Genomic DNA, 144,179 nt, shown 5'->3' with positions numbered 1-144,179 from the left:
AAACTGTTCATTCCCAGCACCAGCTGGTTCTGACACCTCCTGGTCAAATCAGAACAAGCCATCCAAGGCTCAGATGATGTCTTGTGGTGTCTAATGCTTACCCAAGTCCTTCATAGGCCATTTCTGCTTTGTACTTTTCATCTCAGAGAAAACAAAATCAATTAAAGAAGTATTTGTAAAGCAAAAATAATTTATTTAAAAGAAGAGTGGCAAGGGTATGTAAATATTAAATTAGGAGAAGAACTCCCCTCTTTTGCACACTTGTTGTGATAAGCACTGGGTGTTGTATGTAAGTGATGAATTACTGAATTCTACTCCAGAAACCAATAATGCACTGCATGTTAACTAAGTAAAATTTAAATTAAAAAAAAAAGAACTCTTTCTTTTGGATATTTCTGTTTTCTGTGCAAGTTTTCAAAGGCCAAATGCCATAATCAACAGAGAACAGAGCTCACAGGATGAGGTGTCCCTTGGAGAAAAATGTTTAGACATGAATTTCTACTATTGTTAGAACATGCTCACTGGCGGTTCCAGCATCAACATGATTTTAAAAGGAACTTCTTCCTGGGAATTGCCATCCATTACTATTCTCATGTCCAGAGTCCATGACATCTCTTCTGGGTTTGATTTTTGGCTAGCGGGCATCTGAAATTTATCCCACATCAATGATTTTCAGTATCCCCATCACTACCCCAAGAATAAATTTGGCCAATATTTGAGATGTCCTTATTGTTTACTTCTGATTTTTGCCTCTTTCAACTTCTTTTCAATTCTCTTGCACATGAGGGGCCTAAGCTTCAAATATGCTTTTGAATGACCAGCTCTGGTGCAGCTTTCTTGACAGCAGGAGCAAAACACTAACGACAAGTCAAGTCTTTGACTACAGCAGTCAGGCCCCTTGTTTGCTGGGGCTGTAGAGACACAACTATGACATTCATATTAATTGCTGGTAGTCACTTTGAACCCGAAAAGGGATATTTTTCTTCCAACCAGTTTCAAAAAGGAATTTTAATTCTCCCTTGGCCACATCACAGAGAAAGAACAGAAGCAATTGTCCAGAAAACATCACACCAGAGGAAAGAAAACCCCTTGACTACAGTAACAACAAATCAAATAAAGCCATTCCTGAGATACACAATTTGTGTCAAATGCTTTCCAAATGCACTGGTTGGTGTAAAACTTTTCCTTAAAAAGGAACGTCAATTATGAAAGAACATTGAGCAATTGTAGAAGAGTCTGAGAAAATTTGCCAAAGGTTATATACCATGCAGACAGACAAGGAAACAGAGCAGGATAGGACAACCAGGCAAAGACTCCAGAATAGAGTGTGGGCTTTCAACTTGGAAAGACTAGAATTCAATTCTCAATTTCCGGACTACCCAATTATTGCAGTAAAGATTCCAGCATCTGGAATGGGTCGCTGTGAGATGTATTTCTTCCTACCAAGTTTCTATGTTTTAGCAGTACTTGTTGAGTGTTCATAACCCAAGATGCTCTGTTAATGGTCCTGGCTTCAGATGCAAGATATTCATTTTCATCACAAATGATACATCGTTCCCTTCCACTAGCTCCTGACAGGTGTCAGAAGTTCACACTCGCAGCTTGGGACACAAAAGAATGACTTCCTACCATTTGCTTCTTGGAACTCTGAGACTAAAAGCTTCTCTGAGCTTTGTTTTCTTACTTTCTATAGACAGTACTGGTGTGGCAAGGGTGTGAAAAGAGACAGTTGTGGTCCAGGTGGAGTTTTGCTTCCTTACCGCTTTCCATTTCTGCTATGTAATCAGCACTGCCTACAAAGAGACCACAGAACATTTGACTTTAGGGAGTTACCCCTCAGACATGCATCCTGGGTGTCTTTGTTTTAATTTTAATTTTCCTTCTCCTGAATGAGAATGTAGAGAGGAATGCAGCATGATCTAACCTCAAAGCATCCTCTAACTACAGCAACGGGTGGCTCATTGGCCATCAGATCCTCTTATATATGTTCAAGGTCACTGAGGACTTGGTGTCACTATCACTAGCTCATTCTATTGCCCTCTAAGCAAGTTAACACCCTTATATGAGCTATTGAAAGGCTTTTTCATTAGTGTTTTTTCCTCTAGTCTTGCCCTTTCCATCCAGCCTCCATTCAGCAGCCAGAGTGATCATCAGAAAATTTGGAAATGCCTCATTGATTACCTGGGTAAAACCTTTCAAAATTGGAACAAAACAAGGATGACCACTTTTGCCAGTATTATTCAGAATAATACCAAAAATTCTAGACAGAGAAAATAAGCAGAAAAAAAGGAACAAAAGTCATCCAAATTGGAAAAGAAAGAATAAAACTGTCACTTCTCACACTCCACAGAATCTTAGATGTAGAAAGCCCTACAGATTACACACATACACAAAACCTGTTAGAATTGATTCAAAAAAAATCAGCAAAGTTGCAGGCTAAAAAATGAACACAAAAAAATTCCTGGACTATCAATAAACAATCCACAAAGGAAATTAAGAAAATAAATTCCATTTTCAAAAAGTATCAAAAAGAATAAAATACGTACCAACAAGCTTAACCAAGGAGGAAAGAGATTTGTACAGTGAAACTACAAAACATTGGTGAAAGAAATTAAATAATGCACTAAAAAATGGAAAGGTTCCTATGTTCATGGATTATATGACTAATATTGTTAAGATGTCAATACTACCCAAAACTATCTACAGATTCAATGCAATCCCTCAAAATCTGAATTAAAGTTTTGCTGAAATAGAAAAATCCATCTTAAAATTCATATAGAAACTCAAGGGACCTGGAATTGCCTAGACAATCTTGAAAAAGAAGAATAAGTTTGGAGGACTCAGATTTCCTGATTTCAGAACTTAGTATAAAGCTACAGAAATCAAAATCATGTGGAACCAGCCCAAAGAAAGGTATATAACCAATGAAATAGAATAGAGAGCCTAGAATTAAGGCCTCTCATATATGGTCAAATGACTTTTGACAAGGGTTTCAAGACCATTCACTGGGTAAAGGACAGCCTTTTCAACCATTGGTGGGAAAACATGATAACCACATGAAAAAGAATGATATTAAATCCTTATCTTGTATCATATACAAAAATTAACTCAAATGGATCAAAGACCTAAATGTAACACCTAAAACTATAAAACTCTTACCACAAAACATACGAGAAAAGACTCATGACATCACATTTGACAATGATTTCTTGGATATGACCCTAAAAACACAAGAAACAAAACAAAAAATAATAATCATATAAAAATTAAAAACTATTGAACATCAGTGGACACTAATAACAGAGCAAAAAAGCAATACATATAATTGGAGGAAATATTTGCAAATATTTGATAAGACATTAATATCCAGATTATCTAAAGAACTCCTACAATTTAAAACCAACAACTAAAACAACCTGATTTAAAAATGATCAAAAGAATTGAATAGATATTTCTGGAAAGAAGATATACAGTAGTCAATAAGCAACTGAAAAGATGTTCAACTTCACTAATGCTTAGGGAAGTGCAAATCGAAACTACAGTGAGATACCACTTTACACATATTAAGATGGGTATTATATTTTTAAAAATAAATTAAAATAAAATTTTAAAAATGCAAAATAAGTTTTGGTAAGGATGTGAACAACTCAAAACCCCCTTTGAGTTGCTGGTGGAGAGTTAAAATGATGCAGTCACTGTAGAAAGTGGTATGGCACTTCCTCAAAAAAATTAAGCGTAAAATTACCCCATGATCCAGAAATTCCACTTCTGGGTATGTATCCAAAAGAACTGAAAGCAGGGACTCAAGAACATCATTTGCACACCCATGTTCATAACATTATTCAAAATTAACCAAAAGGTGAAAGCAACCCAATGTCCATCAACCCATGAATGGATAAACAACATATGATATACATACAATGGAATATTATTCAAAGTTAAAAATGAGGGAAATTATGACCAATTCTACAGTGATGAATCATGAAGACATTACATTTAAGTGAAATAAATAAATTACAGAAAGGCAAATAGTGTATGAATCCACTTATATGAGATACCTGGAGTAGTCAAATTCTTAGAGACAGAAATAGTGTTTTCCAGTGGCTGAGGGGAGGGAAGAATGTGTTAGTATTTAATGGGTACAGAGTTTCTGTTCGAAAATATGAAAAAAATTCTGAAATTGGATGGCAGCGATGGTTGCACAACAATGTAAAGGTACTTAACTCCTCTGAACTATACACATAAAAACAGTTATGGTGATAATTTTTATGTTATTTATATTTTACCCCAATTTTAAAAACCTTCCAAAATCTTACCATTCTAATAAATTTTACGTTATTCAGCCAAGTTCAGGTACCATCACAAGCTGTTCCTGTGTACTAGTCTCCTGTTATCTCTCTCCACTCCCTGACCATAACTCAGCCATAGGGAGACCCCCGATATTCCTTTAATGTATTCATCTCTTATTCATGCGCCTTTGCATATATGCTTTGTCCACTGGGAATTTCATTTTCCTCTATTTTCTCCCTTTGCCAATACTTATTTTTAGTTGGTAAATAAGTTCAAGTGTTATTCTACTCTGTGACGTCTTTCTTGATCTTTACTGTGGATCATCTTCATTTCCCTTCCACTCCCACTGCTCTCTGAGAGCACTGATAACACTACAATCTAATCTCTCTGTAATAGGGTAGAAACGCCTGTTGGGGGAAAAAAAATAAGCTATCTCATGTGTGTATGCTATTGGGACGTGAAAATTCAATTAGTAGAAATAGACCCAGAAGTGTCACAGATAACATAATTAGAAAACAAGGATATTAAAAAATTTATTATAACTGTATTTCATATGATTAAGAAAAAAGGAAGAAGGTAAGCATATTTTTAATAATATTTTTTATTATAATGTTAGTCACCATATAGTACATCCCTAGTTTTTGACGTAAAGTTCCATGATTCATTACTTGCATATAACACCCAGTGCACCATGCAATACGTGCCCTCCTTAATACCCATCACCAGCCTATCCCATTCCCCCAAACCCCTCCCCTCTGAAGCCCTCAGTTTGTTTCCCAGAGTCCATAGTCTCTCATGGTTCATTCCCCCTTCTGTTTACCCCCCCCCCTTTCTTCTTCCCTTTCTTCTCCTACCGATCTTCCTACTTCTTCTGTTCCATAAATGAGGGAAACCATATGATAATTGTCTTTCTCTGCTTGACTTATTTTGCATAGCATTATCTCCTCTAGTCCTGTCCATGTTGCAGCAAATGTTGAGAAATTGTTCTTTTTGATGGCTGAGTAATATTCCATTGTATGTATGGACCATATACTGGGTCACAAAAAGGTCTCAACTGATACCAAAAGACTGAAATTATTCCCTGTATATTCTCAGACCACAATGCTTTGAAATTGGAACTCAATCACAAGGAAAAATTTGGAAGAAACTCAAACACTTGGAAACTAAGAACAATCCTGCTCAAGAATGATTGGATAAACCAGGAGATTAAAAATCAATTTAAACAATTTATGGAGACCAATGAGAATGAAAACACAACAGTCCAAAACCTATGGGACATTGCAAAGGCAGTCCTAAGGGGAAAATACATTGCCATCCAAGCCTCACTCAAAAGAATAGAAAAATCTAAAATGCAGTTTTTACATTCTCACCTCAAGAAGCTGGAGGTGGAACAGAAGAACAGCCCTAACCCATGCACAAGAAAGCAGTTGATCAAGATTAGAGCAGAGATCAATGAATTAGAAACCAGGAGCACAGTAGAGCAGATCAACAGATCTAGAAGCTGGTTCTTTGAAAGAATGAATAGAATAGATAAGCCACTGGCAAGACTTATCCAAAAGAATAGAGAAATGACCCAAATTAATAAAATTATGAATGAAAGGGAGAGGTCACAACCAACAACAATGAAATAGGAAGGATCATTAGAAACTTTTATCAACAGCTTTATGCCAATAAATTAAACAACCTGGAAGAAATGGATGCCTTCCTGGAAACCTATAAACTACCAAGACTGAAACAGGAAGAAACTGATGATTTAAACAGATTGATTAATTATGAAGAGATTGAAGCAGTGATCAAAAACCTCCCCAAAAACAAGAGTCCAGGGCCTGATGGATTCCCCGGGAAATTCTACCAAACATTCAAGAAGAAATAATACCTATTCTTCTGAAGCTGTTTCCAAAAATAGAAACAGAAGGAAAACTACCAATCTCATTCTATGAAGCCAGTATTACTTTGATCCCCAAACCAGGCAAAGACCCCACCCAAAGGAGAATTACAGACCAATATCCCTGATGAATATGGACACCAAAATTCTCAAAAAGTTCCTAGCTAATCGTATCTATCAGTACATTAAGAGGATTATCCATCACGACCAAGTGGGATTCATCCCTGGGATGCAAGGTTGGTTCAACATTCACAAATCGATCAGTTTGATAGATCATATCAATAAGAAAAGAGTCAAGAACCATATGATCTTCTCAATTGATGCAGAAAAAGCATTTGACAAAATACAGCATCCTTTCCTGATTAAAACACTTCAGAGTGTAGGGATAGAGGGTACATTCCTCAATTTCATAAAAACCATCTATGAAAAGCCTACATCAAATATCATTCTCGATGGGGAAAAGCTGGAAGCCTTTCTCTTAAGATCAGGAACACTATAAGGATGCCCATTCTCGCCATTATTATTCAACATAGTACTAGAAGTCCTTGCAACAGCAATCAGACAACAAAAAGGGATAAAAGGTATCCAAATCGGCAAAGAAGAAGTCAAACTGTCTCTCTTCGCAGATTACATGATACTCTATATGGAAAACCCAAAAGAATCCACCCCCAAACTCCTAGAAGTTATAGAGCAATTCAGTAATGTGGGAGGATACAAAATCAATGCTCAGAAATTAGTTGCATTTCTATACAAGAACAATGAGACTGAAGGAAGAGAAATTAGGGATTCCATTTACAATATCACTAAAAATAATATATTATCTCGGAATTAACTTAACCAGAGATGTAAAGGATCTATATTCTAGAAACTACAAATCACTCTTGAAAGACATTGAAGAAGCCACAAAAAGATGGAAAAATATTCCATGCTCATGGATCAGAAGGTGAGCATATTAAGCAGAGATATGAAACATGTATAAAAGATCCAAATCAAACTTCAAGATGTGAAAAATATAATGTTGGTAATGAAAAATATCATGGATGGGATTAAAAACAGATCATACATTATAGAAGAAAAGATTAATGAGATCAAAAACAGAAAAAATAAAAACTATACAAAATGAAAAACAGAACGAATCCTAAAAAAATTGAAAAGTGCATCAGTGAGCTGTAGGACAACTTCAAGTAGCCTAATATATGTGTAATTTAAATTCCTAATGAAAAGTAGAGAGGAGGACTGAAATAGAAAAAGATATATTTGAAGAATTAATTGCCCCGAAAATCTTAAAAACACCCAGGGAAAAATGTTTCCTTAAATACAGAAGAATAAAGATAAAAATGACAGAAGTCTACTTGTTGATAATAATGAACACTAGAAGATAGTAGAGCAACATATTAAAGTACAGAAAAAAAAAACAATATACTGTACTAAACTCAGAAAAAATATCTTTTGAAAACAAAAGTGAAATGAAGACTTTCAAAGACATGCAAAAATGTCTTTTTTTGAGAATTCATCATTATGGCAGTGCTCTAAATGACATTAAATTCTCTATTTCTAGTTTTTCATTGCTAGGACATAGGAATGCAATCGATTTTTGTATATTGATGCTGTATCCAGCAACTAATCTGAATTCACTTATTACTTACGGTAGTATTTTGGTAAATTCTTTGCCATTTCAAAAGGCAATAAGCCATATGATTCCATTTCTATGATTTTCTGGTAAAGGCAAACTATAGAAAAGAAAAATAAATCAATGGCTGCCAGAGGCTGATGGTGAGGTTAAAAAGTCATTTTACAAAAAGGAACAGGAAATTTTAGGGGTACTGGAAATTATGTTCTATATTATGATTGCCATAGTGTTTACATAGCTGCATGCTTTTGTCAAACTTCACCGAATTTCATTTTTAAAAAGGTTAATTTTAATTGTGTAAAATATATATTAGAGAAAACCACTGGGAGCAAAGCAATATAATCTAAACTCCATAAAATGCACAATTTGCAATTTCCATCAAACAATAAATTCCTACATATATAAATAATAGGAAAATATGAGGCAGGTTCAAAGAAAAAAGTTTAGGCAATAAACACAGGGATGATAAAGATGTTGAAATTAGTAGAAAAGGACTTTAAGTCAGCTAATATAAATTTGTTCAGATTTAAGGAAAAGAATGAGACACAATGAGTAAACAGATGTGGAATGTCAGCAGAGAAATGAAAATTAAACACAACCAAAATAGAAATCCGAGAACTAACATGAATGATATGTAAAGGTAAAAACTCATTGGTTGAACTTGACAACATATTGGAAGTAAAATTACCTTGATCCCCAAACCAGGCAAAGACCCAATCCAAAAGGAGAGTTACAGACTCATTTCCCTGATGAATATGGATGCCGAAATTGTCAACAAGATCCTAGCTAATAGGATCCAACAGTACATTAAAAGGATTATCCATCAAGACCAAGCGGAATTCATTCCTGGGATGCTCAATATCAATAATCATCAGGGAGATGCAAATCAAAACCACAAATGAGATATCACCTCCTACCTGTTAGGATGACTACTATCCAAAAGGCAAAAACTAAGTGTTTGTGAGGATTTGGAGTAAAGGGAACCCTTTTACACAGTTGATGGGAATGTAAATTTCTATAGCCACTAGGAAAGAGTATGGAAGTTCCTCAAAAAAATAAAAATAGAACCACCATATTAGCAGCAATCCCACTTCTGGGTATACATTCAAAGAAAATAAAATCATTATTTCGAAGAGTTATATGCACTCCCATGTTCATTGCAACATTACTTACAATAGCCAAGATATGGAAACAACCTAAGTGCTATCAAGAAATGAGTGGATAAAGAAAAATGTGATATATAAGTATACAATGGAATATTATTCAACCTTAAAAAAGAAAAAAAATTGTGTCATTTGTAACAACATGGAGGATACTCCATACTCCAACAACCTGGACGATACTATAGCAAGAAAAATAAGCCAGACACAGAAAGACAGATATAACATATAACATATGATATAGATATAACATATCTATTTATATGTTGAATCTAATATATATATATATATATATATATTAAGATTTTTATTTATTATTTGACAGAGAGAGAGAGTGCAAGCAGGGGGAGTGGGAGGAGAGGGAGAAGCAGGCTCCCATTGAGCAGAGAGGACCCTGGGATCATGACCTGAGCCTAAGGCAGATGCTTAACTGACTGAGGCACCCAGGCATCCCCCCCGCCACCAAAAAAAAAAATAATATATATAATAGTATATATATATATATATATATATATATATATATATATATATATATATATATATATAATATGTGATTTTTTTAAAGCCACATTCAGTGTCCATTACATCAAGTGCCCACCTTAGTGAGCACTGGGTGTTATATGCAACTGATGAATCACTAAACTCTACTACCTCTGAAACAAAACTAAACAAACAAAAACAGAAAGAAGAAAGAAAGAAAGAAAGAAAGAAAGAAAGAAAGAAAGAAAGAAAGAAAGAAAGAAGAAAGAAAGTCACACACATAGTAACAGAGTACTAGTAGAGTAGTGGATATCAGAGGCTCGGGTGGTAGGAGGAGGAGAGATATTGATCAAAGGGTATAAACTTTCTGTTATTACAATGAATAAGTCTGGTAAACTAATGTACACTATGATGACTATAGTTAGCAGTAGCATTTTATACACTTGAAATTTTCTAAGATAGTAAATCTCAATTGTTCTCATCACACCCACAAAAAAAGGTAGCTATGTGAGATGATGGATATATTAGTTTGACCGTGGTGATCATTTCACAATGTATACATATATCGAAACACCATGTTGTATACCTTAAATATATACAATTTTTGTAAAAAATAAATAAATATTGAAAAAGGGACAAAAATCAAATAGAGACCAAAATAGAAAACTAATGTAACTTTTAAAGAAGTTTTTTTTAAATAATCAATAAAATTGATAAAACCCTTAAAGAATTATCCAGAAAAAAATGAGAGAAAGCACAAATTATAAATTTGGGAACTAAAAGAAGGGATATCACTACTTATTGCAAATAGACTTAAAACATAATAAAGGAATATTATGGTTAACACTATTCCAAAAAACTTGGCATTTTTTAAAAAACACAATTTACCTGACTAAAGAAGGAATAACATATTTAAGTAGACATATTTATTAAGACCTTTATAACATATATGCAGACAAATACATATATAGAGATATATGTGACATATATTAAAAATATAAGTAAACATAAACAGACATTAGGAAATTAAATTCATAGTCAAAATGTTCAGGCCTCAATGAGTTCATTAGTGAATTAGATCAAACATTTAAGGAAGAAATGGCAACTTTACATAGACATTTTCAGAAAACAAAGGAGGAAGGGACACTTTCCAAATGTATTAGGGCAGCATAAACCCAGGACATCTGACACTGTTATTACACCACCAAAAACAGCAATAAAAAAATGATGACCAATTACATTCACATACATGAATACAAAAATCTTTAATAAAATAATAGCAAATAAAATCTTTCAATCTTTAAGAAACACAACACAATATGATTGATGGGGTTATCCCAGGAATGTAAGGTGATTCAATATTCTAAAATTAATTGATGTTATTCTTTATATTAACAAATGAGAATAAAATATAATAAATAATGAGAAAACATATAATTATTTTAATACATGGAAAAAATTGATAAAATTCAATAATTTCCCATGATAAAAACTATCAGCAATGTAGCAATGGAAGGGAACTTTCTTATTCTGATAAAGGACATCATATGAAACCTGCAGTCAGCTTTATACCTGATGGTAAAGGACCAAATAATATCCCCGTATGTTCAAGAACAAATAAGGACATCTGTTCTCACCACTTCCATTAAATATTGAATTGGGGGGGTTCTACCTAGTGCAATATGGCAAGAAAAATAAATGAAGGTCATACTTACTAAAAAGAAGTGATATTTTCTTTATTAACAGAAGAGATGATGGTACATGTAAAGTCCAAAGGAATCAACAAAAACTAAATATTTTAAAAAGTCAATTTCAAAAGTGTCAATATAAAACCCTAAATTGTACTTCTGCCTGCTAGCAGCAAACGATGTGTTAGCTTTGTACTATGTCAAAGTAGCTAAACTGATGAGAGGACTACAAGATAATTTTATATGCTATTTTGAAGATGGAAGTGAAAGAATACCACTTTTATACCCAGAAATATGACAGAGGGAAGGCTCTGTTAAAGCTCACACATGTTGTTATTTATCTGCTGGCCTACTTTGTTGGAGGAAGCAACAGCTGGACCTACAACTTCTGCAGCTTGCTCCATATCTTTATCAAGCTTCTACAAATCCTGGGCCCATTGTGTGAGCAGCTGCATAGTGAAGGACATAAGCTTATTCTGCAAGTCATTTGAATCATAAAGATGGGAGGTTGTTTTAGTCTGCTCAGGATGCCATAACAAAATACCATAGACTGAGTGGCTTAATCAACAGAAATGTCTTTCTCACAGTTATGGAAGCAGGGAAGTCCAAGTTCAGGGCGCCAGTGTGGTCCGTTCCTGATGAGAGCTCTCCTGGTTTGTAGATGGCTGCCTTCCATTGTGTCCTCACATAGCAGAGGGAAAGAAACATCTCTCTCTTTCCCTTTTTTTACAAGGCCACCAAACCAATTAAATTAGGACCCCACACTTATGACCTCATTTAACCTTAATTATCTTGTAAAAGACCTATCTCCAAATTTGGTCACATTAGTGGTTAAGATTTCAACATACGAAATTTGAGGTGACACAATTCAGTCCAAGGAGTGAGAGACAGACAGTCTCATTTTGTTATGACAGGTTCTAGATCATCCCCAGTTTCTCCTATTCCATGTCTATCTTCCTTGTTCAACCACCAGCCCTGCATACCTGAAGCCCTGTACCAGACACAGAGGTAACAGCTGTACACACTGCTTAACAGCCTCCTATAACTGCATAAAGTCCAATAACCACAATTAATTCTCATTCTACATTACTTTCAATTATGCTCCTCTGATTGAACCCTGGCTGTTACATACCATTACGTGATGAAAAATGAAATTTTAAAATATGTCATTTACATTTGCATCAAAACCACAACATACTTAAGAATAAACTTAGTAAAAGTACAGCAGCCATTCACGGCAAAACACCAACCATTGCTAAAGCATATTAAGGATGACCTAAATGAAGAGGCATGACATGGCCATGGATTACAAGATTGAATATTGTTAATATGTCAATTCTCCACAGCTTGATACAGATTCAATGCAATCCCAATTTAAATCCTCATAGGCTATTCCATAGAAATTGAAAAGCTGACTATAGAATTTATATGGAAAGCTAAAAGATTTACAAGAGACAAACAATCTTAAAAAAAGGACGAAGTAGGGGAACACACACTTCTTGAATTCAAAACTTCTTTTAAATATACAATAATATGACAGTGTGCTATTGATACAAGAATAGCCAATATTAAAAATAGAATAGAGTCCAGAGTTCCAATAGAAGAGAGTCCAGGAATAAAACCATACATTTATGATTAATCAATTTTCAACAAAGGTGCCAACACACTGGAACAACTATATATCCATAAAAAGAAAATTAATCTTGACCCTTACATTCCGCTATACACAAAGTTTATTCAATAAGGATCATTGCCTTAAGTGCAAATATTAAAAGACTGAACTTTCTGGGGTTTCTGGCTGGCTCAATCAGCTCAGGTCATGATCCCAGGGCCCTGGGATTGAGCCCCACATCAGGCTCCCTGCTCAGTGGGGAGTCTGCTTCTCCCTCTCCCTCTGCCTGCTGCTCCCCCTGCTGTGTGCACTCTCTCTCTCTCTCTCTGTCAAATAAATAAATAAAATCTTAAAAAAAAAAAAGACTGAAGCTTCTGAAAAAAATATATAGAAGAATATCTTCATGACCTCAGAATAAAGATGGAATTTTTAGAAAGAACACAAAAATGAAAACCATAAAAGAAAAAAAAGATATATTAAACCCCATCAAAACTGAAAATTTTGTTATTCCAAAGACATAGTTAAGAAAATGAAAAGACAAATCACAGAATGGGAAGTGTTCACAAAACACATAATTGACAAATATGTAAATTTTTACATATATATATAAAGACTCAACACTCAGTAATAGGAATAGAAACAACCCTATAAAAATGAGGAAAAGATTTGAACAGATGCTTAAGGAAATAAGATATATTAATATCCAATTAGCACATGTCATTATTCATCACAGAAATGCACATTAAAACCACAGGGAGATATCAAGCAAAACTGCAAAAATTAAAGTTTGGAAACACCAAATCCTTGTAAATACTTTTAGAAGTTTCAGACTTCTAACAAAATTGTTGTAAAAATGAAAAGAGATTATCTTTGTGCTGAACTCTGGGCAGTGACTTGCAATCAGCAAGTATTCAATAGACACACACTCCCTTCCTCCTGCTAGCCCTTATCAGCTAAGAGTGACCAGTCCCAGTGACCAGATGGAAAGTTTTCCATGAACATATGAAATAGAGAAAGAATGAAACATTCGACACTAGGAAAGAACAAACAAATGAGTTCACTAGTTTGCTGAGCCTCTGGAAGAAGGAATCTTCCTCCAGGATTCATAGCTCATTCCACAAAATAAATACACACGCAAACAGAAGGTGGCAATGTCGCTTCCTTGGATTTCCTGAGACTGTCACTAACAGAGCATGTTTATTGCAAACAGCTAATTATGGACTCTGTTAACATTCACACTCCTAATTAAAGACATTTGTTCTTTGTGAAATGTGTCCTGTAAGCTTGCAGGAGCCCAGTCATGAGGCTTTCCCTGGGCTCCTGAATAACATATTCATAAATCAGAGGAGTCTCCAAGTAAAAAACACCAGTTAAATTATTAGTTTCCTATTATATATAGTTCATTTTCAGTTATGTCTTTCACTCTCTCTCTCCCTCCTCTAGTCTCCTCCAAGGACAATCTTCTAAAAAGCCAATATCCATGTTCAATGTGTGCCACATGGCTTTAAGAAAAACTGCATTAAAAAATGAGAGGAAAGGGCAATTTTTTTAAAGCAGTTTGGGGCAGTGTTCCCATAGTAAAACAATTGACTCAATCAGTCTTCACAAGCAAGTCAAAGTGTCTAACAACTTTTCAAACCTGAGTTTGGTCTGCAGATCCCCTGGTAGGCAGAGTATGGAAGGGGAAAGTGGATGATTTGGGGTCGGAGAGGTCCCATTTAGGTGTGCAGAGTCCTGACCGGCCTGCCTTGTCTATCCAATGGGATGACAGCTGTAGCCACTGCCAAGGCTGTGACACAGACTAAATGGAGCATGTGGCACTCAATGAATGCACTTTCCCTTCTTGTCCTTTCCCATAGAAAAACTGTGTCTTGCACACAGCAATCACTTCTGTCATTCCTGTTAGAATTGAGTAGAAGAAAGACCTTGCTCTAACTCCACTTTTCTAATTGAGTCCCATATCTAACCTTGTGACACCTTCCAGAGACAAGCCACTTGCAAGTATGTACTTTTGCGTTTTAGGGGAATCATCCACAGAGGAGTGCCCAGCATCCCCTTCTTCCCAGGTTTCCCCCTTTCTCCAAGTGTGGATGGCCCTTTTTCCTAATCAGTTGTCTTAAGAAGTCATGGATGTGAAGCAGAGGGAGGCTCTGGAGTAGAGGTCTGGCTCTGGGTAGGCCCTCACCATCTCTGGACTGCATATCTGGAGTGAGCACTCACGACTGATGGGCCCTGTGAGGTAGAAATCCCCACAGGGACAATTTCACTCCATCTGCTGGGGAATCGTCATTGGTATGCATCTGCCACTATTCTTCTGTCTTATCTTCAAGGGTAGACACCGCTCTTCCATGGATTTGACAGGCCACACCTGAGTGACTGACTCAACCTCCTTTTTGCCCCACTGTTTCCAGTTCCTCACTGTCTCATTCATGAGGAGAAAAGGAGTGTATGTAAAACAAATTATGCAGACTGTTCCCTACAACTGTATTTTAAGATGTAATTTTTAGATCTAGATACTTTCTCGTGTGTAAGAATAGTCTTCACTTGGGTAACAGAATATGTTCTCTTCTACTTTTCTGGAAACACTTGGGTCTCTGTCTGCCTCTCATCTTCACATTTTTAATAGAGACATACAAATAAGGAGTATCTTACAATTCCAGATTTATTAGAAAAACAAGAGACATGGAAATGCCTGGAAGTTAACACATGCTGGATAATGAAGAAAGTAGGAACTAGAGAGCCAGGAACACCTGCCATAATCCAAGGGCCAGTGCTGCTCTTCAGAGCAGGCACTGCCCACAGAGCTGCAAGCCATGGGTCCAACTATTCAAGAAAAGATGTATCTGGATTTCTTATGTAGAACCTGATGAGTGTTAAATGGAAAAGTAACCAAATGTTCTCAGCAGACGAGGTTTGCAGGACCCTGCTGGCTGGATTTGACTCACGGGCCACCAGAGTGTGCCCTAAGCTCTGGTCCATCCTTCCTGTGGCTTCCCCACTCAGAACTCCTCCGAACAGCCTGTGAGAGAGACCAGGACTCTCCACCCTGGGCATCAGCTCTACTCACAATTACACTTTGGCCTTATGCCAGGCCTATGCCCATGAGCAACTACATTCAGCATCTACCATTCAAGACCCCACTACCAAAGCCAGGCTGTCATATAAATTCTGCCTTCCTAATGCCTTCCACATTGTCTTTGCTCAAACAAGGAATATTTTCTCTTCTTGCCATTCTGCCTATAGAGATACTCCCCATGCTTCAAACCCATTTTCTCCAGCTTAGTCTCTAAAGGAGACTTCTGCCTCTCTTCTGAACCCTGCTAGTGCTCACATTCACTTATGCAGACCTCAGAAATTAATTTCAGCCTGCCTTATGCTGTTCTTTAACTACTTCCTTCAGGTATTTTTCCTATTGCTGACAGCTAGACTATAAGCTCTCTGAGGTCAGTATCAGATTTACTCATGATTTTCAGTGTCTTGCACATAGTAAGTGCTCAATTCAGACCTACTTCAAGACTTGTAAGTAAGATACAGTGAGAGGATAAAGCACTTACTAACCCACTAAATGAGGAGGGAAAAGAAAAGAGTAAAAATGCTGAACAAAATATTGAGATTTTATTCTTTAATACATTGACTCTGTGGCAGAAAAGTAAAAATAATTAAAATGCCAAAAGTCAAATGAAATCCAGAACCGAGAGAGTTAAGTCAAACACAGAAGCAATCTTTCCCCTTGAGGACGTTAAGTGTCCATTAATGACACTGCAGGATTCAGGGATCAAGATACAAAGCCTAGAGTCTACCAAGGTGAGAAGCCTAATTCTATCAGGCTGGAACCTGAAGCACTACACCTTCACTGTTAGTGTGAACAAGAAATAAACATATATTCCACACTCATTGCCACTTACTCAGGCCCACATCTACTGGAAGGAAAAAAATGAAACACACCTATCTGAGTCACGGCACTGAGTGAAGGAAAAAAATCTATCCTGAGAACTGTTAACAAAATCTTGTTCTTACTCAAATTGCAGCATAAATCAACACTGCCTGAGAGGTCTGAAAAAGCTCAAGCTGAAAGCTCAGTTTAAAATATCAATTCCAGATAACCAGTAAAAGCAAATATTCAACACAAGCTTGGTAGAGTCCTCCCAGATGAACTGCCAAGGATTCTGATTTCACAGTCTAATTAATTAATTAATTAATTAATTATATATGGAAAACAGTCACCCTGAGTGAGAATGGCAGTAATAACTGGAGTTAACACATTTACACCAACTTCAGATTCAGAATTAACATCAAGAACATAAAATATGTATATTTAATGAGTTAAAGAAAAAATAGTGTTTGAGAAGATGAACAAATAATGAGAGACTATTAAAATGTCCAAACTATTTAATAAAAAAATAGAGTTCCAAAGAATGTATAACAATTAAATAGCCTAACGGGTGGTGTTTTTTTTTTTTAATTTTTTTTATTATATTATGTTAGTCACCGTACAGTACATCCCTGGTTTCTGATGCAAAGTTCGATGATTCATTAGTTGCGTATAACACCCAGGGCACCATGCAATACGTGCCCTCCTTACTAATGGGTGGTTTTAACAGAAAAATTTTTGAAGTTGAAGAGATATTTAATAAAACAAAAGCTAGATCTAAAGGTATTTTCTATAATGCAGTATAGAATCACAGAGTCAGGAAATAACAAAGGAGGATGAGAAGACACGGAGAATAGAGTAAAGAAGTCTAATATTTGGGGACGCCTGGGTAGCACAGTTGTTAAGCGTCTGCCTTTGGCTCAGGGCGTGATCCTGGCGTTCCGGGATTGAGTCCCACGTCGGGCTCCTCTGCTGGGAGCCTGCTTCTTCCTCTCCACTCCCCTGCCGTGTTCCCTCTCTCGCTGGCTGTCTCTCTGTCACACAAATAAATAAAATCTTAAAAAAAAAAGAAGTCTAATATTTGTCTGATTGGAGACCCAGAAAGGTGTTGTGAGAGATGGGGAGTGATATTTGAAAAAACTGTGAGTGAAATAATTCAGAAATGATAAAAGACATTACTACTTATATTATAAAAGCAAGTATCTCAAGCAGAATAAAAATTTAAAAATAAAATAAAATCTGCACTTAGAAATGTAACTGTGAAACTGCACAAAACTAAAGGGAGAAAGAGACTATCTTAAAAATCTTCAGAGAAAAGACAGATTATCAATAAAGGAATAGGAAAAAGCAAATGGAAGTCAGAAGACAGTGGAATAATATTTTGAATGTGCCACAAGAAAATAACCACCCAGTGAAAATCTTTTTCTGAAAGGAGGTGAAGTTAAGAAAAAAAAAAGAAATAAAGAAAGAAAAAGAAAGAAACATTCAGACAAAAACCAAGCACTGTACTTAAAGAGACCTTCACTTATGATATTGCAAAGTTTGTTCAATTGACAAAATTAAAGCAATCAGATAGAAGATATGAGATGTAAGAATAAATGAAGAATAAAGAAAGTGGTAAATATGAAAGTAAATCTATTCAGATATTGACTAAATAAGACAAAAATAATATTGTCTATCAAGAGTAAGAGGGATAATAAAACACTTGCCCAAAGTATTATAAGTAAAGAGTTATATTATTATATATTATATTACCCAAAGTAATATAAGAGTAAGATTACAGTTATTTTATTATTCAGTTCTTGTATCATAATATCCAGTAGAAAAGTAAAGATAGTAAGCATCTTCAATTTTCTAAGGTAACTATTAACAGAACAAGAAATGAATAGAGTTAATCAAAATAGTAGAGAGGTAACAGTGCAATAAGAAAATATACTTAAAAAATCAAAAAAAGGGGGAAAAGGAAAGAAAAAAGCATAGGAAATGTATAATACACAAAACCATAATTGATATACATGTAATGACAATAATAATTAGAACAAATGCAACAAAATTTAAAGAATTAAAAAAGATTCCAAACTAGACAAATAGAAGGTAATGTTATGGTATTCATAAGAAACATTTCTAAGTCATAAGTATTAGAAAGAATAATAGTAAAAGAATGCAGAAAATTATACCAGGCAAGTACTAACCAATACAAATACATGGCTACAATAATAGTACAAAAGTCAGACTTCAAGGCATAAAGCACTAACAGAGAATCACTACTAAACCATTAAAGGCTTAATTCTCAAGGAAGATATAATTGTAAAATTATACACACACAACAATGTAGCCTGAAACATAATAAGCAGAAATTAAAAGGACTATACAGAAAAAAATCACCATCATCATCATCAACAAAATCATAGTGATTGATTTTAACACAATTTTCACAGTTAATGAAAGATATATCAGGAAAAATAATCAGTATTCATAAACAGAATTTGAATAGTGCAACTAGTAAATTTAAACACACTTAGCTAGCATATTAACACAACCAGTAGAGAATATAAATCTTTATTAGGCAACTTTGGAACACATAAAAATTGATCAACAGGACCTTAATTCAAACATCAAAAAATTAATACAATTAGATATCAATAACAAAAAACTTAAAAATTCTTCATATCCTTAGAAATTAGAATTTCTCATATATCTTTATACTCTTACAAATTAGAAAGCAATAAGAAAAGATAAGCAAAAATTATTTTTAAAATACAGTTTAAATAATTTGTGGATCAAATAAGTCATAGTTATGTTAAAAATACATCCAGTTGATCAATAATGAAACTACTGCTTAACAAAATTGTGGAATTCAGCTAGAACAGTATTTAGAGGGAAATATATAACCTAATAGTTTATATAAGAAAACTAAAAAAAATAAATAAAAAGAAATTTAATGAGCTCTCAATACAGATTGAGAGCTTACAACATAAATGGAAAGAAGGAAATATAGACCAGAGAGTAATCCAATTAAAAACAGACAGATACTCCGTAACATTAATGGGAAGAAATAGCATTAGAAATAGCAAATGCATATAAATGTAGATTTACACAAAGTAAAAATAGTTCATGACTAACTTTATACTGATAAATTTGAAGACCTATCAAATGGACAAATTACTTAAAAATATAGCACAAAAATCAACACCAGAAGAAATAGAAAATGTAAATAATCCTATAAATATTTGATAAATTAAGCCAGCAGTTAGATATCTTTCTACAAAGAAAATGTAGGTTTCCAATAGTTTGTCCCTATTAGTTCTAACTGTCAAGGGACAAATAATCTTAAACCATTATGGAAGATATTTACAACAGTGGAAATTTACTAACTCATTTTATGAGAAAACAAAATTATAGGCTCAATTCATGAATTTATGCAAAAAAGTCAAATAAACGTTAACAAATTGAGTCCAAAATGTATGGAAAAACTAATACACTATGCCAATAGGGATACAGGGTAATTTAACATAGAAATCAGTTTAGGTAAGTTCTATGTTAATAGTTTAAAAGATAACAAAGAATTTTTATTTGGTGAAAAAATTCCATTTATGTTTTAAAAACTAATACTTAGCAAATTGAAAGTAGAGGTGAATTTTCTGAAGCTGGCAAAATACATCCACAAACACCTTCAAACAAGCATCATACTAAACAAAACAAAACAAAATGCTGTAATCATTTCCTTTATGAACAGGAAAAGGAAAGGTGCCTGTTATTACCATTTCTACTCTAAACATATGCTGGTGATTTACCATACAATACGATAAAGAAGTACAAAGAATAGGAAAAGAGAGAGAGAGAAGGAAGGAAGGAAAAAAGGAACGGAAGGAAAGGAAGAGGGGAAGAAGGGAAGGAAGAAGGGAGAAAGGGAAGGAGTAAAGAAGGGAGGGAGGGAGGGAGAAAAGAGACAGGTGGGAGGGAGAGAGGAAATTGTAGATAATGCAATTGTTAAAGTAAACAGATAAATTATTAGAATTAAAAAATACATTTAACATAAACATATAGACAACAGCATACATTTTAAAACTATAATTAAATAAAATACTATTTAAATACCTTGAAATTATAAAGTTCCTATGAATAAATTTAGCACAAGATCTTAATTTTTTGCAAACTAAACTATAAAATTATACTAAAATATACAAAGGAAGATCCAAATAAATGAAGGAATAGACGATTTTCATGGCTCAGAAAACTGCACTGCTTAAAGATACCAATTATTTCCAAAATGATATACAGTTCAGAGCAAATCCAATTCAGATCTTCTGTTATTTTGTGGTACTTGACAAGCAGTTTCTAAAATGTATATAAAAGACCTAAGGAGGAAGAATCAGCAACATACCCCTAAATAAGAATCCAGATAGGGAGTACTACCTCACCTGATATATTAAAAAGTCATGATGGCTAAAAACGAGTGGCACTGGTGCAGGGATGCCTTAGTAAGCAGACTAAACAGGAGAGACAGACCACACACAGATCTTTGCATATGAAAAATGTGATGCATAACACAAGGGGAAAGCATGAGCTTTTCTACAATCTGTCCTAAGACAATCAGTTATCCACATAAGGAGGAAAGGAAAGGAAAGGAAAGGAAAGGAAAGGAAAGGAAAGGAAAGGAAAGGAAAGGAAAGGAAAGGAAGAGAGAAAGAAGGAAAGGAAGGAAGGAAGGAAGGAAGGAAGGAAGGAAGGAAGGAAGGGAGGGAGGGAGGGAGGGAGAGAGGGAGGGAGAAAGAAAGAAATAGAAAGAAAGAAAGAAAGAAAGAAAGAAAGAAAGAAAGAAAGAAAGAAAGAAAGAAAGAAAGAAATTGGAGTATTACCTCATACTAGACATAAAAATTAATTCCAGATGCTTTAAAGATGTAAATGTATAGCATAAGGCTATAAACATCTTAGAATACGATATGGAAGACTATCTTTGACTGCAGGATAGGAATGGATTTCTTAAGATTCCAAAAAGGCAAATCATAAAGAGAAAAATAAATGTAAACATTAAAAATAAGAACTTCTCTTCATCATAAGAAACCATTGTGAAAATGTACACAAGCCACAAACTAGGAATACATATCTACAACGTATATAACTGACAAAGAATAGAATACAAATTACTTAAAGAACTGCTATAAATCAACAGGAAAAAGATAATCCAAAAGAGAAATGTGCAAAAGACTTGAAAGAATACTTTGCAAAAAACAAATAAACAAACTCCGGTGGCTAATGAAAATATGAAAAAATGCTCAACTCATGATTAATCAGGAAAATTCAAATAAAAACCACAATCAGATGCCATTTTACACCCATTGGATTGGCAGAATTTCCCAAGTCTGACAAAATCAAGTTTTGGCAGGGATGTTCAGAAAAAAATCATCTACTGCTGTGGGCTAACAATCTGGCATTATCTAATAAAATTGAAGTTATATACTCTCAAGATACAGGCATTCCTTTCCTAGGGTTGAATGGAAGCACTTGAGTACATATGCTCTGGGAAATATCCACAAAATGTTTATAGCAGTGCTGTATAATAGCAAAACCTCAGAATCAAGCCAAATGCCCAAAGATAAGAGAATGCATAGAAACTGGTACATTGGTACCACACGGTACTGTACAGAGTGAAAATAAATGAACTACAGCCATGAGCATCTGGTGACTCACTCTCAGAAGAGTACACTGAGCAGTATAAAGCAAGCTGCAGATGAGTACATATGGTACAATTCCATCTAAATAAAGTTTAAAATTCACAGCACTAAGCACTATTTTATTTGGGGGCTGCAGGTCAGAGCTGAGCCAGCCCTGTGCTGCACCACTTCGGCAAAAAAGCCCTAGAAACTTACGGTGCATACGCTCTAGAGCATTATGTGGTGGCCCTGCTACAGACACAGCTATAGTTGTTAAAGCTGAAGAAATGCAAGAAAAAGACACACATTCTGTAGAGTGGCTACCTCTAGGGAAAGAGAAGATGGGGTTAGAAAGAAATACTCACTGGGCTTCAAAGATCATGGTAATGTTGTTTCTTAAACTATGTGAGGGATATGTTCTCATTCGTTGTATTATTATTTTATATTTATTACACATATTCCATAAATATTATTTTGTATCTAATATTTAATAAAAGAAAAAAGACTTGGAGCGTTGGAGAATTTAATGCCTTGGGAACCTTACTTAACCTCTCTGACTCCAGTTCCCCTCATCTTTAAAATGGACATAATAATGTAGAGCTTGCTATGCTGTGGGAAATTGAGCTATATAGGCAGATAAAGTATAAGTTAGATACAGCACCACCAGGGGACAATTTGTAGAAACGATTAAAATATTAAATGTTCCTGTCACTTAACCAGCAAATCAATTACTTTGACTCTATTCTAGAAAAATGCTCTCCAAACTTTCCACAGATTTATAGATAAGCTAGATCATTGGAGCATTGTTTTGGATAGAAAATGAAAGACAGCTATCAATAAGAGAATTGTTGAATAAATTATGGTACATGCACTCTTAAAATATATTAATAGTCACTAAAGTGAATAAGGTATGTCAAGACCATGACTTGACACAGGAAAATCTCTATGACATATGGCTAGGTGAAAAATACCCTCATTCATATATGAAGAGTGTGAAGCCCAGAAAAGTTGAAAGATGTCCAGTTTACCCAGCCAGTAAGGAGGCAGGACAGGGAATGCCATCCATATAACATAATTTCCAAATAAGCAATGAAAACCTGATAATTTTAAGGACTTTCTGAAATAAAAAAAAAGAACACTTGTGAAAGACAAGTTCTGCGAGGCGAGGGTACCTGTGTTAGGAGAAAAATTGGGAAGGAGTTTCTACATTTGGGCATACAGTTCGTTCTCATTCACATGTTCACCACCTGTCCGTGGGACTATTTTTTCCTGAAAAACTGGGTCAAAATGTCACATAAGGCATCTCCAAGGTGGTCAAATAAATATATGTGTAATTCTCTGGTTGTTTCAGCAGTGCTGAGTCTTTCTCTAAAGTCTATCATAGAAGAGAACTAGGAGGTTACCTTGACCCAGTGCCTTCCTCTGTCGTAGCTCAATCACACCTGCTTGTCTCTCTCTTGACACCATAAAACCCTCAAAGGCAGGTTCAGGGGGGGAAAAAATAGATGTACACTGAAGGAGTTCCTTGAGCTCTGAGGAGAGGTGGCCAAGGGCAAGAGAACTATCCATCTTCGGTCCCAAAGGCAAAGGTACCCTCAAAATTAGGAGGGCGATTAAGTTTTTGTGTTTTGGTTTTTAGCTTTTTAAAAATTTCTTGCAATGGAATGGCCTAACCATTTTCAAAGCTAATTGTGATATTGTCTGAAAATTCCCTTTTAACCAGTGCTTTTCCACTGCAAGAGACTAGAAAAGCCTAGCAGTGTTGGTATGTGTTAGTATATGTCTGGGCGGCCAGGAGCACATGCTGAGTCCAGGTCCTCCAGGCAACATGGAGGAGGCACACAGGGACTACAAAGCCAGGGTGGTGGACTCCTAAGCTCATCCAGAGCTTAGGATCAGAGCACATCTGAGACATGTGAGAGAAGGCCTCGTACAAGACTGGGCTCAGGGACGATAATCTGCTAGCCAACCTGTGGAAGGACTGATTGTTAGTGGTGTAAGAAAATGACAAGCCTTGTGAGTGAGGACACAGGAAGTGGGGCCATTGGTATTGTGAGCCAAGTACACATGCAATCTCATACAATCCGCTCAATGATTACACAGTCGGTATTTATATCCTGATTTTGTAGATGAGTCTGAGACTCAAAGCTCAAGGAACTGACAAGATCTGTGTGTGTGTGTGTGTGTGTGTGTGTGTGTGTGTGTGTGTGTGGTTAGGTTAGAATTTGAATCCACCCAGTGCAATTCTAAAATCCATGCTTTTCCCACAAGTTCTCCTTCCGTAGACATTGATGTGGTCAGAACTGTCCCGGGACATTATGAATTAAATCTCATGCACAGTATTTTCTAAAAATTCCAGCTAAGTTTGAAAGCTCATTGGCTGAAGTCTCACCATAGACCCCCCCCAAAAAAAAACCAGAAAGCTTGGTGGAGATTAACTGCACCTGATCCCACAGGAAGATTTCATTGCCTGGAGGAGGACAGAGACTGATCTTCCACCTCCTCTGCAATGAGTGCCACTGGGGACACACCGTGCAGACAGCTCCTCCCCCACTGTTCCCATTAATCCAGAACAGCTTTGTGAAAGGGGTCCAGACTTGCTATTTCTTAAAAGAAAAATAAAAACTTTGCAACCCTGAAAACATGGGGTTAGGCACTGCAACTAACAGCTCGCCTGTTGCTGTGAAGTGAAGTTACGTTTACAACAGTGCCTGAAAACTAAAACAGTCAGCTTCTCTATGCCAAGAACTATTCCAGGAGCTTCATAGTATTTAAAGTCCCATGACTCTTCAGGGTAAGCATGGTCATCTCCATTTGACATACAGTGAGCCCAAGACCATGTTCAACATGGTGATGCACCATTGATCCATCCATTTTGTGCACCTAAAGGTATATGAACCTGAGCTGTGAGCTGATGAAGACCCAAAAATGTACCAGGAGGCCTTGTCCTACTCCTCAAGATGCTGGCCATCACACCAAGGAAAGAAGCAATACACTATGCAGGAAAAGCCACAGTTCAAGGTAATGAGCTGTCCATGTCACACTAGGCTAGAACGCTTTCCTGGTCAGGAAACACCTCTTCCAGGAAGGTTTCCCAGACAACCACAGATAACTACTCTTGTGAGCATTTATGTCCCCTCAGTTCTCTGCACATTTCTCTCTTTTCACATGGCATCCATTTAGGAGATAATTTGCTTACTTTCCTGTTTCCCCCAGTGGACTCAGAACTCACTGAGGACAGGCACTATGCCTTATGCTTTCTGTTCTCCTAAGATCCAGCAAAAAATTGGCACCAGAAGAAAAATGCTTATTGGTGCAAGATTTGGGTAGCAAGGGCAGGTTTTTGAGGTCTGGCTCAGGCTGGGAGTTCCTTGCAGAAGGAGAGAATGTGACACAGTGAACATGGTTGAAACCTCATGTCACTGATCTCATTGCAGCCCTGTACTCCTTAGTGTCTCACTCTTGTTCCCTAGCTCTGTGTTTAAATACGAATTCACAGTAGTGTGTGGATATATTTTTTTTTATATTACAAAATGCTCCAAAATGACAAGAGAGGGGCCACTAGACTATGAGCCAAGGGATCTGAGCTTGACTATTACTTCAGTCACTCACATATTCTGGAACAGTGAGGTGAACTCGAAACCTCTCTGAGCCTCAGCTTCTCCATCCATATAATGAGAGGGTTGAGCTAGTTGAAACAGAGACCCTTCCAATGTTCAAATTCTATTCACCTGAGAAGAACATTATGCAGAGGCCAGTTAGCCCCCCTGTAGCTGGCAAAGGATGATATTAAGCCTGGACATTAGGGAAAACAGGAGCCTTTTGAATAATGACTTTGCAGATAGGCATTGGGGCATCATAAACCTCCTTTGCCATTCTTCAAGTTATAATTCACCTCATTGTCACTAACACTCTAGTTTCTGCAGTAATTTCATTTAATTTTATGACCTGGCTCCTCCAGCCTTCCTAGTCAGATAAGCAGGTTTGACAGCGCTGAGGACAACCCTGTGCAATGATTTGCAAGGTTGGGAACACTGAACAAACCAACCAGATCAACAGCATAAGTGGGTGGAGGGAAGTGGTTTAACTCTGGAGGCAAGGGCCAGACTGCCTTCCAGGCAAAATGACCAAGCCAGTGTGGTCGAGGCTGGCTGGGGTGGGGCAGATGGTGTGTTCCTTTAGACGGACATATCCACGGGCTCATGGGTGACCACAAGGCACAGAGAAGGATGGTCCCTGGAAGGGCCCAAGCACAAGAGCAGGAAGAGTTAGGCAGTGAAGTGGGGGTTATTTATTACTGTCATGTGTGGAAAGAAAGGCACTCCTGTGTCCCTCTCCCTTGACCAACTTACTTAACCTCTCTGATGCTAAGTTTCTCAGTGGTGAAGGGGAGACAATAACAACTGTCCCCAGAGCTGTTGTGAGTGTGATATTTATGAAGAAGTTCAATGGTATACCCAACACAGTAGCAGTGCATATGAGCTGGCATCCTCTTGTCCAGCCAGACTTTCAGCTCCAGAATTTCAGACCCAGATTCTAGAAGTTTGATGACTGAGGAGGCATCTTGTTGTGAGCACTAACACCTATTCAAAGTGTGTTCAGTTTGTCTGCAACTTTCCTATGGGCAAACATGGGGTATGTCTTATTTTGCTTTGTATCTCCAGGATATAACAAATGGCCTGACAAGGAAGGCCTCAGGGCACATTTGAAGGGGTCTGGAGGCACCCATGGCACACGGGGGAGGGTCACAGAACATCTGCCTCCGAACGGGCCTGAAGTGGAAAGGAGGAGCCTACATAGCCTAAATAAATGCACCCATGGAGGCTCTGAAGTGATGAAGTGTCTATCTGCCTTGCTTTCTAGAGGGGAGTTAATAGTAGTTCATGTTAAACCCACAGAGGGCCAACTCCCAACTGGCCAGGTGAGTTTGAAATGTAATGTGGGACAGAGAAAAGGGATCCTCATAGGCTGGGGGAAATCCAGCAGAGTGGATGTTTCATGGAGTGTGGTCCACAGGGCTGTGACTCCCCAAAGGCCCTAAACTCCACTGGGAATAGTCTGTGTGTCCAGCGAACAGTCACTGACCTGCTGCCTGCCAGGCATTGTTACAAGCACTTTGCTTGTACTAACTCATTTCATCCTTCTATAGCTGTGAGGCAGGTGCTCTCAGCGAACCCATGTTACAGATGGAGGTGCCAGCCACGGAGAAGGTGAGAAACCTGCTTGAGGTACATAGCCAGTAAACAGAGGGAAGGGGTTTGATGTTAAAGCTTTTCCACTGCAGCACTACTGACATTCAGGAATGGATCATTCTTTGTTGCAGGGCTCTACACGATGTTTAGCAGTATCCCTGGCTTCTACCAACTGGATGCCAGTAGCACCCCTTTCTGACTTGTAACAATCAAAAATGTACCGTGAGAGGCAGAATCACCCCCAGTGGAGAAAGACTCTCTTCGAAAGTAGCAGAGCTCAACAAAGAGACATCCAGTTTACTACGTGCTGAGATGGAAACTAGAATTTGATGTGGGCGCCCCTGAGAGCCCAAGGAGGGGCTCTAAGCTCAATCTGTTGAGTCAGCTGGAGGGTGAGCTGAACTGAGGATGAGGAGGACTCAGCTGGGGTGAGGGGTGGTGAGAGGTGTCCCACACAGAGCGAAAAGGACGTGAATGGGAACTGGTGGCGTATCCAATCTGTCCGGGAAGTTTTCATAGATGTGGTTGTCCAGAGGTGTCTTGTCCCCATGCTCACTGGGTTGGAAGCTCCAGCGTAGGGTCCTGGGATCTCTGTTTGAACAGACACTCTAGGTAATTTTTATGTATCCAGCCAGCCCTGGGGTTTGGGAATCACAGGAACTTTTTATGGCTGATGCTTGAAGTGTGAGCAGAGGTTTGAGGAGCACAGAGGCCCTGTAAGCAGGCTCTCAGTGGCTCAGGATGGAGAGGCACTGGGATATAGACATGGCTCTATTATCCCATGGAACAAGCTTCTCCTTACCTGAAATCTAGTTGTAACTGGGCTTTCTCACCCAACCAGATAGCCTTAGCATAGCCTTTGTTTGGTGGAGAGAAAACAACTAAGTTTGAATCTACTGTTTGTAGCTTATCACCATTGGCTTTTTTGAGACTCAGTTTTCTTATCTGTGATATAAGTATAAAAATATATACCTCCTAGGCATTTTAACACTGGAATTACATATTTGAAGCATGATAATGTAGTTGTCATCAAGGCCTTCTGCTGGCTGAATCCAGCACCAAGTAGCTATTCAATACACAGCCCTCCAGTATTAATGATGCTTCTGAGATTTATACAAAGCACATCCATCAGAGACTCTGGGAAGATGTATTAAAAACAGAGATGTCCAGATTAGGACCAAGTCCCCACTGTCTGAGGCTTTTCCTCTAAACTTGTTTCTAGTTTTATTGTCACAACAGTGATTTCTAAATCACACCCCAGATCTGCTGCTGCCTGGGTAGAATGCGATTGATGATCCCAGACCTGTACTCCTGTTTTGATGACAAAACCAGATGCCCACCCAGGCCCCAAACCCATTTTCCAGGCAAGCTGACCCTCAGAGCCTCCCTGTGAACCTTGAGAGCCCTGACTGTCACGCCATTCACTTAAGGGTACCCTTCATTCAATTACTCCTGAGTGTGGGTCTTTCTTCCACCACCATTGAAAATCAAAACCAGTACCTGTATGTGGACATTTATCTTCACTGTCCCCATTTCATGGGGACTACATTTTTATCAGGAGCTTTGAAATCCTCCCACAGTGGGCCTTTTGTTCTCCACTCAGCAATCAGTGGCCCTCTACTGGCTCAGTTTTCTCTGCAGTATATCCCAAATCTGCTGGTTGCACCCAAAATCCACATTTTAACCATGCATTTGTTTCTGGGCTTAAAAAAAAAAAATCACTGCCTTACCCCACAAATAAAATCACAGCTATCAAGCATAATACATGTTATTTTTTAGCTGTACCTGCAATTTGTGAATGAGTCCATTAAATTGTGAAGGGAAATGCAGTATTTGAGGCAGCTTTGAAAATGATACCATCAGGTGTGCTTTCAATTTTTATCCATTTTGGTGACTAAGAAGCAGAATCAAAGAGCTGATCCATTGTCTCTTCCAAACCCAGTAAATCTTTCCTCTCACAGACATGACTACAGGGTCTCAAAATAGAGGGATGATGGTAGATGGAATTGACCAAGGGTGAAGGGTGTGGGGATCAGGGAAGAAGTAGTAACACTAACACCTGTGAATAATTGTGCTGAGCCAGGCACTGTGTGAAGACTTTGAGTTAGTTAATACTTGCTGTGGTGTTCTCAGGGGACATTAGGCAACATCCGGAGCTATTTGGGGTTGTCATAATTTGTGGGTTTTGGGGTGTGCTACTGGCACTTATGGATAGAAACCAGGGATGCTACTAAACGTCTACACAAGATGTTTAGTACAGCACAGCCTGCCCCACAGCAAAACATTATCCAGCCCAAATGTCAATGATGTCAAGATTGAGAATACCTAGCGTATGAAATATTCTGTTGTCCGGATGGAGAAACTGAGGCTCGGAGATACTAAATCACTTCCCAAAGATCAGTAAGTGAAGAAAATAGGATTAAACGTAAGGTCTGTCTGACCTCACAGCTCCATAGTAACATTGAGGAGGTCGCTGTTTTAGTCACGGGGAATTCCCTGCATCCAGCAAGGAGATGTTTGCATGGACTGTTCTTAGCACTTTCTCAAGCTATGCCATTAACCACACACCTAAAGGAAAGCACAAATGAGTAAATGTGCACATATAAGTCCAGTATTTAAAGTTAAGGAGCACAGATTGCACAGCTCTGTTATCAAATTGTTGAGAGGCATTAGTCAAATCTTGTAACGTCTCTAAGCCTCATTTTTTAAAGAAAAAGAATCACACTAAGGTTATAATTGCTGAGAATTACCTAATATGGCCATGCTTGTCTGCAATTCCTCCAGCTAATTAATCAATGTGAACATTTATTAGTCTTATCTAAATCTTGCTTTGCACATTGGAAAGAGCCACACCTTAACCCAGAGAAATGAAAGGTAAATGGTGGCAATTCAGGAAACATAACAAAATGGCAAAAGCGATACTGTTGAGTGGAGGGTATCTTATCTGTTTTTCCTGGAACCACTGCATCTATCTTAGGATCAAGTGAAAATCAGCTTGAAGATAAAGCTGATGTACTTGAAGAAGGTAGAAACTGCCAAGACAGATGCAGACCTTGGGACCTCGGTCTATAGCCAACTACACTGCTGCCTTCTGAGGTCTCTGTGCCTGCTCTTGGGATACATGACGCCCCAGGGTGCCTGGCTCTCTGCATTCCTCTCCCTCTGATACAGAGACCACTGCTACCAGGCCAAAGGGTTTGGGCTAATTTAGATAGGGAACAGAAGGCTCTCGAGGTCTTGAAAGTGGTGGACTAACATCTCTTGTTTTAGAATGAACTGATTTAGAACTTAGTTGATGTAAATGACATAAACTCTCCTGGTATAAAACTCAAAAGAATTGAGGAAAGCTATAAGCAGACAGACTTGGGCCTACTCAAAGGGTAAACTTCATTTCAGAGTTTTGTAAGGAGGAAGTTGGCTGCTATAGTTATTAATGAGTTTCCCATCACTGGAGAATTCAAATTAAAAGCTGGATGGTTTCTTTCCTCTTATCCATCAGCTTCTGCTCTCCTCTCTTGTGTGCTACTTGAGTTACAGATGGGGATATGGTACCACTTTTCCCACGCTTCCTAGTAGTAGCTGGGTGTGGGCATCTGATAAGGGGTCACCAATAGAAAGTAGACCTTTGCACTCCATTGCAAGTGCCCTCCCCTGTGTTTGTTTCCCTTCTTGTGAGCAGGAACCTGGAGACTCCTGACCCGGGTAACCATGAGGATGAGAATGGTGGAATAACAGAGGAAAATCTGTATGATTTTTTCAATAGGTACAGGAAAAAAAGAAATTGACCAAACTCAAGTTCCATTGCTGAGAAAACCTAGAAAACTGTGAATAGAAGAAAACTTCTAAACCTAATTAAAAGCCTCTAAAACCTGGGCGCCTGGGTGGCACAGCAGTTAAGCATCTGCCTTCGGCTCAGGGTGTGATCCCGGGGTTCTGGGATCGAGCCCCACATCAGGCTCTTCCACTATAAGCCTGCTTCTTCCTCTCCCACTCCCCCTGCTTGTGTTCTCTCTCTCGCCTGCTGCCTCTAGCTCTGTCAAATAAATAAATAAATAAAATCTTAAAAAAAAAAAAAAGCCTCTAAAACCCTACAGCTAACACCAAACCCAATTGCGAAAGGTTCAATGTTTTCTATGTAACATCAGGAGCAAAGCACAGATGCTAGCTCTCATCACATCATTTAACATTTTACTGGAGATCCTAGACAGTGCAATAAGGCAATAAAAAGAAATAAAATCCACATAATTAGAAGGAAAAAGTAAAACTGCTCTTATTTACAGACAACATGATTGTTTATATAAAAAGCCCCAGCAAACCCACAAAAAAAAACTATAAAAAACTAACACACCTGGTAAATTAATTTAGCAATGCTATAGGATAAAAGATCATACACAAAAATAATCTGGTTCCTGTAATTAGCAGTAAACAATCAAAGGGTATTTTTTAAGCTCCATTTACAATAGCATTAAAATTAATCAAATACTTAAAAATAAAGTTAATGAAAGATGTTTAATGCCTCCACACTGGAAACTGCAAAGAGGACCTGAAAGATATTAAAGATTAATTAAATAAATGGAAAGATGTACTATGTTAATGGATTAAAAAGCCTTTTTTTTAAAGATTTGATGTTTTTAATTTATTTCCTCTCAAACTGATCTATAGTTTTGAAGCAATCCAAATGAAAATCTTAACAGGCTTTTTGGAGACATTGATAAGCTAATTCTAAAATATATATTAACATGCAAAGAACATAGATACCCAAAGCATATTAAAAAAGAAGAAATTCAGAAGATTAATACTCTCTGATGTCAAGATTTTCCATTAAAAAGCATTATTCAAGAAAGTGTGCTATCTGCACAAGGAATGACAGATCAATGGAACAGAATAGAGAACCAGAAATAAACCCACATTTCCAAGGCTATATGATTTCTACAACAGTGCCAAAAAGGTAACACTGTAATACATTATTAGTGGAATTATAAAATACACAACCAATTTAGGAAAAAAATTCCAACCATTTCTTACAAAATTAAACATTTTCCTACCTCATGAACCACCAAATTCTGATTCTAGCTTTACCAATTCCAATGAATTAGATAAGAATCTTCAGACTAACTTTATTCATAACTTTCAAACACTAGAAATACTCCACATATCCATTGATAGAATAGTAGAAACATAAAATGTGGTATATTCCTACAATGTATTATCATTCATGAGTAACAATGAATGAGCTACTACTACACAAAAATGACAGATAAATCTCAAAAGCATTATACTGCTTGAAAGAAGCCTTACATAAAAGAGAAAATATTCTATTATTTTAGTCATATGAAGTTATGGAATAAAAAGTTCTAATCTATGTGGGAAAAAATCAGAACAGCAGTTATCTCTGAAAGCCTAGATGTGGGGATGGACTTGACAGGATCACAAGGGACGTTCATGTAATGTTAATGGTCTATATTTCAATAGCTGTTTGGGTTACACAGGTTATATGTGTATGCACTTACCAAAACTCAGTGAATGTACACTGAAAATATGTGCATTCACTGTATATAAATTGCATTCCAAAAGAAAAATAACACAGACAAAAGACTGAATTCTAATGATATGAAGTGTATTACTGTCTTCAGTTTACTTTGAAATGTACCAAAAACTAAAATGAAATGATGGATGGATAAAGGAACAGATACATGATTAGATTGTGATAAAACAGATAGTAAAATGGTAAAGTTAGACTCTACATGATGGATATACAGGTGTTTGCTGTAAGGTATTTGCAATGTTTTGGTATTTTCATTTAAAAAAAAAACTTTAAAAAAATCAGGACTGTACAGCTTCAATGCCCCTCTTTGTTCAATATCTAGGATAAGGGAAGTTTTCTATGACAATTTTTTTTTTTTTGCCTATTTCTCTCCTTATTCCTTTTACTAACAGATGGCCACATTCTTCAGGGAAGGGAAGGTCCCTTTCTACCTACAGGGAGTGATATTTTAGTCTTTCAATCCAATGCTTATAATTCTATTCCTCTTATTAGTGATTAAGAACATCCAGCCAACAATATATAAAGAAAAGCCTTGTGTAGGGCTTCTAGGGAAGTGTTCCATATTCTGAAAGGGGAATTAGGGAAAGAACATTCTTTTTTCTGGCCTCTCACCATTGATGCTTGACCTGAGAATCTTGGAGCAGCTGAAGCCATCTTTCAACCATGAAGGGACAATCTCAAGGTCAAAGGCAACATGCTGCAAAGACAGAGCAGAGAAAGCATAATATGGATTCATGATGGCATCAAATAAACCAGAACCCTTCTTTTGAATGTCTTATGAGAGAAATATGGAGGTTGACTAGAGCTGCAGTTGTCCTCTTGTCATGAGGCAATAAGCATAAAAACAAAAAGGAAATGTGCAAAGGATGTTAGAACAAAAAGAAAACAAGAAGAGCTTGGCTTTTTAATATCATTATTGAGATGCTTACACTATCAACTGAAGTTCTCTAGACTTCTTGTTAAACAAACAATAAACTTCTGTGGGAGTCAGTTATGTATTTTGTTATTTGCAGCTGAGAGCATTTTGACTGTACGCAGCCTTGAAAACAGAAAATATATGCATATAACCATGAGAAAATAATATCTAAGTTTATTAACTGAGGACATTTTATTGACTGCAATTCTGCCAGTGACTTTATTAAATAGTTTGTGGTCACTTGGAGTCATAAGGAAAAACTTCACAAGGAGGAGGAAGCTGACTGAGGCTCTGAGGGAGGAGTAAAATTTCACATGATGGAGAAGTCAGAAGTGAGGAAGTTTCAAATGGGGACTTACAGCTCCGGTGACCAGCTGAAGTCCCCTGCCTTACCATTACTTCAGAGACAACCCAAACTGGTTTTTCAGGATAGAAGAAATCTCCCCAACAAGTATCTAATGGAGAAAATGCTTTCACTCAATAAAATGGTCACATAGAATGAAAATCACTCTCTTCGAATAGTATCAGTTGTAATGCTATAGTCTCTAAGTAATGGAAAAACCCAACTAAATAAAATAGCTTATTGAATAAAGAAATTTATTAGCTTATAAAACAGGAAGTCTGTTGATAGAATAAGCTTCAGGATTAATTGACCAATTCAAAAATGTCTACAGGGAGCCATTTTTTTCTACCTTTCTGTTTTCTATTTTTGGTGCATTAATTTTGCCATCAGGCTGGATCCCCCTCATGATTGCAAGATGGCTTCATTGATCCTGCTGTTTCATAACTTCTCTTCTTTCTCTTCCTCTTGAGTCTTCATAACTGCTTCAGTCTTCCTTTCTGCATACAAGTTCCTTCTGTGGCCAGTTTGCACAGTCAAATGTGGTAGTATGACATTTCTAGTCTTCATATTATCAGTTCAGCTTTGCCCATTCTCTCATGGTCCCAACGTGGCATTTCCTGAAAAGGAACTCAATTTGGACAGATTGAATCCTGTGAGCAGTAGACTGCACAGGGCTGAGGAAAGAACCAGTGAGATTGAAAATGTGTCAGAGGAACTTCTCAAGCTGATATGCAAAGAGAAATAAAGAGTGGGGAGAAAAAAAGGATCAAAATATCCACGAACTGTGAGACAAAAGGTGTGACATTTGTATATTAGGGATACCAGAAGCAGAAGAAAGAAAGGAGCGAAATAAATGTTTTTAGTAATACGGACAGGAAATTCTCCAAAATAAATGACAAGCAGCAAACCACAAATCCAGGAAGCTAAGAGAACACCAAGCAGGAAAAAATCCAGAAATAAGTCAATAATATACCCAGGCCATCATATTCCAACTGAAAAGCAAAAACAAAACAAAACAAAAAAAAAACACAAAAGAGATCTTGAAAGAAGCCAGGAGCAGAGGAATTGGGGTGAAACACATTACTTTCAGAGGACCAACAATAAGAATTACATCAGACCTCTCTTCAAAACCCATGGAAGCAAGAAAAGAATAGAGTGAAATATTTAAAGTTATTGAAAGAAAAAATTCACCAACCTAAAACTCAAAACCCAGTGAAATTATCCAGTGAAATAAATATACCTTCAGAAAAACAAAAGCTAGACAATATGTCACCAGTAGTCCTGCCTTGTAAGAAATGTTAAAAGAAGTTCTTCAAGAGAAGGAAAATTATATCGGTCAGAAATACGGACTTATATATAGAATTAAAGAATTTTAGTGAAGGAATGAAAGAAGGTAGATAAAAATAAAATGCATTATTTTTCTTCTTCTTAATTCATCTAACAGATAACTATTTGTTACAAGTAACAATAGCAATAATGTATTGGACAATTATAGCTTATGGGTAAGTGAAATGAATGACAGCAGTGTCATAGGAGAAGGAAGAGAGGCATTGGGGATACTAAGTTACCTGTACTGTCCAGGAAGCAGTTTGGTGTTATTTGAAAGTCAATTTGGATTAGTTTTAAATCTAAAAACAAAACAAAAACTTAAGGAAACCACTGAAACAAAATTTAAGAAGTATAATCGATATGGCAAGAGAAGAAATAAATGGAACAATAAAGATGCTCAATTAAAACTGAAAAGGCAAAAGAAGAATGGACACAAAAATAGAACATACAACAAGGGCAACAAATCGAAACCGTTACAAATATGGTAGCTATTAACCAAACTATTTCAATAATTGCTTTAAACATGAAATTCTTAGTATACAAATTAAAAGACTTCCAAAGAGAATTCTTTTTGAGAACTCCGCAATATGTTGTCTTTAAGAAACATACTTTAAATCTGAAGACAGAAATAGATTAAAAGTAAAGGGGTGGAAGTAGATATACCAAGCTAACAGTAATCGAAAGAATGCTTGAGTAGCTATATTAATTTCACCAAATCAGATTTCAGGACAGAAAATTATCATGAAGAAGGAGAAGCATCACCTAATGATAAAAAGATTAATTCTCCAAGAATACATAGAAATTCTTAACAGGTATATACTTGACAATAGAGCATCAAAATTTCTGCGTCAAAAGCCAATAGAACTGCAAAAAGAAACAGAAAATCCGCTGTTGTAGTTCAAGACCCCAACATCCCTCCATCATTAATTGACAGATCCAGCAGACAGAAAATCAGAAGGACATAATTGAACTGAACAGCACTATTGATCTACTGGATCTAATTGACATTTCATTCAGCAGCAGGATATACATTCTTCTACAACTCAAGTGGAACATTGATCAAGATACATCACATTTTGAGACATAAAACACACACCTTAACAAATTCAAAAGAATTAGAATCATACAATATCTGCTCTCAGACCATAATGGAATTAAACTAGAAATCAATAATGGCATAGATAGCTAGAAAATCTCAAAATACTTGGAGATTAAACAACACATTTCCAAACACTTGAGTTAAAGATGTCTCAAGAGAAGCTTTAAAATATTTTTAACTAAATGAAAATGAAAATACAGCTTATCGAAATTTGTTGAAAGCAATTCTTAAAAAGAAATTTATAGCATCAAATGCATATATTAGAAAAGGAAAAAATACCTGAAATCCATAATCTAATTTTCCACATTAGGAAACTAGAGAAAAAAAACAGCAATATAAACCTAAAGCAAGTAGAAGAAAATAAATATTAAAATCAGGGCAGAAATCAAGGAATTGAGAACAGGAAATAATAGAGAAAAATCAATAAAATCAAAATCTGTTTTGTTTTGTTTTTTCAAAAAATAATTGACAAGCCTCTAACTAGGCTACCTAAGGGGGTAGTGGAAAGAGAACACATAAATTAGTAATATGAGAAATGAAAGAGAAACTATTACTACTGAGTCCATGGATATTAAAAGGATAATAAAACAATATTATGAACAACTCTACACCCACAAATTTGAATGAAATGAGCCAATTCCTTGAAAGGTACAACTTACCATATTCAATAAAGAAAAAATATATATACATATATAATGTGAATAAGCCTATATATATTAAAGAAATTGAATCAATAATTACTAAACTTCCAAAAAAGAAAGTGCGAAGCCCAGATGGTTTCACTTATGAATTCTACCAAACACTAAAGGAAGAAATAATACAAATTCTCTATAATATCTTCCAAAAAAATATTCGTTATGAGGTCATCATTATGCTAATACTGAAACCAGATAGAGATCTTACAAGAAAGCTCACATAAACATAAATTCAATAAAACTCTCAACAAAATGCTAACAAATCAAATTTAACAACATATAAACAAAATTATACACCTCAACCAAGTAGGATTTACTCTATGTATGGGAGGATAGTTCAACATTCAAAAACTTCAATTAATGCAATTCATCATGTCAATAGGCTAAAGAAAATCATATGATCATATCCAAGAAAAGCTTTTTTGAAAATATTACACCTTTTTGTAATAAAAAACAAACAAGCAGCAAAAAAAAAAAAAAAACCCAACCTCTTACTTAGAGGGAACTCTTCCAATCTGATAAAGAAAATCTATAAAATAAACCCTACTCATAACATCATACTTAATTTTGAGAAACTATAAGATTTCCACCTAAGACTGAGTACAAGACAAGTATGTCCCCTCTCACCACTCCTATTAAATATTATACTGGTAGCTAATGCAAAAAGATAAGAAAAAGGAAAGAAAAAGATATACAGATTGAGAAGAAAGAAATAACTGTCTTTGTTGGCCGATGACATGATTGTCAATACAGAAAATTCCCAAAATTCAACCAAAAGTTCCTGAAACTAAGTGAATATAGAAAGTTTGTAGGATGGGGGTGCCTGGGTGGCACAGCGGTTAAGCGCCTGCCTTCAGCTCAGGGCATGATCCCCGCGTCATGGGATCGAGCCCCACATCAGGCTCCTCCGCTGTGAGCCTGCTTCTTCCTCTCCCACTCCCCCTGCTTGTGTTCCCTCTCTTGCTGGCTGTCTCTATCTCTGTCAAATAATAAAAAAATAAAATCTTAAAAAAAAAAAAGAAAGTTTGTAGGATGCATAGTTAATTTTAAGCACTGAACAGTTAGGATTTGAAATTTTTAAAAAATACTATTTGTATTAGCCTCCCAAAAAAGAAATATTTACGTATAAATGTAAAAACACTATGTAAAGAATCTGCATGTGGAAAATGACAAAACATTGATGAAAGATATCAAAGAAAATCTTCATAAATGAAGAGATATTCCATGTTCATGAAAAGGAACATTTGATATTGTTAAGATGCTAATTCTTCCCAGCTTGAGCTACTGATTCAATGGAATCTTAATAAAAGTTCCAACAAGTTATGTAGTACATATTAAAAAACTGATTCTAAAGTTTACATGGAGAGACAAAAAATTCAAAATAGCCAACACAATACTAAAGGAGAAGAACAAAGCTGGAAAATGGATGCTACCCAACATTAAGACTTACTATAAAGCTCCAGCAAATGAGGCCATGTGTACTGTGAAAAAATAAACAAAAAGATCAATGTGACAGATTAGCAAGTCCAGAAACAGAGCCACACAAATATAGTCAATTGATCTTTGACAGAGCAAAGACAACTCAATGGAGAAAAGATAGTCTATGCAACAGACAGTGCTGGAACAACTGAACATTCATGTGCTAAATAAATAAATAAGCCTAGTTCCAGGCCTCATGTCTTTCACAAAAGAATAATAATAACTCATCCATTTTGAGTTTATCTTTGTGTATGGTATAAGAGAATGGTCCAGTTTCATTTTCTGCATGTGGTTGTCCAGTTTTCTCAGCACCATTTGTTGAAGAGACTGTCTTTTTTCCATTGGATGTTCTTTCCTACTTTGTCAAAGATTAGTTGACCATAGAGTTGAGGGTCCATTTCTGGAGTCTCTATTCTGTTCCATTGGTCTATGTGTCTGTTTTTGTGCCAGTACCATGCTGTCTTGATGATCACAGCTTTGTAATATATCTTGAAGTCGGGCATTGTGATGTCCCCAGCTTTGGTTTTCTTTTTCAACATTCCTCTGTCAATTAGGGGTCTTTTCTGGTTCCATACAAATTTTAAGATTGTTTGTTCCAGCTCTGTGAAAAATGTCAATGGTATTTTGATAGGGATTGCATTGGAAGTGTAGATTGCTCTGGGCAGCATAGACATTTTAACAATGTCTATTCTTCCAATCCATGAGCACGGAATGTTTTTCCATCTCTTTGTGTCTTCCTCCATTTCTTTCAATGTGTTCTGTAGTTTCTTACACCATACACAAAGATAAACTCAAAATAAATGAAAAACCTCAACGTGAGACAGGAATCCATCAAAATCCTGAGAACATAGGAAGTAACCTATATGACATCAACCACAGCAACTTCTTTCGAAACACATCTCTAAAGGCAAGGGAAGCAAAAGCAAAAATGAACTTTTGGGACTTCATCAAGATAAAAAGCTTTTGCACAGCAAAGGGAACATTCAACAAAACCAAGAGGCAACCCATGGAATGGGAGAAGATGTTTGCAAATGACACTTCAGATAAAAGGTTGGTATCCAAGATCTATAAAGAACTTATCGAACTCAACACCCAAAAAACAAATAATCCAGTCAAGAATGTGCAGAAGACATGAACAGACATTTCTCCAAAGAAGACATACAAATGGCCCACAGACACATGAAAAAAATGTTCAACATCTCTAGCCATCAGGGAAATACAAATCAAAACCACAATGAGATACTGCCTTACACCAGTTGGATGCAAAAATTAACAAGATAAGAAACAACAAATATTGGCATGGATGTGGAGGAAGCGGAACCTTCTTACACTGTTGGTGGAATGCAAGCTGGTATGGCCATTCTGGAAAACAGTATGGAGGTTCCTCAAGACATTAAAAATAGAGCTACCCTATGACTCAGCGATTGCACTACTAGGTATTTATCCCAAAGATACAGATGTAGAGAAAAGAAGGGGCACATGCACCCCAATGTTTATAGCAGCAATGTCTGCAATAGCCAAACTGTGGAAGGATACAAGATGTCCTTCAACAGATGAATGGATAAAGAAGATGTGGTTCATATATATAATAAAATGTTGCTCAGCCATCAGAAAGGTTGAATACCTACCATTTGCATCAACATGGATGAAACTGGAGGGGATTATGGTAAGTGAGATAAGTAAGCAGAGGAAGACAATTATCATATGGTTTCACTCATATGTGGAACATAAGGAATAGCAGGGAGGATCATAGGGGAAGGGAGGGAAAACTGAATGGGAAGGAATCAGAGAGGGAGACAAACCATGAGAGACTCTGGATTCCAAGAAACAAACTGAGGGTTACAGAAGGGAGGGGGATGGGGGATGGGGTAACCAAGTAGTGGGTATTAAGGAGGGCACATGTTGTGATGAGCATTGGAAGTTATATGCAACTAATGAATTGTTGAACACTATATCAAAAACTAATGATGTACTGTATGTTGGCCACCTGAAAATTAAAAAAAAAAAACACAATAAGAACTCAAAATGGATCATAAACTTAATTTAAAATCCAAACTATAAAGCTTCTAGAAGATACAATAGGAGAAATTCAAAGTTCCCTTGGTTTGGAGATGAGTTTTTAGATATAATACCAAAGTCATGACTCATAAAAGAAAAAAATGCTCAATTGGACTCTATTAAAAATAAAAAAATCTGTTAAGTCACAGATTGGGAGGCAATCTTTGAAAAACGTATCTTTATGTTTTTATCAAAAAAATACAAAGAGCTCTAAAACCTCAACAATAACAAAACAAACAACCCAATTAAAAATGGACAATCTAGACAGACATCTCACTAAAGAAAGTATACAGAGAGCAAATATGTATATGAAACAATGCTCAACATTGAAACAATGAAATACTGCTGCGAACCTATTAAGATTACTAAAATCCAAAAAAAATCGACAGTACCCAACACTGGCAAAAATGTGAAGAAGGGATTCTCATTCACTGCTGCTGAGAATGCAAAATTATACAACCAATTTGAAAGACACTTAACCAGTTTCTTACAAAACTAAAAATACTCTTACCAAGTAATCCACCTCTCCTACATATTTACCATTTGAGTTGAAAACCCATACCTGCACAAATTCTGCACACAAATATTTATGGCAACTTTATTAATAATTGCCAAAAACTGGAAGTAACTTAGATATTCTTCATTACGTGGATACCCTGGTACACTCATACAATGGAATATTATTTAACAATAAAAAGGAATGAGCTATCAAGCCATGAAATGACATGATGGAAGCTTAAGCACATATTGCTAAATGAAAGAAATCAATCTGAAAAAGGATACATATTCTTTATGATTCCAACTATATGACATTCTGGAAAAGGCAAAACTACAGAGGCAAAAATGATCAGTGGTTGTTAGGTATTTGGGGATGATGAATAGATGGACAACAAGGATTTTTTAAGGCAGTGTAACTATTCTGTATGATAATGTGGTAATGCATAACATTATTCATTTGTCAAAACCCATGGAAATGTACAACACAAAGAGTGAAACTTTATGTAAACTATGCACTTTATTTAATAACAATGTATAAATATTGGTTCATTGATCATAACAAATGTACCACACTCATGCAAGACGTTGATAATTAGGGATGTTTAAGGAGAGATGTATATAGAACTTGCTGTATTACCTGCTCAATTTTTCTGTTAATCTATAACTTCTCTAAAAAATAAAGTATATTAATTTTTAAAGTCACTTTTTTGATCTCACACTTTATAATATTTTGTCTAGTAAGCATTTTTTTTCCTTCAAAAAGTTGCATTTGAAGCTTGGCACTTAGTCTAGTGTTCACATGAGCTGCTGTCAGACTTACAGGTGTCCTCTTGTGCCTCCTGCATTGACAGGTCTCCTTTCTAGGAGGTTTTGACTTGAAAGAGCAGTAAACAGATTTTCTGAAACAAAACTAACAAATAGCATAGCTGATTAGATATATTTTTGTTTGTTTTTAAAGAAAAAGAGGCCCAAATAAATCTACAATTTGCAAAGTTAAGATAAGATGGAAATTCATTTCAAAGAAGGGCCACATCACTGGCATATAATTACAACCTCTATATCTGGAATTTCCCCTAAATATGAATACCTCATATTATTTTTCTGCTTATCATTTCAAATATATACAGACAGAAAGAAAATCCAGTTTAATCCCACTGCCAATAGAAAAAAAAAAGAAGTCAGTTTTCAGTTTAAGCATTGCTCCTTTGGAGGTAATGTGCCCTTTTTCTCTAGCTGCCTTTAGGATTCTCTCTGTCTTGTTTCTCACCAGTTCTCCTGTGATGTTTTAAACATAGGTTTATTTGTAACACTTAATTTGCTTGAAGTTTGAAGAACTTGTTGAAACTGTAACTTGATGTCTTTTGTCATTTGGCGAAAATTATTGGTCATGATTTTTTTCAAGTATAGCTTCTACCCCATTTCATTCTCTTCTCCACCCCCACCCCCCAGCACTCCAGTAACTCTTTGTCATATATTTTTACCATGCTCCATCTGCCTCATATTCTTTTTCTGTATTTTGCAGGTTTTTTTCTCTGCATGCTTCAGTCTATTTATTTTCTACTGACCAGATTTCCAGATTACTAATTCTGTTGTAAATCTGTCCAATCTGTTGTGAAACCCATCTATTGAGTTCTTAATTAATATAGCCTATTATTTTAATTCTAGAACATTCATAGAAACTTCTTTATAGCTTCCTGATAAAATTTTTCCTATCAGTTTCCTGATAAAATTTTGTCAGCTAACTCCTTGAACATATTATTATAGAGTTCACATCTAATAAATGCAATACCTAAATTTTTGTGGGTCTGTTTATATTGTCTGATTTCCTATTTTTAAAAATGTTTCACTTGATTATAACTAACATACAATAAAGTGCACTACTCTTAGGTGTACATTCTAATGGTGCTAACATATGTATATCTTCAGTAGCCCCCATCAGATTGAGATACAATAGTTATTAACAATATATAAAGAGTTCTAACAAATCAATAGGATTGGAGAGAATCACAAGGAAAAACTGGACAAAAGTTCTAAACAGGCAATTCACAAAGAGAACACAAGTAGGCGATATAAGAATAAATCTGATAGATGTACAGGTTCACTTTTTTAAAAAATTCAAATTAAAATAGCAATAAGATGCTATTTTTCATACATTGCATTAAAAGTTACAAATTAATACATCATTGATCTATGGTGGTAAAGCTGTGACTTTCATATCTTAGAGAAGGGGAAATGATAATTCTTAGCTGGCAGGTATCTCTCTGTGTTTCAAATTTATTTACTCTTTGATTCAGCAATTCAATTGTTAAGGCTCTGTCATTCAGAAATTTTCATAGAAGCATACAAAGAGATATCTAATAATAATATCAATAATAATATCAATACATTTTTTGAGAGCTCACTATTTGCTAGATACTGTTCTTAGTGCTTTATGTGTATTAACTCATACACTTGTCAAGATGACATAGAGGCAATAAATATTTCCCAGTCTGAATGGTAGTTGAAGCAGGACACTAAAGCTAAAAAGGAAATATAGTGCTTGTTTTTGCCTCAACCACTAAGTAGAAGAGGCAAACATTTTCAAAGGAATGGCTGAGTGGAGGATATCAGGCACACATCACAGTGTTGCACAGGTGGCTACAGGTCAATGACATGGAACCAGGTGGATAAAGACACCGGGATGGACTAGCCAGATCCCTAAAATTTGGTAACTCTGGGAGAAGATTCCACTACCTCTACACCATATAACTTCAATCACCTGCCATCTCTGTGTGCTTCCCTGTGCCAACTGCTGTGGGACTTGTGAAAGAATGACAAGCCAGTCTGTCTCTAAAAGTCTGGACATGATGTGGGAACACTGTACGTTCTGTTCCAGCCTCCCAGAGGAGGAGCCCTGCCCAGATACCTAGCACCATCTACAGCACTCTGTGGGGATTTTCTGTCAAGAGTCTCTCTCCAATGCTTGTCTTTGCTTTTCTTGATGGCAACTCTATGTCTGACTCCTCTCTGTATCCACTACGCCTAGCACAGTGTCGGTACACAGTGGACAATCAGTTCAATAAGTGAATGATTGGACCCATAGTTAGGTAGATGAATAGTTGAGTGGATGGGTGGATGGGAGGGTAAGTGAATATCTCATACCAAGTATCAACCCTTTCCTCATGACAGATAGATAAGAGAGTCACACCAGATAATGTCTAACGTCTACTGTTCCGAAAACAGTCATATATTCTGATCTAACATTTTTCCATGCTTCAAGATCCCAATTCTGTGGAATTTATTTCTACCCTGTAAGTTTCATCAGCACAGAGAAAACTGTAATTGAATTGGTGCTGTTTCCTTTAGCTGTTTTTTTCTCTTTTCAAAGCAGAAAGATCTTTGTATTTATTGTTTCATGTTTCTGAGAAAATAAGCACTAACAGCTTCAGGAATGAATATTAGAGTATCTGTCCAGTGTCATATTAATTTCTCTCTGCAAAGAAAATCTATTTCATGTTTATTATTTTTTATTGTTGCCATATACAGTGAAATTCGGATATGTTTCAGACTGTCATCATTGCCAGCAGTTCTTAACACAGGCACTCACAGCTGGATCAAGGCATCGAAATGGCATAGTAAGAGCCAGTGGAACCTCCAAAGCATGATTCAGGCCAAAGAAGCAGCAGCTACCAGGGGCATGCTCTTCCCATGGTGGAGGACTGGAGGACAAGAAGTCAGGCCAAACCATGCAAACACATTCCAAGCCTCCGCTGGGATGTGGCTTAGGTCATGTCCACTCAAATTCCATTGGCCAAAATAAATCTCATAACCAAGCCCAGTATCCATAGGGCAGGGCACTATACTGGGATTTTGCTGGGGAAGAGAAGGGTAAATATTTACTGGATAATAATACAAACTATCACAGGGAGTCATTCAAAAGTTAACTCTTGGGACACCTGGGTGGCTCAGGTGGCTGAGCATCAGACTCTTGGTTTCAGCGCAGGTCAAGATCTCAGGGTCGTGGGATCAAGCCCTACATCGGGCTCCATGCTCAGCACATCAGGCTCCATGCCCAGCCTGGAGTCTGCTTGTCCCACTCCCTCTGTTCCTCCCCCACTCATGCTCTCTCTCTCAAGTAAATAAATAAAATCTTAAAAAAAAAAAAAAAAGCTAACTCTCAAAGCCCCTGCTGCTTCCTCACAATTTCCTGGAACTCTGTCTGCTTTTTTAGGCTTTGGTGGCTTTTAACACCCCGTAAGTACAGATAACAAGAAAAAGACTAATTATTTAGGGAGTACCCACTATGCTTCAGTCACTTTATATGTATCTTTTGTAATTCTTACCACAGATCTACAAAGAAAGAGTTGTTACATATATGTTATATATATCACATAAAAGAAAGCTACAGATCAAAGAGAGAAAGTATCTCGTCCAGTATCACTAAATGCATACCAGAGGTAGACATCAAGACCATTCTAGAAGCCCACTCACTGCCCATAAGCTCTTTTCAATATCTTGGAGCACTCAACTTCACTGATCATCTTATCTGATGTATTTATTTGTGCCAGTTAAGACGGCAATGAAATACTCCTGCATACCAAACTGAGTAAGTGAATTTAAAAGACTCCAAATACCAAGTGTTTAGAAGAGGTAGAGTATTGACAGTTCCCTACACTGCTGGTGGCAATGGAAATTGGGTTTGGGCAAGAATTTGACATTATCTACTAGATTCAAATGCATAGTATATTATTACCCAGTGAGTCCACTCCTCCTAAGTACAGTATGTGATATATTGATATAGACGTACATATACAAGCAAACAATAATTAAAGAAAAAAAATCTCCACTTAAGAGGAAGAAATGTCCTTAAAGAAAGCCAAGCTTCTGAAAGAGCAAGAACAGAAAAGTAACATTTAACAAAAAGTTTCAGAATACAAGGAAATTTGCTGGTAGGAATGTGAGTATTGGAGTACCTGCAGGAGGGTTCGGAGAGTCAGAGGAATGGGTTATGGGCTCACACTAAGGATTTAAGAGTTAAGTGGGATGAAGAGCCCAGGAAGCTTGAACTTCAGGTGGTGACTTGAGGAAATGAGAATGCACATGATCTGGATGGTATACTGGGAGAAGGTGGATTACTGTTTCTGCTTAGAGTCTCAGCTGGAATTGATTGGAGGGTAGGGATAGGAGGCTCAAGGTCAGTCTTTCAAGGATATCACAGAGATGAAGACATCTCCCTTGGCACGCACACCCTAAATCATGCTGCAAGCAGAGTTGAGGCTGGGGACTGAGCTTAGTTAATTAAATTAATTTGCTCCTAAATTTCATCTTGCCAAGTTAAGCCCATTTTTTTAGCCAGCCGAAGGTTTTTTTGGTTTTTAGATTTTGGGTTTTTGTTTGTTTACTTGTTTGATATTTTAGGTTTTCCCTGTGGCTTACAAGTGTTCTTCAAAAATAAAAAAAAAAAATTTTAAGTAATTAAAATAGCACAGAGGACTTTTGTTTTAAAAGCTACCCTCTCCCACCCCATTCCCCCACCCATGGGCCTGCTCTCCAAAAGCTCTTTTTACCATCGTGAATAGTAGGTCTCCAGTTGGTCGCATCATTTTTCTAGATAATGCTTATTATCTAGTTTTTTACTTGCCAACTGTAAATAATGTGTCCTGACTTCTTGTGACGGTTACTCTCCATTTACCTGCCTTCCAGACCCATTCTCCCCTACTTCCACCCAGGGGAGGGACTGAGGGCAAAAATGAGTGATCTTTTCTCACACTTCATCAATGGTCCAAAATAATGCCATATTTTAGTGAGCTTCATATTTGGCTTATTTTTACAGCTTTTTGTTTGTTTTTCTGGGTTTTTAGTCAACATTTTTTCCTCTGTGAAGAAGCAATGTATGCATTCTTACCAGTTTCAGTTATATCCAGCTGCTCAATCATCTTTTTTCCTACAGCATTATCCCTCCTGAAGTTCACCATCCTCCAGAACTCAGAGAAAGCCCTGAATCCTTCCTGTCTTGTCCTTCAGCCACACCCACTGTCACCTGCATCCTTCAGTTTGTTTCCCAAAGTTAAGAGTCTCACATGGTTTGTCTCCCTCTCTGATGACTTCCCATTCTGTTTTCCCTCCCTTCCCCTATGATCCTCTGCTCCGTTTCTTATATTCCACATATGAGTGAAACCATATGATAATTGTCTTTCTCTGATTGACTTATTTTGCCCAGTATAATGCCCTCTAGTTCCATCCAATTGTCATGAGAGAAGAATAAAGACATCTTTGGCTATGTAAAGAGTCAACAAGTTTAGCTCTTATTCCGAAGAACAATGTCTTCTTTTTCTTTTGTTTTGAAAAACAAAGCTGGAGGTATCACAATTTCCGATTCCAAACTGTACTACAAAACTGTAGTAATTAAAACAGTATGGTATCTGCACAAAAGTAGACATATAGGTGAATGGAACAGAATAAAGAGCCCCAAAATAAAACCACACTTATATGGTCAATTAACTTACAAAAGGAGACAAGCATAGCCAATGGAAAGAAGACAGTCTCTTCAACAAATGGTGTTGGGAAAGCTGGACAGCTTCACGCAAAAGAATGAAACTGGACCACTTCTTACACCGTACATAAAAATAAACTCAAAATAGATTAAAGACCTAAATGTGAAAATCGAAACCATAAAACTCACAGAAGACAGCACAAGCAGTAATTTCTCTGACATCAGCTATAGCAACATCCTTCTAGATATGACTTCTGAGGCAAGGGAAACAAAAGCAAAAAAAAAAAAAGAAATTATTGGTAATTCCTTCAGCTTTAAGTTTCCCCTCTTTAATTGGACTTTCATCTTACCCATTACAGATGGTCCCCAGTTTAGGATGGTCCAACATAGGATTTTTAGACTTCCCCTTCAGTATAAACCATCCTTGCAAGTTTGAATTTTGACCTCTTCCCAGGCTAGTGATATGTGGGATTGATCCAGTCTCATGATTCTAGGCAGTAGCAGCTCCTGGTCTGTCACGTGATCATGACGGCAAACAACCCACCTGCAATCATTCTGTCCTCCCACAACCACTCTGTTTCTCACGTTCTGTACAGTATTTAACAAATTATATGAGATATTCAATACAATAAAAATGGGCTTTGTGTTAGATGATTTTACCCAACTGTAAGCTAATGTAAATGTTTTGAGCACATTTAAGGTACCGTAGGCTGTTATGATGTTCAGGAGGTTAAGTGGATTAAATGCTTTGACAACTTATATTTTCATCTTACAATGGGTTTAAGTTGAGGAAGATCTAGATATCGTTAGTTGTCTGTGTAATCTGTATATTCTTATTGTCATTGTCAAAAATTATTTCATTATTTGCTTTTCCTTTTACGTGGCACATCACTCTTAATTTTATGTTTTTATTATTTTCTCAAATTTCTGAGCATATTGAAGTTCTGCCTTGTCCCTTTGTTTTCTTTAAGTTCTCTTCTTCTTTATCTTTGTTTCTTTTATCGAAGCTAGTGTTTCCCTTTGTTCAGCTTGGCTTTTTTCGTCCACGTTCTGGTTTTTATATGTGACTTGGTTGTCGTATACAGTTGTCTATCAATGTTTAAAAATCAAAGACCAGGCTGATCATTCTAAAGAGTTGTTAAGGATTTTCTCTTCTATTGTTTGAATCTGTTTCCTAATTAGTCTTTCTCCTGGGAGGAAGAAATCTGGCTGAGAGATCTGTTTCTGGACTAAATGTTCTCTGCTGTAGGGTATGTGGAGAGGAGCTTCCCAAAAGGCTAAGGGCCACCAAATTTCAGAAAGAGGAGGGTTTCACCAAAAGAGGCTGCTTCCCACACTAGTAGCCTTGACTCACACAGTTTCTTAATTTCCTTAGAAGCCCTTCACACGTTTTTGTCTGTAGGGGCAAATTTCTCTGGCAGACCTGACATTTTGTACCCAAAGGTGGGGAAGCAAGGAGGAGTTGCTTCTGCCCCAAATAAACATTTAACCAATCTCCTTGTCTTCATCCTCACTTCCAACCCCCACATTCCAACCTGCCATCTCTGAGCCCAGGCGCCTGTAGTTCTGACAGGCTTAGTCCAGCCCTCACTCCCCACCACCACCACCACCACACACATACACATCCTGGTCACGCTGCAGCCTCCCTGAGCTTCCTCTGGACTGGAGTCTCCGTCTCTCTATTTCCTCCCCCAACACACCCCATACCCCATCCATCTTCCTGGAATTCTTGGAATCTCACACATACTGAAGGAACCCCTTAGAACCTCTCCACTTTGTGAGCTTATTTCTTTAATTACTCCTTTAATATAATCGTAATGGGTTATCAAAAGAGTACAAAATATGCTAAGTCTATTGTCTTGAGCCATACACTTGAAGGGACTTATAATGAGATAAATAAATATACAGTCACCTGTACCCCTGTCCCTTTGGCAGGACTGTTCCCATCTGTGAGTGGGCATAGTTATATCTATGTCTGTCTGTGTATTACATATGATATTTTGACTTTTTTCTTTGGTGCTATGAAGTCTCTGTCTTTACCATCTTGATAAATATGTGAAACTCCAAGAAGTACCTATACCAGCCTCTTCAGAGCACAGCAGACATAGGTGTCATGAACCCCATTTTGACAGGAGAAAATTTGGAGGCAAAATCACTTAGCAAAGTTGCAAGTGCTGAGTCAGGAATGAGAAGCCGTGTCTGCCACATTCCGAATCCTGTTTTTTCTTTGCTCATGAGCTTGTTCTGAGGATTAAATGAGATAAAATATGTAGAGCTCATAGCAAAAGTTTGGCAAATGTGATTACCATTCTGGTTCCCCCTTCTTAGTCATAGCTACATACCCCAAATCCCTCCCTTCTCTTGGCCAAAGAGAATAAAAGCCTTCAAACCTCCTCATTTATGGTTTCTTCTCTGTGCCGCTGGGAAAGGGGAGAGGCTCCTGGCCAGGGCTGCAGAATCTGCTGTCACTGATCTCTCTGTGCTTCTCTGGACCCCACCCTCCCCATTCCCACCCCATGCTCCTCATTACTCACAGCTTGTGGCAGCCTTAACCAAACAAACCCCTGCTTCCTCTCTCTTCTCTTAAAATATGCTGAGCCACAGTTTGGTTTTATTAAAAGCTTCCAACTTGCCAATCAGTTAAGTCAAGCCATGTTTCTGTGCTAATGAGAAAAAAACAGAAAAAGGCCCAAGGAGAAAATATTTGCAATACACATAAAAAAGTGTTGTTGTCTTTTCTGTATAAAGAGCTCAAACAAATCAATAAGAAAAACATTAACCACACTTCTGAGTGAGAAACAGCATGAACAAAATATTCACCCAAAAGAACATGCAATTTCTAAATAAGCATATAACAGTATATTCAATCCCACGAGTAATCAAGAAAATGCAAAGTCAAATAATCACATATTTCTCATCCACAGAATTATCAATATTTAAAATCTAATGCTTGATTCTGGCAAGAAGCTCTGAGATGAGCACTTGATTGGGGAGAATATAAATTGTTACGGCCACAACTCGTGAACGTATCAAATGCCTGAAACATAGTCTTGCAACCTTTGATCCAATTGGTCCATTACTGGGATACAAGCTAAGGAAAAAATATGAAAGTCAGGGGCACATGTGTGGCTCAGTAGGTTAAGGTCTGTCTTCTGCTCAGGTCATGATCCCAGGATCTTGGGATCAAGCCCGTATCAGGCTCCCTGCTCAGTGGGAAGCCTGCTTCTTCCTCTCCTCCTCGCTCATGCTCTCTCTCGCTACCTCTGTCTCTCTCTCAAATAAATAAATAAAATCTTTGGGGAAAAAATATGAAAGGCAGATATTTGTGTTCATATGGTTTATCACAGCAAAGAAAAGGAAGCAACTTAGTGATTAAAACAAATTAAAGATCTTTTGTACTTTTATATGGGAAAATGGTCATCGTATAATGTTTGGTAGTGAAAACTCAGCACTTGAAATCACATATTCAGTAACATCTCCGTAGTATAAAGCAAATGTCCACAAATGTGTAAAAGACTAGAAATGAATGTACCTGAATGTGCTAGATACTATAAGCAGTTGTTAGAGTTTGGGATATATATACATACATATATATATATATGTATGTATATATATCCTCTCTGTTACACACACACACACACAGAGAGAGAGAGAGAGAGAGAGAGAGAGAGAGAGAGAGAGAGAAAGAACATCTGTCACTTTGATACAGGCAAAAACTTCTAATTAGAAATTTTAAAGGACCCAAGTAAAATCTGCCTGCCTCTGTCTGTAAGAGCTGACGGACAGGGACTGAAATAGGGTGCCTCCAGGAAGGAAGGAGCCCTGAATGTGTGTGTGTTTGGGTGGGGATAAAGCGGGCAGGGATGCCCCTCCCATGGGCCACTCCTGCTGTATGTAGCTCTGGGAAGGAAGCAAAACTTCCCCTCTGAGACTCCATCACACCCTCTCACTCTGTGGGGAAGTCAGCAGCTTATTCCAGCCCCATCCTGCACACATTCCTGAGGCTGCCAGAACTGAGTCCCAGGCCTGGCTGCACTACCTCACACAAATTCTTGTCACTCCTCCCAACCTCCTTTTTCTCACTTTTAAAATGGGCCCTTGGCAATATCCTCTTTGGTGGTATTTATGGGAATTAAATGAGATAGCAGTTTTATTGTTATAAGATATAGCTGAGTTCTTGCTACTCCAGTAATAAATATTCAACAGAGAAAGACACACTGCATTTCTGTAACTTAACATCAGACCCTTACCATATAATCTACTTTTTCATATAATTATTCTGCTTTTAAAAAAAAATATTTTTTAAAAATATTCCTCATTTCTTTAAAATTAGACACTTCCATGGTTAAATCTTCTAAAATATATCAAACGTTTCCCTGCTAGCTAAACAAACACTCACCATTAAACACTATTTATCTTCTTTTCAGAATAGCCTGGGGTGCTTACTGTAAGTGTGCCCATCAGGGGAAGGGGACCAATATCTTCAATGACTTAAACTTAATATCTTTAACCTATTTGCTGAGTAAGACATTGTATTATCACATTATTATCTAATGTATTAGTCACAGCAATCTAACTTTGCAGACTGTTCGAATTTCACAGATGAGAAAATTGAGGCTCAGAGGAGTTAAATAAAATGCCGACAGTCAGTCCCCTAGAAGGCAGTGAAGACTCAAACCCAGATGGCGTCCCAAAGCCTTGGGTGCTTTGGGCCAGCCCATTGTGCAGTCACATCCTCCACTTCTGGTTGGATCTAAGAAGCTTTAATTGTATAATAAATGCTACTTTGTTTCTGTATCTAACTTTAGAGTTTGTGGAGCTTTCTACCTTTCTTTAGTTAATTGTTTGGCTTCCTCTTTGTAAGGAATTCTTGTTATATTCCAGTGCTTTTAACCTGTCCTACCTTGGGAAGTGACATAAGCGAATGTCTTATGATTATGTCTAAAGGCCAGTTGGCTGCCAGTGAGCCTTAAGAAGTCTTCCCATAAGTGAGGTGCAATGACTTGGGGACTTGTTCTTTGGTTACCTATTGGCTCTTTTGGCTTCCTTCCAGTTCCCCAGCTGCATTTCAGATAATTGAAGTTGTTTAATTTATGAATTCTGAATATAGAGGATACCGTTAGCCAACATGGTCCTATATGTACTACAAAACAAAATGCTCAAGTGTTGCTAGTTTCTAGTAAATGCCTGTCTTGTCCCAGTTATTTTACAGACATTGCTTCTGCAAAACTCTGGAATGCAAATGTTCTTGTCCCCATTTCCTAAGCGAAGAAACGGAGACTCAAAAGTGTTCTGTGAATAGTTCCCTTCACATGAACATGTATTTGTCCAGCATGGGAGTTTCACTAAAGATTGACAAGCAGTGTGAATTTCTTCATTAACTAACTAAAGAGAATTATGAATGCTTGCCCACTGTGTTAAACAAGTCATCCTAATAATAAGTTGGTCCAGCCCACACCTTGGGAAAGGTGTCTGCCCTGCACACCTCCAGGGGGCAGCCTTACATTGTGTTCAACCTGGATGATACTCCCAAGGGCACACACACTGTGCAGACATCTGGAATGGGGCCCCCGGACTGCAGCAGAGCAACCTTAATGGGAGAAGCCCGGAGGGTGTCACAGCAGTGCACTGGAAGACTGACAAGTAAACAACAACAAAAAGCCCCACAGGGAGGACTAGTCATCAGAGAGGAAAAGTGCAGGGTGTCTCTTGGGTCTGAGATTTAAAACAAGGGTGACATGATCTCAAGTTCCCTGCCCTCTCCGGTGGGGAGAGGGCAGAGATAAAATGCTACATATAACATAGCATTCTTTCTGGGTATGTAAGTAGACTCCATTTAACTAACCAGAGTGTCAAAATCCACTTCAAGGTTTTAATTGCCTACGTAAAATGAAACATTTACAAACTCTACAATGTCTGGACGCCTCAGACAGAAGTGATTCAAATAAATCACATGGCCTTTGTCCAAGCAATCCCCTTTTCTAAGAATCTTTTCCAAGCATTAGCGCACGGACTGGGACTGGGACAGCGCCCTTGAGGGGCCAGCCATGCAGGGACTTCCCAGGCCACCAAAGTCCCTCAGCTCTGAGAGGCCACCCTGCCACGGAGTGGCAAAGCAGCCAGCCAAGATTCAAACGCAGGTCTGTCCCTATTTGGTCACCGGCCCTGTCAGAGCTGGGGCAGGCCATCCTGTCGCATCTGGGAGTTTTCAGTCCACACACAGGGGAATTCTCCACCACAACCTCTGAGTCTGGTAGCTGCAGACCGAAACAGAAACGTAGTTAGAAAAACGTGATTCTTGCGCAAGAAAGTTTGAACAGAGAAGAGTTCAGACGTGGGTGGGTGTGTGTGTTTAAAAAGAAAGAAAGAAAGAAAAAGAAAGGAAAGAAAGAAAGAAAGAAAGAAAGAGAAAGAAAGAAAGAAAGAAAGAAAGAAAGAAAGAAAGAAAGAAAGAAAGAAAGAAAGAGAAAGAAAGAAAGAAAAGGGTGGAAACCCCACCAGCCAAGTCTGCAGGAAAAAAATAAATGAAGTCTGCCTATCTCGGGCCGGAGCCCCTCCCCTCGGCCCGCGTCTGAGGAGCGTGACACAGGTGCCGCTTCCTCCCCGCTGCTGAGGGTCAGGAGCAGGCCGGCGCGACCCTCGCCACCACTCGGTTGTCCCCTCGGCCCCTGGTCCGGCCGGCGCCCCGCACCCGTCGGCGATGAACAGCGTCAACGGCACGTCGCGGCCCCGCCTTGGTGAGTACCCACCGCCTGCAGGGTCAGCCGCTCCGCGGGGTCCCCGGGACCCCACTCCTTGCCGGGCCCACGGAGGCCAGGAGCTCGGGCTCAGCGGCGGACCGCAGGCGGCGCCGCCGAGCCCGGCCTGGCTCTGCGCCCCCGGGCCTGGAGGGGCCGCCTGGCCACCACCGCCCCGCTCGCCGTCCGCTCTCTGCGTCTTTGTGCGGTGGCCGCTAAGTATCTGCCGCAGGAACTGGTCCCTAGACTAGTAAGTAAGGGACCTACTAGGAGGGAGAGGACGTAGCACGCTGTTTGCTGGGCCGCGCAGGACGCGGGGGCGGATTCGGAATAAACTTCAGTAAACTCCGCGGTTGCCCTGACTTGCTCTCAGGGCCCCGGGGAGGGACACACACATGGCGGAGGCATCGGAGGCATAGGCTCGCCTTGACCCTTTGGGGCGTTGTAATTCCTCTTTGTTTTTAAGAGGGCACATGCTTTCCTGCTAACGGTAAATCTATACCCTGAGCTGCTTTGTGAGGATGTTGGGAAACTTTGCCGGGCCTCCACTCCCCCCACCCGCCCTGCCAGTGGGCTTTTGCAATTAAAAAAACTAAAATTTTCTTTTTAAAACAGTGAATGTTTATCCCTTCTATCCCCACCCTGGCTAGATCTGGTCATTAGAAACTTTCAGAGGGGAGACATTCTGAGTCTATAGTGTAATCATGTTAAGTAATTAATATGATAATAAGATGGGTACTGGAGACACCCACTCCTTTACAAGTCTTTGAAATCCAGGTGGTTATGTGGCCTCACCAGTGGAACTTGAGCGTAGTGGACTGTGGCTAGGTGCCTGTGTATGCATGGCCATGCGTGTGCCCGTGAGGGTGCTGGGCTAGTCTGGGTGTGCGGGTCAAGAGTACTGAAGCCAGGGCCCCACTGCCTGCTGTGGGATCAGCTGTGCCACCTGTTAGCCAGGGGCTTGCTGCAGGCTAGCCTCTCTCTCAGCTCCAGCTTCATCATCCGCAAAATGGGAATCATAGGGTATTCCTCTTTGGGTTGTGAGAATTCAGAACTTGTAAATGGCTCAGCACAGAGACTGACACATACTAAGGGCTCGGTAAATGTCAGGCGTCTTTGTTTTCATTTTAAACTAGACCAGTACGGAAGCTCATGTGCATTCGTGCTTGCATGTGTGTTTCTGTGAGTGTGTGGGAGTCAGACTCTAGTGAACTTGTATGTGTATGTCCTGGCCAGGGTTGAAGGGCGAAGCCACTGTAATCATTCCAGTAGAGGCACTGAGGAAGTGCAGGCCTGCTGCCATTCCCCTGGCTGAAGAGGACAGGCTTGCTCACCAGGAGCCCTGCACCCTCTCTTCAGCAGTTCTCTAAGATTCAAGTTTCAGACCTTGACCAATGGCTGCAGACACTTCCCTTCCGGAGCTCACAGGGATGCAACCCTAGCTTGCATACCATTCTAGATTCCCCTTAGGACTTGATTTACAGCAGGCTCTTTGCTGTAAGAGAACCCTGGGGCCCTCTTTCTTGCTGCTAACTCAGGCAGGATGTGTCTATATCCTGTCTCAGTTTACATCACTGCTTCTCAGAAGCAGAGGTTAGAATGGAGAGGACCCTCTGCTCCTGCTCCACCAGACCTGCCCTACCCCTCTGGCCTCAGCCAACTCCCAGAAGCCCAAATGCAACAGGTACTGCAAACGAGTCATGTACAGAAATCCACTGCCTTGCCCTTGGATGGAAAGGGTCAACACTCAGTGAGGAGATGATCAGGTTTGTCAACTTTATATAGATTTCACTGCCTCTGGCAGAAGCCAGAAGGATTGCATTAAGTGCCAAATGAAATTTCATCTCAACCATTGCTCAACCCCTCCAGATATCCAAGGCAGTAGGAGTCACATGGCATTGGCACCATTAGCAGCTGGACCTTTCCAAGGGTGCCCATGGTTGGGCAACTATTTCTGGGGACATGCAGCGCACCCTGGGAAACAGAGGGGTATGAGATAAGAGGCATTGTGTTTGCAGTGGAAGCACATCAGCCCATCTACAATGAGAAGGAAGAGGCAGCAGGGGGAAGGTGGCAATCCAAATCAGTTTCCCTGTTTCAATGGCAGATATGCGTACATGTATCCAATGGCCATCTGCAGCCCCAACCAAAACGCCTTCTAGAGACTGTGTGACACAATGGGCCCCACAAGCACCAACTAAAAACAAATTTGAACAATGAATCAAGACTTAATCATATGGAAGGAAAAGATACCATCCCACCTCAAGAGCAATTTATTGATTTATGAGAAGCCTTCTAGAAATATCATATGCATATACAATTCCTTTTTGTTCTACAAAATGAAACTTATTTTATATATTCTACTTCATCTTGCTTTTTTTTGTAAGAATATATGCTGAAGAACATAATTCATCATTATATATAGACTAACTCATTCTTCTCAGGGCTGTATGCATAGTATGAATATATGAATGAATTGGTTATTTTATTTAACTAGTTCCCTCACCAATGGACATTTAGATTGTGGACAGTCTTTATTTGATTTTTTTTAAAACCAGACACAGTGCTGCCATTACAGCCTGTTAAGTAGGGTTTATGTATTTACACATATATGTGTAAGTATATGTGTTTGTATACGATTAGGATAAATACACTCACACACACATTTAATTTCTGGGACAAAGAGTGTGAACATTTAAAATGTTGGTGGATACTAAAAAATTACCCTCTAAAAGGTCACATGAATTTTTAACACCCACCAGTAGCCAATGAAAGTCACTTTCCTCACACCCTCATTCACACTGTGCAGTTTACACCTTAGCAAATCTGATAAGTAAAACATTGTCACTTCTGAATGTACCTCTGTAATTATAAGTGAGGTTGTGCATGTTTTTTGCTTGCTTGTTTTTTAAAGGTTTTATTTATCTGTTTATTTGAGAGAGAGAGCATGAGCGGAGGGGAGTAGAGGGAGAGGAACAAGCAGACTCCGCACTGAGCCCGACATCGGGCTCAGTCACAGGATCCTAAGATCACGACCTGAGCCGAAATCAAGACTCAGACACTTAACCAACTGAGCCACCCAATTGCCTCCCCAGCTTTTTAAAGATTTTATTTATTTATTTATCTATTTGAGAGAAAGAGGAGGTTGTGCATGTTTTCATACCTCCACAACATATTGCATTTCTTTTTCTGAGAAGTACCTGTTCATGGCCTTTGCCCATTTCCTATGAGGTCCCCCACCCCCAGGGAAGAAGTTTATGAAGTGTCCTCTCTTTTATAGTGACCTGGAGGCAGAGCAGGGCTTGAGCCCCACAGAGCTATGAAGTCAGTCCTGGGCTTGGACCCACCTCTAGCACTTGCAAGCTTCGAGGAGGTACACAATATGCCAGAGCCTCAGTTTTCTCATCTGAAAGTGGGAATAATAACAGCTACTTCCCAGGAGTCATGTGACGAACGAGAGAATAGGGCTTGGCATCATGCCCAGGAATAGTGGTATCCGTGGCTGTTGTTGTTAACAGAATTTATCAAAGCAAACCTGGCCTGCGGGTGCTGCTAATCTCCAGAGTCTTCCTTACAGGCAGCTGCTGGTTTTGCTTTTGATAATATAACAAGAATATCAATACCTATATGCCGAGCCCTTTAGAAGGGCCTTGCATGGGTCACCTCTCCACTTCCTGGTCCCATGGGCATTTTCTTAACTGTTTTGCAGAGGAAACACTGGAGGTTCAGGGGATGGCTTATGTTAGGGCTCCCTGGCACTGAGGGCACAGCCAGGCTGTGGACATAGGCTGTCAGACCCCAGAGCCAGCAGAGGCCAGCTGAGGTGTGCTTAGGGTACATGTGGACAGGGCATTCTGCCACCCAGCACCATAGGGGCTGTGCCTGGGAAATCACAACTGTAGCTTTGCACACGGAAGAACTGTGTGTGACACAGATCCTCAGAACCTACCAACCAATCCACGGTTCCTCAGCCAGGCCTGTGTTCCAACTACTGCCCACTGTTTTGCAGTTGGGCTTGACCCACAGCAGGCCAGCTGCTGCCCTTCGTCGTGCCTTCCACAGCCTGCTAAGGCTGTCCCCTAGAGCCTTCTCCTATGGCCTTTCCTGATGCCTGGGACTGCTCTGCCTCTCCAGCTTCACCTGCAGTCCTCTCTGGGTACTCCTGCACGCACATATGCATGAACACATACACACGCACGTTCACACCCATGTACACACACACTGCCTGCCTCACTCCTGCTCATCCCTTAAGACCTGGGTTATTCTCCAAAGTTCCCTGGGCCCTCCCTGAACACTAGAAAACCACCCACCTTGGCCTGAGTACACTGCCACCCCAACAAATTCCTGGACTTGTCCCTTTCATGGAAATTCTGACCTCTCAAGGGGCTCCATAACCCCACCTGCCCCCTCCCTGGGGTCTGGCACAGAGAGGTGAATGATCCCAGGCCTGTGTCCATTCCACATGCTGGAAACACCTTTTAAAAATCATACACTATGTAGCTCCAAGTCCATAACTTGGCATGTACATGGAGGCCAGTGAATAATAAGTTAAAATGGACAGAAAGTCAAAATGAAACCAACTCTAAGAGCAGGGTTGCTGGCCCCAGCACTTACCACCTTGCTCTTTCCCACTCCCATGCTTCTTATTTCCTATTCTCCCCTGACACCCCAACATCTTTGCCTAGTGTTTTCTTGAGATCTCCATGTAATCTGAACTTCTGAGGGAGTGCTGACTCCTGCCCTTCGTCATTAGGCATTTTCATTTTTGTACATTCGTCCAGTACAAATAGTGTGCAAAATCGTAGCCATGGCAGATGCTGACAAGAGTGGGTTTCCTCTCATGCTAGCAGGAGCCAAGCTCAAGACACTTGATTCTATCGCAGGCTGAGTGGGCTCGGCAGGGCCCTTGCATGAGTTCCCCAGAGAATGTGTGGGGTTGTCACCACCCCACACACAGACCCTGTTGCCTGAGTGACAGCAGAGCAGGACTCATGGTCCACTTGCCTGGCACTGCAACCTGCCCTTTTTCCTGACCTGACATCTTCACCCCCTTTCATTAGTGACTGTGAGGCTGACTGAATTGCTGGAGACTCAGTGTGGACAACTCCAAGAGTTAGAAACTCCATGGGGACCAAGTCATAGGGGACCCCCACAGTACTGTGAGATTTACCTCCTAGAGCTCAACCTGGTTCCCACAGTATTTATCAGAGGAAAATCCCCTCAAGCTTCCAGCAGGAGAAGGAAAAAGAACACATCTTGAAATAGACCCGAGCACCTGTTCTGAACAGAGCACCTGGCCAGCCTCAGTGGAAGCTACAGTTGACCCTCAGACAACAGGGGTGTGAACCGTGTGGGTCCACTTATACGTGGATTTTTTTTTTTTTTATAAATGCAGTATAGTGTTGTATATGTATTTTCTCTTACTTATGATTTTCTTAACATTTCCTTTGCTCTAGCATACTTCATTGTAAGGAAACAGTATATAATACATATACAAAATATGTTAATGGACTGTTTATGTCATTGGTAAGGCTTCTGGTCCACAGTAGGCAATTAGTTAAGTTTTGGGGGCAGTCACAAGTTATACATGGATTTTCAGCTGTTTGAGGGGCGTAGCACCTCTAACCCCCTACATTGTTCAAGGTCAATTGCTGCTAACCAGAGCTTAACCTGCAGGGGTATCATCAGAACCTATCTCACCTGGAGGAAGGGCTTTACCCATCTCAAGCCCATCCTACCCATCCTGTCCCACCTAAGGGGTGAAAAAAGAATAGAAACCCTCGTGAAGTTCACAGTTCAGAGGCACAGGCTCATTGAAAGATAGAGATCTACTCATAGGGTTATGGGACACCTCCCCTCCCTCCACCCCACCTCCACATCACTGCAATTCCTTTTACCCACTGCATCGCATCTGGCTGTCAACAAAATTACAAGGCATACTACAAGGCAAAAAATACAATTTGAAGAGACAGAGCAAGCATCAGAACCAGGCGTAGCAGGGAATTGCCACACTGGAAATTTAAAACAACTATGATTAATAGCCCTTTACAACACTTTATTATATTCTCTCTTGTTTCTGATTCTCTAGCGAAGTCCTTCTGTAGTTAAAGCCACACCTTCTTTCTATTAGTGCCAAAACATGGTGGGCGACCACTATTTGGACCTCAGTGGACATACCCCAGGAACCTTATAGGTCCCTAAGGGAGAAGCTGGCACTTCAGGGTACTCATGGGGAAAGACCCTGGGCAAGGCTACCAGGTCATCTTACTGCACCCTTCATACCCTGATGGAGACCTTTTACGTCCACTTAGAATGTGAAGCTCTGACCAGCACATCGCTTGTAGAGAGCACAGACAGCCAGAGCCCCTTGCTCTCCCTTCTCCTGCATACAACGCACATTTTTAAGAGGGGTCCAAGTGTGCAGCTGCCAGCCAACTCCAGGCCTCAGGACTGCCACGTCTCCCCCTTGGAAAAATTTTCTCCTGGAATGGAGTAACTTCACATCTTAGCTGTGCGCACATGTAATCTCACCAGAGTCTTAAAGTGAAGGATGTAATGGTTTGTTAAATCAAAACCAGATAATGCAGTCATGCCTGCCTGCCTTTTGTTTTAAGCCCCAGTCTGTGATTTCTGTATTCACCAGGCAGCAAAGTCCACTGGCTATGAGATGGTACTTTCTCTTGAGAGGCTCACCAAATGCTAGAACCGTGCACACCACCTTTCAGCAAGCACACGCTTCACATTCAGGTCCCCCTTCCGTACTTTCTAAAACCTTTAGCTAAAATTCACTTTGCACCTATTTGCTAGTAATGAAGAGGTCAGACCACCAGCTTTACAATCCGAAGATTTGGGTGTGAGTCTGAACCCATTCTGACCTGCCTATGGCCTCAAATATGTTGGTGGGCTGGGCCTCCTGCACCTCAGCTCATCCTCCAGGACAGGACTGGCTTTGTCCTATGCAGTTACACAGGATCCCCACTCTTGGAGGGCCCCACATGTGCTCTGTTAATGCTCTGCCGTCACCATCTTGAAATTCTTAAAATTTGTAGAGGAGCCCCTGTTTTCATTTTGCACTGGGCCCCATAAATTCTATAGCTATTCTTGATCCACCTTTCTACCTCAGGGGTTTGTTCTGGGGATTGAATGTATTATCCTAGATAAAATTCCTAATATAGTACCTGGTACATGTTCATCTCTGCCACTTACCAGGTGCTTGCATGTGGCCTAAGTGAATGCTGGCTCACTCCCCCCTTCCCAGTCTCTGTCCCAGTTTGCCAAACATAGCACCCAAGGACAGGATGGCACAGTGTGCCCACGTCTGTAGTGCCAGAGTAAGGCAAGCTGCTCCCTTCTGAGCTGTGACTGACACCCCTCAGGGTGGTGGGCTCCTTCATGCTTCTATCAGAGGGGTGCGGTGGGGGGTCAGGCAGCCCAGAGAACACATGCAGGCCACTGTGACCTCTCACACCAGCTCTGGCTCCAGCAAACTTCTTACCCTCTGCAGTCAGCTTCCTTACATGGTACTTGGGGGGACCATCCTTGTTACCTTAGCCTCACCTGAACACTAAGAGCTCAGCTGTCTTGTTCTCCACGGGAAAGAGTAGGCTCTTTAAAAACACTGAATGAGTGAATGAATGAATGAATGAATGAGTGAATGTGAAGGTCCAACCAATGCAAGTCAAGCCTTATCTACACAGAGTACTGTGGGTCTCGGTGTTCACATCCCCTGCCTTCCCCCCACCCCACCCACTGGCCTCAGAGCCCCTCTTGGCTCAGTGCACTGGCCTGTCCCCACCCTGCCCCGCACTGCCTGTTCACTCTGACCTGTGTGCACGTGGAGCCTCCTACCCGTGGAGCCCCCTGCCCGGTTCACCCACCACCTTTCAATGCCTTCTCTCATGGCTCATTTCTTTCTTTTCCTCAATGCTGCCATTCATCCAGGTTCACAGCAAGGACTCTGCCAGGTGCTTCTTAAAGCTTGGGCTCCCCTCTCTCCTGGGAAGACTCTTCCCCCCTTTTCCAGCATACACCCCATGCCTGAACTGCAGGGAACCTGGGCCTTGCTTCCTCTGATCACACCCTGAGACTGACTTGTCATTTGAATTGCCCTCCTTCAGCTTCTACCAAATTCTCATTTTAGTGAATTAATTTGAGCTATGGCTGGAAATCCTGAGTAATCTTTTTTTTTTCAATATCATAGTCTCTTTTTTTTCCTTTTGTACAAATTCCGTAAATTATCCTGACCCACTCTCCTCTTATAGTGACTGTCTCCCTGATTCAAAGGAGAGAAGCTAGGCTTCACTTTCCGTAAGTTATCTCATTTCACCCTCCAGCCGCCCCATGGGAGGTATTTTTATCTCTGTTTTGCATATGATGATACTGAAACCCAAGAGGCAACTAACATGACTTGCAGAGAGCCAGCCGACCCCTCACACACACACTCACAGATGGCAGGGTTTTTCTAGGAAGGGCTCAGCCAGGGCTAACCTGCATAGTAGGCAAGTGGCTAAGACCCATGGTGCTCTTAGAGATACACAAAAATGTGTATTTCTTTTAAAATCAAAAGAAAAAAATGAACTTTTAATACTAAACATTACATTTATCTTTAGACGAATGCCACTATAAAATATGACTTTTAATATTTTGGGGGAGAAGGGATTCATGAAGGTAAAGCACCCGGGCCCAAGAGGCCCTGCATCCCTGCCTGGCTCAGTGCGCCAGAGGCCGAGGGCTGGGTACCTGCCAGTCCCTGCATTGCCATTCTCCCTACAGCACTCTGTCCTGCTCCCGGCACTCTGACCACTTCTGCATGGCTGCCCTACCTGGAATCGTCACACTCCTCCCCTGGCTATCCTGCTTAACCCTGCAGGCCCCCTGGGCTGGCCAGCTGCCTGGTGGCTGTTTTTGTGCCTGCCCTTAACCTCTGCCCTCAGGAGATTCACTGAAAAGTAAATGCTTGAGGGGAGCCAGGACTCACTCTCTCTCTCCCTCCCCCTTCCCCCCGGTATCTTTCTTTTACTCTCTTGGCTTTTTAAGCCATGTAATTAAGTTGATCTTCACTTAAAAATTTAAAGAAAAATAAGTTTTCTTTGTCATGTTTCATTATTACAGAAATATTTCATGTTCACTGTAGAATTATATATATAAGACCAAGAGGAAAGGGGTAGGAAGATTCTCTCTAGAGCGGAGGTGACTTTGAGATACTCGTGGGGCATCCAGATGACAGCTGGAAGACAGTTGGGAGAGAGATCTGGGCAAAGATAAAGACGGGGGGGGGGGGGCGGCCAGGGGGCTGGGGGGGGGGGCACAAAGAGCCTCCTGGGGCTGCACGAATCACTCCAGATGGCATGGATCTTCACACAGGCACAAAGGGATGGGTGGTGAAGAGCACTTGCTGAGTGCCCATTCTGTCCTGCTCCATACCCAGTGAGGATATATGTGTACCTTGTTTCATATTGAAGACATTGCACAGATGTAATATTAATTCCAGTTTAGAAATATGGAAACTGAGGTTCAAGAGATTGTGTCTCCAGGCCCTCACTGTGCACCACTGGCACTGTCCAGCCTTGATTTAGGTGTGTCTCCCTCCACCTGTGGGATGCGGCACCCCCATGCTGGGATGAGTTGCCCATGACCCCATGCCCTTCTGCTCGGCTCTGTGCAGCCCTGAGGTCACTCTCCTGCCTCAGAAGAAAAGGCCTTTCTTTATCCACCCACCCCAGGCCACTTGTGCTCAGCTGTACCCTCCTCTGCCGGCCCACACCTGCCAGCCCAGCAGCTGCTAATGAAGTGCCCATGGTGGCACACAAGGGCTGGGTTGTGCCCGTGAGAGCCCTGCCTGCCAAGGCCAACCCACACAGAGGTCTCACTTTCCCCTGGGGAAGCAGTGGGCAGCTGCCTCCCAGGTTCACTGCAAGGGCACTGGGAGAGAATAAAGACCCCACCAATTCCTAGCCGATTCCTGGAATGCCTCCACCACAGAACCACCCCTGGGCTGGCAGCTTTGTCTTGTGTTAAAATATTTCAAGCCACAGGACCATTACTGTATTGTGTGTTATAGTTTGCTAGGTCTTTTCAAATCCGTTCCCCATCTTCATTCAAGAGAGACTACTCTCCCTCTTTGAGAGGAAATAAAGTAAAGCTCAGAGAAGCTAAGTGACTTACAAGAATTTTGCACAGCCAGAGGTAGTAGGTGGGGCAGGACGGGGACGCAGGTCTCTGATTCCTTTGGGAGCGCACTGTTTGTACCTCAGAAACTCATTCCTCAGGTTCTTAAGTGGGGGACAGGATGGGGGTGATGCTGAGGAGCTGATTCTGGGACTGTAGGGTCACTAAAAGGAAGAAACTTTGACACTGGCCCTACATTCTCCTGTACCTTGGCATACACGCACGTGCATACACACACACACACACACACACACACACACAAGAACAGGTGCATATAGTATGCACACACACACACCCTTTACCACTTCCTTGTGGTCCTCAGCAACAGACTGGCGTCACTGCCAGGTTCAAGGCAAGGAGGAGTTCTCTTGGGTTCTAGTTTGGCCTGGGGCAGGGTGAACAGACATTTCGTTTATGGGCCCTACTAACCTCACAGAGATTGCTGGAAACAAATGTGAGATGTGCTGCCTACAGCATCTTTGGCCTCGGGCATGCTTGTGAAACTTTTTCCTCTGCCACCGGTTTTCAGACACTGCTTCCATCTCTTTGCCTCAGCCTGGTATCTCTGCAGTACACCTGACTATCGGCAGTACGTTCTGCTTCTCAAAGCCTCTTCTGTCTGTGATCTCATCTGAGGTCAATGCAGTGTTCAGGCCAGATCCCCTTAACCACCTGCCTCATGTGGCAGACAGGGACACACAGGTCTAAAGAAGTCAGCAAGGTTGTTTTGGTGATCTGGGATTTGGGCTCATCATTGCCTGTTTCATGCCTCCGCCCCCCCCACCCCCTGAACCCATCCAGAGTCTATTAACAAAGACAACAAGCTATTAAGTCCATTAATAAAGGCAACCTTCCCTCTGGCAGGTTATCGATGCAGCACCTACATGTATCAGTGGTTAAATTCAGGGCCAGTTTCCAGATTTGACCCCTGTACACACCACTCTTCACTCCCAGCCTATTACACCATCTGGGGTCCCTTTATAAGTCCCAAATCTTCAGGGTCCCCTTGGGAAGCAGGTGACACAATCCATGAGCCTTCAGCTTCTGGTGAATCCAGTCCAGAGCATCACCTTCAGATTACCATCATTCAATCTGATGCACTTTGATTTTTGTGCAGTGAGCACCACCTGTGTGCAAGGGACCACACAGGAGATACAGGAGACACAGACCCTATCTTCAAAAGATCTTCAGCCTAGTTGGGGAGCAAGACCCAAGAACATCAGAGGGCAAAAGAATTCAAAATACCCTTCAAGCCACTGGCCACACCTGGTTCAGGTGCATGCAGCTATGCAGGTCCCCTCTGGAATAAAGGCCATGTATCCCTGAAACTCCAAAAGAAGTAGCTTCTCACCGGGGGTCTCCACCCCAAACACACACGCGCGCGCACACACACAGAGAGAGAGAGAGAGAGAGAGAGAGAGAAAGTGGTGTCATGGCTACAAATCTCCATTGCAATTTTTTCCAGCAGAAACGGCATTTCCAGAGAATAAATTCTTAGATGAAGTCTGGAAATATAAAAGAGATAAAAGCCTATCTGATGTAGTCGAGCTGAGAATGAGAGGCAGGTGACCACACTTCAGGGGCCCCTTGTGATAGTTCATGTTCAAATTATCGCTGGACACCAAGGGCTTTGTGAACCCAGTCTATGAACTCCTTCCTGCTTGGTGCCTGGTGCTTAAGCCAGAGTGGTTCATTGACATCTAGTCATTGTTGGTTGTCGGTGATGATACTTGGGAGTTTGTTCTCACTGTGGTTAAATGTTTGCCTATAGCCAGACTGTAATGTATGCCCAGCTGTCAATCACTCTACCAACTAATTCCATAAGCACAGTTTTTATCAAACTTCAGAACCCCAGTTCTCAGACTCCATGAAGAAAATCTGAGAAGCTGGAAAGGAAACTAGACAGAAGAATCGATTATGAAAGCAATTTATGCACAAATTTTTACTAACCACCATATACATTCCTGGTTCATCAGTGGAAACATACATCCTTCTAATCTTTCCTAGGGATTAAGGAAAAGACAAATATGGGTATTAAGGAGGGCATGTATTGCATGGTGCACTGGGTGTTATACACAAGTAATGAATCATGGAACTTTACATCAAAAACTAGGGATGTACTGTATGGTGACAAACATAATATAATAAAAAATTATTATAAATAAATAAATAAATAAATAAATAAATAAATAAAATTTAAAAAAAGAAGACAAATAAAGTATAAGACAAGATCCCTGCCCTCAAAGCATTGTTGGGCTTCTTGGAGCAGCAAGACACATATCATAACAGGAAAAAAAAACAACCAATCCTCCTAGGGAGACATTTCTTATCACACGAATTCAGGCTGCAGATCAAATTGCCTTTGTCTTATGATTATTCACTGAAATAGCTAAGTAGATATCTAGATATCTAAAGAATAACTTAAAGTAATATAGCTCCCCAAATGTAAATTATGACCTAATACTAGCTAATATTGGTAGGTAATATTAAATTATGGTGAGTTTCTACTTAGCTAGATATAATTTTATCTTGTATCAAGATTTAATGCTTGAAGAAACAAGTTGTCAATGATCAATGTTGATTGTTGAGAATGTTCTAACTTTGGGGAATGACTTCAGTAAAGACAAATTGCAAGACGTAAAAAAGGAAAAATATCATGTAAATATACGGGGTACCCATGCTATGCAGGGTGAGCTGGCCTGTCTGAAGAGCTGCACAAATGTTTACTGGTCATACTCACCAGAAGCCACTGTCCCTCACTGTGAGGGGGGTGCTGGGGTGGCACCCCATCTTCAGGACACAGGACATTGCTGTGAGTGGCGGGGTTGTGATTTGAGCCCGGGGACATCCAACCTCTGGGCCATCTTTTAACCCCTGCACACGACCACCATTCATATGTGCAGAGTATAGGGAGTTTCCAAGGAGAACAAAGTTTTCTTTCACAGGAGGAGGGAAAGAAAGTTGGTTCGAATGGGCTTTTTAACTACATTTCCTTGTATCAGGCTCTGGTAATTACCCCTAGGACATTTCCTATTTAACAATTATGGAAATTCCAAAAAGACCTTTTGGAACATGCTATTTTTAAAGGACTTATTTGAGTGAAATGATATTTGTCACTCACTGAGAAAACAAACAATGCTGGAAAAAGTCAAAATCCATCTTGGAGGACAGTCAAAGGGGGACAGAATCCACAGTCTTCCTTCAAAGTTCAGACACCCTGAGGCTGTGTTTCCCATTCAAGAGCACTTCGGGGCCATTTATTTCCTGAGGCTTTGGTCTCCGCCTGCCTATTTTCACTGTTCTTTCTTCCCTCCGTTTCCAGGGTGGTGCTTTTGGGATAAGCCAACTCTGAAATTGCACCGCCTTGGAGGCACAATTATCTGAGTTCCTGGCCTTATCTTGCCCTCCTTGTCCAGGGGCTGTGGGAACAGAAGTCTGACTGTCTGCGCAGATAAAAGGCTGACCTCTCACTGCCCTGCCTCCTGCCTCCAGGGTCCCCCATGGTTCTCCTTTGAGCTCCCGTGAAAGGGCCCTCCCCAAGGGGGAATGAGCACAGGGTAGCATTCTCCTCTGTCTCAGTTCATGATATCTCCTTCTGAGCCAACAACCCCCCTCTCACGGACGCTTGGACTGCAGCAGGACATTTCCCAGACCTCTTCTGGCCTCCCTGCACCAAGCCCTTACAATGTAGCCAGCAGTGGCCATTTATCCTGTTCTGGGACCCAACACCCCCAGGGCTCGGGATTCCCTGGAAAGTCCCTTTGTGACAGGGCCTGGACAATCCGTGCTATTGGCCAGAGAAGGTACACAGAGCCAAGTCAGAGAGGCCCGGGCCACTGCCCTCAGCGGCACAGATGGCTTTGACCCTGTGGAAGGTTTAACTCAGAGGCAGGACATCACCCCTCCTTGCCACCTTGTCAGCTACTGTTGGCTCCACCACTAAGCTGTGAGAACAACCTCAGGATAATGATCTCACCCCCTTTGGCCTCTGTGTCCCTGATGCTTGTGTACTCATCCACTGCCTGCATTCGGACAGCTGTGCATTGCACAGGTGAAAGTTCAGGCCTCCAGTGTGACAGACCTGGGTTCAAGGTGCAGCTTCGCCACTCAATGTCTTCCTCCCTGTGGGCATCTTAAATGAGAAAATATAGGTAAAGTCCAGGCTTAGCATGGGGCAAATATTCAGTAAATATTAGCCTGAGCAGGAAGGGAGAGACTCAGTGATACAGAGACTTAAACCAGGGGTCTACAAACCTTAAGCCCACAGCTCAAATCCAGCCTGCCACCTGTTTTTATAAATAAAGTTTTATTGGAACACAGCTATACCCATTCATTTGTCTATGACTGCTTTTTTGTAACAGCGACCATATGGCCCTCAAAGCCTACACTATTTACCATGTGGCCCTTTATCAAAAAGGTTTGTCAACTCCTGACTTAAACCAACAAGAGAATCTCTAATGGCTCAACTTTCAGGACTAGAGCCAACCTGGGCCCCATTCCCTCTCTCTGGGGGTTACCACCACCCCAGTGATGGATAAGAAGCCATGGAAGAAAGACTTGCAGTCAAGGTCAAGGACCAGACATCAGCTGGGGAGGCCCACATGGGCCAGGCTGGGGACACACAAAGTGCCTTGGTTCCCATCACTCGATCTGCCAGGGCCCAAGCCACCAAGGAGAGGGCCCCTCTTGTAGTCTTCACTGTCTCTTGTCCTCCAATCACCCCTCTGTCAGTACAGGCACTGGGGGCTCTGCTGCTGCCTTGCAGAAAATCCTCACTCACCTTGACAGGAGTGGGAGGAAAGGCAACATATGAGATAGGCTCCCCCTGAGATCTATAGCTACAGGGCCAGCCAGCTCATGTCCCAAGTTCAGAAAACGGTGCTTCTCACCCACAGCCCAGGCAGGGAAGAAGGATAACTCTCCACATGGCAGGTGTTGGGTGAGGTGCATTGCCCCAGACCTTACTGAAACCTCTTACCCCCTTGGGAGGTTATCACTTCTCTTTTCAGATTTGGAGCTAGATACTCAGAAGTGTGTCCGCATTTGACCAGTTACCAAATGGTGGATCAAAGTTCAACCTTAGTGTCCCTGAGTCTAAACCCATGTTCTTTACCTGTGTCACCTACACCAGGTAGCTGGTAAGCCAGGAATTACATTCCATGCCCATGTATTGAGGACCAACTATGTGAGGTTCTGGGGATATGACAGTGAACAAGCTAGCAATAATCACAAACGGGAGCTTATATTCTATGGGGCTTGGACAGATAGACACTAGACACATGGGGATAATGTTCAGTACATCAGATAGTGCCAAGTGCTAGAGAAAACAATCAAGTCAAGAAGGGAGACAAGGAAGGCCAGGGATGAGGGAGGTACCATTTTATTTAATTTTGTTTTGTTTTGTTTTTTACATAAATTAACTCATTTATTATAGGCTAGCAATGTTTCAAATGGTGGAACTTCTACTGGTCTTTCAACTCCTTCAGTCTTCGGATGGCAGACTTTACTGTGACGGCAGAAGTGGTGTTGTAGGTCCAGGAACCACTGGCTACAGTTTTCATGCAGAGCCATGATGCCAGATCCCCACAGCTCATTTTTTCATCTTGGTTTTGCAACAGAAGGAACAAGTGTACTTGGTGTGCTGGCTTATTTCAATCTTTTTCATCATTTTCCTGAGGGAAGCACCATAATGGGTCCCATATTTACCCATGATTCTGACCTTCTTGGTGCATTTAGCCATCTCACCACAAACTAGGTCTGAGCCCAGAGAGGCAAGGGAGGTACCATTTTAAAGAGCATGGCCAGAGAAGTCTTCATTGGGAGAGATGATGTTTGAGAAAGACCTAAGGGAAGCCAGGAAGTCAAGCAGGAATATCTGAGAGAGGACATAATAGGAAGAGAGCATAGTAAGTGCAAAAGCCTTGAGGTAGAAGGAGGCCTGGCCTGATCAAGGAACAACCAAGAGGCAGTGTGACTGGGAGAGGAGGTTGGGAAGTGGTAAGAAGGAGATGAAGACAGACAGGAGATGTGGCAAAGAGACAATGGGACTATCTCCTAACACTTGTAGCAGCTGGAATTCCACCATCCTCCCAAGTTTTGGGGCCTCGAAACCTCCTGGTAGAATGCTCCTGACCCTGAGAGAGGAGCCCTTGAGCATCTCAGATAATGCTAATTAGCTGGAGCTAATGCTCCAGCAAAAGACTAAGAGCGAGGCCCTGGATGAGCCATGGCATGTGGTGAGAATGACCTACGGTGGGGGCGGGGGGAGAATGTAGGGAACTCCTAAGGAGTGCCTGAAATGCAGGGGGATGGAAGCTAGGGGGGACTCTACCAAGACCCCATTTGTCCTCAGCTGTCCTGAGAGATGCCTTAGTTGAGCGCACAGGTGTGTGCACACACAGAGGCCAGCTTCCAGAAGACTCTCTGAAATTGCTAGTTGCATCTTCTGGGTCTGAAGGTTTTCTGCAGGGACTGAGTGTGAGTGCAGAGCCCCGGGCCCCATGCACCTGCAATTCACAGGGCACTCAGGTCCCTGATGGAGCAGCTTGGAGCAAAAGGATGTGGATCAGACCCTCACCTGCAGCTCTGGGTCCGTGGAAACCCGGGGGTACCAGCCCAGCAGAGAGCACAGAGCAACAACCTTCTCCCCTGAGGAGGAAGGTCTGGCCTAGAAGGGGGTAAAGAGAGAACCATGAAAGCATATGGACAAGAGTGGTCCAGCCTGCTGCTCCTGGGGTCCAAGCTGCCACCTCACTGGTGAAGGAAGTCCCTACGCCATGTTCAGCCTCACCCAGTCTTCCCCAGCGGAATGAAAGCACAGCCCAGAAATTCAGGCTCCTTCTCCGGGAAATCAGAGAACTGAAGAGACCAGTTCAGAAACCTCAGGTTAGAGCCCAGGATTCCACCACCTCAGACTCTCACCCCACCACCCCCACGACCCCCACCACCCATGTGCAAGATAGGCATTAATACAACTCCCCCACCCCGGCAAGTCGTACTAGCAGTCAGGTTCATAAGAATGCAAAAGATGTTAAGAGGTTATTTGCACCTGCTTTATATTTGCACATGTTTCTGTTTAGTCTGATAAGCAGTCCAGACAGCAGTTCAGTTAAGTGACCAAAGCCAAGTAAACAGACACAGGAGTGCCTCCTCTCCTCACATAATATGATCCCAGCACGAGAATCCAGCTTCTATGGAAGTGACTGACTTCTCATCTCCACCCGAGCACCCTGCTGGAAATCAGGCCCCCTGAGCAACTGTTTATGCTTGGAATCACTGGCACAGAGCAAAGCCATTCACATTTCCTATCTCACTTTGTCCTCTCCCAGCCTGGTACAGCGGAGGGTGGAGGGGTGGAGAGGGCATTAGCATTTATCGGACTCTCTCTGTGCCAGGGTGCCAGGGCAGGCTGTTCATGTGCCCACCGGGAAGGACAGTGCTGTTACACACCTGCTTAGAAGAGGATCCTGGGGTCCTCATACAACTCAGTATCCAGAGTGTTCCTGGAAAAATGTAAAGTCTGTCTCCAGGGCACAGTGATAGCACATGGTCCAGCCAGCACTAGGATTCAGATGTAACTTGATCCCATAATCTCTGGAACTCTGCAGACTCACGGGCAGGCAGGCAGTGTGCTCCTCTCTGTGACATCATGCACTTTATGTGCTGTAGTTCTAAGGAGACAAATGCTTCAGGCTTAATCACTGCCTGTTCCCCCCAACACACCTGCACACACACAGCCACCCCAGTCAGGAGATGTGAAAGGCAGCACGCACCCTCACTGAGCTCAGGTCTCTGTAAGCTTCAGACCCAGTGTGCATGAGGGTGTCCACTCACTCTTGCCTAAGGAAGCCTGTGGTGCCTTGTCCTGAGCCCCTCTCCATCCATACCAGCAGGTCTCAGACTCACAGGCAAGTAGCCGGCTTGTGTCTGAGTGCAAGGACATTATATTTCTTCTGGGGGCCTTTTTCCCTCCCCTTTATTCACACTGAGGGCAATGGAACCTTCACCCAGGCTGGCCTCTGATAAGGCTCTAGGCAGTAAGAAAGCAGAGCTGAGCCTCTTATCAGACAGCTGCAGGGAGATCCATCCAGTGCCCCACCTGGTGGGCCTGGGGCTGATAAAGTGGGTCTGGGCCCAGCCGCTCACCAGATGCTTTCTCATACCAGTTCCCAGGGCCCAACCCCTCAGAAACAGGAGCAGTGACACCCAGGAAGCTTCTTTCCATTCCTAAGCACCAAACAGACTTCTGGCCATAGTCAGCAGGACCTATGGGGAGCAATTGGGGGTAAAGTTTTGGCAAGAAGGGTTGATGGAGAAGGGGATCTAGAGAGTTTTGGGGGACTTGGACATGGCAGTGGGAGCTGGCACCTCCCATGGACATATCAGGACTACATCTATGGGTCAAGCCCACTCAGAGTCCTCCGGGAGGCATGCAACTGTTCCCATTTTTCAATCAGACATGGAGGCTAGGAGAGGGAAGGTGTTAAGAAATTTCATTTCCTATGGTGTGGTCAGGTTTGAAGTCAGGTTTGCTGGCCCCAGAAGCTCAGGCTGCCTTCCTCCCTCCTGGGAGCTCCAGTTTGAATTAGAGCAAAGACTTATCCCTTCCCCTTGCCACCACACATACACACACACACACACACACACACACACACACACACATAAACAACACACACCCCTCTTTTGGATGACAACCAATTTTATCTTCTAAAGTTAACTACTTTTCCTTTAAGCTGTTAAACTTTCCCATCTTTAGGGGAGCAGACTGATTTTGAGAAAGTTGTCTCTCTGGACTTCTTCCCTCTGTAAGATGGGCTGGTCATCCCCACCTCAGAGAACCGCTGTGTCCAGTGCCCTGCCAGGAGCACACAAGCTCCACAGATGGAGGGCATATCGCTGCCACCGGCCACCAGGGTCCCATTACCAGGCTCAGCACTACACTGGGAGCAGGGCCAAGGGTTGGCAGAGGTGAGCAGCAGTAGACCCTTGGGCTCAGGTCTGGGTTTGAATCCTGGCAACGGATGATGTCTCTGAGACTCAGTCTCTTCGTATTATATAAAGCAGGGAGGGCAATGCCTGTTGGCAAGGTTCTTTGGGGGATTTCAGCTAATGAGAGGAACTCATGATTTATGTCTGTCCCATGAGAGTGGGTTTTGAATGAGAGAAGCATCATGAGTGGAAGATGATGCAAGTGAATCCCCGGCATGGAACAGACTATAAAAAGCAGAGGCATGGGCCCCACTGACTTCCAGCTGCCCCTTGCCCCAGGCTCTGATGCACGTGGATGCAAACAGAGTCTGAAGGGCCCTCCAAGACAAGGCAGATGCGGCAGCCTCTAGGCAGGTGGGTCAGGCAGGGCCTCCCAGAGAGCTGGCCTAGTGACTAGAAGCTTCCATGGAGGGGGTGCCACTCAGAGTGGGCCGGGAGGATGAGTGCTGAGGAGTGAGGCCTGAGCCTTCAGATGACCTGCCAGGATGGCTCCATCAAAGCAGACCTGATGGGAAAGCTGCGGCTCCTGACAAATGCCCAAATTGGGACTGTGCCGATAGTGTGCCCTGACCTGGAGACCGAGCTCAAGGCCTGCGATTATCGCCAGAATACCAAGAAATGAGCAACTCTCAGACACCAAGGGTGACAAAGCCTGAAGAGCTAGAGAAAGGACAGATCAAGGGTAAGGGCACAAGGATAGCCAGGGTTGGGGGAAACAGTCTCTCTCCAATCTCTTCCCTGAAACTAACCAAACCATCACTGGTAGTCATTCTCTAATGATTAGCCAAAGGATTAGTGTATGTAAAAGTTCTGTGGTGTAGAGAGATAAATGCAAAAGATGGTTTTACCACCTAGCACCTAGCAGGTGCTCAGCAGTTGTTTTAGCAATCACTGCAAACTCCTGCTTTCATAAGCTCTCTTCTGGATGATTTTTCCTGCTGCATTTCAATCTGGTCTGCTGCGAAGACCTTTCTGTCAGTAACCTTTTGATGACCACCTTGCAAAATACCAGGGTACAAAGACTAAGGTGCCATGGCCCTTCCTGCACCCCCAGAGTTGTTTTGACGTACTTGGTGAGACTTTCCATAGTAACAAGAGGTCACTTCCACTGGGAGGTCAGGACAGACATCCTTCTTGATGTGTAGACATTCGTTCACCAGGTAGGCCAGGTGGAGTGGACATTTCAGGCAGAGGGAACAGCATAAGCCAAAGCCTAGAGGTGTGAAATAAAATTAGAATCTATGTGACATACAGTGGCCTCTTGTGGGACAAGCAGGAGGGATGTGAACATGTGAGATAATAATGTTAGAATTCAGGCTAGCTTGTGCCTCTGGCTCTGGGCTGGGGCCCAAGAGATCCCAGGGCTCTCCCCCGGGTGTATCCCCCTAGAAAACTCCCAGTCTATCTGGTAAGCTGACAAAAGAACCAAGCAGTCTATGGAGCTGTCTTGTAATATTTGGGACATACTTATACTAAGAAATTTGTTGTTGTTTATCTAAAATTCAAATTTAACTGGTGCTCTGCATTTTATCTGGCAACTCTAGGAGGATAGGACCTGGGCATGGGTGTTTTTTAAAGGGTCCCATGTGATTCTGATGTTCAGCCAGAGTTGAGAACCACAAACAAGAGTCTCCTGCTTTGAGGGAGGAACCCACATACTCACTGCCTCAACTCCCAGGCCAGGTGCCTGGGTGCAAAGCCCTCTGGGTAAATGGAGCACTTCTAGTCTTAAAAAGCATCCTTATTTCAAGCGTTTTCAAGATCCCCTTCTTACTCAGTCATCCCATCCTTACATGGATGCCTCCCACAATCATTAAAAACCTATTTTTTACATAAATTTGAAAATCTGAAACACATCCTAATATTTAATACTTCAAGTGATATATTTATTTTGTAATAATTTACATAATTACAATATAATTATTGTATAATTATGGAAGTTATTCATTAACTGTATTTATTTTAATACAAAATAATAAATCATTGTTCATAACCCTCCTATCTCTTCTATCACACCATCTCCTTCACTTAACTTCTAATCACACTCCTGTCAGAACCTCAAACTCTCTAACCCTCAAGTCTCCCAGCCTTGTCAAGTGTGACTTCCTGGACCTCCCACCTCACACCCATACCTCTCTGCTCATGTCCACTACTCTCAGTCATGTTAGTCTTTTCATTGTGTCATGCTGATCCTTTCTTGGTGGCTTCCAAGTGCTCTTCTAAACTTGGAAGAGAAAAGGCTCTCCTCTCCATCCCTGTATTATTTCAGAATTTCCAGAGAATCTCCTTTTCCATAATCTCTCACTTGCTAATGGCCTACAATAGAAGATGTAGTTTCTTTAACCTGACCTTTAAGATTCTCTGCTTCCTGGGGCACCTGAGTGGCTCAGACAGTTAAGCATCCACCTCTTGATTTCAGCTCAGGTCATTATCTCAGGGTCCTGAGATCGAGCCCAGAGTCAGGCTCCATCATTGTCTCTCTCTCCCTCTCGCTCTGCCCCTCCACCACCACTCATGCTCTCTGCCCTCTCTCTCTCTCTCTCTCTCTCAAAAAAAAAAAAAAGATTCTCTTCTTCCCATAATGAGATGAATAATGAAGTTCATTAATGATATTGAATGTGGTAGTGATGGTAGAAGAAGTAATATGACATGGAAAAGGAAAAGAGGAAAAGAAACCCAAGATATGTACTGGATTAGCCATTCATATCTCTCCTTCCTTCTCCTAAAAACATAGCTTCTATATTCCACCCAAAATAGATATTTGAAAGGTGTAGAATTAAAAACTGCATTTTTAAAAATATGAAACCATCCCTGATAAAAAGGATAAAATTATTTGAAATCTGCTCTTAGATGACCTGATGTATCTGGGAGCCTTAATCCTAACTAGTCAAACAGATCCAACTCTATAACAGGCTGGTGCCTCTTTTGGTAACTGTGCTTTCACTCTGTTACTTGGTTTGCTTAAGAAAGTAGTATATCAGTCTGACAGAATAGTAAATTGTGTCTGTACTTACCCTTTTCCCCTAAGATTATGTTAGATTCCAACCCTGCATTAGTATGTTAAAATCCCTGATGAGGAAACATGCACAAAGTCTCCTGTCCATATCAGCTGTATTAAAACATCCGATTCACTACTCGTGTTGGTCCTGAGATATAATCAATTATTGGACTTTAACCACACTACCTGCAAAATTCCAAAGTGAAACAAAGTGTAAGTTTGTTGGCTTTCTTGATTGGTCTCCAGGGCATTTATCATTTTCTGTGAAAGAAGCATTTAATTTAGATGGCAGTTGATTTGTGTCATGGGATTTCAACTGACAGGAGGAAGAGTTATGTATGTGTTTATAGCTTCTTTGCTTTTAAAAGATTAATGTTGGGGAAATATAAATCATAAGACCTGAACGGGGGGTTGGGAAGACAGAACAGGAGTGTGCCAGAGTGATGGATTGAGACGTATCTTCATCAGCCAGAAATACAGTGGGAGGATGGGGTGGAGGGGTGGTGGGGCGGGTGAAGTGAAGAGAAATAGCTTTTCCTCCCCAAGCACAAAGACAGCACAGGGGCTTGACTGAGGGCAGCCAGCTTCCTGGTTCTGGTGCTAGATGCAAAATGAGGTGAATTGGTAACTTCTTGAAGCTGCTTTTCTGCCCTGATACCCAGAGGACAAAGGAGGGCTAACAGCAGAGTGGGAAGCATCTGGAAGCCCAACTATACCAGGAGATAAACAAGCACTCCTACCCTCAAGTCACAAGCACTGTTGCCCTCTTCTTCCCCCATAAGGACCCCGCATCCAGGGGTCATATGTGTGTACACACGCATGTGCAGGAACTATGCTCAGATAACTGGGAATGATAAGAGCTTGCATGTGTCGAGCAGTGCCTCTCTTGGAACCATGTAGATGCATCCTTCTGTGTTGGTGAATTGGCTGAGCATTAGAGAGGGTCACATGCAGGTGGGACTCAGGAGCCAGGACCTATACCCAAACCTCTCTGGCACCACAATCCACACTCCCTGTACTGTGCATCACAATGCCCTCTTCAATCACTTTAAGATGATTTCTGTAGAGCAGTGTGTTGATGTGCATTTGCCCTTCTCTTCACTGCCCCAAGCAATACATCACAATATATAGGTCAAAATGTACCCTCCCTTTCAAACACTAGTCCAGCTTAAAAAACAAACCACAGAAATATCATTCACAGTACTAGCTAACAGGTATTGCATATAAAATCATACTGCGCCATCTACATGCATCATCTCATGTCATCCTCACAACTGCCCTCCATAGTAGGTTCTCTCATGATCCATTGCATGTGTAAGAACCGTGAGTCCTAGCACACCTCCGCCCAGGGTGGAGAGAAAGCTGCATCCCTCATTGCGGGTGCCCTCACTGGCTTGGGAAGAGGAGAAATATTCCAGGGAAGAGAAGAGGAGCCATGCATGCCTCCTACTTCTGTGGCTTTCGTTCCTTCCAGAATCTTCACCACATCTCACCCTTCTGGTCTGTAATCTGGAGGTCCAGCTGTCTCAGGGCCACTTTGGCCTCCCTTAACACATCTTGGGGGGAAGTGGTCTTGTCTGTCTTTAGAATGTGGGCATTCATGCCCTCATCTGACAGGCTCTACCTGCGGCTTTGAACCGAGAACCCCAGGCAATAGGAGTGCCCTCCACCTCCTGTTCTCCTCCCCACCCTGCTCCTCTCCCACCAGGAAAGGGCTCTGCCACTCCTGTCCATCAAACCTGGTGAAGGAAGGAGAAAAACATTTTCCACATCCTGTTCACCAACTGATGAGCCTTCTGGAAAGCCAATAACAAAGCATGGCTAACTAAATCATCATTATTTACACATGCAGCCTGATCGAGGACATTTAGTCATGTAATTAGGTACCTAATTATGCTGAAAATGCAATTATATGATTTTTTAAGTGAATTAAGTCCTCCAGAGAAGTGGTAAGGATTAGTGCACGTGATCCACCTGGAGAGCAGAGACCGTAGAGGGCACGTCAGTGTGACCCTGGGCTGCGCAGAGACCGAGTGACCTGTACTTGAGTCATTTGTGTGAGCGCACACACACACACACACACGTCTCTTGGCTTCACTTCTGTGTCCCCAGGACTCTACACTGGCCTGCTGCATACCAGGAGCTTAATAAATGACATCCATTAATATCATTGAAAGCTTAGTGTGCATCTGTGGAAGGACTGTTTAATGGCTGACTTGGAGACTCTTAAGGAGATTATTTATTTAACATGTGAGAGGCAGGTGTGCAGAAAAATGATAAAAGAGTCAGCTGGGACATGTCAGAGGATATTTTATGCAACATCACTTATTCGTTCACGCAGCATTGTGTCAGATGTTGAGGTATATAAAATACAGTCCTTGCCCTCTAGTAGTTAAAAGTCGGTGCGGAGACAGCTGTGATTTGAACAAGTTGTTCAGCAAACTGCAGCCTTCAGACTAAACCCAGCCTCTGGCCCGTTTTGATAGAGTCGTGGTTTTTACATTTTTAAAATACTGTAAAAAAAAAAACACAAACAAACCAATGAATAAAACAAAGAAGAATATGCATCGGAGACCACATGTGGTCTATGTAAAGCCTAAATATTTATGAGAAAGCTGACTGCCTTCTGCAGGGATAGAGGAAGGAGCACACAGGCCCTTTGCAGAAGTCAGGGAAGGCTTTCTAGAGGAGGTGACATGATCTAAGCTTGTTGGCAGAGCAGGAGTTTGCAAAGGCCCAGAGTCGCGATGGCATGGTACAGCGCTCAGGCCTCCCTGGAGCTTCCTAGCAGCCAGGCGGTCGGAACATGAAAAACAAGGATTAAAGGCAAATTGGGAGGATTTGTACCTGAAATAAGGGCTGTAGGCATCCAGAAGTTCTGAAATGTCAGGCAGTGGAACTTGGACTAGATCTTCAGCAGAAGAACCAACAGGCATCTGGCCAGACACACCAGCCTGTACCCAACATCGATCAGAGGAAAGGGACAGATGACTCAGCTTCTCAGGCCCCTTGTAGCCTAGATGCCACTGACTTTATACCTTGAATCATCAGAAGGTCCCTCTGGGGACTGAATGACGGGAAGAGAAGAGCAACTGGATGGAAGAGAGAGGCACATACAGACAACTCTAAGAGTGCCCAGGCCTCCCATACACAGACGCCAAGGACACGGGATGCCCCAGCACTCTCCGGTGTGGCTCAGGGCTTCCCTGCTGACCAGCCCCTCAGCACAGCCTGGCATCTCTATCCCTAAGCCCCCAGACTGCATCACCAAGCCCCCTTCCTTCAGCATCTTGTCCCGTGGGGGAGGATCAGCCTGGCCCCCCAAGCACACTGCATTTCTCTCCCACACTCTTGTGCCCCTGGGCACAGTGTGGAGACAGAGGCTACTTCCGAGGCACTGTCACTCCTTCCTCCCCAAGAGCCCCTTCCTTCTAAAACGCAAACATCCTGTTCTCTGGGGTGAGGCCATTGCCCCTGCTGCCTCTCTCCCACACGGCCACAGTCATTCTCAATGCTGTGCATGCACACAGGGGACTTACCTCAACTCCTGCAATTGGCATCAGCCACCAACTCCTACGGTCACTCCCTGGCAGGGGACACTACGAGTGACCCCATTCTCCATTTCAGTCACCCTGCTCTCCAGAGCCCCTGGCACTCCTAGCTCGTGCCCATGTCCAGTCCATATCTCCACTCAGGCAATTGCTCAGAACAGGGGCACCCCCACCTCTGCTGCCAGGCCTCCTCCCTTCATTTCTCACCTCCTCCCTTCTGCAGCTCAGATTCTTCGGCCCATCGCTGTAGTCCTTTGTTGTATGTCCTCAACTCCTGCCAGTAATCTCTAGAAAGTATGTTCAAGCCCACCACTTCTCACCACTTCCCCAAGAGTCCAAGCCACCACCTCTCCACCCTGGGTTTTATCACAACACCACCACCACTACCCCCCGCCGCCCTGGTCCCCTTCCCCTGCACAGTGTAATCCTGTCAACGTCTCAGTTCATGTCACTCCCCTGCTCAGAATCCTCCCATGGCTCCCGTCTACCTCAGGGTAAGAGCTGATGCCCATACAGGGCTCTCAAAGCCCTACGCGGTCTAACCCCAGCTCACACTCCAGCCCTTTTACAACTCGTTACAGCCACACGGGCCTTCTGGCTGTTCCTGAAATATGCAGAGCTGCCCCACTTTGGTGCCTTTGCACTTGCTCCTCCCTCTGCGTGCAGCACTGTTCCCAGACACTCTCATCCTCCCCCCATTGCCTGGTTCAGGCCCTAGCCACATGCCACCTTCTTCCTGCTGCCCTCCCGGCTGCACTGTTTAAACTTGCAGCCCTTACCTGGAGCCCCCTCCTCTTTCCTGCTTCATTTTTTCTCTTAGCACCATCTAGCACACTACAGAACTTATTTACTTCTCCTCTGCATCGTCTGTAGTTCTTCCCTAGAATGTGAACTCCAGGAGGACAAGACCTCTGAGCTATTTGTCTACTGCTATCACCCAGCTGGTTTGCGTTGAATGCTCTCTTCGTCCTTTCTCATTCTCTCCTGTTGGCTCAGTCCAGATACGGCCAACTTCTCTGTGCTGCATGCCTGCACCCAAACGTGGCCATGGTTGCAAGCACACCCCACTTACTCACACAAAAACACACGCTTGCACACTCTCACACTCATACACGCTCACACGGACCAGCCCCACCTCAGCACCATGACCACAGCCAGAGTGTGCTGTCCAGCAAACCACCACCTTTCCCTGCCTCCCCTCTCTCCAAGTCTCCCACATTCTATAGAAGTCTCCGTTTCAGTTTATCTCACTGGAAAAAAAAGAAAAAACACTTCAAGTAACATGTATAGAAATGTTTTCGCGGAGCTTTGCTGTGAAGCGCGCAGAGAAAGGGGCCAGGAGCAAGATGGAGACAGGGTATCAGGGGAGGTTTTTCTTTTCTTAAGTTCAGGGATGGTCATGCTGCCAGAGGTGATCTGCTAGAGGTAGCCCATTCAGTGATGCAGGGGAGAGGGGAGGATCTCAGCAGAGTGTAGTGAGACATGGGTCTAGAACTCATTCAGAGGTGCAGAGGTCTGGAGCCCAGCTAGCCCTGGACAGCAGCAAAGAGAAAGCTGAGATCTTCTGGACGCAGTGCTCCCTGCTTTCCTCCTGGTCCTCTGCCTGCTCCCTCCCGGGCTGCCCTATGGAAGACCCCTGGCTCAGCTCTTGCTCCTCTTCATCCTGCCCTTGGCTATCAATGCCACTGAGATGGTGGAGGCCCCAGCTGGGGCTCCAGCCCTTACCTCTGCCCTGAACCCCAGGCCCTGTGTGTGGTGGCCTACTCTGCACCTGTGCTGCAGACCTGAAGGCTCTCTGAGCATAGCGGCCCCCCACCCCCAACCACACTGATCCCCCACCCACCCCTCCTGCTGAACGCAGCCCCAGCCTTCCCACTTGGGGCAAAACCTTAACTCTTCCTTCTTTCTGTTTTCTTCTTTCTTTTTTTTTTTTTTAAGTTGCTCACCCTACATCTAATCCAACAGCAATTCCTATCAACCCCAATTCCAGACATGTCCAAAATACCTCTGTTCTTCCTCACGAGGGCCACCACTGTGCAGGCCTAAGCACTTGCCTGGACCATGGCTGTAGTGGCTCCCATCCTCACCCCCAAGTCTGTCCTCAGCACGGCAGCCATGGCGACACTGCTCAGATAGAAACATGCTGAACAGCTCCCGTGGGAGACCCTCCCTGGCCTCCCCTCCCTCTCAGATGGAGGCCATACTTTCTACGGTCAAGTACTGCACCTTCTAGCCCCACGGTCTCTGGCTCATTCCAAAGCTCAGCAAGCCTGCCTACCCCAGCCTTCACACTAGCCAATGACTAGCTAGAGCACTCCTCTTTCAATTTAGAATGAACAAGGCTCATTCTCTCCCTGCTTCATCATGTATGAACTGGCTCGGGCTGCTACCACAGAGTACTGTGCTATGGCCTGGAAGACTTTCAACAGCAGATGTTTACTTATGGTTGTGAAGGCTGGAAGCCCAAGATCAAGGCACTGACAGATCCTGCATCTGGTGAGAGCCTGCTTCCCCGTTCATAGGTGACCATGTTCTCTCTGGGTCCTTACATGGCAGAAGGGGTAAGGGAGCTCTCAGGGTCTTTTTACAAAGGCACTAACCCCATTCATGATGGCTTCACCTCCCAAAGGCCCCACCTCCTAATACCATCCCAGTGAGGGCTTTCAACATATGAGTTTTGGGAAGACACAAACATTCAGTCTCTAGCACAGCCCAAAACACTTCCTCTGAGAGGCCTCCCTGATCACTCTCCCTCTCTTCTCCTTTCTTTTCTGTCTCATAGCATCTATCACCACCTGGCCATATAGCGTGGATCCACATTTTTCATGAGCTATTGGCTGCTCTCTCCTCTAGAATGGAAGACCCCGAGGACAGAGCTTTGTGCTGTGCACTGTGAGAGCCTCAGGTTCTAAAACAGGAACATAGTAGCTGTTCAGAGACTTTTGTTGGATGAATGATTCTGGAATGAGCTTTGGAATTAGACAGACCTGGATTCCAATCCCACAGCTTATCCATTGTATGAACTCGGGCAAGTTACCCAACCTCTCTGAGCCTCAGTTTCCTTGACTGTAAAGTGATAGGCATTATAACATCCACTTCAATGATTCTTGTGAGAAATGGAAACAATACATGTGATCATAAAATGAGCCCCCAAAATGGTGGCAATGGCATCATTATCCGCATCAGGAAAGGAGGTTTTCAAGTAGGAAAAGAGAGCTGCAGCAATCAGAGGACAGAGAGAGCCCCAGGGCACGCCGGGCTGGTGCCACAGGGGAGCTGGCTCTGCGTCCACTGCATAGCTTGGACCCCAGCAGCATATCCTAAACCTTCCCTGCTCTGCAGGGACAGGCCCAGAGGAGCCGGGTGCAAACCACCTTCAAAGCAGCCCACTCACAAGAGCTCCATCCAGTCTGGACAGGGGCCCACTGAGCAGTCAGTCAGTTCAAGGCCCACCGGGGTCAGAGGCAGTGCGGGTGGACATGCCTGCCTCAGTTCTTCCCAGAGGCTATCACTTTGCCCTCAGAAAGAGCCTTCCCCGTCCAGGGCTCCCCCACCAAGACCAAACAACCAGTGTCACCCATTAGGTAGAAAGATGGTTCTCTCTGGCCTCGCATCTCCTTCCCACTGTAGCTCTGGAGGGGCCAAACTCAGAACTGGAGGGGAGAGAGGGATTAGGAGAGCAGGCCAGGCCCCCTTTCCCCTTCTGGGCAGGCTGAGCACAAGTGGGGGCTGTTTAGAAAACATTTTGTCTCGTTGTGGTATGAACACTTACCATGAGATCTACCCTCTTAACAAACGTTCCAGGGCACCATACCGTTGACTGTGGGCACCATGCCATTTGACACAGCTCTAGGGCTTCTACCTTCTTTTCTGAAACTATACTTATTGATCAGCAAGTCCCCACTTACCCCCAGCCCCTAGCAACTGTCATTCCATGCTTGGATTCCATGAATTTGACTCATTTAGATTCCTCATATAAGTGGGATCATGCAGCATCTGTCCTCTAGGACGAGCTTATTTCACTTGGGAGCTTTAAAATGGGTATGAGACCAAAGCTTTTGCTGTGGACTGGACTACCCCAGAAGGGACTGGAAAGTTTAGAACTGGCCCGCGGTGCACTCCCCGGCCAAGAGCAGCTACACAGAGCATGTTCGGACAGCGCAGAGGGAGGACAAAAGCTGCGTTCCCATTGCAGGGCCCCATCCTTTCCCCTGCCTGCCTCTCTTATGCCACAGCACTCTCCTCCCATGCTTGCTCAACTCAGGGCCTCCCCACACAGGCATTACCTGTAGGAGACCAGAATGAAAATTACAGGGTGATTAAGTAGTTGCTTTGAATATCCATGTGCTTAGCTGGGTGAGAGAATGTGAAAACTTGCTAACAAAGCATGCCAAAGTCCATATGTACCTCATTTCCCCTGCAAAACAAGGTAAAGTAGTGGTGGCATCCCCACGCCAGCTCACGGAGCTCTCCTGGACAGATCAGGTGACAAGACAAGGGCCAGATGGAGGGCTGTGCCCTGGGGCCAGGGTGCCACCCAGCTCATGTGGAAAGAGGAGGAATCCAGGGCTGGGTTGATAACACTGGAAGCTGTGGACACAGTGTAGGCGTTGTGGTCAGGGAGGCTGCAGAGCAATGGAAGAACCAGACAACGGTGACCAGGATGAGCACTCAAGGTCATTTCCAACCCAAAGCTGCTGGGAATCCAGCAACAGATAAGTACATGCTCACTACAATGTCCACAATAGATGATATTAACTCTTCCAACACCCTCCCCACAGACATTTTGAAAGATGAGACACTCTGTGACCTTGAGGTGCAATCCCAACTCTCCTGAGGTTACAATGGTTGGCTTTCAGGGACTACAAGGATCTTCCCCAATGGCGCTCTCTGACACCCACACGCTAAGTGTTCCTCTCTGCAAGGCAAACCAGAAGTCATTGCCTCCAACCCTAAACCCCACTACTTCTCTATAAATACAAGAATAGATACAGACTTCAGAGCATGGGGGTAAAATCATTGTTGGAAGATTCACTGTACTTGCAAAAAAAGGAGCAAGAGATACGGATGCACATGAAATAACTGAAGGTGACCACACGGATAAGGAAAAAAGGAAGAGATGGAGGAAAGAGGAGGCCAAGAGGGGAAACTGAGTCTGCATTTCCATTATAAGATCCCTTCCCCTGAGACTGAAATTAGAGGGACAACTGAGGCCTCCCTTCAAGGAATCCTGCCCAGAGGGCTCTCAACCAGTCTAGGGAGTGAGAGGGACCCTTCCAGTGTCTTTAGGAAGACGCTCAAGTCCAGGGATCCTTGAGAGGCCAGCTGAGTAAAACACCCACAACGACTCAAGAGAAACTCTACAGCTTCTATGAAGAAGCTATGCAGAACCTATCCAGCTGTGCCATCACACTTCACATGTGGGAAAGCTGAGGTTAGAAAGGCCACAGAGTTCCCCAGGGGGTCTGGGTGTGGTCCAGGCAGGAGCTCAGACATGCTGGTCTGCCCCTTGCTCTGGACTCACTCCTTCAGACACAAGCAAAACCTGTGGTCCAGCAGCTGCAGGATTTCTCACATCCAGGCTCTGACTCATTCCCTGAGAGGGCCAGGGCTTGCCTTTGCTTCCACCTGCAGAAACAAGGGTGTCTGTGAGGACTTTTAGACATCTGGAACGCCTCCATCCACATCTGCAGTCCAGGGAAAAGGCAAGATGATCTGGGGGCATTGAATGCACTTGCAGTTTTCCCCAGTGTGCACCTCTTTATTGGAAGGGAAAATGTCTACCAGGTCAGGCAAAGGGTATGTGAACACGAGACTCAGATCATTGAGAAAGCGCAGCCATAGTCCCACTGTCCAGTGACAGCCCATGGTGGCTTTTGTGGGAACACTGCAGAGGGGATGCAGACACCCCATGGGGTGTGGGGCAGGGCAGGCAGGTGGGGGAGTTAGGAGGGAACTTTGTGGCTTTGAAGATTCTGTGACGATAGCCAGTTCTGAAGATCCACTCCCATTTTTTGACCTTAAAAATAACATGTTTCTCATAGATGATTTGGAAAGTGTAGAAAACTGTATGTTAGGAGAAAATGATACCACCCCTAATCCCCACCCACCACCCAAAAGCCACTAACCCAACATGCTATTTCCTTTGATGCCATTTTCATAGTTTATTTTAAATATTTAATGTAATTTGTATTTTCAGGGTCCCTTTTTTCCCCCTTAAATCATACTGTAAGCATTTCCTCCTGTCACTAAGGATTTCCATGCATCACTTCAATAACTGCATAATATTCTATCATATAAGCGTATCGGAATTTACATAACCAATTCCCTAATGTAGAATATTTAGATTGTTCTCTCTCTTTTATATTCCATTTTAAACCAAATTGCAGTATACTTTCCTGAGCATGAATTTTTGTTTCCTTTTCAGATTATTTCACAAGGATCAGACTAGAAATGAAATTTTTGATTCTCAGGGTGACACATCTCCCAAACAGCATACAAGAGAATTAAATTAGTGGCCATTTTTGAAAATCTCACTTTGAGGCTATTTTGACATTAATGGTGACAATGGTGACAATCCAGCAGCCAACCTGTGCTGGCTCCTGCACCAGACGCTCACCACACACTAACTCCCAAGGAGCCTACACAGCCGTGCCATCACATTTCAGATGTGAGGAAGCTGAGGTTAGAAAGGCCACAGCGCTCCCCAGGAGGGTCCAGGTGTGGTCCAGGCAGGAGCTCATTCGTGCTGTGGGACTGCCCCTTGCTCTGGAACTCAGTCCTTCACCTGTTCACTCCCAAGCCTGGCTGACACAGCCAATGTGCAACCCCACAGGTATACAAGTAAGCAGTCACCCAGCCGCAAGCCTGGCAGGTGGAGGTTGGCAGGTGGAGGCTTTCTGTGCCCTCACTCTCCCCCCGTCTGGTTGGAGCTGGGGCTGGAATAAGTGTATCCAGTGCCTTCTGTGCTCCAGTCACTTCTGCTGGAGCTCAGAGCTAGGAAGCCAAGAAAACAGTGATTGGGATACACTGTCCCTCTTGGCTTCTCAAAATATCCCCAAGCATCCATTCCCTTTGCCACTTTGGTGCCCCAGACACCTATCTTTGGAAAACCACTTCCCTGCTGCAACATGAGAGCCCAGGGATACTGAAATAAATCAGCAGAGGTTGTTTGTCCTTCCAGAGGTCTCACTGTAGGCACTTAGTATCCAGCGGGAAGTTGAGACTTTCAAAGTTTCCAACGAACAAGGCAAAGGAGACTACAGTCCCCTAATCGCACATTGATCAGAGGCCAAGTGCACCTACCAGACGCTGGCACAGGGTCCTCTGTCCTCTCATCCAGCTCCAGTCATGGGGGCAGGCAAGGGAGCCAGCACAGGTGACAAATTCTCACAGTAGCCACTATGCCAGGTCTGAAACTACATCAGCTGTCTCCTGAAAGAAAGGACACTAAGCTCAGAGTTGTGGCCAGGGCAGCTGGGAGTGTGACTTCTTATTTTCATTGCTAAGAGAGTATCACCCCCCCACAACTTCCACTTACTGAAGCCTTATATCACCTCCTTGAAAGAGGAGGTATGTGATGGTGTTGGAACTAAGCCACTCTTGCTGTCATGAGCTCAGTGGTTCTCAAGGACAGGCCCCTGGCCCAGGAGCATCAGCAGCACCTGGGGACATAATTAGCAATGCAAATTCTCGGGCCCACTCTCTGTGAGCTGAGTCAGAATCTGAGGTGGGTGCAGTGATCTGTGGTGTCACAAATACCCCAGGAAATCCTAATGCATACTCAGATCTAGCACTCATGCCTTAGCTATCAGCTGCCACGAACCCTATCAGGAAGAGGTTTTACTCTATACTTTAGAGTAAAGAGAAGTAAAAGGAAGCTCCAAGAGGTGAGCTAACTTGCCTGAGAAGTTCTGCCCTCCAGCACAGGTGTAGTCCTATTTCAAGGGGCCTCGTATCTGACATACAATGACCAGGCACCACAGCAGTTAGGCCCATGCAGAGGTCCTCCTGCCACCCCATAAGGCATGACTACTCCACTATGGACTTACCCTCCATGTTCTCTCACCACTGCACCCAGTTCCCCCTGCTGGCATTGCCCACCCCACCATCTCAGTAGGTCAGTTTTGGCGGCCCCCTCTTTCTCCAGGAAGCCCTTCCTGAGAACATCAGAGAGCTACCCTTTCTAAACTTACCCACATGCATTTGTCTCTGTTACATGTAAACTCCTTAAAGGTAAGGGCCCTGGCTTAAGTAGAGGGCACACCACTGCAAATTAGTAGGTGCTAGAGAAATGTTGCTGAGGACAGAAAGAACAAACAAAAATCATGAGCGTCCACACTGTCAGAGAACCTGGGAGTCCTGGGGCTGAGTCTGATGGGTGAGTCCCCTCTGCAACACCCCAGACATATCTTTATTGCTCATTTTGACACTTTACCATGCAGACAATGTTAGCTGTCTCTTTTCACATAAATATGTTAAATCTCCTCAACCCAGTCATAAGCTTCTGGGGGCACAACCCATCCTCTCCACATCCCTGTGGCTGGGTAAACACTACCTGCTCAGTCAACATTGCTGTCTTTCAAGAGAGAGGGACAGACAGTGAATAATAAGCTGTCCATTTATTATTTTTGCAGTGCTACTGTCCTGAGACCAATTCGTCCCCAGTTGTAGCTTAAATGCTATATCCTTTCAGGGTGTGATAACAACAAACCATCAGAGAAAAGGAAACATGTTGACCTTTCTCCTACCAAAAAAGAAAAGTCAGTTAATAAACTTCAGTTGTCAACTGCTTTCTGCTTGACCGGCATAAGAACTTGGAGGCAAGAATATTGCACAGGAGGAAGAAACTCCAGTGGGAGCCAAGGAGAACTTTCTGTGGTCACAAAGATTCCTGTCACTCCCCCAATAGCTGTCCTCCTAAATCCAAATCAGACTCACGCAAAGTCATGGCCACGGGAGAGTGACTTTTCTAACCAGATCTGTAGTTTCTTTGAAATAGAATGCTCTGGGTAAGTGGCCCAGAGCTTGGCAAATCATCAGGCAGTGGTGTGGCCGCCTCTGCATTGCTGTCCTCGACACCGCTGTCATGGTGGGAGCTCTCCAAGGACTCTGTGACAAACCTGTGTTCCCCTTCATGGTTTTAAAACTGAAATACTCTTCCTCTTCCCACATCACTTAGGCCTCCTAGTCCAAAGGCATTCTTCCTCTTGACTCAAAGGAACTCAGTCCCCCAGAGGCCTCTGCCCTGGCCAGAATTCTTGCACCTTTGCTGGCCCAGGTGGACATGAAAGCAGGGAGCAGACACTTCCTCCATAACTCCTGAGGCACAAGGAAAATCCAGTAGAGGCGGGCAAGAGGTGTAAAGACAAAACCTCACAGGAAAGAAGAGAACTCTTGGCACAGCTTCATCAGAAAACACAGAAGAAGGGAGGTTCTTGGTGGCAAGAGAGGGTCGACCTGTGTCCCTGGGGCCAGTTCCTGACCACTGCTCTCTGTCAACATCTGAGAACCCCCAGGGTCCAGCTGCTGATAAAGTCCTGGGTCCTGTTGGCTGCGCCCAAGCTGCCGGCTGGAACTGGGAATGTTGCCTTCAATGAGGGGCAGCACCTGTGTGCCTTGCTGCCTTTGACTGGAGGACCGATGGCCGCCACCCTGTGGACCGTATGTAGACTCGGCAGGTGTGTGGCCACAGCCAGGTTGCAGACTGCACAGGAGGAAAGCCAGTTCCAGTTGTTTAGAGAGCACACACTCTGGTGCTAAGGAATCCTTGGTTTGAACACAGGTTCTGCCCTTTTTTGGCGGTGAGATTTTGACCTGGTATTTGAGCTCTTTGGGCATGGATCGCATTGTCTGTAACTTAAAGGAAGAAGCTTCCCTTTTGCAAGCTTGCTACAGGAGTAAATGAGGGAGCTTCCACAGGAACTTTGCCCAGTGCCTGTGCCTAGTAGATGCTCAGAGAACCTGCAGCGTGTTCCTCCTCCTCCAAGGGCTCACAAGGCTGAACCCCCAGGCTATGTGGCCTCATCTCCATAACCCAGGAGCATTTCTCCCATTCACCGTCCCACCCCTGCCCCCGTGGGAGGTCAGCTTCCCTGAATAGGAGTTTGGGGCAGTAACAGCCCTTCCCTTTCCTCTCCCTCTGGAGATTCACCAGCTCAGCTCACAGGAAGTATCTGTCATCCCTGCACTTGGCACATGGTCCAGCCTTGTGGTGAGGCCTGTGGCTGGCCACATCGGGGGTTCAGAAGCCTAGAGTTGTCACACAGCATGGCCACCTTACCGCCATGACCCATACCAGCTTTTGTCAGAGTGAAGCCATGCTTCCTTTGCCATCTGCCCGCTAATAGTTGGGCTCCCTTGAACCCAACACTGCAGGACTGGGGATTTGTTTTATTCCCTCTTATAGTGCTGTGGTTTAAGCCATGGCCTCCAGATAGTATGGTGAATGCTTTTGGTGTCTGTGCACAAATGAAATCAAAGCCCCACCAAACAGTATTTACCCAGGCTGCCTATGATAGGGCCTGATGGTTTTTGGACACCTCTTTCTCTCTCTCTCTCATCCTTTCCCTATCTCTCTCCTTTTCTCTCTCCTTCTCTCTCTCACTCCCTCTCTCCCTCTCTCTCTCCCTCTTCTTTTCTTCCCCTCCCCCCCCACCCAGTTGGGACCCACCAGTGTGTTGGAATTTACTGTTTGACAAACACTGCCCTAAATAAGTTGTATGTAACAATCACATCTCCCAGGGAAACCATAGCCCCCTGAGGTTAGAGACACATTCTCTGTTTCCTGGAATGTCCTCCATCCCTATGGTAATGCTGGGAACACAGAGACACTCAGCACCCAGATGTTGATGTACTGTCAGCCAAGACTGTGCAGGGAATCCATAACCAGCATCCTTCCTGTGCCTGGACTCACAACATCTGTTAGCAGGTCATTTAGGTGACTGGCATTGAATTATGTCCAAACCAGAATAATAATAAGAATGAGATAAAACTACTGGTGACAGGATGTGAGAGCGATCTGGCTGTGACATCTGTCACCCCACTGATTGCGAGGGTTGATTCAGCAGATCTGGCTATCTAGGCGGGTGTCCCCTTCCTCCCTCACAGCTCCATGTGTGTCCCTCCCAAAGCCGCACCCTCGGTAGAAGAGAACAACCTTCCCTGATAGAGGAGGACCATTTTTCGGTCAATGGTATGCAAGTAGTTGCATAGCAGGGGAACCTGCTGGAACCTCTAAACAATCTCTCTCGTTTTTAGGAGAATGTAAGGTGGTCAAGCTTCCAAGACTCCAGACACATGTACAGCATGTGGCAGTCTGCCTTTCTTTAAAAAAAAAAAAATTGGTGACAACAGCTCAGTAAATACCTATTCTGAGCTATGTGCCATGTAGGTATTGTCTCCATAATATACATAAAAAATGTATTATGTGTGGGCATGTCATTTCTAATCCCTACCATAGAGGGGGTATGGTTACTCTTGTTTTACATACGGAGAAACTAAAGCCAGTCAATATTAAATATTTTGCTGAATACACTGCTGTGAAATTTATACCAAGACTTGAACCAAAAGCTGCCTTCACAATGAGGTGGATAGTGCTAAGTGCAGCTTGATTCTCAGTTCCCCCGAAGGGACCAAGCTTTCAAATACCATTCAACAACTGTTTTGGGTTGCCAGGAGCATAGCCCAATGCTGGGCATAGAGCTGTGACTGGGGCTAAGGTGATTATGGGGCTTGTAGAGCTTTCTCTGTGGTGGGAGCATTGCAATCTTGAGGGGAGCCAGTAAGGAAAATCACAGGGTACCTTGGATCTCTACGAAAGGGTTGAGGCCTCCATGCCTGTCCAATCTGAGGGCTACACAATGGCTTATTTCTGATCTCAGACCCACATCTAGCCATAAATAACACGTTGCTCTGCCCTAAATGCACCCCCTAAGGCTGCCCATCAATCCCTCCACCCCAGTTCCTGAGCTCAGAATGATGCTAACTCAAATCACATACTCACCCTTCAACCCCAGCTAGCAGTGGGCTTTCATTCCAGGGTCCCAATTTGATTGCACTTCCTGGGCAGGATGGAGCTCACTCCAACTAGCCTTTCCAAATATCCCCTGTCATTGCTGCTGGCTAAAGGGAAGCAGGACAAGGGAGTAGAGCCAATGAGGGTGCTCACCCCACCATCTCCAGAGGTGAGAGATCAAAGCACAGGCTTCAGGAGCCTCAGTGCCATGGATGGTGAACAAATATTCGGGGAGAAAGTGAGAGCTGGGGAGAAGTGAGCATTGTTGTGGATGCTGAGCTCTCTGCTTGGAATGCTTACATTCTTGATTGTGCAGCAAACTTTTATTCATCTTTCAAGGGCCAATCCTAATGACTTCCCTCTGGGAACTTTTTCATACACCAGTAGTTCTCAACACAGAACAATCATCAGAACCACCTAGAGGCCTGTTACCATAGATTGCGGGGCCCCAGCGCGTGTTTCTGATTCTGCAGGTCTGAGATGGGGCCCAAGAATTTGCCTTTCTTTTTTTTTTTTTTTCCACCCGGTAATTTTTATTTATTTATTTAAATATATTGCTTGATGCATAAGAATTTGTGTCTTCACATACCTTTCTTTTTTTTAATTTATTTTTTTTATTATATTATGTTAGTCACCATATAGTACATCCCCGGTTTCCGATTAAGGCTCGATGATTCATTAGTTGTGTATAACACCCAGTGCACCATGCAATACGTGCCCTCCTTACTATCCAGAATTTGCCTTTCTAGCAGACTCCTAGGAAATGTGCTGGTCCTAGGACCACACTTTGAGAACCACTTCTTATACCATCCCTATCTTGCCAGACAGGACTGAGCTTCCTCCTCTGTGCCAATTCTTTTTTTTTTTTTTAAGATTTTATTTATTTATTTGACAGAGAGACAGCCAGAGAGAAAGGGAACACAAGCAGGGGGAGTGGGAGAGGAAGAAGCAGGCACCTAGCGGAGGAGCCTGATGTGGGGCTCGATTCCAGAACGCTGGGATCACGCCCTGAGCCGAAGGCAGACGCTTAACGACTGAGCCACCCAGGTGCCCCCTCTGTGCCAATTCTGACCTCTGTGGCCGTTCCACCCTTGCTGAAGGGTCACCACCTTGAAGGCGATCACAGTGTACAAATTCAGCTCCACACACCTGGAGGGGTAGGGCATGGAGTTCAGGCATCCCTGCCCACCGTGCTCCTGAGTGTGTGTGAGTTCAGAGGGAGCCCTGCTAGAGGCTCAATTGGTGACCACTCAGAGGCCAGAGGTCCCTCCTGCCCCCTAGTCTGCTGGCCTGCTAGGAGGGCTTCCAGTGTTCCAGTATATAGGTTTGGGTACAGGGTCCCAAACCCAAGCTAAGGAATTCACCCCAAGGGGTTCAAACCAAATGCCTCATCTAGTCCTTAAGCAGCCAACCCACACTCCCCACTGGGCAGTGCCCGCAGGGTTAAGCACACTGACTCCAGGCTGCCTCAGCCTGAGTTGGTGGACTCCTGACTCTTTTTTAGCTCTATAATCCAGGGAAAACAGTAACACTTTTCTGGGACTCAGCTTCCAAATCTGTACAATGGGACTAATAATCCCTGCTTCTGAATGAGACTGCCATGGGGCCTAAATGGGTTAAAACCTGGTAAATGCTGAAGATGGTACCTGGCACATGGTAAACAATTGTGAATTATTTTTAAAAGAAAAGGAAATAGCAGTTCCTTCTAACCCTGACTGGGTTGGACAAACTGGCATAAAAATGCTGGTCTTCACCTGGAACATTCCAAGTGGCAATTCTGGATATTTGAACTTCTGTGACCATCCACTCGGACTTAAGGAAGTGGCTACTCTTTATTCTTACTGAAGCCAGAGGTGCTTAGTGATTGAGGAAGGTCTACAATGCCAGCATCTGAATCCACTCACTCATGTATGCGTGTATACACACATACGTGCATTTATTTATACAGTATTATTCAGTAAATATTTATTGAGTACCTACTGTGGACTAGGTGCTAAATTCTAGGTTGCTCTTATCCAGCTGGATCTCAGAGTCCGATGCCACTTGAACTTCCTGCCCCTCCGGCCTCGATTCTCACTGTGGTGAAGCACTTAGAAGTTGACCTGACTGCTCCTCCTGCCTCCCCCTCCCTCCCCTGCCTGACTCCTGCTGTGTGCCTGCTCTGTCTCTTTGCTGACCTGAGCACCTCTTTTAACCTCTTCCCCACCTCCAGGCTCCAGGCTGGCTCCTCTCCTCCTCTGCCTCCAGCCTGGAGCCTTTGCTTGGCTCCCCGCACTGTCCTTCCTGGCACCACAGCTGGTTTCTTATCAGAAAAGGCATCTGGAAGCTGCACTGGGGAGAATGACCTCATCCCAGTATAATTAAAGTGATTATCTGAGCGGAAAGGATTATTATGAAGTAGGCTTCTCTGTTTTAATATGCATAGCCGTTGTAATGGGAACATGGGATTTCCATGTTAACAGTGATATTTCTGTGGTCTAATAAATCCTTCCTCTCACTCATCTCCCAGAGGAGAGAGGAGACACTCTGTGCAGCGCTGGAGGTGATGTGCAGGTTCCTGCTGTCCTTGAGATGCTAGCCCTGTGGCCTGACCGTAGCCCTTTGGAAAAACGCACTCAGTAATTTGGTAGTGCCCCAGGGCAGCCCTTCCCACAGAAGGACCAATCAGAGACCACCCAGGGGACATGGGGAGGAGCCTCCAGACAGGAGCCCTCCTGGGAGAGGCATCTTCAAGAGAGAAAAGAGAAAGTGCACTCCAGAGGTGAGAGTGTGAGCTAAGTCCAGGCCCACCATTGGGCGAGGTGTGTGACTCTGGACATGTCACTCTCTGATGCTCAGTGTCACACCTGTGAAATGGGCTAGTAAAACCACATACCTCATGGGACAGCAGCAAAGACCACACGATATGGTGGGTGAAAGGCAACTAAACCAACACCTGGCATGTACAGACCCTCCACATGTGGGGACACCTCGCAAATGGTCTGTTTTTACCCTTATGGTAAGAAAAGCTGAGCCCCAAAGGCAGGTGGTGCTGGCACCAGGCATAGTACTGCCCACCTTCATGCCTACCACCGAGTGTGTCTGCCCAGTGTCTGCCCAGTGCAGGAACCCATCCCTCACCCACTTGCACGGTTGCAGAGATGCCAGAACTGGGTCTGCCTCCACTGTGGTTCACACGTTTTCTCCAGATCTAACAGTGGCCAGGCAGAGCCAGAAGCCTGTCCAGGCACACACTACCTCCTGTCCACTCGGCCCGTTCACAGAGTGTGTGCCTATGAGCAGGGGGTGCAGGCATGGCTGGGGTGCTGCTAAGTATGGGAAGACTTTCTCTCCCCACTAAAGCTCTTCTCTTCTGTTCACAGAACTGGATCCTGGCCCATTTTTCCCCTCGTTGGGGGCAAACATCGCCATCATTGCAGGTGAGCTGCCCTGGGCCTCCAAGCCAGGAGGGTCAGAGGAAATGCCCAGGGGAGAACCCACCTGCGGCTTCAGAGCAAATGCCTGAATGAGAGTGAGGCTGCGTGAGAGGCCATACCTAAGCCTCTCTAAAACTTGCCAGAGTCCCCTTCCCCCCATCACTCCCAGGCTCTCAGTGACCGGGGCCCTATTGCCCAGACTTCAAGCCTCTTCTCCCAACTGCTTATGAGCCCAAACAGAAATGAAGGGCTGACTTCTGCCCATACCCCATGCCTTTGCATGGCATCCTCCAGAATCCTCTCCCTCTTCAGTCCTTTGCTTGGCTGATCCCTTCTCCCTTGCCAGACTCATGCAGCCCTCACCTCTGGAGAGCATGCTGGAGCTAAGGTAAGGTGATGAGCAGTGAACCACACTCCACCCAACCTGTCTAAAGGGCTTCCCATGGCCCTGTCATGTTCCCCCAGTAGTGCACGGGGGCAGCCACCAGGGATCAGCTTTCTGGGCACTTTCCTAGCTTTAGCACCAAGTCTTGTGCCCCAGGAAACGTCTCAGTTGGGATTGTTCTGGTTTTAAAACTGAAAGTCCTGAGGCCCATGAACCCCTCAATTTTAGGTAAACCCACGTAGTTCATTATGCAAGTTATGCGCAGACATCTGTCTTCCTCCTTAGACTGAACACCCCTGAGCAAGGGTCAGTTCTGGGATCCTATTCCAGTCTCAGCAGGAGGAGAGAGAGGGGTAACTCAGATGGGCACAGATAAGGGTGAGCACGCACTGCGCAGGAATGAGCCAGCCTGTCTGGGGTTGGTGTTTATTGTAGCAGAGTGTCTGTCCTGCCACAAGACCTGTGTGTCCTGACTCCCTCCCCTAGTCCCAGATGCCTGCCCCAGACAGAACCATGCATTGCTTCCCTCCTGCAGGCGTGATCACTGCTATAGCCATTGTCCTGATCTGCCTCCTTATCGTCATGCTACGTTACATGTACCGGCACAAGGGCACATACCACACCAATGAGGCCAAGGGCACAGAGTTTGCCGAAAGTGCGGATGCAGCCCTGCAGGACGACCCCTCCCTCCAGGACACAGGTGACAACAGCAGAAAGGAGTACTTTATCTGAGGGGCACCAAGCCTCACCTCCCCCAATGCCTCCTTCAACTCCATGAGAGAAGATGCACCCCACAACCCCACCCTGCTATCTGTACCATCAGGCAGACCATGAGAGCACCCACCTCATCCCAAGATACACACCTGGCCTGGGAACACTAGGTGTCAGCCTGGGGAGAGAGAGGGAAGAAGGAGGAACTAAGCCACGAGAGGCCTGTCCCAGGCACCCAGAGAGGCAGTGGCCACCCAGGAGGCCTGCCTTTGCTCTGCCAAAGAGAGAAAGTCTGGGTTCTCCTGGACAGTGCAGTTTGTCATCAGCGTGGTGTGAAAGTCCTTGCTGGGTGGGTGGGCCTGGGGGCTGGGGAAGCAAGGAAGTGAGTCATCTGCAAGCTGACTGGGGATAATGGCATCAAATGTCAGTCCTTGACATTTGGGGGGAACAGCAGGTGCCAGAGCTAAAAGGCACCTTTGTCTCCCATTGATCCAGCTCTAAATGATTGGAAATAAATTTGAAATGTAACCAAGCATTCAGAGTCAAACAGCATTACTGTAATTGTCTGGGGAAAGATAACCACCACCCAGGCCTTGCGTTTCATTGGTGCGACTTTGTGTTCTCCGCTACAGTCTGCATGTGTGGGGCTGGAACCATCCATTTCCAGCCCCATTGGCCTGTCCTCAGCATAGACAGTGCAGAGGGCTCCTGGGCCCCTGAGGGAAGGAGGGCCCAGTGACCGGATTTCTTTTTTCCCTATGCAGGCACCAGCTTCATGAAACAAATGTAAGAGTGGAATGTTCTTCTAGAAATAGGCTGTCCCAGCTGCCAGGGCACTGGCTGAAGCATTGATTTTTTTAATGCACAATATTAGAAAAACTACACCTGTTAAATAGCTATGAGTGAACCAATCCTTCCCATAATAACAGTGGCTAGAGCACAGACTGCAGAGTGCCATCACTCTGGGTTTGGGCCCTGGATCCCCCTTTCCTGGTCTTGGGACTTTGGTCAACTCGCTTGACCTTTCTGGCTTCAGTGTTCTCATCCTTCAAGTGGACATGACTCCATGGTAGTGTTGAGAAGGAAAAATTTTCTTCTACTCTTCAAGATCCTTCTGGCTGGTCTAAGAATCAAGTTGACATGAAACAGATTGGAAAAATCAAATTTAATTTCATAATTCCTGGGAATCCACATAAACATGGGATTCCAAAAACAGTCAGGCAAAATGAGGTATATATGCCATCCTGACTAAGGAGAAGAGGGTAGGGGTTTGGGACTTCGAAGGGAAGGAAGGTCCATTAATAGGAAGGTGAAAAAGAGTAAATGTTTGGTAAACAAATGTTTGCTGGGCCCCTCAGGAACAGTGGGACACAGAAAGGAATTTTAACGAAGACTTTGCTAAACTCCTCCCTGTCCACCTCCTCTGGTTATACTATAATGTAGTTATCTATGGTGATAGTTCCCTTCCTGCAGCATGTCCTCTGTCTAAATTCTTTTAGGCAGTTGAGGGGAAGGTCAGAGTTTCTTCCTGAGTCTTTTGGGCCTTGACTGTTTCCAGCTCAAAATAATCTGCATGCCAAAGTGTTCCATGCTGAGGGACTCATTCTGAACCCCGAGTCTCAGGGTTGATGGCAAGAACAAATGTGTCAGGTGCTCAGTGCTGTCTTTCGGTGTCAATAATTGGTACTAGATATATAGTACATATGTATTGCTAATGAAAGTTCCTCATTGCACCACTTATAAGCATTTCCTGAAGAGGAGTTAACTGCCATTTAAAATGAATAAGAGGGAGAGAAGATGACCTTACTAACCATCCTCATTTGTAAGGGTCTTTCTAAGACTCCCAGCAGCTCAGCAGTCACTCAGAGACCAGCAGGTCCAGGTTTAAGACTGCAGCCCAGGCTGCCAGGAACTCCCTAGGACTTAGGTTTCTTGAGGCTACACCATCTACACCTGGAAGTCAGCAGAAAGTTCCCCCGTCATTCTTGCTAGGGGAATAAGAGGATCGAAGCTCTGCCAGGAATGGCTACCAAGCAAAAATCTAGAAGTTATAGGGTTGTCATGAGTGTGGGGGGTGAAATAGAAGAAAAGAAGCTGGTGATAGTCAAAAGGTGAGACCTTTCCCTGAGTAAACTGAGTTCACTGGCCCACCATTTTCCATCTATAAAATCAAGGGTATAGCTACATCCATATGTCCCAAGCTCTGATCTATAAAATACCAGCCTGGCAAAATAGTGATAAACGGTCCAAACAAAAAAGGTGTTCTTTGTGCAAATAAACGTGTAAATGATATGTTAAGCAAAGTTAAAGTTGTGCAAGACTTCCAGGAATCCTTAATGTTCCAATGTGTGTAGTGACTCTTGGAGTATGGGGGGTAGGAGGATGAATGGAGCATTCCTCAAATGTGTTTTTCCAAAGACCCCATTTCTTCCCAGAACACCTTTTACAAACTTGTGGGCCAAGAGTCTCTGGAACATGTTTGGGAAACACTGAACTAACCAACTACCAACATCCTTTCCTGTTGTGACATCACTTTGGGGTTTTGAGAAAATGTGGGTATATGGCCTTATCTTCAAAGATTGTGAGCACAGATCATTGCCCAGTGGGCACAGAGGAGGCACCCAGAACCCACACACAGGCATGTCTTTCTCTTAAAAAAGTCTCCAGGGAAAGGATGAATACAGGGTACCTGGGCTCCCTGATGCCGCCACAGGTGTCTGTACTGAAAAAAAGATGCTGGTGGCTCCTCCCCACGCCTCTGCAGAAGCCCCAGAGCCACTGTACTAACTGCTTTCTGAGAACTGGCCTCCCCTGGTTCTTGCCATCCATGTCCACCCAATGTCCTGGAAAACTGTACTGAAGCATGGCCTACTCCCAGCCTTCAGGCCCAGCCAGAATCAGACAGATGCTGCCAAGCTGGTTCATCCAAGGTGGCCCTCCAGATGCCCCCGGGAGAAGGGAGCTGTCACAGGCTAACTGCAGAGGCAAGAGCACCATGCCGTGAGCACATGCACACACACATTCCCATAGGCATCTAGTACAAACTGGTATTGCAAATAAACGGTGCTCTATCAGGTAAGGGAGCACACTTCTTTATCTTTGATCCCTCCCCCAGTGAATGATGCATAGAGTCACTATGTAGCATGTCTGCCACAAATGTGGCTGGAGACAAATACGCACAAATATGCACGTACCAATTCTCCAAAAGCTGTTAAGGAGGAAGGAGGGAAGTGGAGAGGAAAGGTAGAAAGGGGAAAAAAATGGAAGAAGTGGAGAGGGGGCTCAAAGAAGAGGGAAGGGGAGCTAGCACACTCTGTATGCAATGCCAGCTGCTCTGCATGTGCTCTTCTTATCCTCACCACAGTCCTTGCAAGCCAGTGGCCTCATCCACCTGTCAGCCCTGTAGAAACTGAGGCTCAGAAAGCTTGGAGTGATCGCTGAAGGTCACACATTAGAATGACCATGGGAGCATTGGAACACAGGCTTATCTGACCAGCGGCCTAGAGAGAGGAGGATCCTTCCTTCTGCAGGCTGAGGCAAATCAGCGAGAGCTCTTCATGGGAGCAGAGCAGGCACCAGGACTCAAGGACCCTGAAATGATCCAGTGCTGAGGTCAGAGCACCCCAGGCCACACCTCTACCAGCAATGACCTGGGCTTTTATGCCAATATCCCCATCCCTGGCGAGGGCTGGCCTGAGACAGAGGCAGCTCTCAGTGGTGGGAGTCAGTGACTAAGTGGAGTCCTGAACTGTTGACCCTCTGCAGGATGATTAGCAAGATAAAGACAGCAAGTGCTTTCAGGTTGATCATACCTCATTCATGTGCTAGCACCCACAAATCTTGCCAGCCAGGTCACTCTTATCAAAGAGGAAAATGATCAGGTAGGTTACATCATGTCCAAACATCCATGAAACATCTGTACTACTCCTGGGATGACTTGTGCTTTTAAAAAGCGTTTAACCCCCAAATAACGGTATTTAATGACGAAATTTCAAACCCAGAGAGAGATAGATAGTGTGTGTGTGTGTGTGTGTGTGTGTGTGTGTGTATGAGCGTATAGCTACAATCCACAACATGGGCGGCATAGCTAGATAGAGCAGGCCTTGCCTCAAGGGCTCATGACTTGGTGGAGAAGATGAACATGTCAATGAATACAGCCCTGAAGTGTCACAAATGCTGTGAGAGAAGGGATACAGATAACTATGATTGTTTTGTCTGAAATTCACATGACTCAGCCCATCCTGCCTATGGGGAAATGGATCTCATCCACTCACCAGAAGCAAGGGCAGTAGGTTGAGCTTTGAGCCAACTCTTATGTAAATATCAGAGAACTTCTTCAGTGGAAGCCACTCCTGATGATATCTTGTTTATGTTCCTTTGGAGGAGATACTGCTCAATTCTTTTCCACTCTTTGCCTGAGCTTTTTTATCATTATTGCAGCAGAAGTGATTTAGGAGACAAGGGGTTGGGAGGGAGGGGGTGGGGGGCAGTGCCACACATAGAACTACAGGCACTTTCACATCTGCAATCGAGCCAACATGTTATGGAAAATGTAGTTCTGGAACTGGACAGAGTTGAACAAAAATCTCCCCTCTAGCACTAACTAGCTCTGTGACCTAGGAAGAGTTAACTTCTCCACTTCAGTTCTAATCCACAAAATGAAGATTAAAATATTTTAATTTTAGGGTATTTTGAATATGAAATTCAATGAGGATATAAGCTGGTCAGGAACTATGAGGGCACTGAGATTTTACCTGCTTGTGAGGTAAGCCAAGCCTGTTCCATGTTCCATGGATGCTGACAGAAGACACAGGACAGAGGATTTATGGCTCATAGCTAGGGCATGAACATCAACATACTTGTGTCAGCACTTCTTGTCCCCTAGCCCCACATGGGATGGCCCCTGATGGACATTTGTCCACAAGGTAGGTTGAGTTCCAGAAGAAGAGCCTTGAGCTAAGAGAACCAGAGTCTTTTTTGGTGGGCAGTAAGCATGCTTGACCCTCTGCTCTGGAGAAAGGCACTATCTCCACCTTCCAAAGCTGCTTGCTATGCAAATATCCTTGCAAACATAGCCCAGAACAACCACTTCACTCCTCACAAGATGTGAGAAATTTGAGAGACCCACAGAGCACTGTCTGCTAACAGTGCCTGGTGCCTGTGAGTGCTCAATACTTGTTGAGTAAGTGTGCACATACGTTAAACACTAGCAATGTGCTAAGTAGCTGGGTTCCAAGCTCATTATAGTATCTCTACGTTGTCACCAGCCAACCAAAAAGCATATTCTGCTTCTAAGGCACATGAGGGAGTTTAAAGGAGAAAACTTTTCTCCATGCTTTTGCTAATCCCTGAGAGATATGGCTGCAGGTTTTCCAGGTTTTATTGGTTTACTGTCACAGAAACAAATAGAGGTATGCACTATGGGAATGTCTCAGTTCATGGGTGAACTCATAAATCTAGAGCCTGACAATGAGGCTAGATGGAATTCTCCAGCTTCTATTTCTAAGGTTATCCAGTGATCAAGAGGTCTCTCTTGCCAACATTATAGATCTCCGAGGATGCTTAAGATAGGCAGATCTCCCACCCAGTCTTTTACTTTAAATCAAACACTTTGGCTACCTTTTATTTTTCAAATAGCTGAAATTCTTCTTCTTTTTCTCTCCAAGTCAAAAAGTAAGAAAGAGTTCTACATTCAGCTCTCTGAAGATAAAGCACTCTGTGGGCCCCCTTAGATGCCCCAAGGGCAGACCACCCCTTCCTGCAGGGGAGGACCATTTAGTTCACAGCTGCCATTCATCAGACATTGTCCTCTAGAGGTGACAAGTGGAGAAATTTGGACAAAATGATGGTGACCATCCAGACCTCAGCATCTAGACAGTGATATACCTTCATTCAGTCCACGAATGTTCTCAGAGTTTATCCCAAGTGGTAGGCACGGTGCCAGAGACAGGGTGAGCAAGGCCCCACCACTGCTCTGGAGGACACTCATCACAATAGGAAATGTATTAAAACAGCTCAAGGTGCACAGGGTCCACAGTAGAAGAATACTGAAGAGCCTAAGGGAGGCCAGGGAAGCATTCTTGAGGAAGGGACTCTGAGCCTGATTCTGAAGGAGTCTGCCAGTCACAAGGGTAAGAAATGCAGAGAAATAAAGGTGAGTCCAGAAACTTTCAGTGTGCTGCTATTCCTGGGGCATGTAGTTTTTGCAGAAGTCATGAAGTATGAGGTTGCAAAGAACCAGGAAATGAGGGGCCTGGCTGTCATGCTGTGGAACCTGGATGTTACCTTACAGGTGGTGGAGAGCCTTTGGAGGGACTTACAAGAGGGAATGAGGCACAGCTGTCCAGTTTGCAAATCACACGGATACTCCTTGTTGAAGATGAATTAGAGGTGTACTCTGGGGAGAAAGATGGCCTAGAAATTGTTGAGGCCTAAATAGGGAAAAGCACCTTGCAACAGATCCCTTGGGATGGAAGCAAAAACCTCTTTTGACACAATTGTGAATTCACCTGACTCTGCACTGGTTATGGGATACCATGCATATAGAACATTACAGCCCCTGGAAGGGATGTTCATACTAGATTTGTTGGGTTTGTGGATGTAGACTGTTCATCAGCCTTTGTCACTAAAATGTGCCCAGAATGAACCAAAGCCTTCAGCATTCTATAGTCACATTTGAAGCCCTCTGGGACAAAAAATACCTGACTACAACCTCAGGGCGGAAAACAAGGGATTCAGAAGGGCTACCTCTTAAAGCCTACCCATATGGCATTTGAGATGCCCCGGGAAGGCATTCTACCCTAACTTCTAACTCCAAGTAAGTCAGAAATTCCACCATTCAAATTTTATTCTTTAGGATGAAGCATTGCAAAGCCCTCTGCCACACACATCCTTCCAGGCACGAGGAAAACAGAGGGAATCGTAAGCCTCTGTTCATCCCATCTCTGACCAGAGATTCAGGACATGAGAGCCTGGAAGTAGGAGAGCAGAATGAAGTGCTATGAAGAGGCATGTTTGTGTGGTGCAGGGTGGGACAGAGACAGGAGGAAAGAGAGGGAAGACATTTCTGACTTCATTACTTTACAAAGGCTCAGCTCTGAAACCTTTCTTAGATCAGAACCCAATTCTGGCCTACATAGGACTATGATACAGAAAAGAGGCTATGTTTGAAGTCAGGCAGAATAACTTAGACATGTGCCAGACAAGGTCACAGAAACCAATCCGTATACTTATGTTCAGCCTTCTAATTTCCCTGGGAGAGGAAAAATGGGGTCTTGGAGACTCCACAAGGTGTGGGCTCCACATATTTTGTAAATACCAACACCTGTGCCATACTAGCAACTATGCCATAGCAGCATCTGGGTAATACTGATACCTGGGCAGTACTAAGCACCTGGGCAGTAATGGGCACTTGTGAAGTCCTCCCACTCCCTGTGTCCCTGGCGGGTATTGCTAATTGATTACATTGCTTTCCCGCTGGAGCCAGCCTGGGATTCACCATCGCGCCCACACCTCACTCCGGCAGCCTAAGCCAGACCCAGATGTGGTCTGACAATTGAAGTAAATTGTTGGCATCTTGCAGTTGCTTTTCACTAGCTGAGGAAGATGAGTTCGTTCCTGGGAATTGGCATGGAACAGAGTTGGGAGGCTTGCCTCTTTGAGGCTTCATTTCCTCATTAGTAAAAATCGGAGAGAAGTCCTAGCCTCCCCTCCTCATGGAGCTGTCAGAATTAGCTGGTGCTGAGACAGGTGCTAATGTGTGATGGTTGGTAAGCCTCCACCACGAGTCTTTAGGTCCTTTTCAATACCCTGTTGAAATGTACCATGCTAAAAATGTGTTTAGGTTGCTTATATGGAGGGTTCCCCCCCACACACAGACATGTTCCATTTTCAAAATAAAAAAGCTAGAGAGTTTCAACAGCCAGGCTGAATTGAAATTCTTGGCAGCTAACAGCAGCTTCCCCCCAGGGAGGTAAAAGGAAGTTCTCTAACTTGTTTATCCCACTTATTATTAATCACCTGCCACTGAAAAATGATTCTGAGAGGAAAAAATGTGCTGCTGAATTACTAATCAAAGAAATATGTATATCCATTTTATTTTATTAATTAAGGCAGAGATTATCTAAAAGAAGCTTACCCAAAGCCACTAAGGGTGCAATGGGCACACACTGGCAGCAGCAGACTTGGCAGTCCCTTTGGCAGTGTGCCAAGAATCTCATAAATGTTCACATTCTTTGACCCTGAAATTCTACTTCTAGAAATCTATCCTGAGAAAGTATCCTGAAAGGCAGACCAGGATTTCAGTTAAATAGTGCCCATAATAGCTCTATTTACAGTAAGGAAAACATAAAACTGCTTAAGTATTTATCATTAGGGGAAAGTTAAGAAAATTATGATGTGGACTTGCAATTAGATATTTTGAAGCAGTAAAATGTTGCAGAGAATTGTTAATAAGTTCAGGAAATGCTTGTGATATAATGTTAAGTGAAAAACATTAAAATACATGATACACCCAGTGCAAAATCAGGCAGGCTAAAATGGCACAGAGAAGATTGGAAAGCCCGTCTGCACATTAACAGTCACCACTCAGGGGTGCTAAGACCATTGAGAGAAGTTTCCACGGAAATCAAGGAAGCTTTTCTGAGACTCCTCACCCTTGGGAGGCTGAGACCAGAGCTTCACTGTGGCCTGTTCCCTCTCCACCCTCAGGGTTCCCTTACCCTGCTGTGTATCTCCTGTCAAGGGGTCCACACTGGCATCGTGAGTCACGCTGAGAGACGGCAAACCAAACATCTCCCTCTCTGTCCCAGCAATTGCAGAGGAGCTCAGCTCCTCCAGAGAAGCAGAGGTTCTGCAGCAGACAGTAATAGGTATGAGTCATCATTTTCTGCTATTTCCTCCCTATCAAGTACTTTTCCAAGTCTTCCACAAAAAATACATAATCAGAAAAAAAGCAGTATAAATTAAATGAACCTCACCCAAGAATTGGCTCAGCTGTAAAATTCAGAGCATTCTACAGCTCACCCTCCTCCCTGAGCCCCAAGGCTACAAACCCCTGTATGAATTCCCCTAGTGAAGGTTATATCCCCAGAAGGGGTAGTCTTTAGAGCCCAACAGAGAAACAGTGCAAGAGTATTGTCCATTCCACAAACAAGGCCAATGCCCAGCCACACTATTTCATGAACACACCATCCATGCTTGGAAGCACTGGGCACAGAGCTAGCAAATGGAAGACAATTGGGGCTCCTGCTGCTAGAAGGCATCGATGACGTTATACAGCCCAGCTCTCTCATTGAACAGATGGGGACACCAAGGAGGGATGGGGTAAGGGCTTACTGGATAAAACACAATGCACTGGAACTGAGCTATGACTAACCTTTCTAAGTTTCTTAATCACTGAGTGTATACTAGGTATGATCCATTAACTCATTTAATCTTCACAACAGTCCTTTGAGGTAGGACTCCATTTTACAGGTGAGGAAACCGAGATACAGGGACATTAGGAAGGTCATCCAGATTGCATAGCATGACATGGCAGAGAACAAGGAATTGAACCCAGGCTTCAGCCCATGTACTTAATCACCACACAGTTTTTCAGAAAGTGCTGATTCTGAAATAAAAGAGCTGCACTGAGTTTCTGGGAACATGGGGCTTGTGAGCCTGCAGGAGAATTGCTCTAGCTTAGATACCCTCTCTGTCTGGCATGAAGTGAGTGGGCTCATCTGCAACCCTGACCCAGCCAAGCCAGCATCTCTATCCACTGAACTGGCAATTAGCCCAACTGATGTAAGTGTTTTTCCAATCAAACTCCTAGAGGCCAGGCAAATAGATTCTCAGAGATACCCCACAAGGTATCTGTTCCTTCAGGATATCCCTGCTTTCCCAGGGATGTCTGCATGGGAGGGGCACTGTAGGAGGGAAAGGTACTGCCTTGAAACATTCTACCTGGATGCAACACTCAATTCTCAGAATAATGGAAAACTCTGAAGATGATGTTGCCCAGGAGCCAAGTCAGGAAACTTTGTTCAATGGTCATGGCAAAACAAAACCCTGGAGCCCTGAGTGGGCAGAGCACCACTTATATACCGTGGTGGGAGAACATGCCTTCATCCTGAGTCACAGAGCATGTACAGAGAACCTTCTATGTGCCTTCTCCTATGTGTACTCTTGGTCTACAGGGATGAATGAGGGAGTTCACAAAGACAGATAGATAGTGATAGAAAGGAACTAAAAAATGTCAACACAGCTTGCTAAATACAGAGACAGAGGAGATCCTAGGATGTTTCCATATGTGACCCAGGAGAGTGGGATGGGGGAGAGAAGCAAGAGGAAGGCAAAAGAAGGGGTAACCGTATAAGAGCACAGTGAGAAGGTGGCTATCTACAAGCCAGGAGGAGACCTCATCACTAACTAAAATGGCCAGCACCCTGACCTTGGACTTCCAACCTCTAGAACTGAGAGAAATAAAGTCCTGTTGTTTAAGCCGCACAATCTGTGGCATTTTGTTATGGCAACTTGACCTGACAAATAGAGTTTTCTATTTTTTTTTTTTTTGCTATTATAATAAAACATTACACTGAAAAAAAAAAAAGAAAGGGTAGAAGGGAAGAGAGAAATTGGTCAGACAAAGGTTCCTGGAGGAAGAACTCGCTTGTCAGTCTGAAAGAATAAGTAGGAATTACTGAGTTATCATCATTTGAATTAACCAAAGAGAATCTCAGAAAGAGGTGGGTGATAGGCAGAAATGGATCTGGTGTGCCCAGAGTCCTAAAAGGATGCTCATTAATAGCCTTGGGGGTCAAGCTCCAAAGTGCACACTTTGCTCAATAATCAGTGGGATCTGCTGGAGGACTCTGAGCAGGGAGAGGCCTAATCAGATTTGAAACTTAGAAATACTAAAATACTTTTAGTGTCGTGACAGATGGGCAAGATGGACTCTTCCCCTTCCACAAGCCAAAGTCATGGAAATTATCACTATTTTTTAAAATCCTAAATTGAGAAGAATATTTATCTCCAGAACAGGAGTTAACAGCATGCAAATATGTTCCCTGGGTGTTTCACCATATTTTGCTGGGTAATTCTTAACACTCACTTCCTAATACATTAGTATCCACCAATACAAAAACACCTAGAGTATATTAGCCTGGATCCCTTTCTCAGACTAAGTGACAAAGCAAATCAAGGCCCCAAGATCATGTAGCATAGGAAGTTCATTTAATTTATTTTTAATATTATTTTTACATACTTTAAGAAGTAATGGTTCCAGTCAAGAGTTAATTCCCTACAAGTTAATTCCCTCTTTAGAGCCATCAGATAGTAATATGAAGTAAAGCCCAAAAGAGAGAAAGTAACCTCAAAAGCAAGAAAGACATTTCTGTGGAGTCAGAAAAGGAATAGAGGTGGAGAGAGGCACCAGCTTATTGGCTCAGAGATGAATCTGGCCAGGTAATAAAAAGTAAAAGTATCCACCTAGAAAGGGAGACACACAGTTTAGAAAGCCTTCCAGAGAAAACTGGTCCTCTGAGAACCAAGAAGGATAAGCAAAAGTAAGTTCACACCTTGATACATCCTAGTGAAACCACAGAGAACAGGGAAAAAGAGATTGCCTCCAAAGGAATAACAATTGGGCTAACAGATGACGTCTTAACAACACCAAGAAAATCAGAAGGCAATGGATTACCTACAATGTACTGAGTGAAAATTATCCAGGAAATGAAAAATAGATATCAAAAAAAAATGGAAAAAGAGGTTCAGAGATGAAAGATATATGAAGGATTCAGTAAGGAGATCTAATACACATCTAATCACATTTCTAGAAAGAGAGGAGAGAAACAGAGAGAGGCAATTTTTCAGAATCATTAAAAGTCACCAATCCTCAGAATATAGGAATCCCAAAGATTCTCAGAAGGAAAATAGAAGGAGCCTGCAACTAGGAGCATCATAGTGAAATTGCTAAACAGTGAAGATAACAAGAATGTATTAGAAATAATGATAGAAAAATACAGATTAAATTCAAAAGGATCAACAATTAATTTGACAGATAACTTCTCAACAGAAAAAAAAGGCAGCCATGAAAACTGAAATAATACTTTCAGAGAAAAAGTAGAGAAAACTGTCAAAATTGGATACTTACCAAAACTACCCTTCAAGAACATGATGAAAGAAAGACATTTTCAGATGAACAAGAAACTCTTACTGAAAGACATTCTAAAATAATTCAGGCAGACTCTGGGTGGCTCAGTTGATTAAGCATCCAGCCCTTGATTTTGGCTGAGGTCATGATCTCAGGGTCCTGAGATTCAGCCCCCATCCCAGGGTGGAGCCTGCTTGGGATTCTCTCTCTCCCTCTCCCTCTGCCCCTCCCACCCCTAAAAGAGTTCAGGCAGAGAACAGATTCTCAGATGGAAAGTATAAGATGCAAAATAAAATAATAAGCAAAATACGTGACAAATATATAAGTAAATCTAAACAAATACATGCTTTATAAAACAATAATGACAATGTCTTATGAAGTTAGAAATATGGTTTGACTAAAATACTGGACATCAACACCATATTTAGAAAGGGAAGTTAAAATGTTCTTGGGTCTTGCATTGCTTGGGAAAATGATAATAACATTAATTAAACTTTGACTTTGATAAGTTAAATATACATATTAAATAACATTACATTAAAATGTATAAATTCTTGAAAAAAAAATAAAATGTATAAATTCTAAACTGAAAGCAAGAAAATGGAAAAAGAAAAAATATGCAATCAATTCAAAAGAAAGCAAAAAAAAAAAAACCACAGAAAAGATTAGACAGAAAGAAAAGATTAGACAGGAGGTTATTGGAAATCAATCTGTACTATCAGAAATAAAATACATGTAAATTTACTAAATTCTCCACTAAAAAAAAGACTGTCGAAAGAGAATAGGAAAACACCTATAAACAGCACATTAAGAAGGGCACATATTGCATGGTGCACTGGGTGTTATACACAAATAATGAATCATGGAACACTACATCAAAAACTAAGGATATACAGTATGGTGACTAACATAACATAATAAAAAATTATTATTAAAACACACACACACACAAGATAAAAGTAAAACAGTAAAAAAAATGTAAATAACTGATTGCCCCAAAGCTCATATAACACTTAAAATTCGTATGATCTGAAAATATAGTCTCTAAATATATAAGGCAAAAGTTGATGGAACTACAAGAAGACATAGACAAATCCATCATTATTTCAGGAGATAGTGACACGACTGTCTTGGGAATAGCTAGATTAAACAAGCAAAAAATAAAAACAAAAAGCCAGAGACAAAAGATTTGAAAAACACATAAATCTTGATATAACAGAGATAGATAGATAATACATAGATGATAGATAATCAGATAGATGATAGATAGACAATATTCATAGCATTCAACAGTTAAGAAATGCACATTCTATTCAAGTGTACATGGAATATTTACAAAGTTGTCCACATATTAAGACCCAAAGCAAACGAAACAAATGTCTCAAGTACTTGTAAAGGTCTGGGTATCATGGTATCTTCAAACTACATTCTCTGACCACCCTGTAATTAAGTTAGAAATGAATAATAAATGAGTCGTTGAACACTACATCAAAAACTAATGATGTATTATATGTTGACTAACTGAACATAATAAAAAAGTTTAAAAAAAGAAATCAATAATAAAGATAATTACTATATCTAAATTAAATGACATATTTCTGAGTAGCACAAGTCAAAGAAGAAATCACAATGGATATTAGAAAACATTTCAAACTGGAAGATAATAAAAGACTGCACATCAAAATGTAATGAAATACAAATTTGATAAATAGATGGAAATCTATAGTCTTAAATATTCATAGTAAGAACAAGAAAGGTATTAATTGAATGAGTTAAACATGCGTCTTAAAAAGAACAATGAAACATACCTAAAGAAAATGGAAAGAAGAGTATACTAAAGATAAACACAAAAATTAATGAAAAATCATCAAGACAATATGGTACTGACACAAAAATAGACACATAGATCAAAGGAACAGAATAGAAAACCTGGAAATGAACTCACAACTTTATGGTCAATTAATCTTTGACACAGGAGGTATCCATCAGTAGATGAATGGATAAAGAAGTATGTGTATATATACAATGGAATATTATTCAGTCATAAAAAAGAATGAAATCTTGCCATTTGCAATGACATGGATGGAGCTGGAAAGTATTATGCCAAGTGAAATTGGTCAGTCAGAGAAAGACAAATACCATATGATTTCACTCATATGTGGAATTTAAGAAACCAAACAAATGAGCATAGGGAAAAAAGAGAGAGAGGCAAACCAAGAAACAGACTGTTAACTACAAAGACAATCTGATGGTTACCAGAGGGGAGGTGGGTGGGGGATGGGTGAAATAGGTACTGAGAATTGAGGAGTGCATGTGTCATAATGAGCACCAGGTGTTGTACATAAGTGATGAATCATTTTATTGCACACCTGAAGCTAATGTTGCACTGTATGAAAACTAACTGGAATAAAAAAAACTTTAAAAGAATGAATAAAGACATTTCTTGCTTATTGAAAAAATTAATGAAAAAAATAAGCACATACAATAGAAAGAAAGATAATGCCACCATACGGTACATCCCCAGTTTCTGATGCAATGTTCCGTGATTCATTATTTGCATATAACACCCAGTGCACCATGCAATATGTGCCCTCCTGACTAATATAACAAAATAAAAAATATTAAAAAAAAAAAGGAAGGCACTGGGGATGGCAGATGTACTTAGGAGGATGAATCAGGAGCAGAAACCATTAATTGTGAAATAATGCATTTTATTTGTCAAGCACTATATGAAGTATAAAAATTATACATTTTGTCTAATTCCTAAGACATCTTCTTGTGTTAGACATTAGTGTTCTAATTTGACAAACTGTGTCTCAAAAGGTAAAGAATTTGCGCTAGATTCATTGGGCTGGTTATTAAACTATCATTTCTTGGCTTGAAAGAAAGAGAAAGAAAGAAAGAAGAAGAAAGAAAGAAAGAAAGAGAGAGAGAGAGAGAGAAAGAAAGAAAGAAAGAAAGAAAGAAAGAAAGAAAGAAAGAAAGAAAGAAAGAAAGAAAGAAATGCCAAAGACTGGTTCTTTAAAAAGGCCAATTTTAAAACTTTAGGCACAAGTAATCAAGAAAAACATGAGAGAAGGCATAAATAAATAATTTAGGAATAAAACAGAAAGTATAACTCTAAATGCTGCAGATATTAAAAAGGCAATACAAGGACGTTATGAGGAACATTATACCAATAAAATTGAAAATTTAGACAAAATGTGCAAATTCATGAAAAATACAACTAACTAATACAAGAAAAATTAAAAAACAGAAATTCTGAGTGGTCCTATGATCATTAAAAAAATCTGACCAATAGTTAAAACTTCCCCACAGGGAGACTACCTGGTCATGGAGTTCCACTGAGAGCTATCCCAAATATCTAAAAGACAGACAATTCTAATTTTACTCAGACTCTTCCAGAGAAAATGCAATGGACTCATTTTGAGGTCAGCATAAACTAAATACCAAAATCCAACCACAACAGTATAAGAAAATAAAAGTATAGGCCATCTGTTTTTTTTTATGAATTTAGATATGAGGAATCCTTAAAAGTGTATTAGCAACATAAGTCCAGCAATATATAAGAAAACTTATGTCATGACAACATTGGACTTATTATAGGAATGTGTGGTTACTTTAACTTAATCAATGAATGGAAATCATCCATTAACGTATCAAAGGGAAAACATCATGGACTTATCTGCTAGATACAGAAAAAGCACTTGATAACATTTAGCATATATTCATTATAAAAATCTTTAGCAAGTCAGAAATAGAAGGAAATTCCTCAACCTGATATGCAAACATCATACATAATAGTGACAAGTTGGAATTTAAGAAACAAAACAGGTGAACATAGGGGAAGGGAGGGAAAAATAAAATAAGAGGAAATCAGAGGGAGCCGAACCATAAGAAACTCTAAACTATAGGGAACTCACTGAGGGTTGCTGGAGGGGAGGTGACTGGGGGATGGGGTAACTGGGTGATGGGCATGAGGAGCGCACTTGAAGTAATGAGCACCGGGTGTTGTATGCAACTGATGAATCACTGAATTCTACCTCTGAAACTAATAATACAGCATATGTTAATTAACCTGAATTTAAATAATTTTTTAGAAGTGTTTTCTTCAGATTACGAATAGGTAAAGTATCATTTACATTGAACACCATACTGGAGTCCCAGGTGGTACAGAAAGGCAGGGAAACAAATGTTATAAAGATTGGCTGAGAAGAACCAAAACAGTCATTACTTGCAGATAATTTTATTGTCCGTATACCAAACCCAAATTATTGCATTAATGAGAGTTTGGCAAGATTACTGAATACTCAGTTTTTTAAATTGCATTTCTAGGTACTAGCAACAAATGTTTTTAAATAACACTTTTGTAAATATCATTCAAAATTATCTCAAGAATATAAAGTTCACAGGAATAAATCTAGCAGGGGATGTAGATGACCTATGTGGACAAAATTAGAAACTGCATTAAAAGTACTAAAGAATCCCAGTTATATACATATTGTGCCAACGGACTGAAAGAACTGATGTTGTCAAAATGTCCTCACTACCTAAAGCAATTTACAGATTCAGTGCAATCCCTACCAAATTACCAATGGCACTTTTCACAGAACTAGAACAAATAATCCTAAAGTTTGTGTGGAACCACAAAAGATCGCAAATAGCCAAAGCAATCCTGAGAAAGAAGAACAAAGCTGGAGATATCACACTCTTGGAATTCAAACGATACTAGAAAACTAGAGTAACCAAAACAATATGTTACTGGTACAAAAATAGACCCACAGATCATTAGAACAGAATAGAGAGCCCAGAAATAAACCCATACTTTATGGTCAATTAATCTATGACACAGGAGGTAAGAATACACAATAGGGGAAAGAGAGTCTCTTCAATAAATGGTGCCGGGAAAACTGGTCAGCTGCATGCAAAAGAATGAAACTGGAACACTTTCTTATGCCATATACAAAAATAAACTCAAAATGATTTAAAGACTAAAATATAAAACCCAAAACCATAAAACTTCTAGAAGAAAACAAGCTCTTTGACACTGATCTTTATGATATGTTTCAGTTCCGTCTCTTCAGGCAAGGACAACAAATTCAAACAAGTGGGATTACATCAAACTAAAATTCTTTTGCACAGTAAAGGAAACCAGCAACAAAACAAAAAGGCAACCTACTAAATGGGAAAAGATATTTGCAAATGACATATTCAATAAGGGGTTAACATCCAAAATGTATAAATAATTCATATAACAATATCAAAAACCAAACAATCCTATTAAAAAATAGGCAGAGGACCTGAATAGACATTTTCCACAAAAAACATCCAGATGGCCAACAGACACATGAAAAGATGCTCAACATCACTCGCCATCAGAGAAGTGCAAATCGAAACCACAATAAGATACCACCTCGCACCTGTCAGAATGGCTAGTATCAAAAAGGCAAAAAATAACGAGTGTTGGTGAGGATGTGGAGAAAAGGAACCCTCGTGCACTGTCGTCGGGAATGTAAACTGGTGCAGCCACTGTGAAAAACAGTACGAAAGTTCCTTAAAAAATTAAAAATAGAGCTACCCTACAGTCCAGCAATTCCACTTCTAGGAATTTATTCAAAGAAAAGGAAAACACTAATTTGAAAAGGCATATGTACCCGTATGTTCATCAGCATTATTTACAACAGCCAAGATATGGAAGCAACCTAAATGCCCATAGATAGATGAATTAATAAAGAAGATGTGTTGTATACACACACACGCACACACACACACACACACTGGAACATTATTAATCCTGCCATTTGTGACAACCATGGGCACTTTGCAAGTGAAATAAATCAGACAAAGAAAGACGTCATATATAACAATGACAAGTTGAAAGTGTTTCCTTATAGTTAGGAGTAGGTAAAAGACCACATGTATCACTTACATTGAACACCATAGGATTTCACTTATAAGTGGAATCTAAAAAACAAAACAGAAACAGACTCATAGATGCAGAGAACAAACTGGTGGTTGCCAGAGAAGACAGGAGTGGGTTATGGATGAAATAGATGAAAGGGGTTAAGAAGTACAATCTTCCAGTTATAAAATACATAGAACACAGGGATATAATGTACAGAATAGGGAATAGTCAATAATATGCATAATATGTACTATGTCACACATCTGAAACTCATACAATATTGTCTGTCAATTATTCTTCAATCAAAAAATCCCAGTTAGCTATGTCTTCAATGCATTCCAATCAAAATACACGGAAGTGGTGAGGATTTGTGTTTGTTGTGTTGTATTGTGGTTATGTGTCTTGAACAGCTATTTCTAATGTTTAGAAAGAAGAGCAAAGAGTATGAATAACCAAGATATTCCTGAAGAAGAAAAATTAAGTGACAAGATTTATCCTATCAGATCCTAAGAATCATTATAAATTTCAAGTAATTAGGCAATCAGGTATTGGTGCAGGAGGGGGAAGAGACAAATGGAAATGAAGAGAGAGCCAAGAAGCAGACCCACTCATACACGAAATGTAATTTATGATAGAAATAACACTGCACTTCCATGAGGAAGCTGGATTTTGAGGAACTAAAGAACACATAGTTTCCATGCATCTCCATCTTTATCTGAACTACCTAATTTCTGCCATTGGTGCTGGTGTCTCTGAGCCTGCAGGACAGCTGTAGGGACCTGGGGCCCAGATCTAAGGAGGGGTGCTGTTTGGTAATGTGGTGAGTCTAAGAGAATAACGAGGATGGTGGGAAACTGCACACTGGCCATGGTGGCTTCCCATGAAGGAATTGCCTCTGCTCTGTTACAAGCACTTCTGGGAGATGTTCTCAAGAAAGGGGAGCAGACACAGGGTGTTGACAGGAAACAAGGAGCGAGCCCCTTCTCCCTACTGCAGCCCGGCAGCAACCCTGATTGGCAGACCCTAACAAGCAGGAGCTGGCAAAAGCAGAACTGGGATCTGCAGAGTCCCAACTTCAGCATCACAAAGTGAATTACAGATGGACAGTTTGGGGCTGAGAAGCCAGAGCGTGGTGTTAAACTGACACAGGCCAGAGACTAAAGAGCCCCAGTGATGTGGGGTTGAGTCCCTCTCATTTATGTCCCATCATTGTCTTGCTCATTCTTTAAGGTAAAAGCCAAACTGTCACTCCCTTCCCAGGGTGGCCTCAGAGTACTTGGAATTCCTTCCCCAGACATTTCTGGTGCTTGGCTCTGGACATTCCCCATGTCCATCAGCCTTTGCCTTCTCAAGGCAGGTGGTGGGCCCTTGACATGAGTAGGCTGGGGGGCACAACTACCAGGACTCATAGGTTCAAATGAGAGGTCGCAGTCTTGACATGTGACCAAGAAACATTATTTCTTCCCACTTAATATTAAGATGGGCCTCAGCCAACCTGGGCTGAATGACAGCATGAGCTTTACTCTGGCAGTGCAGGTGAACAAGACTTCTCCTGACACTGGTCAATCACTGCACACCCTCACTATCAAATATGATTCCACCAAGTTCTGTATACCCTGCTGTCCATCTCCCCAAAGGGCTATGGGACCTTTGGCACAATGACCAATACCGCATTTGCTCCAAAGTAATAATGAGTTAGCAAACAAGGCAAAAGAAGTGGATTACAGTGGCTCTTGATACCATTTATAGAACCTAAACCCCAGCTCACTGACAACATCCCCCAAGACATAAGGACAAAAGAAAAAAATGTCAACAAAAGCCATGGCAGTAACAATTATAACAGGAGCAGGGGCAAGCTACTATTTAATGTGCTAAGAGCTGTACTGGGTACTCCTTAGCATTATCTCATTCAGTTCTCCAGGACAATTAAAGGTAAGGAGGAAGGAATTAAGTACAATTATCCTCACTAGAGAAATTAAAGCTCTGACATTCAGAAAGTAAATAAAACAAAACAAAAACCCACCCAATATGACAGAGCCAGAAGTGGCGAGGCCTTGCATTAGGAAAGAGTGTTTTCAGCAGTTAGTTCCTGTTGAAGAACTGAGTGTCCTAGCAAGTCTAGTTTTCCCGGGGCCATGTATTAGTCAGCTTGGGCTGCTCTTACAACATACCCCACACTGGGTGGCTGTACTGTATGGTGACTAACATAATATAATAAAAAAAATTAAAAAAAAAAGAAGTTGGGTTGGCTTTTCAAATCCCAGCCTTTATGATATAAAGAAAATAAAGACTGTGTTATATAAATTTGGGGACTAAATAAAGACATTAAAGATTTTGATTCTTTAAAAAAAATGCATTTAAATGTCACAGCTCTGGAGGCTGGGAGACCAGAGATCGGGGTATCAGCAGGGACAGGTTCTGGTAAAGACAGGCTTTCTGGCTTACAGATGGCTGTGTTCTGGCTATGTCCTCACCTGGTGGACAGGGGGACAGTGAGACGAAGAAAAGGAAAGAGAGCAAGATCTGATCTCTTCTTGTAAGGGCATTAACTCCATCCTAGTGGCCCCACCCTCCCTACCTCGAAAGAATTCAGGACATGCCACCCCAAAACAGGCCACGTTGCTATATTAATTATTTTGAACTGAAGGCACTTGAAAAAGAGGAAATGCAGGGAGAAGCTTTCTGTGAATGCTCTTTATCTATATAAGGATAGATCTTCCTTCAAAAGGAACTCAGTTGTAGTACATGGCCGGGGCTGGGGGGCTGGTTGGCAGTGTGAGCCAGGGAAGCACTGCGACTCTTACGACAGGAAAGGAGACTAGAAGTCTACAGCTCAGCCAGAGAGACTTTGTCAAAGACCATCACACCTCCCATCTCTTCCTCTAAGGGCCCTTCCTTAGGTTCATCCTTCCTCAAAATCATTAATCTTCCTGTAGGTGACTTCCAGCCTCCCCGCAACTCCCTATTAAGATGCTACATAAGTTCTTAAGTATTGCCACTTTTTTGTGTATTTACTTTCTTTCCTGTGATGCTCCCATGCACATAAGATTAAAAATTAATATATTTGTATACCTTTTCTCTTATTAATCTGCCTGTTGTAAGTTTGTTTTATGGACCCAGCTATCGAACCTAGGAAGAGAGAGGGAAACTCCTTCTTCCTCTACAACCTCATCTAACCCTAATTTCCTACCAAAGACCCCATCTCCAGATACCATCCCACTGGGGCTTATGGCTTTAACATATGAATTTGGGGAGGACACAAACATCCAGGTCATGATAGGCAGGGTCTCTTTCTTATTATCAGGAATGTCCCAGACCCTGGTTGCCCAGCACATCTCCCTTCTTTAAGGACAGGCACCCTCCAGCCCCGTCTCCTATAATTTACATAGAATCTTCAGAGTTCAACCAGACTCACCCTCTGGCCACAGTTGATTGATCCAGACAAAGCATGTGACTCAAATGGAGCCAATCACAGGACTTCACAAAGGCCCCCACCACCCACCACCCACCACACACACACACTTTACAGATGAGGACAATTGACTCTAGTTGAGCTAACTCTGAGCTCTTCTGCGGGATTTTCAATCCATCCCAGAGAACACATGCTTCAGTCTTCCTATGATGGTGAGCAAGGCAAGGTGATGCAGGCAATATGGCACAAAGGCAGGCCTGTCTCCCCACCTTGGACCAAGTAGAGAAAAGTCTTTTTTGTAAATGAAATTCTATAGAGGACCGGAGTAATCTGGCCCATGTATACAGCCATCACACACTGCATCCTCACGGATAGCACTTGGAGAAGTTTGGAGAGGGAATTGGCAAGTCTTCTGCTCTGACCCTCCAGAATAGAGTTCCACATTTCACTGTGGATCTCACAGTGTGGCCCTGCATAGGGCTTTTTAAAACTCTTGAATTACTTGCCCACTTTTAGAAATTGGGAGACATCTCATAAATATCTGGATGTCTGGGTTCTCTTGAAAAATTAGGACAGCCAGAAACATTGGGCTTTTGTCCCTCCTGGCTTTCTGGAAGCAAATGATGGCTGCTCACGGCAGGTGGTGAATTCTCCTGTCTGACCTCGGCCTCCCTTCTCCCCATCACTTCCCTGCCCAATGCCCTGTTTCAGCTGCCATTTATCATAGCCTCTCCACTGCTTCTTTATGGAATATAAAGAGCTAGACCAGGAAGTCCATGCATTTCAAGAAGTTTGGGAGAGAGTATGTTACTTTGTGGAAGAAAAGAGTGCTTTTACATGATTATCAAGCAAACAAATCTGGTGCCAAAAGAATACAGCTGAAGAGGCTGTTATGAAGTAAATGGTTGTTGGCTTTCACACTCTGTCCAGTTCACTCGGTGTACCCTTCTGGTATTTGGTCCTAAGAACTGCTCTAGAATATAAATCATCGTGGGCACAAATAATTCAAAAGTAAAGTCAGCACTTACCCAAAGGGTGGGAATCCATGGTACTTGCAGAAGGTGAACTCTGGGATCTATATGCTACATAGGAAGAATTGAAACATGAAGATCTATTACCAAAGGCAGAGATCCTACTTTGTGTCCCTTGGAGGTTTGTGGCCTGGAATGTCAAATTCCTCATTCTTAGAACAGAAAAAAAAAATTCTCCAAGAGTTAGAAACATAATGTTTCAGGAAACAGTTATGAATATCCAAGAGGTACACTTTCATTAGTAGGGTCTGGTAGGGCCTGAATACAGATTAATATACCCTGTTTATCCAGCAGTGTTGGCCTCCCCACCTCAACATGACTTCTCACTGTTTCTCATAAAAATTAGAATTTACTAATCTGCTTTTCACCTGCCATCGTGTGCTTTTCTAGTCCCACTCAACTACTTCATAAAAGTCACTACATCCCCCTTACCAGGCGTGAACTGGCAGAGGAGGTGGAGGAGGCAGAGAGGTAAAGGTTTCTGGCAAAGTGTCATAACAGCTCTTGATTCAACGTTTAGTATGTGTTAAGTATGATAACTTGTGCCAAGGACACATTAACCAATGTAACCCTAATAATAACTATATGTGGATTGTATTGTTGTGCCCTATAGTAAACAAGGAAGCAGTGGCTCACAGAGGCTCATCACTTCCTCCCTATTCCTCAAGTAAGCCAAATTCTTTCCCATCACAGGGCCTTTGCATAAGCTAAGTCCTCTTCCTGATCTTCAAATGACTGGCTCCTTCTCACCCGAATGTCACCTCCTCTGCAGTCTGTTCTAACATTGTGTCTGCCTTTCTCTGCCCAGACCTCCATCAGATGACCATGTTGTTTCTTCCTAGGCATCTAATGAGTACTCACTGGGCAAATGAATGTTGGCTCTCAATCTCCTATGGTTCTTGGGGTTTTCCTATAAGTTTCTGCTCAGAAACTTTCGGCTCTGGACTCAAAACATTACCTGGATATCAAGTTCACACTGACAAGTAAAGCATTCAAGGTACCCCATTGTCTAGGGCCAATATACCCTTCCAGCGTTATCATCCACCCCAGCAACCTTCACTCCTACCCTGCTATAGAAATCAGATTGGATTTAAATACACCTCATGGGCATTTTAGAAAGAAGAATGGATCCTAAGCAGGTATGTGGTACAGGAAAGGGGTTTTCCACCTCTTTAGCCAAGTGCTAGTCATGGAGGGTGTGGAAGGACAGCTGAGGGGATAGGGACATGGGGATGGGATGACAATCGTGCTGGTATTGGGGTGGTGACTTGCCAGGCTTGCAGCTGAGATGGGCTACAGATGATGGTGGTAACAGTGGTGGCGGTGGGAGTTGGGATGGGTACTGATGTGGTGATGGCAGTGTTTGGTGGCAGCAGAAGTGGCAGTGGGGACAGGGCTGGGAGTGACAAAGATGGTAGGCATCACATCTGAACTGCTATCATGTAACCTCAGGTCACTGAGTTGACAAAGCCACCTGTTCTCCCCACTGCCAGGTTTTCACCTAGCTCACTACTCAGTCAGGATAACCCAGGGGTACCCCAATTCCAAGGTCCTTGCAATCTTCCCAGTGAAATGACTCAATGTATCTGTCAAGGAACACACAGAATTTAGGTGGAAACCTGACTTTCTGGAGAGTGGGGTGCTGGCACATCTACAGCTTTACAGATCCAGGTGCCAGCCCCCCAGGGCTGTCAGCCCCACCTTCTCTCAGGCTCCCTTCCACCACACAGCATTCAGAGAAGTCAGCCAAGGGACGAAACTGCTTACTATGCATTGTTCCAAGGCAGCTGACCGACAAAGTATAAATAGCTCTGCTAGCACAGGCAACAGCCGACCGGAAAAAGCAGGCAGAAGTCGTTGATAATCTGGCTGTGGAGCCTCAGGCCTGAGAATGTCACCCCAAGTGCCCTAAGGGGAGAAAATGCCTGGGTATAGAAGGGGGCAACTGCTGAGCAACAGAGGGGGGCAAACATGGCAAAATGGGGAGCTTCAAGAGGCCTATCTGAGCTGGCTTGAGCAGGTCAAATAAATCAAATCAAGGGACCTCCCCCCCACCCCGGTCTCAGCCACTTTATGAAGAGGTAAGAGGCTTGGGAAGGCAGATGCCCGTGGCTCTTTTCAGGGGGGTCTGCAATCATTTATTCCTTCTTTAATTTATTCCTTCCTTCTGCCTGCATTCATTTTCATTTTTTCTATTTCATTTGCTCAGTAAATGTAACACTTGCCTAGGTGTTCTGGGAAATGAAAGCAGGACCTGATAAGAGGTGAAAGTCACCTGACTTAACTGTGAAGGAGGATATGGCAAATGTCCACCCGGGGGCATAGTTTGTTGAAATAGCAGGAAGTCGGAGGATCGGGTGAAGTCCCCAGGGAGGCTTCCGATGGATGAAAAGCATCAGACTTTGCAGCTGGAAGAATGTCATAGGCAGAAGGGTGAACACAGAAGTGAGCAGAGCGTGTTGGAGGTGGATGCAACAGGCTCAAGGGGGACCTTGGGAGCAGCTGGAGCCCTGGCAGGAGGTGTGGGGATGAAAAGGGAGATCCTGCATCCTGAGCTCTGAGCCAGCACTCAGCGCACTCAGCCCTGACCCCCTGCTGCTGATGTGTGTGGAGGAGGCAGAGTTTGAGGGTCATTGTGTCATGCACCTGAGTCACCCAGGGAGAATTTCAAAACTGTCACCTTGACTCCAGCATCAGAACCCCTGAAGTGGGCTTCAGTAGGGCAATGTTGGGGAAAACAACGCCATGGGTAATTCCAAAAACACCCATAATTAAGAACACTGCCCCAAAGATACATAGGAAAGCCAGAAAGAAACAGACGGATGGATGATGTTCCAGGATGCTTTGTTGATGGTCATCACCCTTAATTCTAAGACCATCACCCAGATTCGGAACAGAATGTGCAGTATTTCAGCCTTGGCAAGGACCACCAGCATGCCTTCCAGACTCCCTGGTTGAGCCCGGTTTCTTTCAGCACTGCAGGCTCCATCTGAGGGCTGCTGCTGGCAAGCCTATGGGGCCAGCTGTCAGCTCCAGCCCCCCACTTCCAAGAGCCCTTGCTGCTGCACCCACAGTGTGGGCACCCACCACAAACACCAGCACAGTGTTCCCTGTGGGGATGGAGTCCTCCTCCCCTATTTCCCACAATCCATGTCTTCAGGGCTGTAGTACCTCCCAATGTCACATCTTCACCTGGATCGGACTTTGATCTTGTCCTCTCCCGACCTGCCTCAAGAATACTCTGTAGTGACTTGTGCTGAGGGGACCCCACTCCCGGCTCAACTACATGCCCCAGGGGAGCCTAGAGGTGGAACCAGAGGACAGGAAGACAGGATCAGAACTCCACCCATGGCACAGCCACCAGAGCTCTCTGGGTGGAGTGGAAGGCAAGTTTGAGTCCCTTCTCCTCTCTGACCATCAGTGTCTTCATCAGTCAGATGAGCTGGTTGCACACAGAAGTCTCCAGGATACCCCCACCTCCTCAACCCCGTGTAAAGTGTGGAAAACTACAACCTTGATGCTGCTGGCCCTGTCTTCAGTCATCTTTCAGCCGTGCGCCTCTGCAAGCAGAAGCAAACTCTTCAGTGGGACTTGTGGTTATGCAAGTAAAACCTAAATCCTCTTCTAAAAAAGAAGAGATGGAGAAACAAGAGGTGTACTGCATAGTGGCTCAAGCCATCTGCACAGGGGTTGAGGAAGGCTGAGGGGAGGAGCAGGGGGTGTATGAGAGAAGCCAGGGCCCAGAGGACAGGACGGGGTGCCTTGGCTTTCTCTTCCTGCCAGCTGGACACTGCATGACTGTTCTGGGGACTCAGGAAAAGACTTGGAGCCACGGGAACTCTCTGAGGCAGTGAGCTGGGGACATGAGAAGACCCCCATGAAGGGCTTCTAGATTATAGAAACAGTAGTGCTTATTCATTTATTGTTTATTTGATTGATTGGTGGAGTTGGAAAAAAAAGATACATGCATATGGTTCAAATCCTAAGTGCACAATTCAAATAGTTTAGACCAAAAAGCAAGTCTCCCTTCCCTGCTTGTCCCCTGCCCTGCCCCAGGCTACGCAGGACCCATGTGTCCTTTCTTGGATGTTCTGCACACATGCGTGAGACAGTGTGACACTTTCTTCTGCTGTGTTGTAGTTTCCCAAGCCAGGCCCAAGCCTCAGACAAGTCTTGTAAAATGTCAGTCACGGTGTCAGTTATGTTTTGGTGACACGAATGAGAGACCTGTTCCCATGTTTAGGGAGGAGAAGTAAGGGGAGGGTCAGGGTGGTGGCCACAGTGGTCAGAGGACAACAAAGGTGATCATCAGAAAGGCCACAGCTCCAGGGAGAGGGGACAAGGGGCCTGTGTGTTCCATGTAAATACTACGCAGTAACTGCCTATATCCTGTGGAAAAGTGCCCTCAGCCCCAGCTCTGGCCAACAGGTGCCCCTGCTCTAGGCCTTGAGGGGCTGCCCATAGGGTACACTTCTCCTCCTCCTCTCTCCACGGAGGGACCCTGGGGTCAGGGCAGGCTGGGTGGTGTCCTGCATTCAGCCCAGCCCAGTCTGGCTGCCATGAGAAGGTGCCTCCAGAAGCAGGGATCGGGGAGAAGGCCTCTGTCTGCTCCATGGCCTGATCAGGGGAAAACGCCAATTCATGAAAGTAATAGAGGCGGGGGGGCATCTTTTCAATAAAATAAATATGTATATTAAAATTAAAGAAGGAGACGGAAGTAAGTCTTGCTTTAATTTCTAAAGGCGTGAAGTAGAAGATGTACAAGGCACCTCTCAGCAGGCGTAGGACCTACACCCACGTTCTCATCTCTTCTTCAGCACGACCTGGGGCCCAAGGTGTGTTACCAGCCTTGGGGATGAGTAACTGTGCCTGAGCGTTGAATGATCTGCCCTGGTGGCTCAGCCAACGCTGGCAGGATGGTTCTAGTGAGCCAGGTGTGAGGATCCTGCACCCACTCTGCAGAAGCCAGACTCAACCCTGCCCAGTAGGGCCTCCCAGGGTCCCAGGTGCTCTCCAGGCCCTGCCATGCTCCCTCCTCACCATTGCTTCCCCACAGCTTAGCATCCCTCCTTTACCAAGGAATGGGTTACTATGAACAGCTCGCATCAGGGGCAGAGGCCAGGGCCTTGGTGGAGCTTCAGGCAGAAGAACCGTTTATTCTGCGGTAGGAGCTTGACTCAACTGAGTGGTTCTTCTGTTGAATGTGGTGCTGGCTGGGGTCATTCATGTGACTCAACTCAGCTGAGCCCAGCTGGGCTAGAACATGCTAGAAGGCTTCAATCACATGGCTGGTGCCTCTGCTGAGATGGCTGGGGCTCTTGTAGGTGTCTGGGTCTCTCTCTCCATGGAGTCTCGGCATGCATACCGTGACCCGAGATTCCCTACATGGCAACTGGGTCCTAAGAAAGAAAAAGCAGAAGCTACAAAGCCTGTAAAACCTGGCTTTGGATGTTTCGCAGTGTCACTTCCACCACATTCTGTGATCAAAGCAAGTCACAAGGCCAGCCCAGATTGGAGGGATGGGAAATGAACCCCACCCTGAGGCGTGGGGCGGTACCCACATATGGAAACGGAAGGATGCTGGTAGCTAGCTCTGGAGAGTGTCTCCCCAGCCAGATAACAGCAGGCTTATGGTCCCTATGTTTAAAAAGAAAACATCCTTATCAGTAAGAGATGCACATCCATATATTTACAAATGAAATGACATAATGTCCGGAATCTGCTTTGCAACAATTCAGGATGGAAGTGGAGGGAAATAGATGAAACAATACTGGTAAATATCAAGAATCGTTAAAAGGTTATTGATGGGCATACAGGGGTTCATTATGCTTCTCTCTACTTTTGTAGATGTTGAAAACTTTCCCTACTCTAAAGTGAAAAAATCCAATCAATAAGTAAAGCTGTGGCTTTTTCACCTCCAATGCGGCAGCTTGTCCCACCATCAGCCCCTGAAATTCAGAGTTCAAAAGGAAGACGAAGGGGTTCTAAACAGTGGGGGCCTTCAGGGAGGGTGCGGACTTAAAGAGGGGCTGCTGGCTCTGTTCTCTCTGTCCTCTGGGCACCAGCCTGCCCAGCCTGACACCCCTCCCCCCATCTGGCCTGCCTGACTCTCTGCCTCTGGGCTGGCAGCACCCTCTGTGAACCTCTGCCAGCTCATTTCAGGAGAGCCCTGTGGCCATGTCCAGCAGGTCTCCAAGACCTGATTCCCCCACATAGTCCCTGCAGGTAGCCATGGTCATTTAAAAAACATTTGTTTCTGAAAAATGCCATATGGTATCAAGCCCTCTCCTGGGCTGCAACAATGAATAGGGGATCTCTGCTCTCACAGATCTTACATTTAGGGACATGGGATGAGTGCTATGGCAGAAGCAATGTCTGGTGTGAAGCAAGACATCCTAATTCAGAACCTCTGGGTAATTTTGAGGCAGCTCCAGCGTGAGAACCACTGCCTGCATCAGGCTAGCTCACTAGAGATGGGCTAATGGCCAGAGCAGGAAAACCCAACAAATCTAAAAACCCAGACTCCAGGCTGCTAGGCCTGGGAGCTTCCTTAGGTGCACAGGGACCACAGAGTGTGGGAGGCCTGGAAGACATGGCAGAACTGAACAATGCCTGGGTAGGTGTCATTCCCACTCAGGCTCAGTGGTCCTTCCTGGTGACAGGACAAGAACAGAGGGGCTGATTGGAGTATGTCAGCTGATCTGAGGCCCAGCTTGGGTGGGCAATTTCTGGGATCCAGCCCTGACTCTACCCGGTTGCCCCTGGGTAGGTTGTTTCTCCTCTGCAGGAGGGAGGGTAGCAGACAGGGTTATCAGGGATAGTATCACAGAACTGCCATCAGGGGCCACCAGACTCGAAAGAAGACACCATCAAGTTTCAAATGAGAATCACACTAGTGACTCAGTGATCTGCTGGATTGAGGGCTTGAAACACGAGCACTTCATCCCACCCTAGCAGGTGTCAGGGGACTACATCCCATGCCTAGAGCTGGCCACAAGAACTACCATGTGGAATGGCAAGCAAGGGATCAGGAAAGATTTTTCCAGAAAAACTAGTTAGGTCTGCCCCTTAATGCACAGTAGGTCTCGGGGTCCTCCAGCCACCTCGTGCATGGCCCATATCTGCAGGCTGACGATTCTGTGCTGGCTGGATTCAGTTTTCTTGTCCCAGAAGAGCTATGGTGACATCGGAGCAACTTACTGGGTGCCACTATGTCCCAGACTAGGAACACTGGGGGGCATATGACTCAGCTCCTGCCTCAAAAAGCTGCCATTATGACATGGAGATACACATGAATCAGCCATCTGAAAATGGTCTTTGCCAACCTAAAGACTTACTGAGTGGTGGTCTACTAGGTGCCAGGCCCAGCACTGGGGCCCAGGACATGGCCGTCACAGGTTTGCAGACAAAGAATATAGTTGCATGTGATGTGCTCCACAATCACTATGCACAGGAACTATAATGATAGTGTGGGGTTCTCCAATGACAGAGACATTGGGCCTGGGAACCCCCACCCTGCCCCGTTCTGGGGCCCATTTTCCCAACTATGGAAGTGGAGTGGACTCAGGCTGTTGGTTCAGAAGGCTTAGTGGCCATTCTCTCCACTAGCTCACCCTGGATCCCCTCCCCTCCACATCCCAGGTCTTCCCGGCAGGTGACATTATTGCATGCCAAAGCCTACAGCAAGCTCTCCACTTGAAGCAGAAGCTGTAACGGTGAGCCACTGATGCTCAGTAAATGCTTAATCACACGTTTTTTTCTTTCCACAACTAAATGCATAACTACAATCAAGTTGTCCCACCTCACTGGATGATTTCCTTTTTTGCCCTGTTCCGAGCCGTCTCTCCACTAATTAGTCGTCATATTGTAGTCTTAATAGTTCAACAAGAGGCAGGGCATGTGCGCCAGGCAGGAACACAGTGGTTCTCTGTACAGTCCCCTGCTCACCCACACACCTCTCAGCCAACAATGCGGAACCTCAAGGGGAGGTGCTGTCATGGCAGGAAGGAAGCACAATGTTGGTTTGGAAGGGTCCTGGGAACAGGACAGAGGTTCACAGCGAAAAACCAGGCCAGTGCAGTGAAGGGTCATGTGAGGGTGTGAACCATGAGGCATTTGAGACGTGAAGCCTCTGCCCGCCGTGAGGAAACAAAAGCCATACTCACCTCGAGGGAACAAGGCCCAATATCAGTATGCCAGCAGGCCCATGGGCTGCATGAATGTTCTCAGAGAAAAGGAGGGAGGATGGCAGTAGCCATGGGAAGAGGAGCAGGAAAGTCAGGGAGCCTGCCCAGCCTCAGGCAGGCTCAGTCCAGCCTCCTGGGCCCCAAGATCCTGGGCTGCTCTCAGGCCATAGAGACCCTGTTACCCATCCCTCACCCCCTAATGAGGCCTCTGCCTCCATCCCAAGAGAAGTACCACCCACGGGAAAGGCAAGATGCCTGTTCTTCACACTGCCACCCCCCAACCCAACTTCACCATTCAGGAGAAGGAGGGGCAGCTCTGCCCTGTGCTTGGTGCATACGTGGGGGACAGGATACAGATGCACATGGACTAGACACCAAGATTCCTTTTCACATCGGGGGGGTGGGTGGGGGTTGAGCATTTTGAGGGGCATGGCTAGTGGTGGGAACTGGCTTTCCTTGTGCATCTTCTCTGTGCCAAGCCCTGTGTCGGACACTTGAGTATCCAATGGCCCATGTATTCCCAGTAGTGATTTCACTATATGACAGAAGGGACTCTGAAGCTCAAAGAGGTGAAGCAATGGGTCCAAAGTCCCAGCAGACTCACGTTGTCCAAACCCACAGACATTCTCTTTTTCATCACACCATGCTCAGCAAGACAGCAAGGACCAGGTGGGAGGGGAGGGGTGGGCATTGCCTTAAACATGAGGGGGAAAGGTGGAAACTCGCCGGCATTTAGGGCTCTAGGAGAGAGCAGTGGAGAGAAGTGATGCCATCTTCCCAGTGAGATGTGGACACTTGGTGAAGATGGAGAGAGGGCTCACAGTGCTGTGGAACCAGCGAAAGAAGCCAAGTGAAAAGCAGAAGTCCTGGTAAAGTAGGAAGCCAAGTTATTGGCAACACAAAGCAGCTGTCTTGGATCATGAAGAGGTGCCTGGAGTTTCTGGGGAGCAGAGGAAGTTCCCCTGAGATGAATCAGGATGCCATGGCTCAATGAGGCCTAAAGCAACGTGACCTGAACAGCTCTGCAGAAGCCAGGATGGGACTCCTGAAGTCGGGGGTGGCTACAGAAGGTCAGCAAGGGAAGACACCTGGTGTCTCTAAGTGACAGGGGCTGCTGTGGGACCAAGGGGAGGGGGCCTGGGAGAGGTGACTATGATTGCTCAGAACACCGAGCACAAGTCCTACTTGCCGGCAGTGAGGGCAAGAGTAGGCACCGACAAGCTGGTGCAAAGGAAGAGTCTAGCTCTTGTAAAGCCCCAGATGGAGTTCCAAAATTCCACCTAAAATCCCGTCATTCATCCAGTTCTTCAGCCACTCCCCACATACCAACCAGGTGCCAAGGTCTGTGCTGGCAAAGAGGAGCAGGGCATCCGGTGAAGAAGCCAGGCCGGTCCCATAGCACAAGGCTGTCATGGCACACAGCTTACTGAGGTGCCTGGGCCAGGCCTCTGGGAGGGCTTATCAGGAGGAAGACACAATCCCATCTTTCTCAGAGTCCAGTGCCAGTCTGCAGGGGTTCAGGGAGTCTGGAAAAGGGACAGCACATGCAGCTGGGCCTCAGAGGGCAGGTCAGGCTTTCTGGTGCAGCCTTTGTATGCCATTTTATCAAGTCTTGTTAACCAATCTATGTGAAAAGAACTATTATTTTCATTTTTAAGTTAAGAAAACTGAGTGTGATGTTTAATGCTGTGTGTCAACTTGGCTAGGTCACAGTGCCCAGATATTTGATCAAACATTATTCTAGGTGTTTCTCTGAAGGTGTTTTTTGACTGCAATTAACATTTAAGTTGGTGGACTTTGAGTAAAGCACATTGTCCTCCATGGTGTGGGTGGGCCTCATCAAATCAGTTAAAGGCCTTACTGGAACAAAGATGGAATTTCAAGCAAGACAGGATTCTGCCAGCAGACTGTCTTTGGAATACGTGTGCATGCATGCATAAACACACACACACACACACACACACACACACACACACACCGCTGCTTCAGTTTCTCTCGTCAATCTTAAAATGCTCAGAGAGTCCCAGATACAGGTAAATTTTCTGAGGCCAGGAGATTTGAATCTGGGACAGCCTGAAATCCTCCTAGCTGTCCTGCTTCAGAATGAACTTTCCAGTAACCTTAGGAGAAATTTTTTGAAAAAGAAAAAAAATAAAAAATTTAGTCTGTTCAGTCAACAAAAAGACTATCCTCTATTTTGAGATATTATTTTCTTTCTCTTGGTGTTGAAAATGCCCTTTCTTTGAAGAAATGATTAGCTATAGTTAGCAATAGTTGGTTTTTTTGTAATGACCTAATTTGTCAAAATTAACACTTGGAAGTCCTATTTTTCACTGGCCTCCTCAAAAAAACACAAAGCCTGGGACACTCTCACCCCAACCCAGCTGGAACACCCCCTCGTATGAGTGCACTGGCTCCAATTTGTATTTCAGCCATGGAGACAGGCTGGGCACTGGTATGCCTCCAAACATCAGTCATAGAAGAGTCATAGCAGAACACCTATACCCAAGTATGGTGCAGGCAGCAAAGGCCTAAGTCTTCCTAGCTGGGCTCCCCGAGAAGGCTCAACCACCCTTGTAATTCTCCCTGTTTCCTGCAGTCAGTGCTCTTTATCCTGGCACAGTGTCCTGCTTGCTGCCAAGGAGCAGAAGCTAATTGCCTTGATTAACTTGTTCACCTCTTTAAAAATTCACTTCCGACCTCCAGCCCATGGATATTGAATACATGATGGAACACGGGCTTCTGTATTTCACAGCGCATCTGCCCTCAGCCTGTGCCCTGAGGTTTTCTCATAAAAGACTCCTTGCCAACCCATCCCCAGTCCTGTCTTCATACCCATCATCTTCTGTTGCACCTCCTGGTATGCCCAGGCCTTGTTCCTTCAGGGTCCAAGGAGCCTGCAACAGCAGGACCCCAAACATCAGATGTCTCACACACAGGCATGTGCACACACACTTGCAGTCTGATCCAGGCTACAGGAGCAATCTTCAGGGATCCAGCAGATCTCAGACCGTGGAGAAGCCCACAGGTTCTGAAATTGGGACTGGAGATCATGATACCTCTGTAAGGCCAAATATGGCTGGGTAGAAGCCAAATAATAGAAAATTATTTCTTTATGATTCAAAGCCTCTTCTCTTTTTTTACTTTTATTTAGTGGAAGTATTCCCTGCCTTCTAACATCCTACCTTAAACACAATGCCATGCCTCGCTGTGACTGGGGATACAGACCGAGACTGACTGTTGCTTTTCTCAACAGGCTGTCAGATGACCTGGCCTGCCTGGAGAACCGGGACAGCATGGAGGTGGGGTTGCATCAGGAGATTCTTACCTGTTGTGAGAGGAGACAAAGGACAAACCCCAAAGGGTTGTACAGAGGGGTCGTAAGTTCAGAGCCTGGCACAAGCACAAGATGTGTGAGGCCAAGCACCAGGTGGGACATGGAGTCTGATGGGCAAAGTGCCAGGAAAACCATAGATGCAGCCAGTCCAAGGATCACCTGAAGCCAAGGGGCTGCACAGCTTTCTTAAGATTTTCCACCCAACCAACATGAGTGCTGGGTGTGTCTGAAGGAGCAGATGCATGGCCATGGCTATGGGCATGTGTGTTTTCTTTTCTTTTCTTCTTTTTTTTTTTGTCTTTTTCCTTTTGCCAACTTTCAGCTAAAGTTGCTCACTGTTGTCTAAATGTCAGTGGGTGGCAGACCCTTCCCCACCATCACCACCACCACCACCATTACCATGCCTTCTATGAATCCTTTGTGAACCAAAGAGAACACAAACAGAAACATCTTAAACTTGGTGTAAAATAGGAATGAGCTTTGAAGGAAAACTTCAGAGCCTTTTGAAATTCAAGTACCTGAGTTATAGTGCATGACCTTTATGACAGCAGCTTTGACTGCTGACCAGCCTGTGACTTTAACTTGAAGCCCTTCACACCTCCTCTAACACCACTTACAGGAAGCATTTACATTATGAACAGTGGCCATTCATTGCACACTGTGCTTATGCTAGGTACTCTGCCAGGCCCCTGGTACACGTGCCTTCATGTAACTCTTTTCAACAGCCCGATGATACTGGGCATGGTTAACCCCAACCTCCTCAGGAGGAAGCAGTCTCGGGACAGTGACATGACTTGCGCAGGGCCCCGTATCCAGTCAGTGACAGAAGCAACATTCAACACCAGACCTTTCTGGCTCCAAAGCCCTTCCACGTTCCTTCCCACTCTTCACATGGCCTACACACGTCCACCAGGCTGATTTTGGAGCTGGTGAAAAGCTTCTCTGAGACCATTGGAGGACCGAGGCCCTTGCCACAATTACAGTTAAAACACTGAGGAAATTGGATTGTTTCTCCACAAAATAAAAGAATGAATGAATGAAACCTTGTTTGGAAAACTGTTTGGCAGTGTCTACTCTAACTGAACATATTTAGTCCATTCCTGGGTAAGTTCTTCACAGAAGTGTGTGTATACATGCACCAAGCGATGTGCTCAAATGTGTTCATTACAGCACTGTGCAAGGCCCTACAGTAGAATACTGCCAGCAACCAGAGCCTACAGACCACAGCTGCACGCAAGGGCATGGGCAAAGCCTGCTGCAAAGCACATGGGGCCAGGGACTGAGATCAGGACACTGACCTCCCATTTTGTCCCATATATGCACTGTGTGTCTTCCCCATAAGTCAAGGATCTCCTTGTGGGTGGAGAACTGCCACTCTTTCTCCCATTTCATTCTGGACTCCCCCAGGTGCCATCACCTTTGGGAACATTTCCTGAGTACCCACTGCCTGGCTTAGTTGACTGCTCTCTTTTGATGTCTCCAATATACTCCATGCATCTTTTTGCTCCACTCATCAGACAATTCAACTCATCTTATTACTTATCTACTCATTGGGGTTGAAGTTAAGTTTTTTATCTCTGCAATGTTTGGCCTACAGGGACTGACCCTAGGGAGGAGCTCAATAGCTGTTTGTAGAATGAATGAATGATGAATAGAAAAATCAGTCCAACACCTAGAAGGGCAGTATGGGAACTATAAAAATATTTAGAAAGGAAGAAGATATCATCAATAAGAAAGGCCTTATGACCTTTCTCCAAGGAAAGAAGTTGAAGCTGATTGACCAGACTCTGTATAGTTTGCTGGACTCTCTCCCTCTGGTCCCACCACTACCCCCACACTGACTCTAAGGGACCTTCTTTGATACATTGGCACTTGGAAGTTCACAGGTTGGTGTTTTGGAATTTGGACCTAATTGGTACAGGAAGCAACTCTGCAGTCTTTACTAAATCATAAGGGAAAACAGGAAGATGATGAAATGAACTTTCTTTGAACAAAAATACAGCTCAGCTCCCATAACACAGGCCAACTGGTGATATCCAAATGAACACATCCTCCTAAACTTCCCAAACCTTTACTGTGCTATGTGTGATGCTGAGGATAAGAAGCTTTGCTTGGAATCCCATATTTCAATTATCTTTTGCTGCATAACAAGCCACTCCAAAACTTGGTGCTTAATACAAAAACTATTTCATTTGCTCAATTCTGTGGGTCAGCCATGTGGCCTGGGCTCAGCTGGGAAGTCCTTCTGTTTGCCTTGCCTGGGGTCACATATATTACTGAGTCATTAAGTGACTCAACCACAGCTAGAGAGTCAAAGATGCCTTCAATCACACGTCTGGCAGTTGGTTGATTTAGGGGCTTTAGCTGGGAAGGTTCATGTCTGCTCCATGTCTCACCCTCTGGTAAGCTTGACCCGGCTTTTCACATGGTTCTTCCAGAGAAGTAATCCAAGAGAATGAAGCCAGAAGTTGCAAAGCCTCTTGAGGCTTGGGCTCAGAAGTTATACAACATCATATTCCACTGGTCACAGTAAGTCACATGGCCAAGTCTGAAGTTGGTATGGGAGGGGACTATTCAAGAACACGTCTAAAGGAAAGGGAATAGGAATGCCTGGGTGGCTCAATCAGTTAGGTGTCTGACTCTTGATTTCAGCTCAGGTCTGCTTGTCTCACTCTCCCTCTGCTCCCCCCCCCACACACACTCTCTCTCTGTCTCTCTCTCAAATAAATAAATAAATCATAAATATTTTTTTTAAAAAAATGAAAGGGAATAATGGCAGACATTTGGCAAATCATCTACCACAGAAAGCAACTACAAGAAGTAGTGTTTATTTCCCCTACATACCAGCCCTGGACTATTTCCATGAAATGGCTACCGTCTTTAATTTCCATCCAGGAAAATGCTGATCTCTGGGAAATTTCCCATACTGAAATGAGAAGACTCTAGGAGATGCAAGCATAGGGGTAGAAATGAAGAATTTGGATTAAAACCAACTAAGTTCCAGATGCAATCATGTTGGAGGTTCAATCACGCATATGTGAATCTGTAATTAAGAGAACAGGTCTAGCAGGATATAAACATTTGTGAGTCAATATTACAAAGATGGTGTTTAGGACACAGGACTGAATAAAGTCATTAGGAATGTGAATGTATGTAGAAAAGCCAAGTGGTCATAAAACTGAGATCTCCTGCACTCCTGCATTAAGAGATCAAAGAAATAAGGAGAAAGCAGCAGGGAGACTGAGAAAGAACAGCTAATGATGCAGGAGGAAGAAAAGAAAGTATGGTGTCCTAGAATTTAAGTACAGAAAATATACCAATAAGGAGTAATCCACTTCATCTAATTCTGCTTGTAAATCAAACAAGATAAAGACCAGAAATTTCACTTTTTGCATGGCAACAATCTGCCCCAAATCTAGGTGACCCAGATTTGGTGATGAATTTCAGATACACTACCAAAGCACAATACATGGAATTATTTTAAAGTGATAATTTGAACTCTATTAAGATGAAAAACTTCTCCTCTGTGAAAGACACTATTAAGAACACCAAAAGATAAGCCACAAACTGGGAGAAAATAGTTGCAAACCACATAGTAGATAAAAAAACTTGTATCCAAAATATACAAAAAAACGCTTACAATGTAACCCAACTAAAGGGTGTCTCGGTGTCTGTCAGTTGAGTGTTCAACTCTTGGTTTCAGCTCAGCTCATGATCTCAGTGTCATGAGATCAAGCCCTGTGTCAGGCTCCATGCTCAGTGCAGAGTCTGCATGAGATTCTCTCCCTCTGCCCCTCTCCCAGCTCAGGCTTGCTCTCTCTCTCTCTCACTCTCAATCTCAATCTCTCTCTCTCAAATAAATAAGTAAAATATTTTTAAATATAACCCAATTAAATCAAAGATGGGCAAAATGACTGATTCTAGGAGTGTGACAGGAATGTAGTGCTAGAAAGTAAGAATGTGCTAAAAACAAAACAAAACAAAACAAAACAAAACCCATACAGAAATATGCCAAAAGGTCACAAGAACTAACTGAAAGAGCTCCTACTGGATAAAGAACAATTTAAACAACATAATACAATAATATTAGATTACAATGCAAAGTATAAAGTAAATAGCATTTGATATAAATAAGGGATTGAACATATTAGTAAGTAAATAAGGAGAAAAGAGAAATCTCCCAAGATTTCCAAATCATTTATGTTAGATACTCAGCTCACAAGGAGGTGGAGCATAATTCTCCAATCCTTTAGTGAAGGCTGCACATAGTGACTTTCCTCCAAATGGTTTATTATATAAAGGGGAGAGGAATACGGAAAATAACTTTTACAGTGGAGAAACTTGATAAACACTATCTCAGCTTTGATGTTCATTAATGTTAACATCAACAGTGTTAACTCATGTTGATGGAATGTATCCTTGATGTGATGTGTGAAATTGCACTTTACCTCTATGTCCTTCCTCTCGAAAAACCATAACCAAAGTTTAATTATGAGAAAAACATCTGACAAATTTCACTGAGAGACATTACACAAAATGCATAAATGCTACTCCTCAAAACTGTCAAAAGAATCTAAAACAAGTAAAGACTAAGAAATTGTCACAGACAAGAGGAGGCTAAAGAGATAGATGTCTAGATATAATATGGAACTCTGGATAAGATCCTGGAACAGAGAAAGAAATTAAGTAAGAAAACTAAGGAAATCTGAATTATCAAGTAAATACTGAATCAATAAAAAGGCAATTTGAAAATAAGAGAAAAGTTTTGTGACATTTTAACTTGCCTATGTCCCACCCCCTTACAGCTTGGTAGTGGTCTTTAAGAAAGCAACCTACATTCCCAGTGTGGGATCCAGGTCTATGATTCAGAGAGAACAGAGTGGATCTTATTTTTAAATTCTTGTGTTTGTCTGTTCTAACTGAGTCTAGAGGCTACCTGAAGGACTGACACAAGATGATTGTCTCTCTTTCCCCTTATTCAGAAATCACTTAGTTCAGAAAAGGGACAACCATCACTTAAAAACATAAGTCAAATGAAAACCCTATATCTTCCTGGGGCAAAAGATTACAGTTTAGATATACAACAAAATACCCAAATTCATGAAGCATAAACTGGAAAGAGTTTCATTGAGAAATTGGGGCATTCTGAAAGCACATGTATACTGGAGAATTTAGAAGCCACATGCATATCTAGAGCATGATGCATGACCAAAAAAGGCCTGAGAATACCCTCAACTTCCACCTCTGGCTGATTTCTCATACAGGCAGGAAATGAAGGCTAAAGTAGAGTAGTAAAGAGCCTGGCCAAGTGAGGAAGGAGTGCTGTACCACAGAGTCAATCTGCAAAGAATGGAAGTGGTAGTTTTTATTGTTGTTGTTGCTGTTGTTTTTTATTTGTTTTTGTTTTAAATTTGGGGGAGGGGGACGTTTATATTTTTAATTTTTTTAACTCCTGCCATGCAAGGAAATAGCTTTCGAAACCCTAGCAAAACATAAGCTAAAGGAACAGTGTCTTCAGAGGCCACACATGATAAGGAATAGTCTTTGCAAAAGAAAAAAAAATTTTTTTGAAAAGGTGCATAAACAAATTGTCAACTGCAGCCTTCGACAATCAAAAACATAAATCCTTAGGTAAGGGAAGAATCTGAGTTCCAAAGTTATGATGGTATAATATTCAAATATCCAATTTTCAATAAAAAAATCATAAGAAACAGGAATGTATCATTAATTTACAGGACCAAAATGAACTGATGGAAACCATCCTTTAAAAAGCCCAGACACTGAATTTACTACACAAATACTTTGTGTTAACTATTTTTAATATGCTCAAAGAGCTGAAGGAAATATGGAAAAAAGAACTAAAAGAAACCAGGATATCAATAAAAAGATAAGAATTATAAAAGAAACCAAAAAGAATTCTAGAACTGGAAAGTACAATACTAAAATGAAAAAAAAATCACTAAAGATCAACAGTCAATCTGAGCAAGTAGAAGAAAAAATCAGCAAACTTGGGAGAAAGATAATTCAGTATCTAATTTGAGAAACAGAAAAAAACATGGACGGCACTGGAGGAGATTATGCTAAGTGAAATAAGTCAAGCTAAGAAAGACAATTATCATATGGTTTCACTCATTTATGGAACATAAGAAATAGCAGGGAGATCAGTAGGAGAAGGAAGGGAAGAATGAAGGGGGTAAACAGAAGGGGGAATGAACCATGAGAGACTATGGACTCTGGGAAACAAACTGAGGGCTTCAGAGGGGAGGGAGAGGACTGGGATAGGCCGGTGATGTATTAAGGAGGGCACATATTGCATGGTGCCCTGGGTATTATACGCAAATAATGAATTATGGAACTTTACATCAAAAACTAGGGATGTACTGTATGGCAACTAACATAACATGATACAAAATTATTATTAAAAAAAGAAAAGAAAAACACACAAAAGGGTAATAGTTTGGGTGGTGCAGATATAGGTAATTTAAAATTTCTTCTTTATGTCAATGACATTGTGTAATAGAGGTTTTCCTTGCTGGATGTGATGTGCAAATGTTCATTTGTGCTGCATCAATATTTAAATGAATATATTTTCTTCACTTGGGTCAAGAGCTATTTTGGGCTTGCACCCTGGCTGCAGCATTTATTAGCTTTGTAACCTTGGGCAAGGCATTTAGTATTTCCAATTTCAGTTTTCATATAAAATGGAAATAACAATGCACACTTCAAAACATTGTTTTGTGAGGATTAAATGAAAGGTTGCTTATAAACTCAGTGTTTAGCATGATGTAGATCATCATACTTGTTCCTCTTCCCTGAGTTTATTATTTGGTAGGAAGCAAATAATAAAATATTTAGAAAGCTATGCATAATTATTAATTTGTTTTATTCTTTAAAAAATATGTTTATTCTCACACTTTTTTCTTGTTTGTATGCCAAGAGCTCATTAGGAAGATAGTTAAATTATTTTATGAAAACAAACCAGTCTTTTCACAGCTATTAAAACTATTGTTTCATCAAAGAAAAAAAAAAGAGAAACAGAAAAAAAAAAAAAAGGAGTGAATATAAAGTTAGGAAAGCCTAAGGGGCCTGTGGAACACAATGAAGCCGGCAATATATGCCATGGGAGACATAGACAGGAAAGAGAGAGAAAAGCAGAAAAAATATTTGAAGAAACAATGGCTGAAAACTTCCCAAATTTGATGAAAGGCATAAACATGAAAATCCAGGAAACTCAACAAATCTAAGTCAGATAAACTCAGAGTACCACAGTAAAATGCCTTATAATCAAAATGTCAAAAGACAAAGAATCTTGAGAACAGCAAGAGAATAGTGACTCATCACTTACAATGGATCCTCAATAAGATTTATAGCCAGTTTTTCATCAGAAATCATGAAAGCCAGATGCAGGGGGGTGGCAGTTTAAAGTGCTGAAAGAGAAGTGTGGCCAATCAAGAATTCTATATCCAGTGCAACTATCCTTCAAAAAATGTAGGAGAAATTAAGACATTCCCAGATAAACAAAAGCTGAGGGGGTTAATTACCAGTAGACCCACCATGCAAGAAATGATAAAAAAGAGTTCTTCAGGTTGAAGCAAAAGGACACTAAGCAGTAATTTGAAATCTGTACAAATAAGTAAAGATCTCCAGTAGAGGTAACTGAACAAGCAAATATAAATGCCAGTATTAGTGAATTTTTGGTTTATAAATCCACTTTTTATTTCTCACATGATTTAAAAGATGAATGCATAAAAATAATTACAAATCTATGTTGTTGGACACATGATATATAAAGGTATAATTTATGACTACCGAATAGGAAGATGGAGCTATATAAGGGCAGAATTTTTGTGTATTGAAGTTTATTTGGTATCAATTAAAATTACATTGTTATAAATAATAATAAACTATTATACATTTATTATCTTAATTGTAATTACCATAGTAACCACTATATAAAAAATTACACAAAGGAAATCAAAAGGCACAGTAAAAATTTAATGAAACACAAAGAAGTCAGTAATGAGGGACACAAAACATCTAGAACATACAAAAGGGCAGAAGTAAATCCTCCTTTATCAATTATTACATAAAATATAAATGGATCAAACTCTTCAATAAAAAGGCAGGTATTGGCACAATGGATTTGTGGCACAGCAAAAAGGCAGGTATTGGCACAATTGGGGACGCCTGGGTGGCTCAGTCTGCTAAGCATCTGCTTCCGGCTCAGGTCATGATCCCAGGTCCTGGGATTGAGTTCCGCATCAGGCTCCCTGCTCAGTGGGGAGCTTGATTCTCCCTCTGCCTGTCACTCCCCCTGTTGGTGCTCTTTCTCTCTCTCTAACAAATAAATAAATAAAATCTTAAAAAAATAAAGGCAGGTATTGGCACAATGGATTTGAAAAAACATGATCCAATTATGTACAACCTACAAGAGACATACTTTAGATCCAAAGACAAAATATGTTGAAAATGAATAAATGAAAAAATACATTTCATGCAAACAGTAACAAAAAAGAGCTGAGGTAGCTATGTTAATATTAGACTAATAGACTTTAAGTCAAGTACTCTTACAAAAGACAAGGAAGCTCATTATATATTGATAAAAGGAATACTTTATCAGGAAAATATAACAACTATAAACACATATGCACCCACAACAGAGCCCAAAAAATATGAAGCAAATATTAACAGAATTAAAGGGAGAAATAGACAGCTATGCAATAGCTGTTGAAGACTTCATGCCCCACATTCATTGATGGATAGGACATCTAGACAAAGGATCAATAGGGAAATAGAGGACTGAACAGGACTATAAATGGACAAAGTCTGACAGACATATACAAAGAACTCTACCTAACAATATTAAAATACATATTTCTCTCAAGAGCACATGGAACATTTTCCCGGGACAGACCATTATGTTAAGCCACAAAAGAAGTCTTAATAAATTTAAAAATATTGATATGAAGTATCTTCTCTGAACAAAACAGAATGTAGCTAGAAGTCAATAACAAAAAGCAAACTGGTAATTTCACAAATATGTGGAAATTAAACAACATACTTTGAAACTAGTGGGTAAAAGGAGAAACCACGGGAAAATGAGAAAATATGTAGAGATAAATGAGAACAAAAACACAATATACCATGTACAGAATTGTTGCATCACTACAATGCACACTTGAAACTAACATAACACTGTATGTTAACTAACTGGAATTAGAATAAAAAACTCAGAAAAATAAAAGTTCATATGAATATAAAAAAAAGCACACAGCATACCATAACTTATGTGATACACTGAAGGAAGTGCTCAGAGAGAAATTTATGGTTTTTATATTAATTATCCTACATTAAAAGGATCATGGGGGTGCCTGGTTGGTGCAGTAGGTTAAGTGTCTGACTCTTGGTTCTGGCTCAAGTCCTGATCTCCCGGTTGTAAGATCGAGCCCCACATTGGGCTCTATGCACAGCATGGAGTCTGCCTGAGATTCTCTCTCCCTCACCCTCTGTCCCTCCTGTTCATTCTCTCTCTCTCTCTCAAATAAATAGATAAATCTTTTTTCTAAAGGATCATGAATCAATAACCTAACTTTGCATCTTAAGGAAGTAGAAAAATAAGAGTAAATTAAACTCAGAGCTAGCAGAAGGGAAAAATTAATGATGATTAGAGCAAAGATAAACAAAATAAAGCCAAAAATCTATAGTATAAATGAAACCAAAAGTTGGTTCTTTGAAAACATCAGCAAAGTTAGCAAACATTTAGTTAGAGTGACAAATGCAAAAGAAAACACAAATAACTAAAATTAAAAATGAAAGTGGGACATTATTTCCAACCTTATAAAATTTAGAAAGATAAAGAGAGTACTATGAACATTTACACACCAATAGGTTAGATAACTTAAAAGAAATGGGCAAATTCCTAGAAATACACAAATTACCAAAAGTGACTTAATAAAAATAGAAAATCTGAACAGACCTATATTGTGGACTGAATTGTATCCCCCACTCCCAAATTCATATGTTGAAGCCATAACCAGTGACGTGACTGTATTTCAAGATAGGGCTTTAAAGAGGTAGTTATGGTTAAATGAGCTCATGAGAGTGGAGCCATATGACTGGTGTCCTTATAAGAAGACACATCAAGGATGAGTACATACAGACAAAAGGTCATGTGAGGACAGAGCAAAAAGGAAGTCCATCTGCTAGCCAGGGAGAGACATCTCAGAAGAAACCAAAACTGCTACTACCTTGATCTTGGACTTCTAGTCTTCAGAAATGTGAGAAAAATACTTTTTTCTTGATTTAGCCTCTCAGTTTGTGGCATTCTGTATAGCAGCCTTAGGAGACTAAACAACCTGTAATAGGTAAAGATATTGAATCATTAATAAAAAATAATCTCCCAAAGTGTTGCCCAAAATGTGGAAAAATTATAACCTTCATACATTGCTGGTGGGAATGTAAAATGGTTTAGTCACTGGGGAATATATTTTGTCCTCTCTTGAAAAAGTTAAATATTAAATTACTATATGATCTCACAATTCCGTTTGCTAAGTACATACTCAAAAAAAATTGAAAACAGATACTCAAACTAATACGTGTACATGTGTGTGTGTGTATACACATTCATAGCAGCACTATTTATTTGCCAAAAGCTGGAAACACCTCATAAGTCTGTCAACAGAATGGGTAAACAAAGCATGGTCTACACATACAATGGAATATTATTTAGTCATAAAAATGGAGTACTGATACAATGCTACATGGCTGATAAACCTTGAAAACTTAATGGTAAGTGAAAGAAGCCAGACATAAAACATCACATATTTTGTGATTCCATTTATATAAAACATCCAGAATAAATAAATCCGTACAGAAAGAAAGTATACTGATGCTTGCCAAATTCTAGGAAGAGGATATAATGAGGAGACATTGATTAATGGGCAGAGAGTTTTAGTACGGAGTGATGGAACTATATAGAGACCATGATTGCACAACATTATAAATGTATTAAATGACACTGAATTGTCCATTTTAAGATGGTTGATTTTATGTGAATTTCACCTCAATAAAATTTTTAATTTAATTTTTTAATTTGAATTTAATTTTTTAATTTAATTTTTTAAAGGGCAACACAAGAGATTCTTGTATTAATGAAACTTGTTCCATATTTTGGCTATGGTGGTGACTACATGAACCTACATGGGATAAAACTGTAAAAAATACACAAACACACACACACACACACACACACAAGTGAAGAAAAATGGAAAACCTAAGTAAAACCTGTGGATTGCATCAATGTCAATGTCCTACTTATGATATTGTACTATGGTTTTCCAAGATGTTACCTTAAAATAAACTGGATGGGATTTCTCTATATTATTTCTAGAGCTACATACGTGACTCTATAAGTATCTTAAAATTTAAAACTTCATTTTAAAAAAGTCCTCTTCCAAGCTTTCATGACCTACATCCTAGGGAGCTACTGGGGCACTCACAAAATGGCCAAGTCACAATCTATTTCACCATGACAGGCTAAACAGATCTCCTACTGAAAAGGTCTCCAGAAATTTTAAAAGATCTGTGATTTACCAGCCAGTATGTCAGAGCCTATTCATTTGATGCTGCCACAATTTTTCCCAAATTGCCTGATTTTACATTTTTCTACTTGCCTGGGGATTTGCCTAGCTCAAGACATTATTTCCTCTTTCAAAATCAGTATTTCAATACAGTTCAATAGTATAGCTTAATGCTGCCCATCTCAGCTTGAGTGACAACTCATCTATCATATTCACACTTTGAGTTTGGAGAGGGAAAGAGGAATATCATTTTCTTGTGTTATCTCTATTCCCCATGCAGGGCAAAATAAAATAATCAGGGGCATCCATTTTTAGAAATAAATCTTTTTTAGAAAAAGACAACCAAAGAAGGGTAGTTATTCAACAGCTGGTTCAGCCTGCCTGGCTTCAGCTCTGGTATGGAAAGACCACTCATTCAGGAGGTCGGCAATTTAACTTGCAGTGAGCCCCTGGGAAGCTGCTTCCTCTCTCCTGACCTTGCTTTTCTCATTTCTACTCTGTGGAAGTTAAATTAGTTAAAAAATTAGTTAAATTAGTTAAAAAATTAGTTAAAATTAGTTTAAAAAATTCCCTTCCAGTTCTAAAATCCTCTGATTCTTCTAGTCTGCTGTTATAAATCCTACCTCTGTCACTCACTAGTTTAGCAATTTAACCCCTGTGAGCCCCAGAAAATAGTGTGTCCATTTCTACAAAATAAGTAAATGAATGGATAGATAGATGATAGATAGATAGATAGATAGATAGATAGATAGATAGATAGATAGATAGATAGATGATAGATAGATAGATAGATAAAGTTGCTGGAATTTTGGTAGTGATTTGTTGAAACTATAGACCAGTTTGAAGAGAATTGGTATCATAATATTGCATCTTCCAGCCCATGCACAATATTTATCCAAATCCTTTATCCGTTTAGATTTATTTAGATCTTTTAAAATTTCTCATGGCCTGTTTAGTTTCAGGGTACTTGTCTAGCATTTTTTGGTCAAATTCATCTCAAAATATTTTTTTTGTTATTCAAAGATATTTTTATTTCAATTTCTGTTTGTTCATTGCCAGTATATGGAAATGCAATTAAATTATGTATATTGATCTTGTATTTTGCAAACTTACTAAACTCACTCAATAGTCCTAGTGCTCATTTGAAGATTCTATAGGATTTTCGAGGTAGATACGTTATCTTCAAATAAAGTAGCTTTACTTCCTCTTCCTTTCCAACCTAGATGCCATTTGTTTTGTTGTTTTGTCTTTTGGCACTGAATAGCACTAGCTGGATCCAAACTCTCCTGTGGTCCCAGGGAATTCTCTTCCCAAGTAGAATTTGGGTATATCCATCCTAAGAGGAGTTAAAGAAGATCCTTCAAGTCAATGAAAATTTCATTAAGAGCTTCCTGCACAAGTGAAATGGTAACTGTAGCAGTTTCTTCCTTTCCTAGGCCATCTTACAGAGCACTGATGAAAACAGGAAAGATAGCATTTAAGGCACAAGGACCTAGACTAACTCAAGTATTATTGAGACTCTATAGTTTAATTCAAGAAGCAAGATAAAGCCCAAGAAGCCCAGGTTATCATTCTGTAACAATACCCACGTGTTCTTTAATTCAGAATTGTATTAAGATAACAATAAGAATTGACTATGGATAATTAAGCCCACACTTTAAAGAGAACTTATTCTATGCAATTAATTTATGCTGCCTTTCCAAGGTTAGGTTCAACCAAATGGCTTTCCAC

General features: G+C 42.3%; 2 protein-coding genes and 1 long non-coding RNA gene across 3 annotated transcripts; 1 reads left to right on the top strand and 2 right to left on the bottom strand.

Moving 5' to 3' along the window:
* Positions 1-34,094: 34,094 nt before the first annotated feature.
* Positions 34,095-37,625, bottom strand: LOC130544618 (uncharacterized). Its single transcript, XR_008961029.1, has 2 exons — positions 34,616-37,625; positions 34,095-34,378 (listed from the first exon to the last, which is right to left on the bottom strand). It is a non-coding gene; the product is annotated as an uncharacterized LOC130544618 (long non-coding RNA).
* Positions 37,626-53,930: 16,305 nt separating this feature from the next.
* GYPC (glycophorin C (Gerbich blood group)) lies at positions 53,931-97,397 on the top strand. Its single transcript, XM_026510175.4, has 3 exons — positions 53,931-54,633; positions 95,716-95,772; positions 96,690-97,397. Exons 1-3 carry the CDS (start codon positions 54,597-54,599, stop codon positions 96,884-96,886), a joined length of 291 nt encoding a protein of 96 aa, XP_026365960.1. The 5' UTR covers positions 53,931-54,596; the 3' UTR covers positions 96,887-97,397.
* LOC113263477 (60S ribosomal protein L37a-like) lies at positions 70,198-70,555 on the bottom strand. Its single transcript, XM_057317051.1, is given in 2 exon segments — positions 70,198-70,366; positions 70,369-70,555. Coding segments are annotated over 2 exon segments (276 nt in total). The 5' UTR covers positions 70,541-70,555; the 3' UTR covers positions 70,198-70,262.
* Positions 97,398-144,179: the final 46,782 nt, after the last annotated feature.

The sequence above is a fragment of the Ursus arctos genome, unplaced genomic scaffold, assembly GCF_023065955.2.
Source record: "Ursus arctos isolate Adak ecotype North America unplaced genomic scaffold, UrsArc2.0 scaffold_1, whole genome shotgun sequence".
Classification (NCBI taxonomy): domain Eukaryota; kingdom Metazoa; phylum Chordata; class Mammalia; order Carnivora; family Ursidae; genus Ursus; species Ursus arctos.
Note: the sequence above shows the minus strand (reverse complement) of the source record. Positions and strands in the feature narration are given on the sequence as shown.

Coding starts and splice junctions, on each gene's coding strand:
- GYPC (XM_026510175.4), top strand. CDS start 54,597: ATGAACAGCGTCAACGGCACGTCGCGGCCCCGCCTTG. Junction 54,634..95,715: donor CACGTCGCGGCCCCGCCTTG/GTGAGTACCCAC, acceptor TTCTGTTCACAG/AACTGGATCCTGGCCCATTT. Junction 95,773..96,689: donor AAACATCGCCATCATTGCAG/GTGAGCTGCCCT, acceptor TCCCTCCTGCAG/GCGTGATCACTGCTATAGCC.